At 50.9% G+C, this 137,478-nt stretch overlaps 6 protein-coding genes, 1 long non-coding RNA gene and 1 other non-coding gene across 31 annotated transcripts in view; 4 read left to right on the forward strand and 4 right to left on the reverse strand.

Annotated features, from left to right (window-relative positions):
* Positions 1–3,278: 3,278 nt before the first annotated feature.
* On the forward strand, positions 3,279–19,150 carry TPD52L2 (TPD52 like 2). 8 transcript variants are annotated; one of them, XM_088064429.1, is made up of 11 exons: positions 3,279–3,427; positions 3,812–3,951; positions 5,053–5,201; positions 6,011–6,070; positions 7,537–7,596; positions 11,517–11,618; positions 15,468–15,494; positions 15,869–15,910; positions 17,147–17,195; positions 17,277–17,325; positions 17,409–19,150. In XM_088064429.1, the coding sequence occupies exons 1-10, from the start codon at positions 3,409–3,411 to the stop codon at positions 17,310–17,312; spliced, it is 684 nt and encodes a 227-aa protein (XP_087920555.1). In that variant the 5' UTR covers positions 3,279–3,408; the 3' UTR covers positions 17,313–17,325; positions 17,409–19,150. The 8 variants fall into 8 exon arrangements, with proteins under 8 accessions (XP_087920555.1, XP_087920552.1, XP_014109646.1 ...); XM_088064426.1 differs by lacking the exon at positions 17,277–17,325 and having other exon boundaries at positions 3,280–3,427; XM_088064427.1 differs by lacking the exon at positions 17,277–17,325 and having other exon boundaries at positions 3,291–3,427; positions 3,839–3,951.
* Positions 19,151–21,367: 2,217 nt separating this feature from the next.
* On the forward strand, positions 21,368–21,439 carry TRNAE-CUC (transfer RNA glutamic acid (anticodon CUC)). The gene has a single exon. It is a non-coding gene; the product is annotated as a tRNA-Glu (tRNA).
* A 285-nt stretch (positions 21,440–21,724) lies between these two features.
* Positions 21,725–52,749, forward strand: DNAJC5 (DnaJ heat shock protein family (Hsp40) member C5). Of its 2 annotated transcripts, none has more exons than XM_014254182.2 (6): positions 21,725–21,784; positions 36,472–36,539; positions 41,385–41,521; positions 43,765–43,978; positions 45,020–45,191; positions 45,909–52,749. In XM_014254182.2, the coding sequence occupies exons 3-6, from the start codon at positions 41,415–41,417 to the stop codon at positions 46,010–46,012; spliced, it is 597 nt and encodes a 198-aa protein (XP_014109657.1). In that variant the 5' UTR covers positions 21,725–21,784; positions 36,472–36,539; positions 41,385–41,414; the 3' UTR covers positions 46,013–52,749. The 2 variants fall into 2 exon arrangements, with proteins under 2 accessions (XP_014109657.1, XP_005524831.1); XM_005524774.3 differs by lacking the exon at positions 21,725–21,784 and adding an exon at positions 30,773–30,894.
* A 1,528-nt stretch (positions 52,750–54,277) lies between these two features.
* LOC148182815 (corticotropin-releasing hormone-like) lies at positions 54,278–55,420 on the reverse strand. The gene is made up of 2 exons (XM_088064665.1): positions 55,399–55,420; positions 54,278–54,930 (listed from the first exon to the last, which is right to left on the reverse strand). Exon 2 carries the CDS (start codon positions 54,904–54,906, stop codon positions 54,517–54,519), a length of 390 nt encoding a protein of 129 aa, XP_087920791.1. The 5' UTR covers positions 54,907–54,930; positions 55,399–55,420; the 3' UTR covers positions 54,278–54,516.
* A 9,144-nt stretch (positions 55,421–64,564) lies between these two features.
* Positions 64,565–87,059, reverse strand: UCKL1 (uridine-cytidine kinase 1 like 1). Of its 5 annotated transcripts, none has more exons than XM_088064536.1 (15): positions 86,988–87,059; positions 79,104–79,297; positions 78,469–78,575; positions 77,941–78,111; positions 77,624–77,695; positions 75,954–76,143; positions 75,031–75,092; positions 69,901–69,920; positions 67,468–67,566; positions 67,035–67,128; positions 66,686–66,748; positions 66,236–66,358; positions 65,818–65,925; positions 65,489–65,645; positions 64,565–64,936 (listed from the first exon to the last, which is right to left on the reverse strand). In XM_088064536.1, exons 1-15 carry the CDS (start codon positions 87,035–87,037, stop codon positions 64,860–64,862), a joined length of 1,587 nt encoding a protein of 528 aa, XP_087920662.1. In that variant the 5' UTR covers positions 87,038–87,059; the 3' UTR covers positions 64,565–64,859. The 5 variants fall into 5 exon arrangements, with proteins under 5 accessions (XP_087920662.1, XP_087920663.1, XP_005524832.1 ...); XM_088064537.1 differs by lacking the exon at positions 69,901–69,920 and adding an exon at positions 73,730–73,746; XM_005524775.3 differs by lacking the exons at positions 69,901–69,920; positions 86,988–87,059 and adding exons at positions 73,730–73,746; positions 83,169–83,499.
* Positions 83,604–88,436, forward strand: LOC106628273 (uncharacterized). 5 transcript variants are annotated; one of them, XR_001331578.2, is made up of 4 exons: positions 83,604–83,782; positions 86,581–86,704; positions 87,424–87,622; positions 88,243–88,436. It is a non-coding gene; the product is annotated as an uncharacterized LOC106628273 (long non-coding RNA). The 5 variants fall into 5 exon arrangements; XR_001331579.2 differs by having other exon boundaries at positions 87,527–87,622; XR_015774150.1 differs by having other exon boundaries at positions 83,626–83,782; positions 87,527–88,436.
* Positions 88,437–88,547: 111 nt separating this feature from the next.
* Positions 88,548–118,328, reverse strand: ZNF512B (zinc finger protein 512B). 6 transcript variants are annotated; one of them, XM_088064533.1, is made up of 17 exons: positions 118,230–118,328; positions 113,925–114,047; positions 112,868–112,947; positions 111,964–112,092; positions 111,439–111,611; positions 111,020–111,273; positions 110,170–110,241; positions 108,426–108,560; positions 106,989–107,113; positions 104,474–104,566; positions 103,538–103,636; positions 102,655–102,825; positions 101,777–101,968; positions 95,396–95,497; positions 94,353–94,415; positions 92,393–92,491; positions 88,548–92,030 (listed from the first exon to the last, which is right to left on the reverse strand). In XM_088064533.1, the coding sequence occupies exons 1-17, from the start codon at positions 118,312–118,314 to the stop codon at positions 91,737–91,739; spliced, it is 2,289 nt and encodes a 762-aa protein (XP_087920659.1). In that variant the 5' UTR covers positions 118,315–118,328; the 3' UTR covers positions 88,548–91,736. The 6 variants fall into 6 exon arrangements, with proteins under 6 accessions (XP_087920659.1, XP_087920657.1, XP_005524833.1 ...); XM_088064531.1 differs by having other exon boundaries at positions 102,538–102,825; XM_005524776.3 differs by lacking the exon at positions 118,230–118,328 and adding an exon at positions 117,906–117,971 and having other exon boundaries at positions 102,538–102,825.
* An 8,301-nt stretch (positions 118,329–126,629) lies between these two features.
* SAMD10 (sterile alpha motif domain containing 10) overlaps positions 126,630–137,478 on the reverse strand; it is an 11,949-nt gene continuing 1,100 nt past the window's right edge. The window contains exons 1-5 of one of the 3 annotated variants that reach the window (XM_088064617.1): positions 135,394–135,495; positions 132,995–133,188; positions 129,505–129,673; positions 127,990–128,130; positions 126,630–127,702 (exon numbers count right to left, since the gene is read on the reverse strand). In XM_088064617.1, the coding sequence (XP_087920743.1) occupies positions 127,638–127,702; positions 127,990–128,130; positions 129,505–129,673; positions 132,995–133,188; positions 135,394–135,463 (639 nt within the window). In that variant the 5' untranslated portion in view covers positions 135,464–135,495 and the 3' untranslated portion in view covers positions 126,630–127,637. Of the gene's footprint in view, positions 127,746–127,989; positions 128,131–129,504; positions 129,674–132,994; positions 133,189–135,393; positions 135,496–137,478 lie in introns of those variants that run through there. The other 2 variants (XM_088064619.1, XM_088064618.1) reach the window with 2 other exon arrangements.

A 137,478-nucleotide genomic window follows, 5' to 3' on the forward strand; every position in this document is an offset into this window, starting at 1 on the left:
GCTGCAATAATAATTTTTAAATGCTGGTTTTTGCTCTTAAATGTATGTTTTGCCACTAGTGCCCAGGTAAGTGTTAGCCTGTGTGGCTGCGTGTGTGGGTGACCCAAGGAAAGGTCAGGTATACAACCATGAGTGGGGGTTGACTCTCATGGGGAGGGAGGGAAGGAGGGAAGGAGGGAAGGAAGGAGGGAAGGAAGGAAGGAAGGAGGGAAGGAAGGAAGGAAGGAAGGAAGGAAGGAAGGAAGGAAGGAAGGAAGGAAGGAAGGAAGGAAGGAAGGAAGGAAGGAAGGAAGGAAGGAAGGAAGGAAGGAAGGAAGGAAGGAAGGAAGGAAGGAAGGAAGGAAGGAAGGAAGGAAGGAAGGAAGGAAGGAAGGAAGGAAGGAAGGAAGGAAGGAAGGAAGGAAGGAAGGAAGGAAGGAAGGAAGGAAGGAAGGAAGGAAGGAAGGAAGGAAGGAAGGAAGGAAGGAAGGAAGGAAGGAAGGAAGGAAGGAAGGAAGGAGGGAAGGAAGGAAGGAAGGAAGGAAGGAAGGAAGGAAGGGAGGGAGGGAGGGAGGGAGGGAGGGAGGGTCAGGGTCCTGTTGCACCCCCACTCTGCAGGAGACCATCCAGCTGTGCTCCCTCCCCGTCGCACCCCCTGGCTGATGATGTCCCCGTGTCAGCCCGTGGCAGGGGACACGCCTGGGGACCAATGGGAACGGGGACACTGCCGTGGGGGGAGGACGACCAGAGCCAAAGGCTGGCCGCAGACCATCACCGCTGCCTCTGGGCAGTGATATCTCTGCCGAGCAGAGAGTCCCACCGGCGGCCCCTCCTGCTCGGGGGATGCTCCGTTAACACCTCGCGCCTGGGAACTGCGCCGGGCCGGGAAAGGCCGATAGGGGCTGCATCCTCGCAGCTCGGGCTGCCTCCTCCGTGGAGGATGTCACTGGCATAAGGAACAGGAGCCCGGCCCGCTCCGCTGGGCCCCTTCCAGCCGCGGGGAGGAGCGGCGGGAGAGCAGAGCCCGGCGGCTGTGCACGGGCAGGGAGGGAATCTAGGTCAGGGCTTGCTTTAAAAGGGGGCACAGAGCCCAGAAGTCGGCGGCTTCCAGCGAAGCCACGGAGCAGCGGCGCCTGCCCGAGCCCGGCGCAGACACCGGGAACCGGCAGTTGAAGAACGCCGGTGCTCACCCGGAGCATCCCCATCCCGGCAGCTGCGGTGCCCGGGGACTCCCACGGGTGTTGCTTCTCGTGTGGCCGTTCACGCAATTCTTTGCTTTGCTGGGAAACAGCGGTTTGTAGTTCAGGGCTGGAAAACAACGTGGTGCCTGTGGACACGCGATTTCCAGAGACACGTGTGCCTGGGCACAGGGAGATGCCGCTCACCTCCAAAACGAGACCGTCAAATCTCCAAAGGCCCCCTCCTCCCCCTCCTCCCCCTCCGCCTCCTCATGGCTGGAAGGGCGTCAGCGAAGGGAACTGGCCCCGGGTCTGACATTTCTGCATTCACCAGCAAACGGCCAAAAAAAAAAGCCTCAACGGAGCACAAATCCCGGCGGCAGCAAAAAGGGAACCGGGAAGATGTGGAGGGTGCAGAGCTGTGGCTGCCAGGGCAAACAAATGCCTCCACACACATTTTGTCCCCCAAATAACTCCCCAGCCCCGGCAGAGCCCCAGCAGATCCGAAAACACAAAAGGGATTTTATTTTTCCCCCTCTCTCCAAATTTGGGATTGCTCTGCACTTCCCAACACCCTTCAAGGTTTTAGGATTGGGGAATGATTAAGTTGGCACCATGATGCATTTAATTAAAAGCCAGCGCCTGAAGGTAGAGGGAAATCAGCTGCTAGAGCAGGGGATTTTTGGAGGGCAACCCCGTGAGGCACAGCCTGATCCCTGGCTGTTCAGGGAGGCTGGACTTGGCAGTGGGCTTTGTGCCTGGCTGAGCTGGCAGAGACCACAGCAGTCCCTGTGAGCCGCAGCCCTCCCTGCTCCTCCTGCCGCAGCCACCTCTCGGGGCCAGATTTTCAGGAACTCAGGCTCTGGTGAGCTTGGAAAAATCCAGATTTTTCTCATGGGCTCAGCATTCAGCCACTCCCTGGGTTTCCACTGAGCTCAGCTTCAAAATGAGGTGTGCACCAAAGCTCCAAACTTCACAATAACCCCTTTAAAAATCCTCTAATAAAAAGTTAAGCTATTAAAGTGCTCCCTGTCCTTCCAAGGCCAAACAGGCAGATGGGGGTCATGTGCTGTGCTCCAGGAAGGGCATTTCCAGGAGCTCTTGTGGGTGCAAACCCTCTGCTCGGGTGGCCAAGGTGCTGATGGAAAGGGCTCTGACAAATTCCATTTCCCCATCTGTATTCACTTCCCTTTTCATGCCTCATCCTGGGGAACCCGAAGAGACTGGGGAAAAGGCTCTGAAAATGAAATGAGGTCCCAACCCAGTGGGATTTTCAGAGAAGGGATTGCAGAATAGTTGGAAGGGAACAGCCCAGGGCTTCCCCGTGCCCTGACGCACAAACCCAGGTGGAATTGCAGGCTGTGCTGCCGGGGCGTTTGGGCTCTCTCTCCACTCCTGGCCCCTCCGAAGGGAACCGCAGATTGTCACCAGAGCCGAGGTCTGCCCGCAGCAGGCACGGGCCAGACCTGCCTCTCCTGCCACTGCTTCCCCTTTGATGCCACTGCAGGTGACACCGAGAGAGAACCCGGTTTTGAGGCACATTTGGAGCGGGCAGTGGCCCGATCCCTGCAGCAGCACACCGGGAGCGGGCTGGGGGTGCCGGGAGGGCTCCGGGCACCGCAGCCCCCGCCGGGCCTAACGGGAACCCCAAAACCCGAAGGAGGGCTGAGGGGACAGGCAGCGCGGCTGGTTACCGTGCTGAGTGATCAGCGCTGAGTAACGAGCCCGGCGGGAAGCTCCGGGGAACGGAGCTGGGGGGGTCCTACAGAGCGGCCGGGCGTGGCAGGCGGGGAAGTCCCCGGTGCCCCGTGCCGGTGCTGCCCGGTGTGTCGGGCCGTGCCCGCTGTCCCGGTGCCGGTGCCGCCCGGTGTGTCGGGCCGTGCCCGCTGTCCCGGTATCGGTGCCGCCCGGTGTGTCGGGCCGTTCCCGGTGTGTCGGGCCGTGCCCGGTGTGTCGGGCCGTGCCCGCTGTCCCGGTGCCCCGTGCCGGTGCTGCCCCCTGCCCTCCGGCCGCGCTCACGGCACCGCCCGGCCCCGCCCGGCCGCGCTGACCCCTCCATGACGTCACCCCCGCGGCCGGCGCCGGGGGCAGTGACACCGGCAGTGACACCGGCAGTGACACACGTGTCACCGTCACCGTGGCGACGCGGCGCTGACGCGCTGTGCCCGCGACCCTCCCCGGAACGGGCGGGCGGCGCGCGCTGAGCGCGTCACGGGGGGCGGCGGCGGCTGCACGGGCCCGGGGCGCCGCCATGGAGAGCGCGAACCAGGGTACGGGCCGGGGGCTGCGCTCGGGACTGGGGCTCCTGCTGGAGGAGAGTCCCGGCCACGGGGGGAGCTCGGGGGCGGCGGTGCGGGAGCTGCCGCTGCCGTGACGGGGGACGCGGCCCGGGGGATGGGGAGCGGCCGGGGGTCTCTTCACAGCGCCGCCTGCCTCGCCGGGCCCCGTCCCCGCCCACGGTGCCGGGCACGGGAGCTGGAAGGCCGCGGAATGCCCGGTGCTGCTGCCGCTTCCGATCGATGCTCGTGGAGGAAACTCCGGCGGAGGTTTCTCTTCCCCTGCCCGGCGCAGCCCCTTCCCCCCGTCCCGCTTTGCATAACGCGCCTCGCCTGCCGCTTGCTTATTCAGTGCCCTCTGCTCCTTGTCTGCGACAGATATCAACCTTAACTCTCCCAACAAAGGTCTGCTGGCCGATGCCATGACAGATGTTCCCGTGGATAACGCGGCCCGGGGCGCTGCTCCCGAGGGATTGACTCTGGCCGAGGAGGAGGAGCTGAGAGCCGAGCTCGCCAAGGTAAGGGGGGCTCGGTTTGGCAGCGTGTGCCCCGGTTGTGTTCTGCTGGGAAGGAACAAACAGGAGCCACAGGGGCAGGACTCGGTGTTTTGTCGTTGGGGTTTGTTTTTTTCGGTTTTTAATTTTGTAGTGTTACTTTTGGGTCTCTTAGCTAATTGTTAAAATGCACAAAGCTGGCAGATACTTCAAACGCCGTGGTGTGTTGTTTGCTCTTTCCTAGTACAGCCTAATTTAGAGCTTTAAGGAAATAAGCAGCTTTTGGTGCCATGAGCTCAGTGTAGGATTTTTGTTCCATGTGAAGTGAGAAAACACTCCAGGCAAATAATAAGCAAAAGAAAGCCATTTTTCCTTGGGAAACTGAAACGTTGGAACACTTAATGAGCTTTTCTTCCTACCTTTTTCTCTTAAATATTTATTACTCTTTACAGGCAGCTATTTTAGGTGCCTATATGCTTTTGAAGAGATGAGGGTTGGTAATACAACATCCTAAAGTTTGAGCACTTTCTGGGCTTTAAAGGTTAGGTTATCATTTCTGTCTGAAATGTGGCTGAAGATAATTGCAGCTGTTTCTCCATTGTCTTTTCCTTCATGTGAAAATCTTGTGGTGGTTCTTTGACTTGCAGGGGAGGACTTTGCGGCTCTGGGTGGTCATGCAGGGCTTGTTGAGCTGCAGCTAAGGTAGAAATGCACCCACTCTGCCTGGAAACAGCACCAGAGTACTTTGAAAGTGCTGTAAGAAAGATCTCTGAGGAAAAACTCTTTGCTTTAAAGACATCAGAGGAAAAGAGATACAAGATATATAATCTTAGTTAATAAGGTTTGGTGACTGAATCGTGTCTGGTGTTGAAATGACAGTACAAGGAATGGGTTCTGTTCATCTCAGTGTCACTAAGTCACCAGTCCAGTGACTTGTATGGAGGTAAAATCTGTGTGGCCTCCCATTCCAGCACAGTTCATGTTGAGTTGAATAATTAATCTTATGATCTTCCCAATTTATAAAATTAATGAAATGTTGCTAGTTTTGAGGGAAGTAAAAATTTGTTTTAATGTACAGTTTTTAACTAAACTGTGATTTGAGACAAACTTCTGCCTTTCTCTAAGGTTGAAGAAGAAATTGGTACTCTCAGACAAGTTCTGGCTGCCAAAGAGAGGCACTGTGGAGAGCTGAAGAGGAAGCTGGGTCTGACTCCCTTGGATGGGTTAAAGCAAAACCTGTCCAAAAGCTGGCACGATGTCCAAGTCTCCAATGCGTAAGTGCTGCTTGTGATGCATCTGTGCTTAACTGGGACTTTGTGTGACACTTCCCAGCAGGGTATTCCAGAGCTCTTTTGAGTGGCTGGAGGTTTCTCTTCTGATGGGTTGTGGAGTAAAAGACACCTAAAAAAAACCTTTCTGTGTCTGTGTAAACTGGACTTTCATATCCGTAATCAGGATAAATTGTTGCTGGCTGCTCTTTCCCATGGGGTTAGTGATCTGGATCACACTTAGGGGTTCATTTTGCCTATTTCTGCCCATTCATTGAGGCACAAGCAGCTGCTACCTTGTTCTGAACTCAGGCTCAAAGAGAAGTGCAGGCAGTTTCACAGCTTGTGCCAGTTCAGAAGCACTCCCTGGGTCGTATAGCCTGAATTAAAAGCCTGCACTTCCTAGGAAAAAAATAATCTCCGATATTAGTGTGCTTCAGCAGAGTCATCTTGTCCTAAATATGTGAAGTGAGACTGTTCCTGAACAGTCATTAAGGGTATGGTCACTGCTGACAATGCCAAAAGGAGGGCCCATAAGGTAAGTTTGTCCCTGCTGGGTGTCAGGGACTCTGGGTGCCTGTGGAGGCATCATCCAGGCTAAAAATTCTCCTGTAACTTAACTGGGATTTGGAGTTATTGACAGTGATACTGTAGAGCAGATTGTTGAGCCATTCATCTTGCTGTTTATTCTTTTCCTCATCTTCCCTCCTCTGTCCCTGCCCCATTTCTGTTATTCCTTTGTCACTGGAATCTGTGTCATTGTCTTCTAAAAAATGAATATTAAAGTTATATTCATTAACACTTTCTGTTTCTAGTTATGTGAAAACATCTGAGAAACTTGGAGAGTGGAATGACAAAGTGACACAGTCTGACTTGTGAGTGCCTCGGGCTCCTCAGCATCACCTCCTTGTTCCTCGCTGCCTTCCCTGATTTGTGCTGCTCCTTGTTCTCCCAGGCATCAGGGCTTGCTTGGGAGGTGGAGGCAGGGTGAAGCAGGATTGTTACTTCCAGCATGGCTGGCTTCCAGCTAGAAACATCCCTCAGTTGCAGAGGAGATGAGTAAATGTTACTGTCATCATCTCTGTCATGGTCTTGCTATTGCAGAAGAAAAATTCCAATCAGTTACCAGACCACATTTTTTATGAAAAAAAAATAAAAAAATGGAGGGGACAAAAATTTAACCACAATTTCTCTTCAGCTGGTAATTGGTAGGTTAGTCTGTTGTTTCAGGTGTCTTACTAGTGAACCTCTACTGTGAAACTATTTCTCTTCTCATCATGAAAGTGGTAGGAATCAGTTTGACTGTTGACTTTCTGTATGGTCACCTGGGAGAGAAGTGGCTGGAGGTGCTTCCCCATAGCTGGAATTCGGGGCTGTGCAGCTGCCAATGTGTTCATGAGCTTCTGAATCTGCTGCTCTGGTGTGTGACTCTTTTCCCAGTGTCAGCACTAGAAACCCATGAATTTTAATCTTTGCTGTGTATCCAAGCAGGTGACAAATGCAGACAAAGAGCATCTAGCCACTTTTGCTTCTGGAATATATTCTTTAATTATACTAGAGCTCCACTGATATTAGACATGAATCATTGATTCCTGCTGCACAGCTGAACCTAAGGAGCCCTTGAGTGCTTTCTGTGCTGAAGTTTCTCTCCCTTTGTCTTGTGTTGAAGGAGATTCTTTAGCTAAGAAGAAAACGTGGATTGGGAGCATCACATCATTAGGCAAGGTGGCACTGATCTAACTGGGGCAAGTGAATTCTGGGTGATAATCCCCTCCTTTGAGCACCTCTGTGTTCTTTCTGAGGTGGGAGCAGCCACCTTCTGTAGTGTGTGTTTTCCTCCAGTATTAGTTGTTGCAACCCTTAAGGTACTGTTTTTGTATAGACAAACGTGATTTCTAAAGATCAGAAAAACAAAAGTTTAATTGTTTGTCTGGTTCCTGCTGTATTGGGTGAAATACATCTTTGGGTGTGGCAGTTTGATTTTTTTGGCCTTAAGATCGGTTCACTGCTCTGTGCTTTTAATACAGACCAGCAACAGAATATGTAGGAAGAGAGCAGAAAACGCAGTTTTTCATTTCCTGACATTTTTTAAACTGCAGGCTTTGTTTCTTTGTGCTCAGTGTTTGATCATGTTTAAACAAAAGAAACTGGGGCTTAGGTGTCTCTCTGCCTCTCAAACAGTTTTTTTCCTTCTGGCTGTACCAGAGAGGCTGAAGCTGTTGTCAGATAAATCAAGCCTCTGATACTATAAGGGTAAAGAGTCACTAATAATGTGGAAAGTGTCAGAAGAAGCATCTGTAGTGAATCTTGAAGCTGTCTCTAACCTCAGTTGTGTTTGTAGATATCTTTCAGCCAGCAGCACACTGGAGGACTGGAATGAAAAATTAACTCAATCAGAAGCGTGAGTGTCTTAACCTTCAGCCTTAACAAATGTTTTCCTCTGCCAGTCTGCTGCCACTAACTGTCCTGTACCCCTGCTCCCAGTCCTTTGCTTTCACTAGATCTGGCTGGACATTTCTCTTTCCTAGCTTTTACTTTTTTAACCCAATAAATGCCTCTGCTGGGAGAGGGAGCTTTTCCCGAGTTCAGTATCCAAGTGATACTCTAGAAATGCCTGCCTGGTCTCAGGAACTGTCTGAAATCCCTGGGTAGCTGAGACTTGTGTGCCACACGTTAGACCTTCAGCTGAGAAGCTGTGGCATAGCCAGACTGACTTTCTTCTTACCCCAACATGCTCTGCAGGGAGCAGGAGCTTTGCTTTCTGCTGTGGTACCTGATGAGAACAGAGCTGTGGTGTCCAGGGCAGTTTCCTGTCATGTTGGGGCCACAAATAGACTCAAACAGCTTGAACCTCACAGCTGTTCTACTCCAGTTGTTGAATGCAAATCTCTCTTAGATGTGCTTTTACTAAATGCCTGAAATTAAATTTTCATCTGGACTAAATTATGGAAGGATATTATGGAAGTTGGCTTTTGTCCTTCTCACTGTGCCTTTCCCACAGTATGTAGGGCAATCCCTTACAGTGCTGCAGTGGGAGCAGGTAGGTTTTGTCATTATTTTCTGAGCTGATTTAAACTGGGGAGGTAGGTTTTAGATGTGAGCCAGTTTTTCTGTTTTCTGGGGTGGGTATAAACTGCAGTCCTTGCAGCTGGCTGGTTATCAGCAGCTTGTGTGAATGCACGGTTTTCTTCCTAACACATGTGAAAGAGGAGCAGAGATAAAATGTAGGAGTAGCAGAAAAAACTTTGAAGTATGCAGGTCTACTTTCAACTGTGTTTTCAAGATTAAGAAGCTGTAAACTGTCACTATTTCACTTGCCAAGTAGAATGACCTTGGGTTTTGTGCTTGCTGACAGTGGCTGACTCCAGCCGTGTTCAGAGTCCCTCCCTGGGTGTGCCTGCTAAAGTGGAAAACTTCTGGTTATATCTGTTTCCTAGTACTTCATAAACACCAGAAATGTGGTGGAAATGTGGTTTTGTGGAGCACTTAGGGACTGAAGAGCTCTGGCACCTTAGCTTTCCTACTTGCTTTGGCTCTGGACAGAGTGACAATTGGTGCTGGCAAGATAGAGACTGAAACAGAGATGTGAGGGCGATTGAAAGATTCCAGCAACATTTCAGAAATCAATCAGAATTTCTACTTCTCTAAAGTTCAGTGATTGCAAAAAGGCAAGTTCAAGGAGTCCAGGAGTGAGGTTTTATTAATATGCTTTGGGGTTTTTTATGCAAATAGATTGTCTTTCCTGTTTCAGTGCTGCTCTGTAACTAACAAGGCTCTTGAGTGAACTAGGAATGGACCTGACTCCTGACCTCATGGTGCTTTTGTATGCTGTGGAATTTCCTGGTGTTTGCCGTTCCTGGCCACAGATTTTCCCTCTGCCAGCAGTACATAAACAGGACAAAATCACCCCAGTGTGTTCCTAGATCAGAATGTGAGGTGACTTACAAAGTTTGTGTGTTTAGCCAGACAGCTCAAATGGTGATTGCTGGATAAAAGCAAGTGAGAGGAAGCTGGTGTTGATGGATAAAGGAGGATTTGAGGGTGCAGATTTCACTCCTTCCTTGGAGGGTTTATAGGAGAGGGGTGCAGTGAAATGTTGGACTACCACAGGATGAACAGCACAGGGCAGAGATCATCTCTGCGGCTTCTGCTGCAGCCAGTTGCCTGTGAGTAAAGCAGGGTATTAGCCAGAGCTTATATTTATTGCTCCCAGATTTGGATTATTCCATTGTGCTTTGTGCTGGGGCTAAGGGAAGAAAGTGAGTGCTTGTGAATTTACACCCATGGAAAACCAGGCCGTGGCACTTGCAGGAGAAGAGTTTCAACTTTTAGGTCAGGGCTGGGTGTAGTTAAGTTGCATTAAAGCCTTGTATAAGCTGATCCCTGGCTGTCACAGCTGCAGCTCCACATGTGTGTCTGGTGGCAGTTCTGGGTTACAGAGCTGCTCATCTCCCTGTGCTTCCCTGGCTCTGCCTTCTGCCTGGCAGCAGTGAGGTGTGTACGTGTGTGTGGGAGCTGTGGATGCAGGACTAGGCTGGCCATCTGATCCAGCTGCTGCTTTCTTGTGCTTCCAAGTTTATATTTAATCCAGATCATTGCCTTGATGTACATTGCTGTGCCAGCACAAGGAGTTCTGCTGGAGGAAGGAGCACACTCAGGGAGCAGCAGCACCCAAGCGCTTGTTCTTAGTTTATATTAAAAATTCTGCTGTCAGGTGTAGAAAAAACAATTGGAAAATCTCTGGCCTTTATCTGCTGAAGCTGGGCATAATACCTGCAATTTTGCAGTGTGAATGGCACGATGGTGTCCTTTGAGGCTGTAAACCATTCCTCAGAGCTGAGCTCTGAGTGCCATGCGGACCTAGAGTCAGTACTGCATACTTTGGTGAGTACGAGATCTTTGATATTTGTTAGGCAGCAGTAAATCAAATCCCATGACAGGGCTCAGCCAGGGAGGAGCCTGGCTGCTGAATGAGATCCTCCTCAAACACAGTGGTTGCAATAGGAGGGCAGTCACTCTGTGGGATCAAGCAATCTTGGTGCTGATCAGTTCACTCCCAAACTGTTCTGAGGTGCAGAAAATTCTGCTGTGCAGAGGCAATGTTGAGGCCTTGCTGTTGGGGCACACTCAGGTCCTTCTGGAGCTGTTGACTTCAAGAATTGAAAAATGTGTAGGTTATAGGAATTCTCTTTGAGAAGGATGAAGAAGGAAGGAAAAGCTGATGAAGATTTGTTCTGCTTAAGTCTCGTGTATATTTGTGATTCAGAAATATTTGGCTGTTAAAAACAAACTCCAACAAACCAACATGTTGTAATTGGAATTGCTCAAATCCAGGTCTGGTGCTGTGGTGCTGTCCATGCACTTCTGCCTGGAGAGAAGGAGATGTGAGTAAATCATCTGTCACCGTGGTGTTTGTAGCATGGGGAGCCTCAGGCATGAGAGAACATTAGGCTGTTTGTAATGCCCTTCTACTAAATGTCCTCATCAGGCAAAAAAATAATCTCAAGCTGAAATATTTGGAATAAGAAAAGCTTAAAATGTTCAACTTTTTTCCCAGCCTGAGACTTTTCTTTGTAGTCTGAAGAATGACATAAATCATCAACTGTAGAGTAGTTTAGAGAGAATGAATTAATGAAAGTGACACAAAGAATCTTTGTTCCTGAGATTAGTCTCATCTGAAGGAAACAAAGGTTCTTGAGTGTCTCCAGCTCAGGTATAAACTCAGATAATCAGCTGACAAATAAAAGCTGTCAGACTTCTTACCTATTGTGGTTAATGGTAACTGATAGGAAACTTCTCTATTTATTTCTAAACTGCTGCTGTAGAGCTAATGCTAATTCCTGCATTTCTTTTCTGTATGGTGATGATGGTCTTGCTTATTGCCTCTTTCCTCCAAAACATAATGCCACAGCAAATCCTATGGCTTCCTCAAGGCTGAAAGGATAATATGGAATAGGTTCCTAGATTTATTTTCTTCAGGACATGGAAATATGGTTGCAGAGCAATTAGGCTACGGTGCTGTGGTGTTAGAGCTTCCATGTGGAAATTTGCTTTGGTTTTTAGCAGATCTTTGTTAGATTTAAAAACATACGACCGTATATCAAAAGTATAAGGTGAGTGTATGGAAAGGTTAATCCTACACTTGCTGCTTTTGTAAAGCTTCAAATATTTGAATATATGCAAATGTGGAAATGGCTCTTTCAGTGAAGTCAGTGCAGCTCACTAACCCAGCTTCTTTCCTTTAATATGGGGTCCTTTTTCAAAATGGGGACACTTTTGGATCCAACATGTTCGTTCAATTTATGATTTTTTTCTGTGTAGTTATAAGAAGACCCAGGAAACCCTTTCCCAGGCAGGACAGAAGACTTCAGCAGCCCTTTCCAATGTAGGTTCTGTTATCAGCAGGAAGCTTGGTGACATGAGGTAAGATTTCTGCTTTGCATTCTGGGGCTTTGATCTTGGTTTCAAACAGGAATGGGGCTTTAGACAATAACTAGGCTTTCTTCCATTTTTCTGCTTATTTGGCAGCATGTTACTGTTGATGGACTGCCACCTTCTGTGTGGCCCTGTGCATTGTAGTTTAGGACAGATTGAACTCTTATTGAAGACTTACTGAGGGGATAAGCCTGTTCTAAGGCATTTAAGTTTGGTTTGGTTTAGGAGAACCGACCAAACATTTTTAGCAGCCTTCCCCGTTTTACTGCTGTGTGGATTCACTGCAGCTTTTATGTCATATGTAAGAAATTAGAATTAAAATTTCTCTTTTCCATTTCTTGCTGGATTATGGAGGTGTGTTTTCTCAGTGTAACTGCTTTGGATTAGAGAGGGGTCATCCCTCCTGTGTTCTGTTATGATTAAAAACAAAAAGGGAAGAGTCTGTTTGCTGCATTCCATGTGGTTTCAAGCCCTGGGTGTTGACATTCTGTGGAGAAGGGCAGCATGTCTTCCAGGCACAGTTATGTCATGTTGGTTGGAAAATATCAATTGATTCAGAAGATTATGACAACATTAAAATTTTGTTCTGTGGTTGGGGTTTATCTCCATTCTTTAACCAGATGACCACTAAAACAATTGCAAATTTAAACTTTAAAAGTGGCAAGAGATTCTCCTGGTTGAGGTTCTTGCTCTGTGAGTTTCTCAGCTATACAAAGCCCAAGGTTAGAATTTGTGATTTATCCTCAGTACTTTAAGCCCAAGATTTCTTACCCACTAATGATAACATCCACATTTTTCATGCAGAATCCCTTCATGATGTTTTTCTTAGATTTGAAAGCTAATTCTGGATGTACAGCCTGTCTATGTTACTAAGGAAGGATTTTTAGATCTTGGATTTAACATGCTGTCTCAGACCTTGGATTGAATGGGTAGCTGTCATTCTTTGTAGGGAATTTCCTATTCCACTGTGGCTGGGAGTATCCGAGTGGTAAGAACTTGTTGGCCTCTGATCACATAGTACTGATGTATTCTGGTTCTGTCCTCAGTGAGTTAGTTACTGTGTTCCTGGAGGGTATTTTTTGGTGTTTTCAGTAGCTCACATCTCTGAATTTGGCAGAGGACTAGCTAGCTTCCTACCCTTTCCAGCATTCAAGTTGTAACTTTTCTTTCCTGGAAACTCCCTAGCTGCTGGAAAAAGGGACTTTCATGTAATCACAGCAGATTACGGATACTGGCACAAGATGTGGTGAGAACACATTTTGCCAAACTGATAAGTGAATTTGGGGCCTGGTTTCTGCAGTCTGGCCAGGCTGTTGCAGGAAAGGAATGGGAGCTGTGCTTTTTTTGGGACCTGGGGAACTCCTGAACCAGGGTTGCGACATGCAGAAGCTGTTTTGGCAGGCTAGGTCCTGCCTGTTGTTTTTGAGTTGGGAGAATGCAGGTCATGCAGCTGTTGAAATGTTTGTGCTATCCCAGGAGCAGGTGATGGAGGGAGAGGATACTGGGATGCTCTCCTGGTGGCAGAGCTGGCCTGGCACAGTCACTGTCACAACTGGCCACATAATCAGATGGCCCAGGCACGAGCCAGGCCTTTGCAGCAATGGTTTTTCTCAGCTTCAACATCTGCATTCCTTTTTATGTCTAATACATTGGGTGAGGTGTTATGAAATAGAGGCAGCTTCTGCCTTATCACTTGGGAATCCCTGCCAAAGTTATTTCAGTGGGATTTGTATATGTGGCCCTGTGGGGGAACACAGTAATGATTTTTTTTTTAAGACTTTCAGTTTTTCTCTGCATATATAAACAGACTTCTCTCTCCTGTGCTGCATCCAAGTCTTCCTATTTCTGATACTGAAGAAGGTTTAACTCTGAGCATAAGGTTTTGCAGGAGCTGTCCCACTTTTCACCCTTGCCAGGTGAACTCTGGTGTTCTGATGTGTGATCAGAGCTGATGAGGAGTGAAGTCTGTTGTATTGCTGTGATCACTGCTCTGAACTAGCAGGACGATCTCTGTTCCCAGAGAATCTTACAGGCCTTGTAGCCTACACTGACCTCCATTACTGTAATCTGGTTTTTTTCCTTCTTACACTACAAATTCACTTGTAAAGCGAGTTTATTTTCCAGCACTGGAAGTGTTGAGATAACAGAGGGGATTTCCTTGTTTAGTCAGCCTTCACCAGCTGATAAATGCAAGGAAGGCCTGATGAATGGGACAGAGCCTCTGATGCACCAAGGGTGTGGGCCTGAATTCCATTAAAAATACTTGGACCAAATTGTTTTTAAATACAAGTAACATGTTAATACAAGTAACATGTTAAATCTTTAGACTTGCTGTCTTATTCTGGTCAAAATAATTTTGCTATGTGGATGGTAACCTTGGGAAGGTAATGCTGTAACCGTGTGCTCGCTGCATTAATGCTCTACTGGATTGCTCTGAGGGGAGGAAATGTTCCTTAGTGGGTGGGATTTTTTCAAATCTTGGCCTGTTCAGATGTCTCTGTTATCTCCACCTACAGTTAAAAAGTAAATTGGCTTTTAGACATTCTGTTCCTGCATTTTACTGATTCCAGTAAAGTGCAAAATTAGAAGTGTTTTCTTTTTTATTGCTTTGTGGGTTTGTGTCCACCTGTGCACTTGATGGTGTCTGATGAAATTTGCTGCTGTACATAATGCTGCGAGCAAATTCATTATGAAATGTTAGCCTGAACCCAAAATGCCTGCAGATTCTGGAATTTATGTCAACTTTCAGTCCTTATGGAAGGAGGAAAAGGGTTACTGCTAGGTCCAGCCCAAGATACTGAGCAAGGAACTGGTGCTTGTGGTATTCCGTATGGAGCAGCATGGTGCATGGATGTGTTATCTGTGTTGTTCTCCTTTAAGCAAGAGTAAGTAGAAAGTTAATTTATTTCACATGCAAAGGCAGCATTTCAAGGCATCTGCCCTGCCAAAGAGCTGACTTGGATATATGAGGAAATGAAACCACAGAGCCCAACATCTTCGCTCTGGCTGTCAGGAAAAGCCCTTGGACTCCTTGCCAAATACTTCACATCCAGCTTGCCATGACTGCTTCCTGCTGCAGAGACAAAAATTACATTTAAGTGGAATAAAACACTGCTCTGGCAGGAGAAGCTCCTTTAGAGTGTCCTGGTAATCTTCCTAATAAAAGTAGGAAACCTCAGTCTGTTGTTTCAGACTGCTGAGATGCTACTGCACTGCAAAACCTCATCCTAAAAATGGGCAACCAAGTTACAGGGTAAAGATGATACCTTTAATCTCATCTTTATTAACCTGCAGTGCATTTGTTCTCTGAACTGTAACTTTGAGATTTGCAGGCTTGGCAAGATAACGTGTGCAGGTATCCATTGCAGGTTGCCCTTACTCAAGTCCTCACCAGAAGTCTGAGCAATGCTGTCTTTGTATGAGAGACCACAGGGGGAAATGGGGGAAGGAGGTATCTCTACCAATATAGCTGGTGCTTGTTAAAACCTTCAGTTTAGAAAAAAGTGTTTAAATAAAACATGTGAAAGCAATGGGTAGGGGTAGGTAAAATGTTTTGGTTTGCTGTTGCACATCTACTCCTTCCCCTCCCCAGCTGGGTTCTAAGTTGATGTAGGTGCTGTTATTGCTCTTTGAGAAACATTTTAGCTTGTCTGGAGTTAATGAAAAGCATTTTTTTTTTTGCTTGCTCCTGTGATTTATTTTGAGAAGCTTCCTCCTGGGTAGTTGACTTTGCTGTCCCATGATTCTGTGACCGTGTCCCTGGGTTTGGTGTTGAGCTCTGCGCAAGTTTCTGACCATTCCTTCCTTTTTCTCTCTGCTGCCCATGGCCTCTCCCAGGGCTCACTCCATCTCACATTCCCTTAGGTAAGATACTCTTCAAGGCTCTAAAAGAGCATTTGTTTCTGTGCCAGACCTTTGCAGACCTTAAAGGGGAAGCTGGTTATTTAAGCCTTGCCTAAACTTTTGACACAGATTGAGAAATCTACCACGAACCAATGGCCTGGGACTGACTTCTGTATCACAGTTGCAGTGAAATACTGGCTATCCTGCGTCTGGAAAACTACATTTGGGGCAGCAGCTGTTAAATAAGGGGAGAGAGGGCTGGCTCCTACCACTTGGGTTGTCCACAGCAGCCTGTGTGTGGACAGTGAGTGCTTCAAACCTGGGGTTAGGCTGCTTTTGCACGGTGTCAAATTGTCGTTAACTTTTTCCTCCTTGTCCCAAATGCTTCCGAGCAGCGGCTACTCCATCCGCCACTCGATAAGTATGCCAGCCATGAGGTAATGTAGCCTGTGTCTCCTGAGTGGGGCTGGGGGAGGACAGCTGCCTCCATCACTGCTGGGGGGTTTGGTCTGACTTGGACAAATGGCTCCTTTCTCGAGCAGGTTTCTCTCTGAGCGTGGATTAACCACAGCCTGCAGTTTGTCTGTTTAAAGGGTTTTTTAATAGCTCTTAAGGTCATTAGCACCTGTCTTTTCTTGGACTAAGTGCAGTGTTTCACTTGTATCAAAGTCTGGTTGAAGTTTGCAGGTTTCAGAGGTCCCTGAAGGGCAGGATTACAGTTCTGCCACAATGTGCTGCACAGCCATTGCTGATACCAAGGTGAATCCTCATGGGAACCCTCTCCTCGGCCTTCCCTCACATTGCTGTTGGTGGTGATCTCCTTGCAGGAGAAATGACTGCCAGGGCTGGACAAGGCCCACAGAATTCTCTCTGTTCATCCTCCTCTTTCTAGATCAACAGAGATTGTTTTATGGCTGCAAATCTAAAGCAATTCCTTGGAACAAAAATAACTGAGATGAGGCGAGTCATCTCTCAGCGCTCCTGCAGCCTGGCCCGGGGGAGCAGCTCTATGAGTAATTGCCTGGTCTGGAAGCTCAGTACAGAGCATTCCCTGAAATCCTTCGCCAGTGAAGCAGCTTGTTGGGTTGTCAAACAAGTGACCTGGTTTTCTTTGCTAGAAATATGAAATGCTCTGATTAATTTATTACACTGTGATATTACTGAGCATTTCCTGATGCAAATGATCACCCCTGTAGAAATAAAGCTGCTGATAGGTGCAGGTACATGGCCCTTCCCCTTCCTCCCCATGGGATGTGATTCAGGAAACTGAAGCCTTTGTTTTAAACCTTTCTCAGCTTTCCCTTTCCACTGTTTAAAACAAAATGTTTTTAGTTGGGAGTTTTTTAAAGCTAAGAGTTTTCTTCTCTACTTAACTGTGCTTTGATTCCCCAGTGAACTAGGACTTGTTTCTCTCAACATTTTAGCTTGAGCAATTGAGTGGACTGCACGTGGTATAAATGTTTTCCGTCAAAGTTTGGATGTGGTGTTCTTGCCTGGTGTGCCTGAGAGATTTGTGCCAAAGGCTGTGAGGAGCTGGAAATGTTCTGGGTGATGGTGTCATTGCAGGGGAATGGCCACAGAGCCCAGTTGCACTGTGCCATTTGATATAGTTAAGAACTAACTTGTCTTGATTTGTTGTTTTTTTTTTTTTTCTCCTCTCTTCTTTCTTCAAGGAATTCTGCAACCTTCAAGTCCTTTGAAGATAGAGTTGGGACCATAAAGGTAACAGTCTGCTTTGTCTTGTAAACACAGAGTGTGAAGCCTTGTGCAGAAACTTTAATTTCTGCAATGTTTTTCTTGTAGACTAGTATTCGGGCAAATGGCCTCTCAGATATGTGAAGTCTTGGCTACAGTAGGTGACCTCGACAAGGGGGAATTGACTTGGTATTCCCAGTGCTGCTTTCGTGTTGTCCTCACTCTCTTCTCTCCTTCCAGTCCCGAGTGGTGGGCAGCAGGGAGAACAGCACTGACGGCCTCCACTCCCCGTCTGGAGCTGGGGACAAGCCTCCACAAGACAACACTCCCTTCTAGACCTGGATGTGGCTTTGCACAGCTGTGCACAACTGGAAGAGCCCCCTCCCTCCCAGACCTTCACCACAGCAACAACATGTGAATCCAAGAAGGGGCTGAGCGCCAGTCTGGAGAGATCCATCCTTCATTCATAGACACTGCTGCTGGATCCAAGTCAAATAAAGAGAATGCAAAGTTTTGTACACAAATAATATTTTACACTAAAGTTTGTAGATTAAATGTATCACTGCTGTCCTTTTAGGAGAGCATGTAAGCTGGAGTTTCCTTAAAGTAGCTCAGAAATGCCACTTCTGTGGATGAAAACAGTTTTCCCTTGTCTGACATAGCTTGGAGCAGATACATGGCCCTGAGCAGCATGAGGAGGGCAGTAACTGGAGAAGCCAAGTGCATGGGCACCTTAGCTTCAGCTTCTGGCTCTGTTCTCTGTGTAGGCTACTCTGGGAGCTCCCAGGCTTCTCCTGTTACTGTTTTCTCTGGCTCTCATTGGAGCTGTTAGGTAGATGGGGTTAAACAGTTGGGGTTTTTTCTGGGTTTCTAAAAGGTAAACTTCGCTTAGCAGCTGCCTCGTTGTTACACTAATGCTCTAGCTTTAACAAAACTAAGAATCTTTATTTTTAAATGCAATGAACTTTAAAGAAATAAAGCTTAAAAACAAAAAAAAAAAAGCTTTGGCATATTAGGGCAATGCTCCCTTGGACTCTGAAGCTGAATTGCAAAGCCTTACATCATTTATGCTTTACTTGTTTATGATTTATTTTCTGTAGAGAAGACTGCAAGGGTTCTAAAGCTGGTTGTTGAGCACTGGAGTTTTGCATTATGCAGTCATAGCAGCATGTTTATAAAGCCAGTTCTTGTGTTAAATTCAGTGGTGCACTCTGTTTCCCGAGTGTATGAAACTTGCTTCTCCCTTCTCGGCTTATCCCTTCGTTCTCGGAGGAGGAATTTCTGAAGGCTGGAATATGGATACCACTGGAGGGACTCTGCTCTGCTCTCCGAGGGCTCCTCCAGCTGGTACATCTGGCTGTGACTGGATGGGTTTCTCAGTTGAAAGCCCCAGCTCTAATTTTGGTTTACAAAAAACGGGCAGAGTCATGGAGCTCACCCAGTCCCTCCAGGGGCTGGATGTTTTGCTCTTTTGATGTCCAACTTCATTGCTCAGGAGCTGACAAATTCCAAGTTTTCTCCTAGAGGCCTGATTTTATTCTAGGCAAGGTGCCTCCACATAGAAATACCTAGAGTGAGCAATTCTGTGCCTTAGAGGCGAAGTGGGACTTACTCAGGTCTTTAAACTTATGTACATATCTGGTAGTTTTAGTGGTTTATCACCCCGGAGGGACTGAACTGCCTCTGACCCTTTAGAGAAGCAAGTTTTGACACTGATTTGATTAATCTCCATTTCCCCCACCCCTGCTTCCCTCCCTCTGCAGACCTGGGGACATGGGATGAGATGTTAGTGGGCAGATGTACTAGGCCATAGGTGGAGTGTAGAGTGTCGTTCATGTGCATTCCTTGTTTGACTGGAACTGGCCTTCCTGTGAGGAGCAGAGCCAGTGAAATGGGGACTGCAGGAGCTTGGGTTTGGAACTGTTTCTCTTTAAGACAAAGACTGAAGAAAACTGTCAATAAAGAATTCCTTTGTGAGAAAATGGGGTGAATGTCTTTGTCTTGTTCTAACAGCACTGAAATTCTCTCTTTAGTGCATGCTATGAATTCGTCAGGTAAATACCAACTGCCTGCAGTAGCTTGAGGTGAGAAGCAAGTGATATATTCCATCCTATCCCTCTGGCTTGTCTGCTGCTCTCTTATGAAGGAATGTACTAAATAATATTTACAGTTTCCTTTCCAAGATACTGGACACTGTTCCCAAGCTGTTATCTGGCCTCTTCCTGTGCTCTGGGCTGGGGAGCTGCAAACTCCATTGCTGGTGCTGCAGGTGAATTCCAAACTCCTTCACACGGTTTTCCTGAGCTGGGAGCGTGGGACTGCAGTCCCAGCAGTAACCTTGGCAGTGGGAGCTGAGGCTGGAGAAATTTCTAATGTGGAAAAGCTGCAGCTGTGGTGCTGGCGTGGCTTGACAGTATGATTCCTCAGGGAAGTCAGTCACCTCCATGGAAGCTCTGGCTTCACAACAGTGTGGCACTGGGGGAATTGTGGATGGACGGCTGGAACTGGGAGCTGCTGTCTCAAAGTTTAAAAGGGCAGTGCAGAGCAGGCAAATAGGTCGTGGAGAGGCCAGCAGAGAACGTCAGTGTGCTGTTTGCAGAGGAAGGATGCCCAGTTAGGCTTGAGACATCTGGTGGCGAGGGTTTGGGTTTGGTTTTGGTTTTGTAGGTTTGGGTATTTGTTTTGAAGGTTGGGGGTATTTTTCCTACATCACTTCAATAGGTAAAACTACATCTCTCCAAGCAGGGCTAAGGACAGAGGGGTTAGTATGAGACCTGATCCTGGAGGAGAGACTGGAAGCACCCAGGCTGAGGTGAGGGGAGGGCAGATGGCTCCATCCCTCAAAGCAGATAAAACAGCGAAATTGAAAACTAACTAACTGCAGAAAGCAGGAAGGAGCCACTTTTCCCTGCTGGCACCATGTCCCAACCCTCAGCCACAACCACGGCAAGTGCTTCTTAAGGAATTTAACATGTTTGATCTGAGGGATTGGACAACCACTCCAGCAGTGGGAGCCTGTGCTCATCCCGGCTGAGTGAGCTGTGCCCAGAGCCAAACGCTGGCCAGGGGCTGCCAGCCTGGGCCCACTTGCTGCACCCCTCTGGGTGCTGGGGTGGGCTCAGCATCCCTTCTTGGGTGCAGATTCTGTGTGAGATCCAAGGTCAGTGCTGGGGAGCCTTGCAAGTAGCTGGTGTTTTGGATGGGGAAAGGTGCACGAGCCAGGCTGGGGATGGAGCTGGAGTGAGGAGAGGGTGTGGGTGTGTGATTCATTGTGATGACTCTGTTGGCAAATAGGATCCATCATCATTCATCCCTTTAAAACGTGAGTCAGAGGCAGCAGACGGGAAAGGCCATTAGAGCCTCATGGAGAAGCCACCAGCAGGGCCATGCCAGAGTGATGGGAGGGATAACTCAGTGTTCCTGAGGTCACCATTCCAGGGTCACCTGCTCCAGGATGCACTGGATATGTGGAAATTGTGCTTTTACCCAACACTGGGAAATAGCCATGTTTCCCAGGGAACAGCCAGGAGTGCCAGGAAACTTGAGCAACTGGGGAAAACAGACTCATGAGCTTAAAAACCTCTTCTTCTCTAATTGTAACCACTCATTTTCGTTAAAGGGAACTGGCTCTGCAGTGAGCTCCTGAGGACCCCAAGGTGAGGCTGGTTGGGAGGGGTGGCAGGATGGGATTCTCGGAACAGGGGCAAGGGTGAAGGTGTTGCCCAAAGCACACTTAGAACTGGGGCTGGGGTGTGGGCAGGGGGCTGTGTGCCCGGACAGTGCCCTAAAGGTGGTGAACCCTCTGGCCTGCAGCCACGGGTGATGTCCTGAGGGTGTTCTCTGCAGCCCAAGCCTCCGGCTCCTCCACTGTCCCGGCCTGACTGCAGGCCCTGCACCTCTGTCCCCAGCCCCACAGATCCCCGTGTCACAGCCCCGGGCCCAGTGCTCCCTGTGCCACGGTCACCAACTCCTGCGGGGAGCTGCAGCCCCCGGCCCCACTGATCCTTGTGCCGCAGCCGCCAATCCCACTGCAGATCCCGGTCCCTGTACCACAGGCACAGGCTCCCGTGATGGATGGCAGCCCCGGTCCCGGTACTGCAGTTCCCGGTCCCACCGCAGCCCAAACTCCGGCAGCACTGTCCCTGGTCGACCGCAGAGGCAGTGAGTCAAGTAAGGCGAGCGAAGAGTCTTTGTATCGCTCCCTGGTGGTCTAGTGGTTAGGATTCGGCGCTCTCACCGCCGCGGCCCGGGTTCGATTCCCGGTCAGGGAAGTTCCGTTTTTGCCGCTCCCCCTCCCGCTTTTCCCTCATCCTTCCCCCTCCTCCTCCATTCCCGTCGGGATCCCCCCGCGCGCTCCCGGCGCTGCGGCCGCGTGCCCGAGCGCGCGGCGGGGGCGCTGCGTGTCTGGAACGCGCATGCGCAGTGCGCCGGCGCCGCCCCCTCCCGTGGCCGGGTCCCGGTCGGTGTCTGGCGGCGGCGGCGGCACCGGCGCTGAGGGCGGAGCGCGCGCCGCCGTGAGCGGGCCCCGCGCGAGGCCCCGAGGAACCGCCCCCGCCCCGCGGGGCCGCCCCCGCCCGCCCGGGGCTGCGCGGCCCCTGCCCGCCCGCGGGCCGCAGGTGAGCGCGGCGGGGCCGGGCCGCGGGCGGAGGCCAAGATGGAGCTGGTGGCGGGGGCGGGGGGGGGCGCGGGGAGGCGGGAGGACCGGGGGAGGGTGGGATGTGCCCGCCGGTATCTTCCTGCCCGCCGGTATCTTCCTGCCCGGGGGCATCGCCCGCCGAGCATCCCCGCCCCAGGAACCCCCCCGCCCCGGGATCCCCCCGCCCCGGTCCCCGGTGGCGGTGCGGGTCCCGCGCCCCCCCCACTCCTCGGAGCAGGGGGGAAAAGCCCCGAACAAAAGGCCTGGGAAGGTGAATTCCAAATGAAAGTCATCTCTGTGTGTGGGAGCCGTGAATCACTCTGGCTCGCTCCAGAAGCCGGGGTGATTTTCCTTTCCCTTTCCTTACATTATCCTGCTTAATTTTTATCGAAATAATTAGTAGCCGCTTGGCTGATGAAGTGCTTAATGAATGACGTACCAGCAGCGGGAAGCAAATCCAGCCTTTACAACGTGAAACTTGCAAAGGCAGCATATTTCTGTTTATTCGTGCAGTCTCTTCTGGCTCTCAAATTAAGAATTCCGGTCAGGTAATTCTGGAGATATGGAATGCAACTGGACCGAACGGAGACAGCGGATTCCCTGATAGCGCCTTGCTCCTGCTTTTGTGCTGTATCAATACCTGACTGTTCCACACCAGTGACACAAAGCCTTGAGTTTATTAGTGGAGAGTGGGCACTGATGGAGCCAGTGCTCCCTGGGGAGCAAGGTGAAGGCCATCCTGTCTGACATAAGAGGGAAAGCCAAATGGTTTTATCTTTTCTACCTTTATTTTTATTGGGGTGTTAATTTTCGTGCACTGTGAGACATTGCTGTTGAGCTGTCTGTGCTGCGGTAAGGCTTAAAAAAAAAAAAGCATAAATTTGGTACATTGTCTCGGACCGGTGTGCAATAATCTAATTTTCCCTGCTGATGTTTGCCTTGTGCCAGCTTATCATCAGGAAAGGGAAATGCTGTGTGTGTGCTTAAATACTGTGTTAGTTTGCTGCTTTTGAAGCAAAAAACTTGCAGGCCGCAGTCACCCAGTGGCTGAGCAGTGGTGGTTCACCCATTTCTCTGGGTAAATTAAGCTCTCCAAAGTATGCAGAGCTGCAAGGATTTCCTTTGGAAATGCGTCAGGATTGGACCTATTTAAATTCTTGAATTTTAGCAACCTCCTTGAAGTGGAATTTATTCTTTTGACTGCAGTTTCATTAGAGGCATTTTCAGCTTCTCAAGCATCTGTTGGTTTCAGGTTGCTTAGGATCAGTGTTTGCATTTGTTTGCTTTTGATAGAATATGATGGAATCCTAATCTGACTAAGGGATCCTGAGAAATAGATGCCAAATTAATTTGCTTTAATGAATTAGCTCTAATAAATCAAGTCTGCTATACCCTGGGAGGGAGAAAAGAAGGGAAACAGAAGCTGAAGTGGAAGAGAAATTGACATTAATATATAGAGTGTAAGATGAAAAGAAGTTTATTTTTATTGAGCAGCTTCCTGTGGTTTTCTCGCCATGCTCTAAGGGCTTTGGAGAAATTCGTCATGTTGCTGGCAGTGCAGAATCTGCTTTGTGGAGAAGTCAGGCTTTGGAGATGGGATTTTCAGCCAAACAGCTTTTTGTAAGCATAAATAAATACTTCTCTCTCCCTCATTTATTTCATCTTAGGGATTGTCCTCAGCATTTAAATGGAAGGGGAGATGCTGCAACATGGTCATGTTCCTCCTAAATTTGGGGTGTGTTGCATTGATAGATTGCAGGCTGGAGATTCAAGTGGAAGGTTCTCCTCCTTCTCAGGGTATCTGTCTGTTATATTTAACAATATTTTGTCAGTGAATGCCTGAAAAAAGTAATGTTTTGTAGCACATCTCCTAGTGTAGACTTGTAGTGTTGATTATTCCTAGGAAGTATGAACACCGTTTCGGTCTTTCCCAGTGCCCAAGGATCCACCTCCTGCTGTCTTGGTAGCCTGTCCCGGTTTGCAGTGGGTTGTAGGCAGTTGATTCGGTTTGTGGCTGACATTGTGGACCTGGTGGAACATCACTGACCTGGCTTCACCAGGGAGGTTGCCCAGGATGATTGGAGCCTGCCAGAGGCTTGCTCTGCAACAGATGATGGGAACAGGGGTTGGAATGCAGCTGTGGTATGGACAGGCTTCTCATGCCGTTCTCACCATGCTGCGTGAAGGGCATCCATGGAGTCAGTGAGGGAGTTTGGATCCTCATACTTCGGAAAACATGGAGCAGTACCAGAGTATGACTTAAGAACTTCCATGCTGGAGAGAGTCCAGAGCAGGGCATGAAGATGCTCCCAGGGCTGGAGCAGCTCTGCTATGGAGACAAACTGACAGTTGGGGTTGTACAGCCTGGAGAAGAGAAAGCTCCAGGAAGACCTTAGAGCCCCTTCCAGTATCTAAGTAACTCCAGCCCCTGAAGTGACAGGACAAGGGCGAATGGCTTCAGTGACAGAGGACAGGGTTAGCTTGGATACTAGGGAAGAATTCTTCCCGGAGAGAAAGAATGGTGATGCCCTGGCACAGGCTGCCCAGAGAAGCTGTGGCTGCTCCATTCCTGAAGTGTTCAAGTCCAGGCTGGATTGGAGTAGCCTGGGATAGTGGAAGGTGTCCCTGCCCATGGTAGGGAAATGGAACTAAGTGGTCTGCAAGGTCCCTTCCAAACCGAAGCAGTGTGGGATTCCATGAGCCTGGCAGCACGAGCATTGATGCTGAGACCCCTTGCCCTCACAGGTTCTGTGTTTGGAAGGGGATGGTTGTCAGTACTGATGCTGTTATTCATTGTAGTTCTTTTGTGGTGAGCTTCAAGGAGAACTTTTGTTTGTGTTAAACAGTGTGGCAGGGAATATGCATGGAAGTCTAATTGGATTACTTAAGAAACCATGTTTTAGGTCAAATATAAAAATTGCTGTTCTGACTCTGTTTTTTGAATTTATGAACTCAGTTGCCAGAATATCCTCTCTGGGAAAGCAGGCACAACTGAAGGCTGGAAGGGTCTTCAGCAAATCCTGTCTATCCATTGAATGACTTGACTTAGAACAACGGTGCTGTAAGTGGCCTCTGATATTTGCCATATTTCCCTCATATCAGTTTGCCAGTTTGCAATATTTTTTTAAGTATCGTTAATGTTAATAACCAGATCAAAATATTTTTCAGTATGTCTGGAAATGGATTGCCAGAACTTTTCTGCAGACCTTATACCCTGACTGAGCACTCCAGTACCTCCCCAGAGCATGCAAACTGGCATCTGCTGGCAACTTCACTGCTCTCCTGTCAAACTACAAACAGGGATTAATTTAAGGTAGTTTTAATACATGAACTGATTTCCCTCACAGTTTGCTCTTGAGCTGTGCAAGTCCTCTTTGTTTGGCTTTGCCTCTGCCTGGGAAGATGAGGATCTTGTGTCTCTCTCCACTGGCCTGAGGTAAAGGATGTTTTCCAGGAGCAGGAGTGTGCGGCTTGGGGGTTCAGTGGGGTGATCCCCACCTTCTCAACAGATGGCACAGACTCCTGCGGTGAGCCTGTCCCCTGTCTCAGTTGTGGCCACCTGGGCCTTGGGACAGTTGGGTCATTACAGAATCCAGAGGGAGGGATGAGGAATGTCACCAATGCCCAGGACCAAAGTGAAGAACTGCACTGTTTCTTTTAACCTGAAGAAGTTGTTTTCCAGGTGGTCTGATAATTGAACTAGTTTGAATTAAGCAGTACTGGTACTCTGTGGTGATGGTGGTTGGTTAGCCAGTGGCTGCTTTCGGTCTTGAAAGAAAGGAGTTTGAATGTTGTGCTACTTAGGATTTCCTTAGTTGAAATATTGTCTTAATCAATAAAAACATATGAGGCACAGTTGTTGGAAAGGACATATTTTACCTTCAGAGGCACTTTACTTCCTATTTCAGGCCATGCAAACTGATAGAAAGACCAATGTTCCAGAAGGTGCCTCAAAAGATTGCTTAAATGTTTTTAATAAAGTGATGGTAGCCAATAAAAAGGGTTACCATTTTTTTTCTGCATAGAATACTTAATTCTAATTAGTGACATTAATTATGAGGTTTTAATGCATTGGTGATACATTGTTTTTTTAATTGGGAGAACATGAATAAGATTGTTTTAGCATATGTTAAAATTTCTTATGTCCTAGCAACTCCTCCTATTTCCACTTATCTTGTATCTACATTGCACTGAAATGTGCCTTTTTAAAGCCTTTTTCTGCCTCTTTCATTAATGGTGAAGTGTTTTCAGTGCCAGTATGTTGTAGGGCCAAATTCAGTAAAATTTAAGTGTCTTTTTCCTCTGGGTGCAAGTTTTTCATCTTCTTGTGCAAGTACTGAAAGGAGAAAATTGAAGGTTTGTGGTACACAGGGGTGCAAACAGAATGAGTCCTCTAGGCCCAAGTTGAATTAGCAGCTGCCATCTCCTCTTTCATAATCTGCTCAAGGGTTTTGTAAATGAGAATAGAGTTTCTCAGTGGAAGACTGGGGCTCTTTATTTGTTTCTCTTTTTAATATACTTCAGTGCCATCATCTAAACTTTGTTGGGCGAATGGTTGAGCAAACAACCCAGTGGCATTTGGTTACCTGTTACCAAAGCATCACTAAGGAACCTTTTTTTCTGTTTTGTGACACAAGTCTGCATTCATTAACTGGTATTTTTGTGGTGATGGCTTCTGACCAATGAATGATGCAAGTAAGCAGTTCAGTTGTTGCAATGACAGGCAGTATCTCAGACCAGTGACAGAAAAGCTCAAACCAGAGCTCCACCAGCACCCCACATTTTCCCCTCCTGACTTTGGGACTTCCTCTTCTCTCTGAGATTATTTCTTTATATGTCTGTCAGGAACTGTTTTAAAAGTCCTGCTTCTGCTTTGGTCACAGAGAACTTCACAGTCCTTCCTTGGTTTCATCTGGGTCTTACTAAAGTTGTGTTCGGTGTCAGGGATTCTGGAACCTTTTCGACTTTTAAGGAACAATCTGTAGAAAAGTGAATGTACAGAACGATTGCTCATTTGTAGCCGGGAAGGGAGAAGTCCAGAGTTCTCTGATGTCATTACAGTGACTTGTTATGCAGTTCCAGAAAGCAGAAACTCACAGAGGTCTTCTCTTTGCATTTCCCCTTTTATGTCTTTAATGTTTTTGGCTGTACTTCAAATGAAAATATTCTTTTCCATCCCATCTGCCATTACTTATTTTATATCTTAGCAGGTTTTTCTGTCGCTGTGCAGTTTTATTTATGTAGGCCTTTGCCTGGGTCAGTTGTCGGAGAATTTTCTTTACGAATCTGCATCTCATGTCTTGGGGATTTAGGGACATTTACTGGAAACATGTAATTAGGTTTGAAGCTGCTTGTAGAGAGGAGGGGAACTTGGGATCTAAACTCCAGATGTTGTGGGCAGTTTCTAGTGGTAATATCTGCCGTAATCTTGAATGTGATGTGCCAGGTGCAGGAAATTCTACCAAGGCTAGGCCCCATCAGATGAGATATTTGTAATTACAGGTTGCTTCTGGAGTTTCCTGAGGGTAAGAGATTATCGTTAAAAATATTTTAAGTAATGTCTTAATTTTTCTTCTCTGTAGTTCAAAGGTCATCATGGAAGCTGATGCTCTTGCCTCTGATAGAAGCACAGGAAGGGGAATGAGCAGACAAAATGGGATGTGTAAGATCCTGTTCAGAGTCTGGACTGCAGTCGCCTTTGGGAGCCATGTGACATTGTGATAAAAGCAGGTGGAAGGGGAATAAAATTAATAAGTGTTTGTGTGCTTTCACAAAGGCCATATGGGATCCCTGTGCAATCATCTGGACAGGGAATTGAAGCAGTGCTGGGTTTGTTTTTTTTTAAGATCTGTTCTAGTCCACATCCACCAGGGACTGGAGTTATCCCAATGCAGTTCCAGGTCAGACTGATGACAGCTTTGATCTGACACATTGGACCCATCTGATACACCTCACCTGACTTGATCTGTGTGGCATTTTGGGCAGGGCCCCTTGGTGGGTGCAGTGAGCTGGGGAAGAGATTTGGAGTGGTTGGTGGGACCTTGGTTGGAGGTCCTGGATCCTACACTCTTCCCATCACTCCCTGGTATCTCTTCACCTGCTGTTCTTGAGGAGGGAAGGGACCATGAAATCCTCTGAAACCTGAGGTGACCTGTTTCTGGGAAGCTCTAACCAGAAGTATTTCTGTTTTAAATTGAATTTAAAAGCTAGATTTAGTTACTGTTAGAACAGTGAATTGCTGATAGCACTGAGTTGCTGTTTTTTGAGAACTTGAGGAACATTTTCCATGTGATGCCTACTGAGCTCTGTCACACAGAGTGCTGTATTCACTTGTACAATTCTGAGGTGTCTTGGAGTTCTTCTGCTGAGTGGTGAAGGAAAAATAGGGTCTGAAGCATGTCTTCTGTTTAGAAAATTTGCTTTATTGTTTTGAAGTTTGGTTTGACAAATCATTGGTCAGTCAGCCCTACTTCTGAGGGCTCTAAAGATAATGCTGGGAAATAACATTCTTGCTTGGAGTTGGCCATTTTTATCACAGAGCAAAATAAATGCATGTTCCATAGAATTGCTTTTGTCTGGACAGTAACTAGTGAAAATATTTATTTTCCTTAATAAAGTCTTACTTTTTCTTTTCCTACAAAGTTCCTGATTTCCACACTCGCTCCCTTCATTCTTGTTGAACTTTTAAATTGGCACAGCATTGGCTTTTCACTATTGACTTGAGAAAACCAGGCAGTCAGAATTAATCAGAAGGTATTTGGAAGGTGCAGAGGGTAATTTCCCCAGCCTACCTTACTTTTTTCCTGAGTGCTTTGGATAACAGGGCCAGCAGCCAACATGACTTTGTTATTTGGCCTGGCATGGAGTATACGTTGGATGCAACATCCTGGATGATGAAAACCCAGCATCTCCTATGGTTGTCCTGTAATGCACAACTCCTTACCCTGGTTTCCTGCAGCTTATCTTAAAACCACATTTCTTCCTGTGACTTGTTTTTTTGATGTTTCCCATATAAAGGCCAGTTAAGTCCTTCTTGCTGTTAAAAAGGATCTGTGATGCCTTTCACTCTTGCTGTTTTGAGGCTGTTTAAATGTATAGATGTATAAAATATTATTTTTAAATAACCCTACATGAGGAAAGGTGCTATTTTACAGCTAATTTTGTTCCGGTTAAGGAGCTCCAGGAGGACATACCCTTGGTTTGGGGAATACATGGAGGAATGACCCTGGTTTAACATTGTACTGATGGCATCACATCAGGGGTACAGGCAGAGTGAAGAGACATCTGTCACGCTCTGGTGTTAGAGAAAATCAGAGGGAGGAATAAAAACATCAGCCAAAAACTATGCATAGAGTTTTCTGACTTTATTATCTGTTATTTAGGTGGAAAAGACTAAATGTGATAATTCCCTACTTTGTGCTGAAACTGAAAGGCCTTGGGAATGGCAGTGATTAAATGATGCCCCTGTATAATAGTGGCCTTTTGGTTCTAAGCCCTCTGAAATGTGACTCCTGTCTGAAAACCTATTGTATAAAATCTGTATGTGTTCTAATTCTTACCCAATTATAGTGTTAGAAAACTCAGTTACAAATAAAATCTGAACATGTTTTTTCCTGAAGTGTCAGGTTTTCAGGCTAAGTCTATGGTCTGAAATTCAAGCAGTGTCTTTTCTTATTAAATCATCAGTGAGTTAGTGGGAAAATCAGTAGGACAAATACATTCTTTGTTGCCTTATTATTTCTAAATTATGGACTGGCTTTGTTTTTTTCTTTTTAAGCAGCCATGAAATACTGTTGCTAGACTGAGTGGTGGAACTGAGGACATCCTTCATCAGGCAGTCTGCAGATTAAATGTATGCAGAGTGAGAGAACAGGGGAAATAAATATCGTTATGGTTTGTGGGGGAGTAGTATAAAATAAATCTTTTTGTTGGTGAAACCACACTGTATGGTTAGAAAATACCAAAGAGTTTGTCTCCTGTAAGAGAATGCCAGTTTAAATTAAAGCTGTTTTTAATCCAGCCCTGTGATTTGTTTGGGTATTTGTAGCTGAAAGAGCTGACTCCGGCATGCAGGGGGTATACTGGGTGTCATTCTGGGGATATCATGAGAATATTGTGACATTAGCGTTGTATTCATAGGGATGAATTTGGGATCACTAGGGAATAAATGTATTCTCTACCCCAAGGTGCTTTCTCCTGTGATTTACTGTGTGTTTGTCCCTGGACATGGGCTCTGGTTTAACTCACCTGAGAAGAAACTGAAATATTTGCAGTGAAGGCATCACCTCTGGCATCACCCAGCCTTCTAAAGGAACTTGGTTGTATTTTCCTGCCAAAACAACAAGTAGAAATTTTGAGTAATACAAACTGTGCTGGTCAGTTCAGATTTTATTGTGGAATTCTGTGGTTTTAGCTCCTTTCATGCTTCTGAATGTCCATGTGCTGGGGATTTGAATGGAGCAGGTATGAAACTCATTTCATCATGGTTTTTAGACCATTTTCTGTAACATCTGACACCACCCAGAGGGGAGAAATCTGTGGCATAAAGTGAAGAATGCCTTCCATGACACATATATCTATCTATATCTATATCTATATATCTGTATCTATATAATCTGTTTCTATATATCTGTATCTATATCTATATATATATATATCCTGGAGATAGTCTCTGGGGGTATTGATTTGTTTGGGTTTGTGCTTACCCCTTGCAGTGGTCAGAGGGGTTTTACCTACAGCTTGTGCCCCACTTCTAATCAGAGCACCCCTTGCTCCTGGTAATGTTTTATTTGTTTTGTTTTTATTTTGGTTGTTTTTTCAAGCCTAAAATATCTTTTACAACATAAATTGCTCAGTTTCTGTGAGGAAGTGAAATAATCAAATAGTCTCCTCCCCACCTTCCACAAAAACTGGGGAAATCCAGCTGAGCAATTAGGAGAAGAGAGAATCTTTAGATATACTTAATTTTTTAACTTTGCAGAAGAAATAATCTCTGGAACTAAAGCCTTTGGAACTTAACTGAGTGGATACATATGCTGCTTGAATAATTATGCATCACCTTAGGCTGGAGGACCTGATTGGATGCCAGAGGTAAAAGTGGGGGGCAGGGGAGTTTACTTTCTGTCTGTATTATTAAATAAATAAGCTTAATTTTTAGAACAAAACCTAGTATCCTGTGAAATAGGCTCTGACAGAGGCAGTGACGTTGGGTTCCTGGTAATCATATAAAGGCATTTTGGCTTTTCTGTTCCTGAGCTGGCTGGGTGGTTGTTTCTGGGAAATATAAATTCTTTGTAAGTTCTGCTGTTCAATTCTGATTATTTTGCCTTTTTATGCAGAACTTTTTAAGTGGAAGATTTATGTGCTTGGTGTGAGACAACCATTAAAGAGCAGAGATTAATAATCTGAAAATAGGTGAAGTTTCTCAAAAGGGGAACACCAGAGTGGATCATTTTAGATCAGGCTGAAGATACCAGTATTGCCTTCAGTTGTTGCTATAAAATGGTCTTCGTTTTTGCTTTTTTACTCATTAAAATAAAGTATTAATTTCAAAGTCTTTAGCAAAAACTGCTCATGATTGAAACTGCCAAGAGTGTTTATAGTATTTATTTGACGACAAAACAGTTCTAACACCAAATTAGATGTACAATAATTTTGGTATCTGTTTTGCAGTTTGTAAGACCATACTTGTATATTATTTAAACTGTGTGTATGGGGAAACCCTCATTTAACTTTTCATCTGCCTCTGGAAAAGAAAATAGGAATGAACTTTTTTCCCCTCCATGCCTACTGCTGTTGGTGAGCACAGAGAGGAACCACCTTCCCCTGCCCTTCCAAGTTAATTCTGGATAAATCTTTTTCTTGCCCTTTGCCAACCAAGTTGCAATTTGGAAGATGTGTTCCTTTCTGTTCCTTTTGTGTCTCAAACTGCTTATTTGGCTTTTTTGCTGTACTTTGTAACCTTACTTTGTTCCTTCTTTTTGACCAAGCAAAAACCTCCTGTACTGTAAAAAGGGGCTGCTTGGATCGATGTTCTCCCCTTAAATTCTCTTTTTGTAACAGTCTATCAAGGGATTCATGTTTTGACATGATTTTCTCAACCTTTTCTTACACAAGACAATAGACTTCTTTTCTTCTTTTATTCCTATTTAAAAGGCTTTAGTTGTCTTACCTACAGGTGTGACATAATAGCATAAATCTCATTTTTATATGAGTAGACCCCTCTGTTCCAAGTGTTCTTTTATATTTTAAAGGTTAGGCTATATTGATATAATCATTAACAATATGAGGGTTTTTTTATTGATGTAGTTTATACAACCCACTTAGCAGAAATGAGGCTTTATGTCTTTGAAGAAGTTTAAGGTACTTCTTCTCCAGAAGAAGTGGCATCAGCACCACTCCACCCACAGCAGGGAATGTTGTGGGTAGGATGATTTGTTCTAGTGAACTTGCAGTGAGTAGTCACAGTGATTCAAAAACTATTTATAGGGAGGAAAAATTAAGAGTAATAATGAACAAAGCAAACAGAGCTGCTGAATTTTTAACTGACTGAGTAAGCAGATGTGTTTTTTTTTTATAGCCGTGTTCAGTTTGTGATACTTGCACTCTGCACATAAAGTACTGTGATGTCATAAACAATAATTCAATATTGCTGAAAGATTAAATAGGAGCAATGAAATCCTAAGTAGGGAATCCACTAACCCCCCCTCCCAGGTTTTTAAAGTAATTATTTTAATTGAGGAGAGAGGATAGAAAATGCAAATCCAATACTTCATATTTTCTTCCCTAATGTGGAAAACCACCAGTAGGTTTGAATCTTACTCTTGTGTAGGGTACAAGGTCACAAGTCTTTATAACAGGTTGGTCAATCAGACTTAAATGGTTACATTTTAATCTGCTAAGCTCATTAGAGAAACAACACTGTCGCTGTAGTTAAGTTTGTCACAAGTTTCAGTGTAACCTCCCTTGCAGTCAGCTGTGGTGGATGTTAACCTTCGTTTAGACTTGAATTTAGCAGAAAAATGGTATTGTTCCAGATTTCAATTATTTAAAAGCTGTGTGTTTATGTTTTTTAAAAAGAAATCAAGAGAATTTAATGAATTTTTTAGTATCACAGTCTTTCAGTGTAGGAGACCTGTCCTCTGTTTCCAAGGCAGGTGGATTTTGACACAGTAAAGTTCTTTTTTTCTGGGAGATGTGTGCATTTACATTAATTCTCTGGATACTCAGCTTTCCATCAGGGCTTATATGTTAAAGCAGAATGTTTTTATGGATATGAGATCTCTCACATGATCTTTATCAAAAGGTCACAAACTGAATAGCAAAATCCAGCGGAAAGGCTTTTGTGCTGTGATATAAAAAAATATCAATGCCAAAACACTCTTGGATGCTTTAATGAAATAGGAAAATGTTAGTGCTCCAATTAATAGGTTAAAAATCTTTATTTCAAGACAGGCATGGGGCGAAGAAGTGTGCTTTAAAATAGTAGTGGTCTTCTTCAGGCACTTGCTAGCCAGATTGCTGTCTCTTCACCTTTTTCACATTGTTTTTCCAGTAATGATTTATTTAGCAAGTCATGTAATCAAGAAGGGGTGTGAAAATAAAGACTTGGGAGTTTCTATCTTGTATATTGACTTACTTTATTTTATTTGCCTTAACTGCAACCTTGTTTCTTTAAATACTTGCTAACCCTGATAAAGCTATCCTGTACATGATGAAGATGGATTATGGAGCAACGTATGCTTAGATAATTCCCCTTTCTGGTAGCAACATAAGGAGCAGGATGAGGACAATTCTACCAGTAGAATTATTCTGTAAAAAGGGTTCTCCTCCATCTCTCAGAGGAGGTTTGAGTTCTGAAGAAATACATATGCTTTTTGTCCAGTAGAGCTGAGAACATGTCTGATTTCTGGAAGAAGGCAGTATCTGTCTCTTGGTTAGAGAAGGAAATGGTGCTGAGCCTGTTTATGGTTCCAGTATATGGGGAAGCTACAACAGTATATAAATTGGATTCAAATTTGCAGGAGAAATAAGGCTGGAAGAGCTGGTTTTGCTATGAGCAAAATGGTTGGAAGAGCATGCAACCTCCCCAAGTGAATTTCTTCCTTTGTGTTACAAAACTTACCAGTTTTAATGTGTTGCTGAATTCAGTTTGCATTTGTGTAGCTTCTTGTTTTTATCTTTATAATTCTTTAATCTTCTTTTCTTCTAATTTTCATACTCATTTCTCTATTTTCTGATTCTTAAACAGTTATATTCCTCACAGACTTCTTTCTTTCTTGTGTGTGTTGTTGAACAGGGTGTCATGCACTGATGTGGATTTTGAGTTCTCTCATTCCTTTTCCAGCATCTGTCCTTTTATCTTCTCTGCTTTTATTTGGATTGTGAATATCATGTAATAAGGAGGGGGGATATTTACAAGTAATTACAAGCAGGGTATTATGTAGAGCTCTGGGTCAGTGGATCTGGCCTGCTGAATAATGGGATTGGATGGGGAGATCAAAACATTCCTGAGTCACTAAATTGGAATTGCCAGTTGCAGCAGAAACTGAGGGAGCAAACCCCTGGGAGGTGCTGGGCTGGCTCAGTGCTGGCAGGGAGGATGCACTGGGGAAGGGAGGATGTGAAGTAGCTGGCATGGGGTTCTCATATACTTTGGTTTTTACAAGAAGCAGTTTCCTTGGGAATTTATTTTTGTCTTGTTTGGTTATTTTCAGCTGTAAATCAGGCTTCCTGCTCTTAATGAAACTTGGTATTGGCATAGCTGTGAGACTGAAAGAAATATTGCTTCTTGCATTCAGATTAAGACAACACTTCACTATATATTTTGAGTCTCTACATGGCTGGTTATTATATATATATAAGCACTGTAAAAAATACTAACTTTTCTGCTGATGGAGTTTTAGTGAGGCCTGGGCCAGGATCTTGTATTTGAGCCTTCTATCCACACATCAGTGTATGATATTTGCATCATTATATGCCAAATTCTGACCTTAGCAGGATAGCTATTTTTTTCAAAGTACATTTATCTCCAAATTACATTTGGACTTTGCTTTTTCTCTCCAGTTCTAGTCACATTATTTCCATAAATTTGATACAGTTTGACTGTCAACATACTGGGATCTGGGCTTGCTGTCTGAAACAGAATCAGTGGCACAATTAAAGGTGGTCTTCATCTGGGTAGGAAGCCATAATTCTGGTTGCAAACACCATTAACAATCTGCAGCTTTCTGTAAATGCTTAAAGAATGTTCTTGCTGTGGATTACTTTTATATGAAGAAAGCTGTGGGCAGAGAACATGGGAGCTTCTATAGCTTCACAAAATAGGACGTTTTTCCCTGGGGAATTAGTCCACCCTCTAGTATTGCACAGGCTCTGAGTGGGAAAGTTTAACTCCCTGCCTTTCATTATTCAGGAAAAGTCCTTTGCTGGTTCCTATCAAAGGAACTAAACAGATCTATTAACAATAAGCTGATTATTGAGTTGTTGGTTGGTTCATTCATACCCACTTAGGGATGTGTTGCTGGATCAAGCTGCTTCTTACAGATGGCACCAAGCAACTGCTGTGAGCAGCAATGCCAGCAGCTCCCTGGGTGTATTCCCAACATCTCTGTTTGCCATGCTGGAATCTTCCAGCCCATGAAAGGCCTAATTATTAATTCAATGGGGAGTTTATTTCTCAAGTGCATTCAGAGCTTGTTCTCTGAAAGCTGTTGAAAGGGTTTGTATGACAATTAAGCGATGACTTGCCAGGTAACAGCTGCTCTGAAGTTCCGCTCACGAGGTTCATTGTTCAGTCATCTAATGCATAAGTGACTTTGTGATTGGTAATGTGGGTTAGATGTGTCCTGTACCTGCTTAATCAGAAAGGTATTTTAATCTGTTGCAGTGATTTTCCTTGACTTTTTCCATAGCACCATGTAGCATTTCCTAGGCTGTTCTTGCCCCTTTGCTCTGCTCCTTCCATGTGATGGCTGATCTGGAGCCTTGACTGCTGAAAGACTGAGTGTGTGCTGCTGGGTCATCTCAGGTTCTCTCCTTCCTTGTTCACCAGAATGAGACTTTTTTTCCTTTGGGTGATCTGCTTCAGGATGAGGGAATGCTAACTGGATGACACCACAGTTTTCTTGATGGAAATCTGTCCTGGCAAGAGGAGCTGGTGTTGCTCCCCAGAGCAGGCTGTGCCTGCTGCTCTGGTGCCAGAGCTTGGGGTCTGCTGCGTTAGCTAAGCTGCTTTGCAGTCTCTAACAGCACAAGAGATTACCACGACTTGAAAAACATGCTTATCGTGTTCTCAGTACATATATTCACAAAGGTCTGAGTTGAAAAAGTCCAAAGTCTCGAACAGGTAATGGTTATTAGAGTTTCCATGCAACTGGGTAGGTGCGTGTCTTTCCCATAATAAAAGTTGAGGAAAAAGAAACTGAATCTCTGGTTCAAACCATAGAGGCCTTGACTATGTGTTTTTAAATATTTGTGATTTATTTTGACAGTTTATTAATTCTAAAGACAAGTATTTACATTGTGTGGACTTACTTTGTACTTGTGGTACAAATATTTATAAAACACTTCTGTGTTTTTACTGTCCAATAATATGATGATAATTTATCAATGAATCTTTAACTTCAGAACTGGTAAACAACTAATTTGCTTTTGTTTTGTCTTTAGGAGAATCAGTTTTAGAAGTGTGTGAAGGTTGTTATCACTTACCTTAGAATATTCGAAATAGACACCAGGTGAGTTCTGGATTATTTTAATTTCTTGTAGCTTCTCATTTAAATGCAGAATATTGCTGAGGAGACAAAGTTTCCTATAAAAATCTTACTACCTCAGGAAGCCAAGGCTAAAACACCTCCTATTTTTCGTGGTAGCACAATCTTGAGCATGCTTCTTTCATCTCCCCTTTAAAAATGTTTTGTGTTTTTTTTTTCTTCCTTGAAAAATACCAGACTGTGAGGACAACTCTAAGTAACTCTGAGACAGATGGACAGGATGTGGAGGCCAGTGGTGCTTTTTCCTTTCTGTGACAAATCAATATTTACTGAAGTGCTTTCAGGCTTGGTGTTTTTATTTAGACTTTTACTGATAAATACTGGTTGGGATAGATTAATTCAGTTTTAGATGAACACCTGTAGTTAATTTTCTGCACTGGAAATCTTTACAAAGCTGAAATCTTAGCTTTAACAAACATTATATTTTACCACTTAGCAGCAATGCTTTGTGGAATCCAAATCTTCCCTAAAATACTTGAGTGCTTCCTAAAGTCCTATAATAGAGTTTCAACTAGACATTATTTTTGTAAGAGTTGGCAAAACATCATTTCCAAGCTGGACTCTTTAATCATCTTCTAATATGCTCTTAAAACTGTAATTGTAGAGGGTTTGACAGCATTCCTGATAGTTTGTATTACACACATGTGCTGGGCTGGGCTGAGCTGGGACAGCAGCAGCCTCCTCCTGTCCAGCACTCCCAGCACTTCCCTGAGTCTGTCTGGGTCATTCCTTCTGGTTCTTATTTTCCCTTTTGGGGATTCCTCTGTTCTCACTGTGTTACTGGTGATATTTTGGAAGACTGGGAGGATGTTGTGTACTAGTTTTAAACAAACTCCTTTGCAAACAATGTCCATTAAGGTTAATAACCTCCCATTATCCTGTGATAGTGGAGGATATCCACTCTCATTATCCTGTGTCAGGAGGAGGTGGATTTTCTCCCTTACAGTGGGATTTCACTTTCTGGAACAGCTGTTCCCATCCAGATTCCCCACACTGTGTGTAGACAGTTCACTGTAATGCTGTGGACAGCACCTGTGTGCAGGTCTGTGTGATGGCACGTGCATTCAGGGAGTGATTTTATTATTTTTTTTTTAATTTTTAGGAACTTAAACTGATGAGTATACAGACATTGAGAAAATTAGAATTCTGGAGATTGTGCCCCAGCATCCTACTGTAGTAATATCTTTAAAGCTAACCTTTTTTTGTGTCCTGTGCCCCTTTTGATTTTGACCAGTGGAGCTGAACAGCCGAAACTCCTTCCCAGAGCTGTCTTTCCTCCAGCAAGGAAATTCAAGAGACAGCAGTAGCTGTGTGATTTACACAGGGGAGATGGGAAAAGTGATAGTTGAGGATTACAGTTTTCAGAGGTTTGTTCTTGAATAAATACTCAATGCTTCAGCCTTGGAGTGAGATGAGAAGTACTGCTGTTAGTCTGCTTCCAGAGGCTAATGACATGTTGTGGGTATTGTCCATGGAATTAGCTTTCCATCCCTTTATTTCAAGGTAGCCAGCCCTTCCTAGATCCAGCAGTGGTGGTTCAGTGTTGTCCCAAGCACCTGCTATTTATGTGAGCAGTGCCAGTACTTCCACCCTCCATTCTGCCACACAGCTCAGCATGTTTTCTTGGAGAAATTTATCCCTCTCACTCCCAACTTCACTGAAATTCTTTGCAGCATCTTGCAGCAGATCAGGTGGAGTTTAATTCCTCCTTCCCTGCTTCTGGCCACCAGATCTGCTGTCACCCTTTTCAGTGCAGACATTCTTTGGGATGTTCTGTGAGTATTTAATTCCCTAAACTGGCAGAGAGCTATTGATTTTTTTTTTTCCTTGGCTGTAATAATACTTTGCCATTTTAATGAGTTAAATACAACTTCCAAAAGGGTCATCAGACCTGGCTGAAACTAAGGTATCACCAGTTTAATGAAATTTGATGGGATTCTTTTGGGAAGCTGAAAAGCAAATTAGTGTCTCTAAGGTTGAAATTTCCATGGATGTATTTAGAACATTAAGGCTGACTTCCATAAATAACCTGCCAGGTTTAATCTGAGTCTTTTCAGCAAGGTGCTGCTGAAGGAAATTACCTGTTGTGATAGAGCTGACTGAGGCAGGATATTGTGGTACTCAGATGGTTAAACACTCTGCTGGTTAATCCAGGAGATTACCTTTCTCCAGAGCCTTCCCAGAGAAACCTCTTCAGGGCATCCTGCTTGGTTAGAAAAGGGAGCAGATGGCTTGTTGCTGCTGAACACAACAGTTTTTAAAAATACAGGGCAGCTTTCAGGATTGTGAATTAGAGCCACGTGTGAAAACAGCAGGAGGAATGATACCCGAGTTCAGGAAAACTCAGAACTTAAATAACTTGCACCTTTACTCTCTGTTTCATATTTAAAAAGCCAAAGGTTGCATTCCTAGTAATAATACTCCTCTGTTCCTTTAAGTAAAAAGCTTACCAGATGAATTCCCATCACTGCCTTGTCCTCCACTCTTCTGCCAAGGCCAATATATCCATTTCATACCAGTTTGGAGAAATAAATGCTAACATCCCATTACACCAAGCTGTGGATCCCCAGCACTGTTCCGATGGAAGCAATTAAGGATGCAGCAGTGTGGAATTGTATCCCTGTGCCTGCAGACTGATAGATACTGCCTGGGTCAAACTGAATTCATTTTTATTAAACAAATTGGCCCTAATTTAACAGTGCAGATTTTGTTAAGCAGAACATGGTGTATGGCTGTGATCTGCAGCATCTGTCACCAAGGCCACGTTGGATTGATGTTACAGGAAGCTTGTTATGCTTAAATAGAGCTGCAGCTTTTAGCAAAAATGTCCATAATGCCCTGGAAGCTCCTGTTTCAAGCAGTGTCTTCTTCAGAAGGGCTAAATCAACATGTAAAATTCCAATCAGGATGCATTTTTTTCCCCCCTCCTAACTTCTCAGGTCCCCGTCCAAGAGCAGTAGTGACAGACACTCCTTGGCAGGGAGCTGCTGGCAGGGACTGGTGTGCTGGAGCTGCAGGGAGGTTCCTGGGAGGGTGGGAGGAAGTGATGATGGGTACAGAGCAGGGAGCCAGGGAAGCAAGGGAGCAGGCTGGTGTGATTAGGTAGATTATCAGAGACAGGTCAGGATCATCAGTCTCTGACCTCTGCTTCAGGGTAGAGGGGGCTGGGAGGCTGCCTCTGGGAAAGGCTCAGAGGGTTGTGTCTGCTGTGTGCCTGGCTGGAGGGGTTCTTTACTGAAATATGGTTTTTCTTTCCCTGAATTAGATTATGCCCAAATAAGTGAGTTGTTTGTGTTGTGTCTTGCAGCACTCAGTAATTTTCTTCCCATACAGAAAACTTTTGGTACTGAACAGTGTCCTTGAAAAGAAAATATTTTCTCGCCCTACCCACACATTCACCTTCCAGATTTGGGGTGTAGTTTGAATTTTTAGCCAAAGAATTAGAGTTTAGATTATTTATTATTAACAGTAATAATTTATAGCATCCTATAGGAAGCTTTAAATTAATCTGGGTAGAATTGCCAAAGGCTTCTTGGAGGAGATGAGAGTTTTGTTGAGCTGGTGTATTCCAGTTAAAACAACAGGACCTGGTGCCCAGTGTTGAAAGTCAGAGAGGCCAAGTGAGGAAGAGAATCAACAGCAGGGTCTGAGCTGAACAAGACAATAGTGATGTGTGTCACATCCTTGTGACTTGGTCTCCCTTGTGCTGGGAGAAGCAGAGGTGTGGTCACAGCTCCACCCAGGCCCTGTAGGGGGTGAGGGCTGAGGGCGTTGCTTTCAGCCAGCCTTGTGAAAGCTGAGGTTATTAATTTGTTATATAAGACATAGGGTTAAATTAGAAAAGTCTGGTGCTTTAAAAATCTTTTTCAAAGGCTGCTTAATCTGGTGTGGGCTAATTGTAATGACATAATCCAAAAATAGCCAATAGTCTTTTCTTGGATGCTCATCCTGGCTGCAGTTCTGCAGCTAAAGAACAGTAAAGCTGATCTCCTCAGGATGGGAGAGGGCAGAACCAGATCTGGTCCTGGCATGGCACAGGGGACACCCCTGGGGTCTGTCACATTTGGATGTGGAGCAGGAGGTTAATCCATGTTCAAGTAGCATGATTTTAACTAGAATGCATGTTAAATGTCGGATTCACAACTTTAAATTATGAGAGAGGGGATCTGCTCTCTGGACAGACATTCCCTCTTTCCTTGTGGAATGCACAAGCTTGGTCACACTGGATTTTTCTAAAGATTCTGTTTGACCTGGTATTGGTGATAAGATGGAGGACTGGGATTTGGGAGATGTGGGGAAGGTTGTTTTTTTTTGGTTTTTTTTTAATGTAATTTCTGAAATAAAAAATATAAATCAAGTCAGTTACTCCTATGCCAGTGTGGTGCAAAAACGCAGCCTCAACAGCAACTTCTCTGTTGCTGTGTTGTTTTTATAGGTATTATCACAAATAAATTATATTAAGACTAAGAAAGGGGATGAAGTGACTTGAGAGATGTGTTATGCAGTACACAGCTATAGCTGCACCTCAGCTCTTGATTTGGGGTTTTTGGAAAGCAGAGTTGAGTGTATACAGTGGGGATTCGGGGTGACTGGTGTTGTGCCAACAATGGTTGGCACAATATAATAGTTGTTTTCACTGATAATTCACTGAATTTTATAACTTTCTACCTTCCACATGTGTAAACAACCTTTTCAAAGCACATTTTAAAAAAGCTGAATCTTGACGTGTACTCTTTTTGAGGATGATTTGCTTAAAGATGTTTGTTTTTTCCTTTACTTAAGCATTTCTTAATCTTTATTTTTTTGCAGGGGCCAGTTCTCTCCTCAGGTTAGCTCAAGATGGCAGACCAGAGGCAACGCTCCCTCTCTACCTCTGGGGAGTCATTATACCACGTGCTGGGGCTGGACAAAAATGCCACTTCAGATGATATCAAAAAATCTTACAGGTAAAGCTTCGAGTTTTATGCCTGTCCCAGTAGCACAAATGGCTTTAATTCAGTGTTCAGCAAATGGTCTATTTATGAAGGAGCCTCAGTTGGTTTATTTAGACCTTTTGCAAGAAAAATATTTGGGAAAAACAGGTGAAAAGGTGGTTGCTTCTTGCAAAATGGGGTGTGAAAACATGCCTAGGCTTGCAATTTTTCCATCTTACATCTAGTAAGTTAAATTCTCAAATTCAGAGTGTCATTCTGAAAGGTCCTTGCCTAAATTTGAGCAGAATTTTAAGAATGTGCTGAGTTAAACTCTTCCTGTTATGTAGCCTTGTGTCTGTCTTAGGGGTAGCAGAGATGTGCAGAACTACCCTGCTGTCCATCATTTCCACTTTTGGCACAGGCAGAGATTAAAGATACAAGTAAGGATGAAAACAGAGCACCAATGATTACTTTTTCCTGGAATTCTGGTCAATATTTCTTACTCTTTGTGGAATTGTTAGTTTAAAAGCCGTTTTTTTTTCTGTATCTTTTTCCTTAAGAGTTTGACACATGAAATGACTTCATACTAACCAAATAAAAACTACAAAACCAGCCTTGTAACATCTTCCTTTCCACATTCTCCATAAATCTGCTTAAAGGCAACTGCTGCTGTGACCAGTAGCAATGTGTTTGGATTACACTAGGGGTCAGCATCATCTTTCCATGAAGATACTCATTGTCAAAATTGTTTTCCTATGGTCTTTAACTTTTACCAAAGCTTCTTCCCTTCCAAAGTTACATACTGATGGCAACTACATGTGAAGTCAAGGAATAAACCAGGTCCACAGATTCTCAAAAATTAGCTTTTTCTTCCTAAAAGCTTTAAGTGGATGTTTGAATAGTTTATCTTCAAACAACTGGAAAGTAATACTAAATTATACTAAATACTATATTATAATAAGTAATTACTTTCCTGGGGGAAATACTGTGAGTTTTTCCTTTGGAGGAACAACCCCACAAGATCCTGGGCTGAAATGTAGCTGTTTCACACTTACCTGAACATTCTTGTTTCCTCTGCTGCTCCTTTATCATGTTCAGTCTGAACATCCTTTGCTGGCCTGTGGGCTGTGAGGTTTGTGTACATGTAGGTAGTGGGAAATAAAAATATTTAATTTATTGCAGCCTGACTAAGCCCTTTCCAGGATTTTAAAACTTCCCTGTGATTATTTCAGCTCTCACTGAGGCTGGGGCACAAGTGGCAGCTATGGACATGATTTACTGGAGCAGCATCATGCACACTGGAGTGTCCCAAGGGCATGGTTTTTAAATGCTATGAGATACTTGCAGGCACATCCAAGTGATTGCAGACATCTTTGTTTTATGTTTGTCGAAACATTTCCCCACTGCAAAGCTGACATGTAATTGTCTGCAGACTTCTCCTGTCTTTCTTGTGTACGTGACTTTCTGGTCATTTTCTGTAGGAGGACAAATACCTTTTGTGGTGGAGGAGAACTGCCAGCATGTGTCTCTGTGTCATTTTTCTACTTGGGAGCACGTATTTTCTCTTCATAAGGAGGTGTTTAGCCAGTTATTTCTACTGATGTCTCTAAATAGCCTGGACCATGTGAGAACTAGCACATTTATCAATGCTTTATCTAATTTTTTTTGTCAGTTGTAAGAGATCTGGCCTGATTAGGGGAGGTACGTTGTGATTTCCTGATATCTTGAAACTCAGAATTATTTTCTATTCTAGCAAAGCTTGAACTGAAAAGTACTTTGTTCCTGCACAGGAATTGGTGAATTAACCACAAGTGATCGTCTGTTCTATTTTTGTGTTCAGACACTGCAGAAGCAGCAGTTCAGACACTCTTCAAGCAGCTGTGGCAACTTGCTTTTATGTACTCTTTGGTGCTATACCTTAGACTTGTGGTGTGTCTTTGCTGTAGCAGGAGCAAAACTAACTGGTGGAAATTGCTGGAGCTGAGGATAAAAAAACCCAAGCCTATTTTTATTCAATGTCTCTTATTTTTTTCCAGTGGATTTCTGAGGGTCAAATCCAACAGTCTGTAGCCAATTCTGTGAACTAAGCTAGATACTGCTGTAGCCTTTTATTATCATCTAAGGAAGAATCATCAGGGAGGTTGAATCACAGATGAAGGAAAACAGTTGGAACTTGAAAGTCTCCCTTGAGTGGCAGGCTATGGAATTAGAAAAAAAAATAAATCAAAAAACGGGAACCCAAACCCCAGGTTTTATTCTCTTTTTTCTTTCCACAGGAAACTGGCATTGAAATATCATCCTGATAAAAACCCTGATAATCCAGAGGCAGCAGAAAAATTTAAAGAGATCAATAATGCCCACGCAATATTGACTGATGCCACAAAGCGGAACATTTACGATAAGTATGGGTCTCTGGGGCTCTATGTAGCAGAGCAGTTTGGTGAAGAAAATGTGAACACATACTTCGTGCTGTCCAGCTGGTGGGCAAAGGTAAGTAAAAGGGCACAGAGTTATTCTGGATTGGTATTGGAAACTCTTAGAGAGCTCCATTTGATAGCTGTTCTTGGTTTTACCTTTGGAAATTGCTGAATTTCTGACACCGGGTTAATCAACCTTCTCTGACTGTGTTGTGATCTTGAGTTCAGAAGTATTTTTCTAGGAAATTCCAGTGATACAGGTCTAATAAGCAAGACCTGGGTTATTAATTGAAGCTTGGACTCTTCTAGTGGATTTAAAAGAGATGAGAATTTGGGGGGTATTCTCGAGTCAATAATTTTGTAGAATGAGTCCTGACTGTGAACTTGGGCTCACAGAAAATCTCCTTACATTTCATTGCATGGGTCCATTTTTCTACCCTTTGCCAGCATTGCCTCCATCTCTTGATTCCTCTAAGGAAGACAATAATTCTATCACCGTGCTGGTTTGCTATCTGTAAAATTATTTTTTTCAAACAATTGCACAGTGACCTGTAGGAAGACTTTAATTTAGCCCATTGTCACTGTGATAAGCACCTGGCAGACCTGGCTTGCATGGAGCTGCTGTGCTCACATACTGGAGGCATCAATCCTCAGCCATGCCCACAGCCTTGGGCTGCTCCAAGTCCCTGCTGTAGGTACACTGTGGCCTGTGCATCAGCTGGTACAGCTCAGTCTTTTCCAGGGTTATTTATGCAAGTTACAGCCTGTCCTGAACTGTTGTACCCCTGGGTTTTAGTACAGATGTGCTTATTAGACCTGTACCTTCTTCCAGATGCAGCAAAATAGTCCACTTAACTTAAATTGTAGAAATTACTCAAGCAAACCAGGCTAGCAGTATTCACCTCAGTGTAAAATGTCAAGAGCCATAGCCACTTTTGCACATAATTTGAAGTATTTCTCAGTGATAAAGTACAAAGCTGTAGCTACTAAGTTCTGTGTCTGCACTGCTGCTGTGGTTTTGCTCTCTGATTCTGTACCCAAGTCCTACAAACTCTGTGGTCATGGCATAGTAGACACAGGTTATGACTATCTCTGTATTTTCTGTCCTCTGCAGGCCTTGTTTGTGTTCTGTGGGCTCATCACAGGCTGCTACTGCTGCTGCTGTCTGTGCTGCTGCTGTAATTGTTGCTGTGGGAAGTGTAAACCAAAACCTCCCGAAGGCGAAGAGCAGGAATTCTACGTCTCTCCAGAGGACTTGGAGGCACAGTTGCAGTCAGATGAAAGGGGTAGGTGAAAACACTGTGAGCTCTCTAGGATGAACGTCAGTCTCTGCTGGAGTGCTCACTGAGCTGGTTGAAGAGAAATCAGGTCCTGGGGTATGGATGATGAGCAGGGAATGTTTGTGCCGTGAGTTAAGCGGGTGATGCTGACAACAGAAATAAAGTTGCTAAGAACACCCAGAGGGTCTTCATTGAATCTAGTGGGATCAGCTTCAGAGCAGTCAGTGACCATCATTATGTTCCTTCCATATCCTGGGGTAACATATGGACCAGCCATATGGGATTGCAGAAAGGGGCTCTTGTACCCAAGGGTTGGGAGTGTCAAGGCAGCGTTAATTGTGTCAGGTGCGGAGGAACTGGCACTGCCACCCTTGTAGCTCTAATACTGTTTGTGAAACTATTTCTGTAGGATTAAACCAATCATTTCAAATGCTGTAGAGCCTTGTGTATGCTCTGATGACATTTTTAATGGGCACTGCTGAATGGTAGGTGAGGATCTGCTGCTCTTACGGGAAGAAGGAAATGTAATAAACATTCCACATATAGAGTTAAGGTGAATGCTATTGTGTGCACACTGAAAATCAGGGAATTAATATCATGCTCCTAAAGAAGTGTAAAATGGTGTTACCAGAGGGTTGTAGGGAGATGAGACTTGTGCTTACCAAAACATACAGTGCTCTGTTTGTTCCTTGGTGTGCTAAGCCTTTTGTCTTCGCTTTTCAGAGGCCTCAGATGCACCTATTGTGATACAGCCAGCATCAGCCACAGAGACAACCCAGCTCACAGCTGACTCTCACCCCAGCTACCACACTGATGGATTTAATTAAGTTAAGGAAACACTGTCATTAGAATGGATAAAAAAAAAAAATACATGGCCAACTCAACACTAGAATCATGAACATTAGAAGTAGAGAACGGGGAGGGGAAATAATTCTGCCACAGTAAGAAGGCAGCTTTCCAACCTGCCGAAAATATTTTGTAATCCCTTCAGCCTTTTGTCACCTTTCAGTGTCGTATCTCGACGATACGTGAAGTGCTGTAGCATGCAGTATTTAAAGCAGTTTAGCTACGGTCTTATTTGTTTCCTTTTGTTTTTCTTCTGTTTTGTTTTGGTTTTTTTTTTTTTAGTAGCATGTATGGAGTTATGTTAAATGTCTGTGGTGTAACGTATTGAGTTGTCACAATATCAGTGCGATGGAGACATTCTGCATTTTAAGCAGCAGTATTGGCCTAAAAATGAGATTTAAAAAGTGTCACAGATGCCACTGCTCTTCTGTACAGCTGAGCTGTCGAAGACCTTAGAAGTTGAGGATTTTCATTTGAGTGCAACAAACCAGTTCTTTCATTCCTCCTTCTATTCCTGCGTTATTATCTAAGCAAGTTTACAAAGCCAAGAACCAAAAAATGCCAGTCCTGCAGAGCTGGAGTCCTCTCTAATGCTGGTTTTCAGCTTAAATAAATCTACCTTGAAAAATAAAAAGGGAGAGTTGCCAATCATTGAACAGTAAATTGAACAGCTTGTTGTGTATGAGGCGATCTCCAGTGACAATGAAACCGAAACCAACTGGGAATGGGCTCCTGTGGTGGTGGCAGTGGGATTTTAACTCCAAGCACAATTCTGTTTTGGTTTGAGTTCAGTTGTTTTCCTGTAATGCTAAAGACCAAATAGTGCAGCTTTGTTTCTGAATGCATGAGAATCTTAAAGTGAAACTGGTAACTTTTGGCTCTCACTGAGCAAATGAGTAAAATGCAGACAGTAGGCAACAGCAGAAATGTTTAAAAACAATTGGTGTTTAAAAATTTGTTCTAATAACTTGAGAATTTAATAGGCAAATGGGGTATTACATGTCTTTTTTTAAAGCTTTTATAATACACTAACCCTTTAATTTTCTCATGAACTTCTTTGTGAACTTAAATGGATTTTTAAGAACAAACCACCTTTCTTTGTGTTTATATTGTATAATTTGCACATTGTCTTGCATTTAGATTTGTTTGCACCAGTGTTTCTCTTTTCCTCGGAACAACTATGTGGAAACCACTGAAAGGTTTCCTGTACTATTTTGAAACCAAATCAAGTCCAAAGTCTGTTCTAGAAACTGTGGTTTACTGATGTTTAACTGTTAGAAAGGCATTTTAGGCAGCTGCTGAATTGCTGGTGTATTTTATTGTCAATAGTACTGATTTAGGTGATCCAGAGTCAGATCTAGAACAGCTCCAGAGAACCCAGTGGTTCTGCATTTTCAGTGGGTAATTATGGCCTCGTTAATTTTGATTGTTATGGTTTTATATCACAATGCCTCTACTGTCCCTTGTACCCCCATCTCCCTGATCTGTTTTTTCCCCTCTTTCTGTGGAGGGGCTGTTGGCACCTTCCCCCCATGTCTGCTGCTCCCTCCCCAGCTCCAGGTGATGCTTTGGAGCAGGGTAAAGATCCATTGGTCTGCACAAAGACCACCAGGAAAGGGCAGGGACCCAGAGAATTATTCTGAATATATTTTCCTGTTGTCTTTGCATGAGCAGCAAGGATGGAGCACGTGAAATCTGCCATGAAACCGTGTTAAACGTGCTGGATAGGAGAACATGTTCTCCCCACGGTCTCAGTGCTCAGTGAGGAATGTTTGCACACCCAGATGTTGCTGTGGCTGTTGGTACAAGCACATATTTGCCTGCATGGGAGCTTGCTGCAGATCAGCATGATTTTAGTACCACATCCAGCACCCCAAATTCCCCCCAAAATCTCTTACTTTTAATTAATGGCTCAATTTCATCAGCGCACTCCTTAAGTAATTTCTTCTTTGCCCATAGTCCTTACAGACCTGACATGTGGCTGTTTAGTGCAAGATACTTTTAACTTTTCCTGACTTGGATGGCCTTGAGGACATTTGTGTATGATTTGGCTTGAGGTCCTTATTTAGTTAATGTCTTTCTTTGACCCCTTGGAACAAAAAGCCATTTTTAGGCTTAAACCCAATATAATTTTGTCTGTCCCTGTAGATTTTGCCTGAAGCCTGTTCTTGGTGTAGAATTGCACTCTGGAATATGGGGAACATGTGCAGGCTTTGTCCTCTCCACATTCACTGGTTAAAATTGCCTGTATCTACAAATTGTGTTCTTAATGAAAAAAAAAAAAAAAGTTTTTTTTGACTTTGTAAGTGAGCGTGGCTGATTAGAGCAAGTCAGGGAATGAGGAAGGGGCTCTTCCCTGGGAGCTGTTCCATTCCTGTCCCTGTGTTCATCTCAGTGGATAACACAGAGATGGTTGTTGGGTGTTACTCTGCTGCAGAGCAGCTTTGCCCCAGTGCTGGGGACTGGTTGTCACTGTTAATTTGGAATAATACTCTTTATTTCTTAACTTCTCTGGGCTGTTTCCACAGAAGTAGAGAGGCTGGTGGGATGTTGTGGCTCCAGGGAGGTGTGTGACACACCTGGAGTCGCTCCTCAGGCTCCTGACAAGGGAACTGAAGTGTGGGCAGCACATGAGGACCAGAGGCAGAACAGTTATCTGTGGGGAAAGATGACATCCAGGATAAGTTTGCAGTTTTAGTTGTTTGCTTAGCAAGGGATGAGTTTGGAGAGAGACTGCTTTCCTGTCAGTGCTGTCTGTGGGTGGTGTGTGAACAGGAAATTAGTCTGTTACGTGCCAGAGTGATGTTAGATGCTCCAAGGGAAACCGTTCCGAGATCTCAGTTACAGGGAATGATGGGAAAACATAATTCTAGAGGAATATTCATGTTTTTTGAAACTGTTTCAAGTTTGCCCATGTTACTGCCTAATCTCTGAGTTTAGGATTGTTGTCTATTAGTGAAGTTCTTCTTGAACTATGTAAGGAAGTGATTTAAACATTCCTTCTTTAAAGCCAAAACTGTGTCATGGCACATAAGTACATTAATGCCCACTTTTCCCCTCCTGGAGGGAAGGTACAAGAGTACCCTGGGCTGTAACACGAGTTGCACTTCATAATGGCCAAGTAGAATCCTAGTAAATGCAAAGTTCTATTGGGAATAATGGTTTAAAATCTGGCAGAGAGGCTCAGACAGGAATTCTGAGCTTGGGCAAGGGAAGCTGCAGTGTCCCAGTGCTGCAGGCTGACCTCGCTTAGTGCAGAATGTTTCCCTCCAAAATCAAACCTGAGCACTGTCCATCTCTGTCCAGCGTGTTGCCAGAATTAAAACTTGAGCTTGGATTTTATTTATTTATTTGTTTCTTTAAAGTTATATTATTTGTACAAGTTGCCTGAGTCCTTCATTCCAGTCATTCGGCCGCCTCCATCCAGCTCCTCCAAACTCTTCAGCACGGATTCCCTTAGCACTTGTAGCTCCACTGGGCTGAATCCCATCTGGAGAGTTGGTGTTCAGGATACTGATTCATCCCTCTGTTGCAAGGAGAGCCATTCCTGGCTTAGGTGAGGAGGGAAAGCTGCTGCCAAGAGCTCTCAGGTGCCAGCTGTCCTTCCTGGTGTGTGGAGCTGCTGTAAAAGGAGGTGCTGGATCTGTCCTGCCCATCCTCCCTAGGGATGGGAACATCCTAAACGCACTGTACTGAGGGGGCATTGCACCCCTTAAATGCCAGTCTCATTTTGTTAGTAATTTTTGTAGGAAATTCTTAAATATTTATCTGTATATAAATTTATGTAAGACCTCAGTGGCGTCCCATAGGGTGTCGGTTTTTGCTGGTCCCATGCAGTGACGTTTTAGAGCCATGTTCCCTTTTTAGTCTTCTTTTTAGATTTGTAATATTTTTAAACTGCTTTAGATATTAGCACTCTTAGTATTCTTAAAGTGGGATCCCCTTGGAGGTTTGGAGGTGCAGAACTGAGAAGGAGGGCTTGGGCATGGCACAGAAACACCCAGTCCTGCAGCAGGGCTGCGGTCAGGGGAATGCAGCTCTCCAAACCCTTCCTGTCAGCCTGTAAACACCTCACACAGGTGTAACCAGGGCAGGAGCCTGACAGAAAAACTATTCCTGTTCCATCTGTGAGGCAGTTTAGTGGTGTGGGGGAACACTGGTGCACTCTGAGGGGCTGTTCCAGAGCATTTGTACCATGCACGCTTCTTGAGAGAGGCACCTGCTTCTCTCAACTACTTTGTGCCCTTCCTTTGGTGCCCTTCAATCTTTTTGCCAGTTCTGGATAATTTAGGAAATTAATGCTGCAGGTTTTTTGTATCCAGTGCACCTGCATCTTGGCATCATGTTTAACAGGTCAGTCTGGCAGGGTGGTCAGGGCAGTTTGCAGCCCTCACCTCATGTCAGTAATTCCAAATGGTGTTTAAATGCATCAATCTTGGAGCACTGAACCATAACCCCCCAGTTATAGTTTATAGTGTCAGGTTGATATAAACGTCACATACTTAAGCATCTGGTGCTGCTTCTCTGTATTCTAGTGGAGATCATCTAGTTTGTAGTGTCTCATTGCACCAACAGCTGCTTAAAATCTCTCAAAAGAATCATAGCCAGTAGCTCACAAGGTGGCAGGAAATTTGTCAGTGTTCAGCTCCCACAAGATCCATGGTCCCCTCCACGAGCTGCCTTTGGAGGCTTACTGGGACTGTCTGGGACTCAGCAAGACTGCAATTCCCGTGTTCTTCCAAGAAGACACTTCCTCTACAAGGAGAAGCCGCGGGAGGGAAGCTGGCTGTCTGATGTTTGCACAAGCCAAATGCCAGAAATCTGGAAGATGAACTTTCATTATGCCGATGTTACATGCACAGTTCATTTTGGTGTTAAAAGGATAGATGCTGGGAATTTCTGGTGGTTATATATATATATATGTATGTATATGTATAGAGGAAGCTCTTATATAAACTGGCTGTTCATTCCCGAGTGCCGTTGTCTTCTCTGCTCCCTCTCCCAGCCCTTTGGGTGTTCTCTTGCAGTCTGTGAGCAGTTGCTTGTCAAACCATTCCAAAAAATTAACAGTCTACTTGAATTCCGTGAGCTGCCCCTTGTCCCAGCTCCTCTGGCTGGAACATGGCTCTGCCTGCTCCAGCTTTCCATAGGAGAGAAGGGAGACCTGGTGGAGAGGCAGTTCTGGAGTGACTGGAATTTGTGCAGCTGGCACATGGGGTGTTTAGATGTGGTTTATGTGCTCATCACTGAGGCTGTGATAGAACACATGGATTTGGGTTTTTTCCCTAGTTTTCACCACATTGGACTCCCCGGAGCGGGACTGGGTGAGCTCACAGAGCAAGGTCCACCCTGTGCTGAGGGTGTGGCTGCAGCATCACGTGTGTGTATGTATGTATATATGCACATATGTATATATTTATACAACAGGTGTGCACCTTGGGTGTTTCTTTGGTGGTAAAAATGTGAGATTTGGCTCCAAGTAGTGCTCTGAACTCAGCCAGACAGGGGGGAGGTGTGAGTTTTGTGTGGCCACAATTGTGCTTCTTTGCTCTCAGCTCCAGGAAAACCCAAACCCAACCAGTGGGACAGAAGGACTGCTGAGGACATGGCGAAGGAGCCTGTTGTATAAATAAATGGGTCCTAGGAGTGGGAGAAGCAGCTCCTGCTCCCCACACCCTGCTTGGGGAGTTCCCACACGAGCAGTGTGGTGTTTGCACGGCTGGGCACTGTCCCTCCCCTTGCAGGTTGGTTCCATAAGGACTTGGAGTTACTGAAATTCCTACACCTGAAGCTGGCAGTGATCCATGTGAAGGCACAATGGTTGTGGCTGATGCAGATGTGAGTCCCACCATGTCCCCTCTAGCCATGCTGGATAGAGTCACCACCGCTGCCTCCTCCTCGGGCTGTTCCTGCCAGGGGCTGTTCCTGACACGCAGCACTCCAGGAGTTCCTGCTTCATGGCAGAAAAGGGGGAATACTGGGGAGATTTTACTGCTGACACCGCTGAAGTTCTGTTTGTGACCACCACGGTTGATGAACTCCAAGTTTGCCAATTCCAAACGTGCTGTTTCCCTGCTGGATGCTGAGCTGATCGCTGTCATTCCTTCCTCCCTCTCATCCCACCGTTGCCTGCCTTGCTGGGGCGGGGTGTGGATGGGTTGGTTAGTGTCACTGCTGACATCCCAGGCGGTTTATGTTCATTTTGCATGTGAGCAAGGCCCTGAACTGTGTAATTCCTTGTGGGCTTTGGTTTCCTGGCCCCTTTATGGAGCCAGGGGGAGCTGAGGATGCCAGGAGAGATGCGCCTGCATTTGCACTGCACTTCAACTTGGATGGGGGTGGGGGATAGGGGGAGCCCATCTTTAATAAAAAAAAAAAATAGTAAAAAAACCCCCAAACCAAACCCACCACAATCGAAGTATAAATGCATCTGAGAAGCAATTATAATATAGACATATATCTATTTTGTTATGTTACTAAAGGACCATACTTTGAGTTGTCTGTAAGTAGACGTGGCTGTCTGAACTTTGTGGATTGTAACACTCGATACTACTGAGCTCCTGTACATACCCGCAGCGACGGCAGAAAGAATTATTTTCTGTTTTAGCATGGTAATTTGTGTCTTGTATGTCCAAATATAAACTAAAATAAAGATTGCTAAGTTATCGGAAACCACTGTTGTAAAATAAATGTTTTCAATGCAGAAATGCCCATCAGATTTTTCTTTCTTTATTTGCACGCTGGAGCTCAGCACAAGAGGAAGGAGTTGTGGGACAGTGTGGGGGTGGCTGGGCACTGGGAGAGGTCACTCATCCCTGGGATGGGCACTGGGGGCAGGGTCCCTGGAGCAGGAACTTCAGCCACTTCCCTGTACCCCTCCTGCACCCACTGTGGGGTCTGGGCTGGTTTTGAGCCTTGAAGTCCAAAGGTCTTCACGTGATGCTGGACCCTGGCAGGTATTTGGGGTGTGGGGTGGGAATTGTATGCAGGGCTGAGGGCAGCAACAAGGGCTGTCTGCAATAAAATACCCTTTTCTGGAGAAACTCAGGTTATTGACACTGGAATTGCTCTTGGTGTTGCTGGTGGAGAGAACAAAGATGAGTGGAAGATGTGCAGAAGGTGCTGCGAGACTGATCCAAGCCAAGGTGGGGACCAAGGCAGCACAAATCTGTCCTGCCCCCAGGCCCGTGGTGGCTGTGGGGCTGTCCCTGCTGCAGGTGCCACCAGCAGCTCTTCTGACCCTGAGGCTGTTCATCTTGGAAAGGTGAGTTCTCCGTTTGATGGAGGTGAGCACAAAATTGAGTTTTAACTTGGGGTTGTCAGGTTGGAGAGGGTTTTGAGCAACCTGATCTAGAGGGAGGTGTCCCTGCCCATGGCCCATGTTGCCCTGGTGACACCAAAAGCTGCTGGGGCTGAGCAGCCCCTCCAGAGAGGCAGGAGGGGGTGCAGGGTCAGGCCAGATTGCGTTCAAAGCTGAGACCAAACTGCTCAACTCAGCCACGTGCTCCTCACCACTTCCTTGCACTCCTGTCTTGGCATGGTCTGATGTTTACTGTGATTTCTGTCCCAACCCCACAAGTCTCTGCTCCCTCACTGTCCCCTCTCTGATGGCCCCAGGGTGTCAGAGGTCCTGTCCAGTCCTGTGCTCACCCCAGTCAATCACCCAAGGCTGGCATGGCCAAGCTGGCCTGGGGGAAGGATGTTGGCCACTTCCCTGGTCTGCAGAGTGACCATTTTCCTCCTTCCACCACGACTGTCAGTGCCCAGGAGCCTTCCCAAATCCAGTTCAGCCCCGTCAAGCCTGGCAGTGGACTGTGCACAGCTTGGGGTGGGAATGGCTTCTCCAAGCTCTGTGATTGCAGGAGGGGGATTGAGGTGAGGGGGACTCCGTGCCCCAGAGAGGACAGCTTGGGGCGGGAGGGGGCCTCTGGGGGGGCTGCAATGCTCTTGCTGCCAATGTTTTACACAGATGCTAATCTTCCTCCAAGAACTGCCACACTCGGGTGTCACTAAACCTGGTCCCAAGTCCCCAGCTGTGACACAGAAAGGTGCAGACTTGCTGCAAAGTTGGGAAGCAGCAGCTTTTGGAGCCATTCACAGGGATACTGGAGAAGCCCTGGCTGGGTCTCAGGGTGCAGCTTCCAGCCAGGGTGGCACTACCTGCATCATTCAGAGCTCTTTATGCAGATGTTTTTCACCCAAGGAAGCATCTGGGATTGCTCCGGTGTTTTTGGGGTGACCTGGTTCGGGTCCCCAGATTTATGACAGAGGGGAAGCCATAAGAGCACAGCAGCAGGGCAGGTACGACTGTGACTTTAATGCACGACAGTGACACGCGGGACGCAGTGACAGGAACACTGCCAGGCAAGGTGGGGACTCCCTGGGCACGGCTGCAGCCCACAGCATCCCCCCGGTTCTCTGTTCTGCCGTGGTGTCTTGTTACGGGGTCGGTCTCCTTCATTCCCCCACCTCCAACGACCCTCCCTCATTTCCCTATACTCTGCAGCAAGAGCTTATTGCTGAGCGCCTTCTGGGCCAGTCTCTCCTCCCGGGACATTTCCAGGAACTCGCGCAGGAGGTGGAAGGTGAGGTCCAACGAGTTGGGTTTTCCGTCTCGCCTCTTGCCGGCTTGCAGCGCCCGCCGGGCTCGGGCCGGGGTGGGCTCTGCCCCATGGAACTGGCACAGTCTTTGGGGCAGGGGATCGGTGGCGGGGACCGGGGGTCTCGGGGCTCCCATCCAGGGCTCCCAGGTGAGCTGGGGGGCCAGGGTCAGCCTGCGGGACGGACCCCGGGGCCACTGCAAGGGGGAGCAGGTCTCCGATGGCAGGAAGAGCAGGACGAGGACGGAGGCAGCTGATATCATCCTGACCCGCATCGCAGCCACGCCGGGGCCAGAAGCCTGCAAGAGCAGCCCCCCCCCACCCCGGACCCCCACATCCCCCCCGCTGCGGTCAGGGGTCACTCGAGGGGCTTCGCCCCGTTGGGGACCCCCTTCCCCGGCACGAAATTCCCCGGTGATGAAGCTCCCCGGGACGGGATCTCCACCCCCGCCGATGGGAATCCCACCCCCCCGTCCTTGGGACCGGACCCTTCTGGGGACAGGACCCCCCGCGGGCTGGGAACCTCCACCCCACCCGGGGACAGCCCTTCTCCAGGGATGGGACTCCCCCCGGGCATGAGACACCCTCGGCAGCAGGGATGGGACCCTCCAGGACCTGGGACCCCCGCTACGAAACACCGCCCCCACACCCCGGGATAGGACCCTCCTCTCCTCGGGACCAGACGTCCCCGTGCTCGGCCTCCCCCTCCTCGTGCCGGGGCTCCCGGGGGGTGGCGGTGGCCGTCCCGGTGCCCGTGCGAGTCTCACCGCTGTCGGGCGCTCCGCTCGCTGCGCTCCTCCCGCAGGACGCGCCGCTCCGCCCGCGCCCCGCGCTATAAACGGGCGGCGGGAGCCACGTGATGGAGCGGGCAGGGATCTGTCCACGGTGCTGAACGGGGGGAGAGCCGGGGGGAACCGGGGGGAACCGGGGGAAGAACCGGGGGGAGAGGGGGGGGGGAGCAGGGGGAGAGCCGGGGGGAGCTGCTGGGGGACAGCATGGGGCTGTGTAGAGCGGGGAGAGGCTGGGAGGGGGACACAGGGCTTCATGGGCATGCGAGTCCGGGGGGTGGGTGGGGGGATGGGGACAGTGTTTTGGGGGCCTGCGGGGGTGTGTGGGCGAGCGGGCACAAATGTTTTGAGGGGCGTTTCCTTGTGTTTTGCGGGTTTGGGGGTTCGAGGAGTGAGGGGGAGCTGGGGGGTGGGAGGGGTGGGAGATGTGTGTGAGTTCATCAGTGTGCACGACTGACACTCTGTGCGTGACGGGGTTCCAAGCCCCACACTCCCACATTGCTCCTGGCGGTGTTTCCTGGCGCCCCGGGCTCTGGACACCCCCATGGAGCCCCCCGATTCTGCCCATGGCAGAGGGACACACCGCGGTGTGCGGGCTCGGCCCTGAGCTCTGCAGCGTTTCACATCTCAGGGAAAGTTTTCCCGACGGCTCCTCCGGCAGTTGTTGGGTGAAGGCAGCCCCGGCTGCTTCCCGGCTCCTCCCAGTGATCCCTCTCCTGCTATCACAGATGAAAACTTCACTGCAGAAGCAAAATGCGCTTCTGGAGCACAGTTTTCCCCCTTTGATACAGCACGAAGGCATGTTCTTCTCCCGGCCTGATCCTAGCACAGACACCTGGTGATGCATCCCGAGATCCAAGGGAGCCGTGAGAGGGATTCATTTGCCTTTCCTTGCCTCCCTGCTGGAGATCCATTGTCTGGCCATCAGAGCTCAGCAATTACTTCCTTCACCTTGCAGAAGCACTGCTGTCTCTAAAATTAAAATTCCTTCCTGAGGAACAAACTTAAGAGAAGGGGAAAAGGCAAACCAGACCACATTAGGTCTTGGATGAATGGCAAGAATCCTTCCCATCCTCCTCCACGGAAAGAACTACATGAAAAACAAGGGCTCTGCAGATTCCGAGGGTCACTGGAAAGGTTTGTGGGGGTGGCAAGCGGGGGGAGGCCCCTAACTCCCCCAGCTGCAGAATGACTCCCAGCAGCAGAAGAGCAGGCACTGAGTGGGCAACAAGGGGGAGCAGCTGCCTCCTGCTGCCTTTGTGAGCTTTTAAAGCCTTTTTCTTCACTGAATCATCAAGATCCTCTCTCATTTCCAGTGCTTCACCTGAGTCTGCTTTTCTCCTTATCCCCTGTGCCTGACCCCGTGCTGTCCCCTACCCTGATACCAGTGCTGAGCCTGGCCCTGCTGCTCTGCCAGGAATGCTGCCTGCAGCTCTCAGGGCATCCCCACACCTGCTGGGGGCTGAGGGCAAATGAGACCCCAAAATCCCATGAGGAGATGCAATCAGCTCCACCAGTGACTGGAGCCAAACATGGGGAATGGAGCTGCCCCCCCTGTGCTGCCTGGCTGCTCATGGGGGCTCCCAGCACAGTTTTAAATATTCTTGAAGTTGTGCTAGCACTTGGTGGGTCCAGGGGGTCCAGCTCAGCAATTTTGGCTGCTCCCCTGCAGGTGGGGCCTGGCTCTCTCTGAAAAACTCTTTCTACCCCATCTCCTGGGGCTGCTCTGCAGAAGCAGCACTTGGAGGGGCCAGGGGCTGTGGCAGGGAGAGATGCAGGAGATCCTGGTGCCCAGATAATCACTCAGGGGGCTTTGGGGGCCACCTTGTCTTCGAAGAGGGAGCCCGTGGCTCTGGGCAGAGATTTCTGCACCTTCACTGCCACTGGCATGGCCTGGGGCAGGCACAGAGAGAGGCAGCTCAGTTCACCCCTTGCCCCCGTGGCCTGCACTGTGGCTGGTAATGTTTTAGACCATTTATCTTTAGGATTAGTCACTTAGTTGTAGGAAAGACAGTGATTCTGACAAGTGTATCTTGGACTTGTGTTTTATTTAGGAAGTTCAACTTGAAAAATTTTCTTTTCTGCTCCCTTAATAAATTACTGACAAATCATTCAATTCATCGGTGCTGATGTGCCCTGAGCACTGCCTGGGGATTCATTATCATCACTTTTAGGGCTGTCACTCTCTCCTCCTCTAGTCAGGAATGTAAGCAGAGACTTGTTAATGATGCTTTCAGGGATGCCAAACTCACCCTTGGGCTCTGCTCACTGCACACAGAGGCTCAGATCTGGGTGGGAGTCAGAGAGGTTCCCAATTAGGTGCTTTTGATACTCGGAACCTCTTGTCACATGAGCAGCAGCTCGCACGTGGCAGCTGCTGCATCTCTGACCGTGGCAACTTCAGCGCTGAACGTGTGGCCGAGCTTCCAGCAGCTTCTCCTGAGGAACAGGTGGGATTTACCAGCCACTTTCCTCCCTTTGCTCCTTGGGAGCTGACATCCACTTTGGTCCTTCCCCATCCTCACAAACAGCCGTGCCAGGATGCAGAGGAAGCTCTGGTGCCCCCCTGATCCTTGCTGTGCTTCTCCTTGTGCCGGGTGGAGGTGGCAGCCATGGGGCTGGTGGCAGCCATGGGGCTGGTGGTGGCCATGGGGCTGGTGGTGGCTGGTGCTGCCCGTCCTGCTCTGGAGAAGGCATCTCATGGGCTGACGAACCTGAGATTGACCCTGATATTTCACCATTCTCAGGTTAGACAGTCCTCGAGGTGCCCCTCGCTGGGGCAGTTGCCGACCCCCCTGCCATGTGCCTCACACCGTGTACTTGCCCAGATCTCCCAGCCTCTGAAGAATTTGGAGGAGGCAACAAAGAAGCAGCCCCTTGGCTCTGTTTCTATGGTGGGGATGTCTGTGGGACCCACCCAAACCTCCTCACCTTGCCCTGCATGCTCCCATCAAGGAATCACATTTGTGATTGGAAAAGCCCTCTAAGATCACCAAGCCAAACCATTCCCTCAGCATGACCAAACCCGTCACTTAACAGTGTCCCCAAGCGCCACATCCGCACTTCTTCTAAATCATTTCAGGATGCTGACCCACTACTGCTCTGTGCAGCCTGTTCCTGGCTGCTGGACAACTCTTTTGGTGAAGAAGTTTTCCCTATTTTCCAATGTGAACCCTTCCCAGGTACAATTTGAGGGTGTTTTCTCTCATCCTGATACTTATTCAATGTTGACTTCTGAAAACCTGCCTCTGCTAACAGAGCAGAGTGTTTGATACCTGGGAGAAGAGACCACCCCACCTGGCTACACCCTCCTTTCAGGGAGTTGAAGGAAAAATTAATGTTAAAAGCTTATCAATCAAAATGAATGAACTTAGTACAAAATCGAAGGGAAGGGTTTTTCCACTGACAAGCTTCGTGCAAGAAGAGAGCATTCCTGGAAAGCTGTTACAAAAATCACAGCAAAAGGAATCTGTGGTCTGTTTTCAGCCCCTTTCTGGATTTCTTACTTTGTTTGGGTCCAAACATGCTCCCACTTCTGTGGTGGGGACAGAGCCAGATGCAGCTCTGAGTACTCCACACACAGCCAAGACTATTCAATGGAGGGACTCTGGATTTCCTTCAGAGAAAAGGAAGAAAAATCTTTCTGACAGGAGCAAAGGAACTGTGGAACCACTGCCCAGCTTTACCTTCTCCAATATTTCCATTGGAAATCTGAGCAGCTTTGAGTGATTTTAAGGTTTGTACTAGGGGCTTGCAAAGATGAAAAAGAGGAGGAAAAAGCCAATTAGAATTAGTTTTTCCAAGCAAGGTGAAGTTTTAGTAAGTTTGGTACAGAAAATTAAGTATGGCAGAATCCTCTCAACTGGCCCCAAGAAGAATAGTGGGAAATACAAAAATAATCAGGAATCATTTGCAAAAGGAAATAAAATAAGGTGCAGGGCAGTGCCTGCCTTACCTGTGAAGCCAGGACCAGCTCTCCTGCATCCCTGCCAGCCTGGGCCCCTCTGGCCTGCTCTCCTCCCCCTGCCACCCCCGTGCTGTGTTTTATGGCCTTCCTTGTCACCCGGCTGAGCTGGGCCACAGCGAGCTGCCACGTTCTCTGCTGGCTTCCTGTTTGCTCATCGAGCGGCTGTGGTAAAATTTCCATTACACGCTGGACAGGCAGGGTGGTGGAGAGAAGTGAGGCAAAAAAATGAAACCCCAAGACAACTCTGTGTTTTAGTGGTTCTCTCAAGTCTTTTGAAAATGGGAAAGTGCTGTTAGATGGAGACAGAGGTGAGAAGGGGTGTCCTGGCTGTGGGAACTGCAGACCATCCTCCAGTCTCTGTCCAGCTGCTCTGGGTTCCCCCTCCCTGTCCCCAAGGGGATAGAGATGTCCTGCTCCTCAGTTCAACAAGAAGATCCCCCTTCCCACCCCCACCTCCAAAAAAATGTTTCCCAAATGCTGCCTCACTGAATGGAGCCACAAGACAAAGCTCTGTCCTGCTCTGACCAGAGGGTGTGGGGCTCTTTGCATCCCCCTTCACTCTGTCTCAGCCAGCAGTTCCTCCAGCAATGTATAAGCCCGAGGGGAAAGATCTGGAGGAGTGCAGTTTATTTCAATCTTTCATTTATCCTCAGTGTGTGCAGAAGAGCCATGTTGGCTGTAAAACAGAGGAGGGCAAAAGGGAAGGAGGAAAACTGCCTGCCATGAAAATATGGAACCTGTCAAAGGATCCAGGCCCATCTGGAGCAATATCTCTTGGTCTGGAGGGGAAGGACACCATGGCTGGAATGAGTTGAGCTTTAAAGTCCCTTCCAGCTCCTTGTGGGATTCTATGATTCAACAAACATAAACTGCAATGAGCAGAGACACCTTCTGCTATCCCAGGTTGCTCCAAGCCCTGCCCAACCTGGCCATGAACACTTCCAGGTATGGGGCAGCCACAGCTGCTCTGGGCAACCTGTGCCAGGATCTTATCACTCTGACAAGGAAGAATTTCTTCCCAATGTCCAATCTAATCCTGCCCTCTGTCTGTTTGGGGCCATTCTCACTTGTCCTGTCAGCTCAGTTCAAAGGCACTGAGGTCAAATAAAGTCTTTCAAATATCTTTGATGTTTCTAAATGCCTCTGTGGTGAGTGAGCTTGGCCAAGGATCACTCTAAGCAGCAGATGGCTTAGATGCGTTTGATTTAAGGTGCTGCTGAAAGAGTTTCCAGTGGCACCAGGTAAACACCTTCGTGTGTGGCCTGTAGGATAAATCAGCTGATTGCTGTGCACAGCACTGCTCGCTCAACAGCTTCAAAATAACCCCATTTTCCACCACTGTTTCAATGTCGACTTCTGAAAACCTGCCTCTGCTAACAGAGCAGAGTGCTTGATGCCAGCCCCAACAAATCTCCTTGTTTATAATACATGGAAATTATCAATTTCCATTAACAATAATACGTGGAATTTAACAATTGGCCAAGATTGTGCCCTGCAGAGCCATGGGCTGGACATGCCCATGAAGGTCTGGAGAGCTATGACACACTGCTCACCCAGACCCAGGTCTGGGAGGTGACCTTGACAGCACAGCTCACTCCTGTGGTGAATTGCCAAGTTCTCAGATGGGTACGTGTTTCAGCCCACAAGATCTGTGTCTTTCTATACAAATTGGAATCAAGTGGGTAACAAGTTTAAAAGGAAATTGGATTTGTCTTCTGACCCATTGTTCCCTTAGCTCCTTTCCAGCCCCAAGAAGCCCACAAGAGGGGCACCCCCCAGTGCTGGAGCTCCGGATGCCATTACCTCAGGCAAGGAGAGATTTCATCTATTTCAGAGAAAACCAAGCCCATCTGCTGCAGAAAGAGAAAACACAACCCGAAAGTCCTCATCTCAGGTGTTCCTGCCTCAAAATGACTGTGGTTGCTCTTTGATGGTCAAGCAGGCATTGTTCGTTTTCTTTTTTCTGTTGGCTTTTTTTTCTGTTGGCTTTCTTTTTTTTTTTTTTAACTGCTCGGATCTATTTTTAGTGATGAGGGGATGGTGCTCAAGAGGCTCTGCCATGGGTCAGATCAGTGGGGGTTTGGGTCACTTTGGATGCCAGGCAGGAAGTGAAGCACAGCTGGTCCTGGTGGTCCTGCCATGGGCAGTGGGACCCCAAAGATGAGCAGGGGTCCCACACAGGGGATTTGGGATTGTGATGACAGCAAGAGGATGAAGACACTGACAGAAGTGGGAGCCCTGCCATGGGAGGTGGAACTCCAGTGATAGTGGGGGGCTGTGGCTGAGTCCGCGGGCATCTTGTGATAGCAATAAATCAAATACATTTTTTTTTTGTCTGATTTAATGAGACACCTGGAAGTGTGGTTTGTAATCTGGAAAAAAAGGATTTTTTTTCTTTTTCATTGCTTTTCTTCAGTGTCCCCGTGTTATGGAGGAGGCATTAGGGAGTGTCGGCATGGTGTCCTTGTGTGCCACATGCTCCTGCCTGGGCTGGTCAACAGCAGGTGGGAGCTGGGGCAGGAGTCTGCACAGTCTCTAGTCAGGGTCTAGTCAGGGTCTAGTCAGGGTCTGCACAGTGTTGGGCTCAGCCAAGCTCAAACCCCACCACTTTTGCCCTTTTTTCAGCTTGAAAACATGGTGTGACTCTGGCAGGGAGCTTTGGGCTGGTGAGGAGACCTGCTGCATCCACCACCCTGCTGTGATGAAGCCTCGTGGCTGGGACAGCTCAGAAAGCCTTAGATCAATATCTTGGCAAGAAAAGAATGTTTTTTGTCGTGTTCCACTACCCCAGCCCATGGCCAGCACAGCCTCAGAGCCTCCGGCTGTGGGGCAGTGAGGCACAGGCAGAGGGGAGGGAGCCGCCTGCCGCCCACACAGTGTTTCCGATGCGGCGTTTGCTACCAGCAGTTTGTCACAAACCAAACAAATTCTGTCTTGTAGCCCTGAAACTAAATTCGGTCTGATAGCGCTAGTAATGGTGGCATGAGGGAGTGGAGCATGGCGGGCCGGCAGGCAGCGTGAGGGATCCAAGATGGCGCTGCGGTGTGAGGGCAATGGCGGCAGTGGGGGTGGAAGTCACCAGAAACAGCGTTTGGGGATGAATCAGCCATGGTTACCTCAACAGTGTGGGAGGAGAGAGGATGGCTCCGTGAATTCCAGTGGCAGGAGCAGCCCACAGGGTGGGAAGGGAGGTGATGGCTTAGTGTTTGCCAGTGGCAGGAGCAGCTGCCCAGTGGGAGCTGCTGGCAAGGGCACAGGGCTGGTTTGCTGCAGCAAAATAATCACAGAAGCATAGAATATGCTGAATTGACCCACAGAATGTGTGGAAGGGATCCATCAGCATCGAGTCCAACTCCTGGCCATGCACAAAGTCTAATGCATGTGCATAAGAGCCTTATCCAAACCTTTCTTGAATTCAGACAGACCAGGTAGTGCAGCTTCTGAGTAAAAACATGACCCTACTGGGGAAAGTGCAGATCTGAGGCAAAAGAGGGATTTGCTAAGGAAAAATGGTGACTCCAGCACTGCCCTGGGCTGCCTGTTCCAATGTCTGAACATCCTTTCAGTGAAGAAATTTTCCCTAATATCCATTCTAAACCTCCCCTGGCACAATTGTTTCCTCTTGTCCTGTTGCACATTACCTGAAGGCAGACACCAATAATGCTGGGGGAGAGGAGGTGCTTTGCCCCCCAGAGTGACATTTGGATATCCCATCCCTGGAAGCATTTAAGGCCAGGTTGGATGGGGCTCAGAGCTTGTGAAGATGTCCCTGTCCATGTCATGCTCTTGCACAGACCTGGTGACCCATTGCTGCTGACCTGCTGCTCCAGCCTAAACCCCCCATGCCTGCCTGTCCTCCCATGTTTGTGCTCATGAGCTCTCCTTCCACCCACACAGGGAACTATTTTTAGCAGACACTAATCAAGTGTCAGTGTTGGCTCCGAGTGTGGCTTTCAGTGGAGGGCTCCTTCTCTTACGAAGTGCTGGCAGGAACTTGGGTATGTGTTTTCTTTTATTTCTAGTTGAGAATTTGCACAATGTGCTGCAGAGCAATGATGGTTATTTTGGGCTCATCACACCCAAGCCCACACTGAGTGATCACCAGGTGACTCTCCAGTTTGGTGAGGGCTTGGCAGAGCATCATCCTCCCATCCTGTGCTGCCAGCAGCACCTGCTTGCCTTGCCTGACCCCTCAGGAGCTAGCTCCAGGTCAGGGATACCCAAAAATGAGATATGCTCCTCTTGGGATATTTATCTCCGGCACAAAGGTGTAGGGTTGGTACTTTGAATCCTGCACCAAGGGAAAATTCTCTATATTCAGCCCTGACGGTCACAGCCTCCTGTGGCTGAACCCCGCTCCTGCAGGGCCAGCTCCCCTTCCACTGTGGTCACCCTGCTCTGTGACAGGTCAGACCCCGGTCACTGTGTCTTGGGTCAGCTACAGAACCTGCTCCTCTGATTCAGCAAGAGCTGGGGTTGGGGTGAGCTCTGTTTCACTTTGGCTGCCAAACTCACAACAGGCACTTGGTGCTTCTTCCGCTGAAGTGTGATATGATCTGAACTGAACCTCATAGAATCACCCCAGTTAGAAGAGACCCACAAGGATCATGGAATCCAACTCTTGGCCCTGCACAGGACACACCAACAATCCCCTCATATGCCTCAGAGTGTTGCTCATCCTTGAGCTCTGGCAGCCTTGGGAGCTTTTTTTAGTGCCCAACCACCCTCTTGGAGAACTTTTTTCTAATATCCAACATAAAACACCCCATGACACAGCTCCAGCTACTCCCTCAGGTCCTGTCACGGGTCATACACAGAGGTCAGAGCCTGCCCCTTCACCTCCCCACAGGAGCAAGTTGCAGACCCCAACAGTTTCTCCCCTCAGTCTCCTCCAGGCTGAACAAACCAAGTGACCTCAAGCTGCTCCTTGTATGGCTTTTCCTCCAGGTCCTTCACCATCCTTGTGTAGCTCCTTTGGATGCTCTAATAGCTTTGGTTTCCCTTCAGGCAGGAGGCACTGCCTTCTACTCTGGCACCAAGTTTGGATTGGGATTGAAGGTGTGGTATTCTTGACCTCCCACCACTGCTTATGACATCTCCCCTCCCAGGACTGTAGTCTTGAAGGGCCACAAATCCTTCTAGGCACCCATGGGAAGTGACAGAAAAAGACAGGCTCCATTCAAGAAAACCAGAGAAAAAATTTATTATTCTCCTTTATAAAATATCTCCAATAAGTTATATAGGCAAATATTTAAATTAAAATAAATTAACTCCGCTCTATGCTGGGACACGTGACTGTCCATAAAGTCAAACTAGGATTTATGTTTCTCTGAAAAAATATGCCCTAGATCTCCGATGTAAGATTTGAAAAAAATATCTATGCTTGGTGAGAGGAAGGAGAAATCTGCACTGGACAGAGGGGTTAAGGTGCGGTGCTGAAGCTGCCTGGTGCCAGTGGCACCTCCACATCCAGCTAAGTGCTAAGAGCATCCTCATCGTCGCTCCAGTCAGGAGGAGCGTCCGTCCCGAAGTACCGATCACCAAAATTCCCTGTGGGGAGAGAAAGTCAGAGTGCAGCACTGCAGGAGCCCATCCTCCTGCCTGTCCTCAGCAGGCAAGGGGACCAGAGCAGGTTTATCTGACAGCTTGAACAGCAGGAAAAATTGAGTGGCAGCAAAACTGGAGCAGCCTGTAGGCTGGTTTAACACCCGGTGGAAGGTGTTTCCTGGCACAGTAGAGGTGAGGACAGAACAGTGAGCTTATTTTGGGTGAACTTGTGGAAGGTGGCAGTTTAGGGAAGGAGGTGGGCACAGGGCTGCTCCAGTTGCCCCAGCCTGATTTCTCTGCCTGGGGCTGGAGGAGGCTCATGGAATGTGGAATGGCTCCTGTTGCTGACAAGGGGATGGCTGCCCCACAGCCCTCAAAGCCAGCATGGTGACCCTGACACCCACCTGGCTGCAGGACCCAGGAGGGGTCCTGGGGCTCTGGGTAGTGTAAGGCCAGACCTAAACTGCTGCTGACAACCTTCATGTTGTCATGTGTCGCCCCACCACAAGCACTAAAAATCCCCTCACTGCAAGTCATTCCTACACAGACACTCACCGATGCCAGGGATTATCCGAAAGAGGTCATTCACCTTCTTGTCCACAGCCGTGGTGATGATCTTCACCCGGGGGAACGCATAGGCGACTGAGTGCACACCCATCTCTGCCATGAGCAGGGAGAGCAGAAAGATCTTGTCCTCTGGGACATCATGATCCTACAGGAAATGCACAGGGATAGCTCAGGGTGAGTTACCCCAGCCTGTGCTGTGCACCCTGACACCCTCCTTCCTGCAGAGGAGCCAGTTCCAGGCACATCCCCTTGGCATGGCTGGGGATGGTGCTTTGCAGGTTGCTCCAGAGCCAGCCCCCCACCCAACCCATCCGTACCAGCAGCACCCTCACTGCCATCATGGCTGCGGCGCCCGTGGAGACCGTGCAGTCCATCAGGATGACGTGGTCTTCACTGATGTCCTTTGGCAGCCGCAGGTAGTGGAGCTGGTTGGAGGAAAGAGAGAGCAGCTTAGAGGCTGCAGACAAATAGAGCAACCTGAGCCCTTCTCTTTGAGGAGTGAAGGATCCCTCCTGCCTCTCTGTCCCTGGGACCCTGGCTGTCAGTTCAGAGCCAGCACAAACACTCGGCAGCAAACCAGCCCCTGTGTGCACAAGCCTGCTGGCAAAACCCACTTGAGCAGCTTTCAAAGCACTCAGCCCTGGCCAAGACAAGCTCCTGGGCTGCAGAAGGGCTGTCAGGAAACACGTGAGCCATGCCCCCACCCTGCACACCAGGAGACATCCTCAGCTTTACCTCTGGCTCGCCAGTGTTGCAGTTGGTCTGGATGAGGATGGTGCCGATGCGGACGTCCTTGCACACCGCGCGCAGCGCCGGCTCCATGGTCTCCCCTGCTCGCAGGATGGACACCCCGGTGATCTGCAGCACATGGCCAGGGTGGCTGCACCGTGTAGGAGCTGCCACCACCCCACACTGGGTCTCAGCAGCAAGGGACTCTAACGGGCACCCCAAATGTACATCCCTTCCAAGAGGGCTGCCCCACTCCCAGTCCACCCTCAGTGAGGGGGCATGAGTGGCACATTGTTGATGGTACCCTTGGTGACCAACCTGTCCTTCCTGGTGGTACAAGCTGTCATACTCATGATAGCAGGTACCAAAACCCTGGTGGTGCCAGGGCCAGCCCAGCCAGGGCTTTCAGTGCACCCCCACAGGGCAGGTCTGAATAGTGCTTTGGCTTCCACTTACTTGCTTCCCGCTGTATGTCCTCCCTTCGTAGTCATGTCCCTGAGGGGTCTGGACTGTGCAACTCTACAAAAAAACATGTGAGAAGAGTTACCAGAGATGTGGCTCTCACAGGAGCCCTGGAGCCAGCCAGCCCTGGACCCTTGGACAGCAAGGCTGGACAAAGAGTTGTCACCCAGGACCACAGGATTGCTCCATAGCCTTGGGGAGTCCTGGTGCTTTTTAATCTGAGGGTTCAAAGGACTGGTCCGAGGGGAAGGTTGGAGGAGCAGCACCAGGACTGTCCTGGCTCCCCAGCAGTTGAGGGTTAGGAATCAGAGAGGAAACCCAGCATCTGCAGCCTTGAACCCACCTGGAATGGGAGCAGGGAGAGTGCGTGCTCAATCAGCAACCGCATCAACCTTTTGGAGTAGAAAATGAACTCGTCTCTACTGGTCTCCTTGTTTCTAGAGGGGAGGGAAAGGCAACGTCAGCTCTGACCAAAATGCATCCCAGAAGATGCTAGCAGAGGTCCGGCAGTCCCTGTCCCTTCCTCGTTCTTGTTAGTACCATCTGAGCCTGAAAGTGTAGTGTCTGTTTCAAGGTAAAAAGCAGAAAAATTGCTGGCAAAATGACTGAGCAGTAACTGCACAGCTCTATGCAGGGGCCGCCCCCATCTGCCCTGTCTTGTGTCTCCAAGCCATACAAACAGGCAAAAGTGGGACTGGGAAGCCCAGAGACAGGCCAGCCCATCCCAGCAGCATCTGAGTCCCATCCCACCCCAGGAGCCATAGCAGGGGCTTTACCTGATGATGGTGTGCATGCCCCTCACCTGAGGGGTGCTCTTCAGCACACTGAGGGTCTGAGGAAGGGGGTGGCACTGGTGGGCAGAGGCCAGGGCAGCCCTGAAAACCAAACACATTGTCAGAAGGTCTGGGGCAGGCTGCCCGAGGGCTGGAGCACAGCACATGGCCAGAGCCATCCTCCCAGATATCATCTCACACTGCAAACACACAGAGGCTATCCAGCTGAACTGAGCGAGCAGCCAGCTCTGCCTGGTCCCTGCCATGGCAAAGGGACCTGCATCCACAAACCAGGGTCACTGGAGTTAGGGAGACCTTGCAGACCAAGGACCCGCCTTTCCTGCTGGGCAGCTGACCCAGGACCACAGAATGGTTTGGGTTGGAAAGGATTTTAAAGACCATCTTGTTCCAACCCTGTGCCATGGGCAAGGGCACCTTCCACTAGACTAGGTTAATCCAAGCCTCATCCATCTTGGCACTGAACACTTGGAGGGATGGGGCAGCCACAGATTCTCTGAAGGTGGCTGGCCCATCTTAGTTCCCACTGTTTGGGAAGAAAGTAGAAAAAGTCAAAATCTTCTCCTATTCCAGAACCTTATCTGTTGATGGATCTTGGACTCATGGGGTGAGAAGGAGCTGTTGTGATCATTTGTGACCTACAAGTGCCAGATGTCACCAGGAATTGGACAGGTAGCCAGGCTGGCAGCACTGGCACATATCTGGAATGTGACTATTTTAGAGACCACTTGGCCCATTCCAAATTTGGAACAGCTTCAAGACTTTATGGCTGGACAGGACTGGCTCTGTGTGACTCATTCCACATAACGAATAGGGCTGGGAGCTATTCTGGGATCAAGGGAACACCATTCATGGGGAAGTGCACAATGGAGCCCCATTAGTCACTTCTCCCTGTGAGAGCAGCAGTAATGAGAAGGTCACATTTGGCTTCCATAAGGCTGGGCAGGATGGACAAGCTACTTTGTCTGGGAGGAGGGCTGGGGTTGGAAAGCCACACGTCAGATCACACACGTGCCAGCGGCTGCATCCAGCAAAAAACACAGATGTTGGGGAGGCAGAGAAGAGAGCAAATGAAAGCACTGAATGATTAAGATTTCAAATCAAGCAGAAACCTGGATTAATGGCACACAGAGGCACGCAAGCAGAGAGGAAGACAGAGAAGATGGATAGGCATGGAGGAGGGCATTGCTTGAGGCCTCCATCCACATAGCCATCTCCTGGTCTTGGCCAACCAACACCAAACGAGACATTCCCAAGGCCTGTGGGTACTTAAGGGCTCCTTCTTGCTTTACCAGTCCTGAGTAGCAGCCAAAAGCCCCCATGCAGGAACGCTCCAGAGAGCCAGGACAGCTGGCAGCCATGCAGAGAGCATGGATGGGTTGTGGCTCCCTCATGGGCTTGCCTGTTGTGTGCAGACCCCATTGCTGGTTTGGGACAAGCAGCCCTCAAGGCCCTGGCCCTGCTGTCAGTGAAGCGAGCTCACTCCGTTAGTCGCTGTCCCGTGGGTTAGAAGCCCTCAGAGATGCTCCTGTGCCAGGGCTGTGCTGCTGGCAGCACCCACAGCTCTGCCCCCACAGCTCTCCCTTCCCTCCTCCTGCCAAAGCTAGCCTGGGGACACAGCCCTGCCTAAACCCCTCTCAGCCCCTGGGATGCCAACACATGTGGTGGTGAGGGTGTGAGCCCTGCCTTGGGCAGGTGCTGGTGCTGGCATGGGGGCTGCCAGCTCACCTGCTTTGTGGGGCAGAGAGGGTCCTGACACAGGGCCACACACGGCTGGGTTTGCCCAGGTTACAAACTGCTGTTACCTAAACCAGAGGAGCTGCTTGGTCATCTCCCATCACCACAGCTCAGCAAGGAGCACAGGACTGAGCTTGCCACTGGAACTTTTCCCCTCCATCACTGCCAGGTCCATGTCACAGCATCCCACCATGCCAGTGGAATGGGCAGCCCCTCTCCTGTCACGGTGTGACCTTACTCCTGCTCCCTGCCACAGATGCCAAGGGTTTTCCAACCTCCATGAGCAGTGGGAACACCTCCCCAGCATCCTGAGCTGTCAACAGACCCCCAAGAAATGCTGTCAGCATTGTCACAAAGTTTTCCACACCTTCCCTCGACACCCATGCAGTGTAGGGGCAGAGAAGTCTGGATACCACCCTGCTTGGATGCCACTCAGTGCTGTGGGGGTCTCTCCATGGTGCCTTCTGGGGAAACAGGTCCCATTTTTGGGATAAAGCTTCTCTTTCAAGCACCCCCACCTCTGTCTGGCCCACACAGCCCCAGCAAAGCAGGACCCCATGAGCTGTCTGCCCCAGGATCCCCCACCCAGGTTAGTGAGGCAGCTCACCCTGCACAGCCCTCGCCCACTCCCCACCGTTAGTGCCACAACCAAAACACTGCCATAAGCATTTGTCTCCTCACATATCCCAGCGCAGCTTCCTCTGGTCACCCGGTGGGAGGGATGTTCAGGGGAGACAAGACAGGAGACACGAGAGTTTAAGAGGAGAGGGACAAACATGACATGAAACAGAGGAGAAAGCACCGTCATTAGTCAGAGGGGGGGAAAAAAATCCCCTAATTGATTAATGGCTCTTGGACCTGCCTGGTGCCTGGGTCATCATTGTGCAGACCCAACACTCCTCCCTTGGTGACCAAGTCATGTCACCACAGCTCTCCACAGCACTGGCTCCATGAGGGGAAAGGACTGTCTGCTCTCACTGTCCTGGAGCCACAGCAGGGACACTGTCCCACCTCCATCCTGGTAGTGCCACACTGCAACAGTGGCTCCTGGAGTTTGGAGGGACATAGAACCATAGAATGCTGGAATGGTTTGGATGAGAAGAAACCTTAAAGATCAGCTCATTCCACCCTCACACCTTCCACTAGACCAGGTTGCTCCAAGCCTCATACAACCCAGTACTCAACACATCCAGGGCTCGTGTCAAGCTCTCACCCAGGGCTCCACTGTAATCGCAAAGCAAGTGTAGTCACTCAAGGCCAAAAACCTTTGTCCAACCTAAAAATCCATCATCCAACCTGCCCTTCTCTTGGACAAACTGCTTGTGGGCTCACAGGGGTATCCTCCTCCTCTAGGATGATGATCTGCTCAAGCCTTGGAGAACATGGAAAGCCAAGAGCACTGGAAACAAGGAGACAAACCTGGCTCTGAACAGAACATCATCTGCAGGGAAGACTTTCCTTCCCCTGGGCTCACCTGGACCTGCCTTGGGCTGACCATGACTGGAGAAGGCCAGCAGGCTGAGGGAAGAGCTCAGCCCTTCCAGCAGGCATCCACTGTGTCACCCCCTGCCCATCCTGGGAGGGCAGGAGGGAGTGTGATGCCTCCTGTCCCTCCATGCCAAGACAGGGCTGTGACGGAACATCCAGACAGGCAGCCATGAGCACGTCTTATTTTGGAAACTTATTTTTTCCCCCTGAGAACAAAGGCTTTGAAGGAAAAAAAAAAAGGGAAAGAAGAAGAAAGAGAGAGAGAGAAAGGGGTGACCATCTCCCAGGAGGGCTTCAGGGAGCATCCTTGGCTCTTTGTGGAACATGCTATCGAGCAGGAAGCAGACAAGAGACATCCAGCTACAAAGGAGATGATGCAGTCAAGGCATTTCAAACACGTACACGGCTGCCTTTCAGGGCTGACATTTCAAACAAGGGCTATTAAACTGCACCATGGGTTGATATTTAAAGACACAATTGGCAAAGGGCATGCCAAGCTGATCGGGACCTTGGGGGTGGGGAATATTGATTGGCGAGGGGAATCAGCTGGAAAGAGCGCTGGCTCCAGGAGCAGGGCTGGATGTTGAGAGTGTGGCAGGAGGGATGCAGAACAGGCTGGGATGGGACCACTGTGCCTCAGCATGGGCTGGCTGCTCTGGCTCCTGCTGCCAGGCTCCAGGAGGAATATCCACCTGGGAGTGCTGGTATGGAACCATGTCTCCAGCAGGAGCACAGTCAAACATGGGGGAAGCTGGACAAGAAATATCCTAAGGATGCTAAGGTCCTACCTGTGCTCTGAGGGAATAACTGGGAAGGCAAGCATGCTTCCCCAGGAGCCAGTGGTTTCAGAATGAAAACAAGCCTTGCATGCCCAAGGAAGGCACCACTTGCTTTAAATCCCCCCAGAATTCACCCATCTGAGTGGGGAAAGGCACTCCCTGCCTATCCCCAGCCAGTTGCTTGGCCAGGAGATACAGCCCTGGAGCACAAGGGCCACAGAGACACCTTGGACTGGGGTGAGATTTAAGCATTCAGGTTTTATCCTACCAGCACAAAGCCCTCCCTGTGTCCCCACCACAGCCAAACAGCAGTGACTTCAGAACAACGGTGACATTTACATGAAGCCATTCCAGACAAGAGGATGGGAATTGCTTGTGATGGAAACAATTGTATTTGCCAGGCACATCTCACTTGATGTGACTCTCCATCCACCCCACTCCTCTTGCAGAGAGATAGCAGGGCTGGGGGAAACCATAGCAGCAGGAAAGCACTGGGGCTCCAGCAGTGGCAACAGATTTGGGTTTTTGCAGGATTTTTTTTCCAGGTTTTCTGTCAAAGGCATAAATGGAAGCCTTAAACAGAACATAAAACCACCTGTGGGTGTGGTGATCGTGGAGGTGTTTCCAGAGGTCAGAGTTACCTTTCCAAACTTACTACTGTAAAACTTCTAATACTTTATGGATATATTAAGTACCCAATTTTTAAGTGCAAAAGATCACCTGTACTGAGCAACTCTTTGACTAAGGAGGAGAAAGGAAATTTTATATGTGCATAAGTATCTATCTCTATATACACACATATACATATATATATATATATTTAGTTTTAGATATATATATATATATATTTGCACACATATTAGTCTCCTCTCTACTGTTATTCCTGCTATTTTTAAAGCAACAGATTTCTCTTTGTACTAAAGAGCACTTTTCCACCTGGACCTCCAGACATAGAGGGAAGCTTACGTGTCTGTATGGAAATGTCAGGCCCCAGGGTGTTAAACAAGCAAAGGGAAATAAAACATCCACTTGTCTAGTCTAGGAAGTGAGTGGCTGAGGCAGAAATAAGTAAAGCAGAGCGTTTTCCCTGTTCATCTCAGTTATTTTAAAAGCTCTTTGTATGCCAAATGTAAATCTTAAGGTTACTTGAGTTGCATATCTCCATGAAATGATGGAGATCTAAATGGAAACCCATCCTCAGTAATGCATTCCCTCCGCTCCCTACAAGAATACCTGAAAGCCTAGGTGGCTTTTTAATGGAAGCAAGAGAGCTGAAGTCCCATCTGGAGCCCCATGCTGCAGAGGTTAAGTAAATCAAAATATATGTGATATCATCCACCTGCAGATACTGAGAAATTAGAAATCCTGCTTGACTTGGGCAGCAGGACTTTCTCAGTCCTTTAGAAATGGTTCTGTATCCTCCAGAAGCTGTGGGGAAGTTGGCACCTCTGGCCATGTGAAGTTGTTACGCTCCTTTGGGTGCCACCAGGCAAATCCCTGTGTGCAGCAAGGGGTCCAGGGCTCCCACCACTCCCAAGATCACAGACTGGTTTGGGCTGTGAGGGACCTTAAAGACCATCTTATTTCACTCCCTGCCATGGGCAGGGACACCTTCCACTATCCCAGGTTGCTCCAAGCCCTGTCCAACCTGGCCTTGAGCACTTCCAGGGATGGGGCAGCCACAGCTTCTCTGGACACCCTGTGCCAGGGCCCCACTGCCCTCACAGGGAAGAATTTCTTCCTATTACCCAACCTAAATTTCTCCTCCTTTAGTTTAAAACCGTTCCCCCTTGTCCTATTACTTTCTGCCCATTTAAAAAGTCACTCTCCACCCTTTTTTCAAAGTGCTTTGACTAACCTAATAATTGATGGTTAACGATCCTTACTCATCAGGGATGGAGAATGGCTCTGAAAATCATTCATTTTAGAGGATGAAGAGAAACAAAAGAGAATCTCAGGATGCAAAGCCTCCCTTCCTGCAGAGACCGGGCATCCCCAGGTACAAACCTGGCCCTGTCCCAGCTTCAGGGGTCTGTGCTCAAGCTGGCAGTACCTCCCTGGGGAGCAACCCTGTCCCTGCCATCCCAAAGCCAAGGGCACGGTGGCCTTTTGTCACCGTGGAGGGTGACGAGGCCGTGTGCTCCGCGAGCTGCCGGTCCCGCCGTGGGCCGGGGTGAGGCCAAGCAGTGCCTGGCATTGGAAATGCCTCGGCTGCACAGACAGGACAGAGTGAGGGCTCTTACCTGACACTGAGTTCACGCTGCGGCAGCAACACAAAGACACAACGCAACCGGTATTAAGCATTGTCAACACCAGGGTCGTTTCAAGATAAAAAAAAAGGAAAAATAGGAGTATTTTCCTGAATTCACATGCAGTCTTTTGCCCTTCTTCCCCTCCCCGGGTAAATGAAAGCCCTCCCCAAGCCAACCCCTTGCCTGGCTCACAGTGGCACCCTGGAGGTGCTGGGTTTGTTTTGATATTCCCTGTCTGGATCCCAGGAGCTGGGGAAACAGCCATTCCCCTTTCCTGGACTCTGCCTCAGGGCTGGGTGCCCTTCTCAGCCTGGCACTAGCAGAGATGCTGGGGCTTCAATCCTTCCTCCTGTGACTGAGGGTTTAGAAACCACCTTCCCAACCAGAGTTTAGTGCTGGGAATTCAGGCAGCCAGGTAATCCAGGAGGAGGAACCTGCCAAGACACCTTTGCCAGGAGCACAGAGCAGGCATGGGAAGCCGGATGCCAAGCCATGCCAGCTCCCATCCCAGGGCTGAGCAGCTCCTGCCTCCTAGGAGCTCCAAAACAGACTTGAAAGAATCAAGCCCTTTACTTTCCAGTTAATCTATCTGCAGGTCACACTCCCTGCATCACTCTGAACTTTTCCACAACTGAAACATCACCAAAACTACAACTGTGGGGGGTGAGGAGACTGCTGCTCAGGGACAGCAACACAAAATGCCATCAGTTCATTGCAGGGTCCCAAACCACTGATCAGGACTGGCCCAGGACAAACAGGAGAAGATTTTAAGCCACCAGTGGGGAAGTGATGGAGCATGTGCCTGGATTTGGGCTCAAACGTGACAAGACGTTGAATTTTGAAACTCAGAAGCTGCATACAGCACAGACGTGGGAAAGTGGGCTCCTGACTGGAAAGACTGTGCAGCAGGGTCTGCATGGGAAGGAAGAGGAGAAGCCCAAGAGCAGTGGAGGGTTTGGGGCAATGCTGGACCTGGGAGGGCTGCGGACAGGGGGACATATCCCTCGGATCACAGGAGGGTGGCTGGTTTGTCCCCTCATGACTTGCTGTCCCAGGCAGGGAAGGAAGCTGCTGCTGGACCACAGCTGGCAGAGGTGCCAGGACCAACCAGAGCACAGGGACAAGGCAGTTTCCTTCACTGGACTGAGGGAAAGGGCTGGGAGGAGTTCACAGGAACTCCCACACCTGGAGCACAGAAGCCAGGCCACTCCCGCCTGGGCACCCAGAGCACAGCTCCCTGCCAGGCAAGGCTGTGAACCACACTCAACACCCAAGGACCAGGCACCTCTTACCTCTTCCAGCTGGCTGTGGACATGCTGAACAATCAGGTCGATGGCCACAGTGTTTCCACTCCCTGGAGTGACCCAAAAGCAAAAGAATCACAGAATCAGAATTGTAAAGGTTGGAAAAAGTCCTCTAAGATCATCAAGTCCAACCATTAAATCAACATTGCCAAGCCCACCACTAAAGCATATCCCCAAGTGCCACATCCACACACCTTGTAAATCTCTCCAGGGATGGTGACTCCACCACTGCCCTGGGCAGCCTGTGCCAGGGCTTGACAACACTTTTGGGGAAGAATTTTTCCCTGACATTCAATCTGAACCTCTCCTGGTGCAATTTGAGGCCATTTCCTCTTGTCCTGTTACTTTATACCAGGGAAAGAAAAGTCACCCTGGTCAGGATCACAGGTTTCTTCCTCACTATGCTCAAAACCACACTGCTTCCCAAAAACAGCCCTTTCCTTGCAAAGCAGCAGACATTCCAGCTTTTATTAAATCCTTATTCAATAATCTGTTACTGGATATCTCCAAGTCACTTCCAGCTCTTAAGTCACTGTGGAGCTGGTAGGGGAGAAGACTGGCTGAGGAAAAACCACAGACTTTCCCCACACTTTTGTGCAGAGACCCTCAGCTGGAAGGACCTTTGCTTTGGCAGGGACCAGCCACTCTGTCTCCATGCCCACCAGAGAGAGGTCCAGGGACTCTGAGGCTACAAAAGGTATGCCAAGGGGGAACACAGGACTGCCACAACTTGGCTCCATTCACATCTTTCTGCCCAGCACCAGCCTCAGTCCAAGGCTGCTTTTACTGCTCTGCCTAGGCTTGGGGTTACACCTAGGGTTGGGGTTCAGAAAACCACAAAGCCCAGAGCTGAGGGCAGAGATCTCTGAGGTGTCTCAGGGGTGCCACTGAGGACAGCCCTGGGCAGGTACCTCGGGGGACAACGATATCTGCCAGTCTCATGGTGGGCTGGATGTACTGGTCAAAGGCAGGCTTGACAAACTTGTTGTACTGCTTGATGACACCCTCGATGTCCCGGCCACGCTCGCTGATGTCCCTGCGCAGGCGGCGCACCAAGCGGATGTCCGAGTCCGTGTCCACAAATATTTTCAGATCCAAGAGCTGAAAGGAGAGGGGAAAAATCCCACCTGGTCAGGTCTGGGACTCAACCCACCTTCCCCTGCTGCCCCAAGTGGGGCTGAGCCCAGCTCCTGCTTAACAAGGCCTGGCTCTGCTCTGGCCTGTGTGGAGCTTTTCTCTGGAACCTGGCTGGTGCTGCTGTGAGCCCCTTGCTGCCACCTTATTCTCGTGTCCCCTGGAGACCTGTCCTGCTCCAAACTCTATCCCTACTACTAACCAGCTCCAACACTTTGGCTGGATGTTACTTAAGAGCGAGAAGGAGACAAGAGGAGTTACTGTCTGTGTCACACACCAAGCACTGGCTTGTTAATCAAAGAACCCTTAGATGGTTTGAACTGGAAGGGGCTTTAAAGATCATCTCATTCCAAGCCTCTGCCACAGGCAGGGAATTAATGCTGGAAAGGAGCCTAGCACAGAAGGGCAGCTCATGACTGTGTTCTTAATTGCAAGAGGCAGGAGTGGGACGCTGAGTGGAGTCTCCTGGGGGATTCACCCAGCTGTCCACTGGAGGTCATCCTTGCTCCAGAAAAGTTCAGCCCAAGCGCTCACTTGGCAGGGAGGAAACTTTTTAGACAGAACTTGGCTAAGTCTGTGTATGGTTCACTGCCTGCTGCAGCATTTGTCAGGCTGCAAAGATGCTCCAAGGGATGGAGACAGGCTGAGGGAGCTGGGGTTGTACAGCCTGGAGAAGAGAAGGTTCTGGGGAGACCATAGAGCCCCTTCCAGTATCCAAAGAAGCTCCAAGAGAACTGGAAAGTTTGGACAAGGGCCTGGAGTGACAGACCAAGGGGGAGTGTCTTCACACTGACTGACAGAAAGGTTAGATGGGATATTGAGAGGAAATTGTTCCCTGTGATGGTGGTGAGACCCTGGCACAGAGTGCCCAAAGAAGCTATAGCTGCCCCAGCCTTGGAAGGGTTCCAGGCCAGGTTGGACAGGGCTTGGAGCAGCCCTGGTCTAGTGGAAAGTGTCCCTGCCCATGGCAGGGGGTGGAACAAGATGAGCTTTAAAGTCCCTTTCAATCCAAACCATTCTGTGATTCTATAATATATCCAAATAATCCCCAAGAGAGCCTGAAGTGCTGGATGATTCCATGCTAGCAACACCAGCTCTGTGCAGTAGAAGTTCAGCAGACTTTGCCTCTGGCTGTGCAAGCTGCAGCATGCAGTGTGGAGGTGGGCTATTTCTAGTTGTGTTTATGCACCAGCACTGCCAGGAATCAGGTCACCACTCAGCTCCTGTTTCCTGGGCACAAATGGCTGAGATTGAGGTATTTGCTGAAACACTTGACCTCTGCCAGGGACTCTTTCCTGGCTGCTGAGAGTCAAAATTAATTTCTCCTACCTGGGGAAGTGCTGCAGCATCTGGTGCAACCTGGAAGAGAAGGTCACCTCCCTGCTGCAGGACCTCAGGAGATCCTCACACCATCTCACCCTGGAACTGCTTCAAAACCCTTCCTCACCTTCAGGAGCTCCTTGTCTGCAAATGCCATGATGCCTTCGAAGATAATCACATTGGCACCATAGAGGGTTTTCTGTGGAGTCAAAATGGATGTGGTTAGGCACAGAACATCTGTTCAGATGTGTCCTGTCCCAGGGAATCTCTCTGGGTTGTGACTGTGACAGCTCACCCAAAAAACGTACCTTGAGCCAGGCAGAGAGCAGGGGGGGACAGCATCCATCAGATGCAAAGGTCAGGGGCTGGAGGGGTCCAGTCAGCTCCCCCTCTGTCCCCCCTCAGTCATCCCCCCCTTGTCCCACCCCTCTCACTGTCCCATACCCATTCCTTCTTCCGGCTGTGGGTGGTGAAGTCGTAGATGGGGATCTTGACGCTCTTGCCTTGCTTCAGCTTCTTCAGGGTGGCAATGATGAGGTCAAAGTCAAAGGCGTCGGGGTGGTCAAAGTTGAAGTCATTGCTGGCTGCTTGCTCCTGCTGCTGCTTGGTCAGCACCTGCCACAGAGCAGAGCTTAGGGCACATGGCTGGGCAGTTCCCTCCCCACTGCTGTGCCCAGTCACCTCTTCCCTGCCCCACAAGAGCTACTGGAAAGGAAAAGCCACATGGCTGTCCCTAAATCTACAACATGTTTCTTCACCAGGGGTTGCCACACGATCCCAGATTGGTGTGGGTTGGAAGGGGACCTTAAAACTCATCTCATTCCAAGCCCCTGGGACATCTTCCACTAGAACAGGTTGCTCTAAGCCCTGCCCAACCTGGCCTTGGACACTTCCAGGAATGGGGCAGCTACGGCTTCTCTGGGCAATGGCAAATTGAGGAGCCTGGCCAGGCCAAGAGGGGTGCAGCCTCACCTTGTAGAAGGAGTCCATGGACAGCAGAACAACCCAGGGGACATCAAGAGCTTCAATGATCATGGTGGCCACCGTGGTCTTCCCAGAGGCGCTGCCTCCTCCCAGACCTGCCGGGGAAAAGGTGATGAAGCCACCAACACCAGGCACAGCTCTTCCTACCACAGGCTGGGGCCTAGGTCTTGTGCTGTTGCACTAAGCTGGAGGAGCCTCCAAAGAGGGAAGTCACAGGCACTCCAAGAGATTATCCCAGAAAATGTCAAATGGCATGTACTGGAACATGCCAGCAACACGCCCAGCAAAAGCTGGGAAACCTATCATTGGATAGGAATGTAACATGGGGAGTGCTGGCATGGGAACCGGTCCAGACTGAAGCCCTAGGAACTTGTGAGAGCCCCAGGAGCTGAGGGAATAAGAAGCAGAATGTGGTGTCCTACAACCCATCACCTGCACACTCTCAGGTTCAGCCCACCCAGTCAATGCAGGACCTACCACAGGGACTCCCCCTGCTCCTGTCCAGGCTGGAGCCAACCTCAAATTTCCAAGGAGGTTGTGGGGCAGGACTCCCACCAAGATCTCCCGGAGAGCCATGGGGCAGGTGGCATGGATGCTGCCTGGGCAGTGCAGAGGTGGCTTACCTATGACAAAGGCCTCCTTGGACTGCGTGCCGTGCTCGTTGTACCAGGGTGGCCGGCCCGCGGTGTAGATGGTTCGTTTGCTGGTGCGCAGCAGCGGGGGCTCGGACTTGCACTGGCTGGTGGTCCGCTTGCGGGGGGGCTTGGTGGAGCCCACGGCGGGATACAGCCGGTCCAGGGACTCAGCACTGCTGTTACTGTGTGGGGAGAGGAAGGGGCACGATTACTGGTGGTGGGGAAGGGGACACATTCCCGCTGTGTGGGATCAGGGTCTTGGTGGATCCTTTGTACAGGTGAGGGATGCAATGGAAAGTTGGGACAGCCAAGCACAGCCTCGCTGCAGCACCCACATCTCTGTGACCCATGGCCACAGATGACACCGAGGAATTCTCACACAGAAGAAATTTTAAACTGGAAAAGGCACCATGCAAACATCCATCCCTAAAGTCTTGGTGTTTGAGGAATGTCTGCATGAAATAAATCCCCCAGAGAGCCCTCAAAGCACTGAGAGGTGTGCTACAGGGGGCAACAACCCACCCTAGTGTGCCAAGGGACCTTTCTTGGGGATAGCAGTCGAACACAAGGGCTACAGCACAACCATCCTCATCCCCCTAATCCCCTTCCTCTCCCCACTTTGAGTGCTCCAGTCACACTCAAGACCTGGTTCTTCCAGCCTTTTGTCCTGAAGCCCCCAGGGACAAGCCTGCAAGCTGGGCAGAGCCAGGCAGAGCCATCAGTTTGCCTTGGGAGCTGAGAGAGCTCTGAGCTCACCCAAAGCCCTGGAGCTGCTGAACGCTCCCTTATCATCCTGAGGGAGAGGAACAAGGCACCCTCCAGAGCCGTTTCCAGCTTGGCAGGAGGAGAGCTGTGGTCAGGAGGAGATAAGTGGCCTCTGGCCAGGAGATAAGCTGCAGCCACTGCCTGGCCAGTGAAGGGACAGGGAGGATTATTTATACCGGTGCCTGCTCCTCCCTGCTCCTGATCTGCTGCCCCTGAGGGACGTCTGCTCCCTGGGAGAAAGTGCAAAGGGCTTCCCCTGCTCTTCTCCCTAGCCATGACAGGGCTGGAAAGGAAACCAAGAGATCTGGGCACCACTGGCTTCAAGCTGTCACTGTTTGGTACAGCCCGACAGAGCCAGCGGGGCTTTGCTGCTGCTCTGATATGGCTTGCTCTTGAAAGGGCTTAAACTGCAGGGCTTTACAGATTTTGGGCTGATTTTAAGCTGTTTCGGTATGAAGATTAATTCCCTTCCCTCCCCCAGCCCTTTTTAGAACAATTTTAGATAAAGATCAAAATTTCAGAAGGGCCATCTGTGTGTGAAGTGACCCAGCAACTGCCACCCCTGCACAGGAAACAAACCCCCTGGGCATGGCAAGATGCCCACAGCAAACCCCCTGGGCATGGCAGGATGTCCACAGCAAACCCCCTGGGCATGGCAGGATGCCCACACCACACCAACCCTACCTCTGGCACATCCCTGTGGAGCAGGCAAGGAGACAGGGATTTGCCTGGCACTGCTGAATTCCTGCTAACAAAAGGCAGGCTGCAGCTCCTGCCCATGTCAGGGTCTCTCCCACCGATGTCCACCGTAGGCTGTGCACTCATGGAGTTCCCCACAAGAGCTCAAGACACCAACACCCCATCCCTCACCAGAGCCCATCAGCACACACAGCCAGCTCCAAGCACTGCCAGGCTGGGGCTCAACTAGGAGCCCAAAACACCCCAACTATGACTCTTAAAAAGCAGCTTCAGGAGATGACACCCATTAGGAAACCTTCTGAGGTGTCTTCCTGTGGAAAAATGGCTCCTTTCATGAGGAGAAGCAAATCCAGGTGGGATGTTTGGGTTTCCTCTCCCTCTGGTGATGCTGCAGCATCCACTATCCGCCGGTGCTACTCCCAGAGCGGGCCTGACAGCAGCCAGGGGTGCTGAGGCATAAACAACATCACTTTGGCTTGACAGAAGCAGAGGTGACAAAAACACAGTTGTTTACCACAGAAGAAAGCGGTTCCTCTCATCCGCGTCCCAGCCCCTCTCCTGAGACCGTGGTTACTCCAGAGCCATGGGCTGCTCTGCCGCTTTTCCCCCGGGGTTGCACATCAGTCTCCACGAGACAGGCGAGCCTGTTGGGATGCTCTGCTACTTGGTGTCACACAGCACCAAGCTCTGCTCTGCCAGCCTGCAGATCCTGGCCCAGGCCACCATTCCCAAAGTGACTCCAGGTTGGACAAAGCTCTGTTTTTTGGAGGTGGATCAAGGCTGAGCTCTGCTCCCACTGCCTCCAACCGGCATCAGCATCACCCAGCTCCTGGCAGCAAGGAAGAGGCTTGGACTCCAACATCTCCACCAGTTCCCAGAATTACAGCCACAGCCCCACCTCACTTTCCCAAATGTCATCTCTTGCTCCCCAGGGTGCCTGCAGCACATCCAGGGTGTTGGCACAGAGGGGACACTGCCGCAGGATGCAGCACCTGAATCCCGTCCCAAGAATTATTGCTCTGCCTTATCTCATCCAAATAATTCTGCACTTTCATCAAAATTCTACACATTTCTATCAGTATCATCTAAACTTGTACCTCTACACCTCATCTATGCCTGTATCTTCTACAGGCGGATGATATTCTACACCTCTCAAATCCACAATTCCCATGATTTATTTGGGAGAAGCATGGCCGTGGGCTGTTCTCCAAAGGTCATGCCTTTTCTCCTAATGTTACACTTCAAGATTTGTAGATGTTTTCCATGGATGCCTTTGCCAGGAAGGGGCTCTTCTTCTCCAAAAGGCTGGCTGATCTCAGCCATCTCTATTGACCATTCCACCCCATTCTTTTTCAGAAATTCCCTGCAGCAGTGCTGAAGCCCCTGCAATGCCCTGCACCTGTAAGAGGGAGCCCCAGAGAATGGGGCTCTGTTTAGAGCTGGAGTCAATGCCATTGCTCTGCCCAGAGGAGGGTCCTCATCCCACATGGACCCTCCCCAGCAGAGCAAACCCCTGGAGTGCCAAAGCCACACAAAGAGGAAAGGAAACATCACCTGGGCTTGGCAACCCCTCTCCTACCAAGCCTTCCTGGAGGGCTTGGCTGCCATCAGTTCTCTCCAGGCTGTCCTCAGCTTTTGGGGATGCCTTGCCTTCCCTGCAGCCGCTGCATCCTTGCTGGAGTGTTGCAGCAGACCTTGTGTTAGAGGTAGAAATGAGCTACTTAAACACACTCTAGTCCATCAGCATGAAAAGGTCCCAGAGCTCAAAGCTCAGCCCATAGACTCCAACTCCAGCAGATTCCCACTGCAGGCTTCCCTTGCAGGCTCTGACTGACCTCACAGCAGACCCCTCACAACAGCAATTCCCTCTCCCCTTTGGTCAGTGTTCTCCAGAGGTACTAACCCACTGTGATAAAAGTATCACACTCATCCTTATTGGACATGGCTGTGACCCATTAAGGGCAAGGCAGATTCTGGTAATTAACATAGCTGTAATTTATCAGGGGTGAGGTCGCCTTAATCCATTCTCCTACACTGGAGCATCCCAGACGAAGCCTGGTGGGGGGATCCTGCTCCTGAGAAGGGCTCTCCAGCTCTGCTGTTGTGCAGCACAAATGAAGGAAGAATTTTGTTCCTGCTTAGTCCAAGCATGGATTTACTGAGGTGCAAGGACACCCCTCTCCTTCCCCACTGTGCTCAGGCTCTCTGCATCTCCCTTCAGAGCCCCCCACCACCCTGCACCCATGTGGGGCTGGGACAGCAAAGGCAGCAGGGCCCAAAAGTGCCCCCAGCTCCAAGGAAAGATGGCACAGCCCCAAACCTGAACTTGGCAGCACACAGGAGAGCATGTCCTGGGCTCTGTGCCCTGTAAACAACCCACTGACCGAGCTCCCAGCCCCACGGAGCCCCCAGCAGCCCCCCACAGCCTGCTGAGGTGCCTGGCCGGCTGCAGCCATGTCCCATGGGAGGCCGATCTTTTCAGACAGGAATTGGGGTAGAGGGACTGGGACAGGAGCCACCAAGAGTTCACTCCAGCAAACAAACAGATGAAAAACAGCAAATCCCACCCAAAAACAAAGCAAAACTCACCCGCCATCTGGCCCAAGGGCCCAGCAGCCGGAGATGCGGACGCTGGAGAAGGCTGGGGGGCTGCTCATCTCCCCCTGCTGCCGACCCAGGGCTGATCCTGGACAGGTGCCACCCCTGTCCCTGTCCACACTTCGGCTCCTGTCCCACCCGCACTACCAGGGTGAGGGAGGGGCTATGCCAGCGGGGCTCCCAGGGTGATTCTTGGGGCACGGAGCCATGCACGGGGTGTCCCCCTGGAATGGGCACTGAAGGGTCCCAGGAGGCCGGGGTGAGGCAGAGCCCCAGCAGATGCAGGGGGCTGGAAGATGGAGGCAGGAGAAGGGAGCAGAGCAGGGGGAGTGTCTGTGCCCGGGAGCTGCGGGGCGGTCAGCAGCATAAGAGGATAGCTTAACCTCCAGATTACGTTCATTACCTGATATTAATAGCACTGGCTTGATTAAAGAAAAAGAGGGGGTTGGGGGTGAGGTGACACCTCCCCTCACCGCCCCCAGCACAGGCAATAAACACCGGCCCCGGCGCCTCTGCTCCCAGGACTGGGGGTGCTCGTCTGTCCTGGACGTGTGGGCTCAGCAAGGAGGGCACCTGGACACTGACATCCACATCCACTGGCACTGGTGAGTTCCCAGGGACTTCTCGACACCACTGGGGAGGGGGCTGCAGGGGGCAGGAGGGGATGACCCCAGGGCAGGGGGTACCCAGCCAGCACCCCTCAAGCAGCTGGTGGAGCAGCTGGGGCTCAGGGCCAGGGGCTGCTGGCCATGTAGGGCTTTTTGGTCCAGGACTCACACCCCTCTCCATGGCTCCCATCGTTGGGGGGTCTGGCTGAGGGTTCCCCCCCGGATCACTCAGCTTCCCCAAGAGCTGCCCCTCACCATCCCCTCAGCCCTGGAGTAAACAAGTGGGTGAAACTCAACACCCCAGGGCTGCGGGTGGCTAAGAATAACATCCCTCTGGCTGCTGTGCCCGCTCCCTCAGCACCCCCTGCCAGCTGCCCTTGCCCCCCCCAGCTCTTCCTCCAGTATCAGCCTCTCCAGGGAGGGCAGGGAGCCTGGGCATCCTGTGGGAAGCCCAGGGAGCCAGGCAGCTGCTGAAGGGCAGGACATGTGGCAAGGGTGGGAGATGCTGGGCACCAAGGCAGGGGGTCCAGGCCAGCCCTGGAGCAGAGATTGGGGCAGAGCAGCCCTCAGCCCACAGCCTCTGGCTGCCAGGGAAGGGAGAAGGTGGTGCAGGACACACCTGAGGGCAGCCAGGCTCTGCCAGGGACACGGAGCATCCAGACAAAGTCCCGTGGCCACCAAGTGAGACCCCAGCCTGCCCCAGCATGGTGAGAGGAGCTTGGCCTCTGCACACCCACTGCTGAGGGGTTCCAAGGAGGGTGCTCCCTCCTGCTCAGCACCAACACCTGGAGATGGGGCCTGAAATGGAAAAAGACCCTTTCCTCCTCCTCCTCGAGCCATCAAGGTTATTCCAGAGGCAAGGGAAACACACTGCCTCCCACAGTCATCAGGAAACTCCTCCTGCTCCTGCTCCTGCTCCTGCTCCTGCTTCTGCTCCTGCTCACCAATGGGACCTGCAGAGCATTGTCTCGAAAGATGGAAACCTGATGGGAACCAGAGATGAGGGGCTGGTCCTGAGGCAGGGGACAGGGACAGGAGGGTTTTGGGGGTAACCTGCCCCCAGCATGAGCCACAGCTGCTGCTGCAACATCAGGGAAGCGAGCGATGATCAAAGGAACTTTTCCATCCCTGATCTCTGCCTGGACTCCCTTCTCGCTGTAAAAGCTCTCTCAGAAGTTTAAAAATAAAATTCTGTTCCGGAGCCACTTCTGTTCCTTCTCATTAAAGAAGCAAAAAAAGCAAAGGGATGCGGGACATGGCGCAAGGAGCCATCGCCCAGGGACATTGTTCCTTATCTCATGCTCCTGCTGCCACTTTTCCTGCCTTTGTTCAATGTCCAGGCGACAGGAGCAAGTCTCCCAGCATCCCACCCGACATTCCCACTGGGCTCCCAGGTGGGACACACTGGCTCCAAAGGCCAGCTGTGACTGAGCCTTCCTGCTGGCACAAATCTCCTCTGCTTCCTAAGCCACTTCCCAGTTTCCCAGTTCTTGCACAAGTTGAAATTCCTGGGTTTTGGACTTTCTTCTTCCAGGTGATTTTTAAGCAAATCCCTCCTCTAATGGCAGAATTAAAATATGGAGAAAGAGGAAAGCAGGCACGAGGGCCAAGTTCCCCTTTTTCTTCTGCTGCTGGCAGCTGCTGGGTGGGTTTCCCCTGGGATTTAAGGACGGAAATGCATGTGGATTTTCCTCATTTGGTCACAAGTACTGTCACTGGATTGGTGCGACAGCTGCAGGCACACCAAGCCCTGAGTGGAAGGATGCCTGTTCCAAGGAGAGGGTCTTGCTCCCAGATGCCATCCTGTCAGCAGCACCCACAGGAGCGTGGAGGTCAAACCTGCTTCCTCCATCGCTGGGCTGGGCTTTCTTGGGCTGGATCCACGTGTACCAGCTCTTGGCTGGGCCTTCCCTGTCCAAGAAACCCAAGGGATGGAGGAACACAGCCAAGGAATGAAGGAACATGTCCAAGGGATCCAGGAACCTGCCCATGGGATGGATGAACCCACTTGAGGAATGAAGGAAACTGCCTGAGGGATGGAGGAACCCACACAATGGATGGAGGGACCTGGCTGCCATCCCACTGTCACACCTCATGCCCATCCTGGAACCCACGGAACGTCACTCCCTTTGTATCAAGCTTTTTTACCCAGCTTTGTACCGAGCTCTGTCCTGGCCGGAGCCACCTGGAGCTGGACACTTCATCTCAGCAGCTCCATGCACAGACACTCCCTTCCAGCCCTATTATGGTCTCTGCTCCCTCACCACAAAAGGACAAACATTTCCCTCTGCAAAGCCAATTATCCGTTGCTATTTATACCCGGTGGGAGCCACGGTGGAAGGGGCTCTGTTACACAACCCAGTTTCTCATCCCTCACTTGACTGGCACAGCTTGGGGAGACTCCTTCCTCTCATCCTCATCCTCATCCTCATCCTCCCCGCTATCCACAGCTGGCTGACAGGAACAGCACAGGCAGCTGCCAGCATTGGGTTTAGCTGCTGGAACATGCAGGATGGGAACATGATGGGAACTGCTGGGATGCTTTGGCACTGACTCTGGGGTTGCTTGGTTGGAGCCGTGGGGTGTTGGTACCATACAACCAGGGATGCAGGGGTGCTCCATCCCTAAAAGCTTTGCCACATCCCCAGAGCACTGGTGATGCTCCAAATGCAATTCCCAGATATTTGATATTTGAGGATTGTGCTGGAAAAGGGGGTGGAAACCAGAGGGGACACATGAGTATGTGTGTGGGGTGGGGGGGGGCTGGGGGCAATCACCCTGTATGGGTTTTTTAGGTGGAAAAGTTTAAGTTGTCCCACTCTTCATCTTGATGGAGAGGATGCATGTGCAAGCAAGCTTGGAAAATGGGAGGCTGTGGTTTATCTGCTGGGAAATTAAGGGCTAAAACCATAAAATAAGGTAAATAAGGGAAGAGGTAGCATCATAAAAGGGGGGGAGGGAAGGGATGAAAATAAACAAGGGATAAAGCGGGGGTGGGAAGAAACGGTTGGTGGGAAAAGCGGAGGGATTGCATGGAGCGATGGGCTCGGGGAGGCCCCACTCACGGAAGTGGCATCGTGGGGACGGGACCGGCACCGCCACCCCCGGAGCCCGGGGAAACGGGGACCGGCAGCTCCGGGGCACCGCGGTGTCCGTCCCGTCCCGGAGGGATGATCCCGGGGAAAAGAAAGCGGGGTCTTACCTGTCGTGCGGTTCTAGCGGAGCCCCCTCGGGCACCGGGGCCGCGGCCATGGTGCTGCGGGAGAGGCGGAGCGGGCGGGGAGCGGCGGGGGCGGCGCTGCCGCGGGGATCCCCGGGACTTGTAGTGCGGGGAGGGGAGGGAGCGGCAGCGGGAGGGCTCGGGGGGGATCTCGGCACCGCTGGGTGCTCTGCGGGGGCAGATGGGTGATGGGGCACCGAGGGGTGCCGTGGTCATGGGTAAGAGCTGTGCGGGGAGATGGGTCTGTGTGGGCACGGCTGGGTGCTGTAGGGCACAAGGGGTGGGTTGTGGGGTGCGTGGGGGTGTTTGGAGGTATTGGTGGGTGTTCTGTGCATGGCTGGGTGCCGTGGGGCTCAGAGTGATGCAGTGGGCACCTGTGGGCGCTATGGGGTGGCTGCACCTTAGCATCCCTGCCCAGGACGCTGAGGGCTGCAGCACACAGCACCCCGCACCGCCCTGCTGCGGGGGGAGCGCGCTTTGGGTGACCCCGGGCTCGGACAATGTCTCTGGGCACTGGGCAGAGCTGGAAGGACCGCGGCCCGTGGGGGTCCCGGGGCCCTGTGTGGGATCTGGTTTTACTCGGCACCGCGCTCCCATCACGGCCGGGCTGCCCCGAGGTTCGTGGTACCACATGTTTGGGGGTTCGGGGGCCAAGGCAAGCACAGCTCCCGGGGTCCCCACCCGACTCTGGGGAGGCGAGAGCGCCCATGGGGAAAGGCTGCGTTCTCAGCCAGCAGCGAGATCAGTCTAAATCTGTCCCTGACTTGGGTTCGGTGCCAAAAAAGCCATTAGGGAGCAGAAGAGGATTTATTCCCACGCTGGGAGAGCTGGGGGTGGCCCCGGGTCCCGCAGAGCTCCCCAGGGAGGAGAGGTCCTGGGCTGGATGTAGCCCCTGGGGCCAGGAGACGCTGGTGCTGCCGATGAGACAGGTGGATTTGGAGCAGCTTTAAAGGGTTTTCTGCTACGGGAGCAGGGAGTGGCTAGGCTTTGGGGATCCTCGTGGCACCAGGATTGCTGGCTTTGCCACCAGTCCTCACCTTCCCCATCCCGGTTTTGGGGGTACCTCTGGGTTAGTGGCCACACGCTCCATTCCCAGCATTTGGGGGGTTCCTCTCAGCCACTGCCAGGAAGGACAAATCCAAACCCCCTGGATCCCATGTCCAACCCTCCCTCCAAACTGCCAAATAAAGGTGACAACAGTGCTAATAAAAAATCAATAACCATTTATTCGATACAGCTGTTTCATACATACAGTACAGGGAGCGCCTCGGCGCTGCTCGGCTGCTCGGAGCTGCTCGGACAGTACTCTCCAACTGAGGATTTGTCAATGATTAACAAAAGAACAGATCATCACAAATCGGGAGTTTATTATAAGATAGTTTACCGTTAAAACAATTTTATTTTTTGCAAATAAACACTTTTTAATATATATATTTATATATTTATATATATGGTTACAAGTGATAAATTGAAAATTTTTTTTTCCTTTTTTTTTTTTGTTTTTTTCTGTTTTAATTTTTTCCCCAAAATACACTTATGCACTAATAACTGGCATCAACGAGAAACATTCGGATATGCCATGGGATGGGTGTCACGAGGAGAGAAAGAAAAGAACAAAATGCTCCCAAGGTTCCTGGGGGTGAGAGATGCTCCAGGCCTGGGCAGCTCCACCACTGTGGCTGGAGCTGGTGTGACAGCCAACCTCGCCAGGGCGCGGTCTTGGTGCCGAGGGTTCCCCAGTTCCCCACAGTCCAAGCTTTCCATGAGGTCTTCCCACAGGCTTGCAGTCCGTGCCTGCTCCCATGGAGGTTTAGCCCTTTCCTTGGGGACATGGGTGATGGGATGGTGGGTTTCCCCAACAGTGGACGTGTGGGACCACAGTGTCACTGTGCCCAGGGTGACAAAATCCCCAAATCCCATGGCTGACAGGATGGAAGGGGACAGGACACCTTGTCCCCCATCTGGTCCTGCAGCCTCTGCCTGTTCCTCTGGATCAAGGTGATTTCCCCCCAGGCACTGCCTCACAGGGAGCACCTGAAGGGGCACAACCTACTGGCCCCCAGCAAAGCCACTATGGTGTCACTCAGCCCTGCCCACTCACCTGTCGTGGCACTGGCAGGGGCTGGTGGTCCTGGCATTGCTCTGGAACCTTCCCTGGACAAGCAGGAGAGTAAAGGATGTCTCATGGAGAAGGTGGTGGGGGGAACATGTTCCTCTCTGAGTGATGGCTAGTGGGGAAAACACCTTTTTTGGGGGGGGAGAAAAAGCCCTGAAGATTTCACTTTCTCATAGAAATTCTGACCTGACCACGGTGCTGCCCTCACTGGGTCAGTGGGTGCTCTGAGGGTGACAGGGACAGCCCCAGCGCCAGGACCACTGCTCCCACTGTCTGCCCTGAGACCCAAGACAGTCCCTGGTGTCCCATCCTGGCTGGTGTCACTCTGCGAGGTCACTGCAGCTGTCCCTGCTCCTGCCAGACACTCTCATTATGGAAGCAGAGTGGATTTTGATCCAGACCCCACACTGACCCCTTGAGCCATGTCTGCCCCACCCTGAGCAGCTCCCAGGGCTTCCCCTGCAGAGCACAGTGCTGCCTGTTAATTTAATCAATGAGAAGCCAATTAATTGCATGTTAATGAGAACAGAGTCCCAGACCATGCCCACGGGGGGACAGGAGGATTGTGTGGTGAGCATCCAAGCCAGCAGCCCGGACTACCCAGATCTTCCTTCCCTAGGCCAGGGCATGGAGCTTTCCTGGGGACTTCCCTCCATGGCAGGACGTGATTTTGGGATCCAGCGGCTCCCTCTGCACCCTCACAGAGATTTCAGTGCCAGGCCCAAGCTCTGCCTGAGCTCCCCTTCCTGCTGCTGCCTGTGAGCTGTTCCAAGCTGACCTACAGCTCCCAAAGCTCTCTGCCCAGGGAGGCAAGGGTCTACCCCAGTGACACCATCCAAACACAGATCCGATGAAGTGCAAGCAGCGACCAGGCTGAGCTGCAGTGACCAATTAAGCTTTCTCACTAATTGCCTCGCGGCCCGGCGCAGCCAGCAATGCTCAGGCAGTTCCCTCAGCTGCAGGCGTGTGCCCAGCTGGGCAATGCAGATGGTGGATCCAGGTGCTGGAGCAGAGCACAGCAGGAGCCCTGGCTTCCTGAGAAGCCACCCTGGCTTCAGCCACCACTGCTCCCCCTCCGTGGCTGGAATAGCCTGCCGATGGAGGATGATAATAATGACTGAGCTGCTGCTTGGAGCAGGGAATGATACCGAGCCTCTGGTGGGCGACAAGGAGCAGTGAAGGAAAGCAAGGGCTGAGGTTTGAATTGATTAAAGCAAAAGCAGAAGCTCCCCCTCTGATGCCTCTTTCCTGGCTCTGCATAGGGGAAAAATCAAATTAAGGTTTTCTGTTGTGTTACTGAGAGGAAACGTGCCTGTTTCCCAAGGACCGAGGTAGCCTGGTTTTGTCTGGAGACGGGCACATCCCGGTCCAGGGATGGCTCCCCCCCGGCTGGAGTGAGGTGTGTGATGACAGTGTCAGCACAGGAGCAAAGAAGAACTCTGGGGAAGAGCACAAGCAGGGATGGCACCACAGGGACCTGCCACCTCGAGGTGGGTGGTCAGGGGCTCAGACGCATCTTTAGAAGCAGAGACTCCTCCCTATGGTGGGTCCCAGCCTGGAAGGACAAGGGGAATGTGAGATGCCTGGGCAGCAACTGGGCTCATCCTACAGCAGGAGCCGTGATTGTCTCTCGATGCTCCCCTGTCCCTGTTACACACCTCCTGTAGCCACAGCTGGGGAACAGAGACTCCGTTCCTCCCTCCTGGGTGATCGGCACCTTCGGGATGGAGCACAGTGGGACCCTGAATCACCCCTGGATGCCCCCAGGCCGGGGGACAGCTTGCTTGCTGCCATCTCCCCCTGACCCTGGCATTAGTATCATGTCTCTGTCATCACAGCGCTCCAGATCCGGCAAACACAACCCAAGCACGGAGGCACAGCTCCCTCACCGCACCCCCTCCATGGCTGCACTGCCACTCTCGACGGTGCCCACAGCATTCCCACAACTTTCCAATAGCCAGTCCCAGAGCACCCCCTCTCCTGCTCACACCTCCCACACCACCAGCGTGTGTCCTGCTCCCTCCTGTGCCTCGCACCACGCAAACCCTGCCGATCGCCTTCCCCCTGGAGCCGCGGCTGCGGGGAGAGAGAGCGCTGCCAACTCCCCCGCACCCCGGAGCCTCCTCCCGACCGCCTCAAACATCTTTGGAAACATCACCCTGGAGCTGGGAGGCTGCCGGACAGGTGGGCAGCTCCCCGGCCAGGCACGGAGCCGCTGGGGGAGGGTCCCTGCCCACGGGACCCCGCTGCTATTGCACTTCTCTTTCGCTCAAGCGTCACCAGGTTTGCGCAGGGGAGGGGAATCACGGGCCGGGGGAGGCAGCGGGGCCCCACCGAGGTTTATGTACATGGGCAGGGGGTGGAGAACGTTCCAGCTTCCTTGATCTTGTTTGTTTTCCAGTGTGAAACAAGGTCCGTGATTTGTTTAAAGTGGTTAATTGGTATTTTCTGTCTTTTTTTTTTTTTTTTTTTTCTTTCTTTTTGTAAAAAGAGGGTGAGAAGAGGGTGGGGCAAGGGGAGGTGGGATGGGGAGGAGGGGACATAAAACTGGGAGAGACCCCCACCCTGTTACCCTGGGCTGTAAACGAATCCTCGGAGACGAGTCTCTGAGCTGCTCATTTCTCGGGCATCTTGCTGGCTCCTCCCTTTCGCTGGCTCGGGGGCTTGAGGACGAGCTCGTCTCCCTCGGGGCTGCCCCGGGAGCCTTCCCAGTGCTCGAGGGTTTTCTTGTGATTAGTCTTTGCTGTCACGCTCTCTCTGCCCTTCGGGGACATTTCTGGAGGCCTCTCCTTGGGTTTTCTCCCCCTTTTCTTCCCGTTTGTGCTTTTCTTTTTCTCCTCTTTGCTGGAAGAAAGCTGTTCCCTGTTTTTCTTTTTCCGGCTGGCCTCTGAGGAGGTTCGGAACCAGTTCTGTGTCCGTGGGGTGACACGAGGGTTAGTCCTGGGGCACTGGCACCGATACCGGCACCAGCACACACAACCCGAGCCTGGCCCACCCCTCACCCCACTGCCGTCACCTCCCTGAGGTCAAACTGCTCAGTGCTGAGCTGCTGCAATGAGCCTGGGGGTGTCAGGGACACCAAGGGGGATCAGGATGAACCTCCCAGGCTGACTGGAAGCTGTCACTCAGCTCTGCTCTTAACAGACATGGATGGATGGATGGATGGATGGATGGATGGATGGATGGATGGATGGATGGAAAGGGACAGCCCAAGGATGCGTAGTTGGAGTGGGGACCAGCCCAGCCCAGCCCAGCCCAGCTGCTTCCTTACCTCTGAGTGAGCCTTGATGATGTGGTATTTGACACCACTCTCAGAGCTGAACTCCTTCTGGCACAGGAGGCAGCGGTACTTGCCCACTGAGTGGTCCCCCTGCAAGACACAGCAGCTCCTGCAGAGCCCAAAGCGCCCCAAGGGGTGGCACTCCCCTGGCCCTGACCCTCCTGTGACCTCAAAGTGACACAAAATTAACACTCATGTCTGAAAGATCTCTGCCAGCTTTGGTTCTGGGCCAGGAGCTCACAGCCACATCCTTTCTGAGTTTCAGTCCATGACACTCGTGCCTGTGTCATGGGGCCATCACCCTGTGTACTCACTGTCACAGATCTGTGATCCCCTGGGACTGAACCACCATCAGATTTATGTCCAACACTCACCTGATTTTCCTGTTACACTGTCAAAGAGCCAGGGTGACTGCTGGATTCCTGTCACCAGCGCCCTGGTGGGATGACAGATCTCCTAGCTCTGCTGCAGGTCACAGCACGTGGGAGATAATGTGCTCTCTATTGACAACAGGGTTATGGATGGGCCCCTCTGGGCCATATATTTCCTCCCTGGGAATTTCTCCGTAGCTGTAAATCTTGAGTTAGAGAGGTCTCTCATTTCAGGAGAGGACAGGCCTGGCTTCAGGAATTCTTGTGCAAAATCATCCTGGTACATCAATCCCCACTGAGGATAGGGTGCTGCCTGGGAGCAGCCTCTGCTCTTACTAAGGCTCTATGCAACCAGTTCTGCAGGATTTTACAGCAGGAATCACACACCATTTCTGGAGGGGCTGTGATTTTTTTATGCCTAATTTGTTGGCACATGTATTCAAAGGAAATCGATTCCCCTAAGGGGAAGAATCCTGCTGATGGCAGTGTGGGGGTAGCAGAGCAACTCCCCATTGCTGACTCCCAGTACCTGGCCCCAGCTGTACCAGATCCAGAGGGTGCAGCTCTGTGCTTCATGGAAATGTTCATGCATATTCCGCCTGCTTCCTGTGCATGGAACCAACCAGAAACCAGCTCCATTTTCTCTCAGAGAAGGAGCTGTCCTAGTCTTCTGTGTTTGCTCTTTTATCCTGCATAAATCCAGCCTCTGCTGCCGGATCTTTGCAGCCCATTTTCTAAATGATCTCATTAAGGGCTGCTGTTCCAGCTAGCGCTGGAGGAGTGTGGCAGTTGGTGTTTTTAATAATCACAGGGTATGTATTTGAGCTGCCTCCTGGAAGCTCCATTCAATAGAAGCAGCAGCTGGAAATGTTTCAGGGTATAAAGCTTTAGCAGATCTTGCTTGGTTCCCATTTGAGGGACCTACATGGAGCTCCTGATCCCTCCCCTGGGGCAGCTGCAGGTCACTGGACCTCAGGGCTGCTCCATCCATCCAGTGGGAGGGCACCAGCCTCTGCATGGACCAGCTGCCTCTTCCAGACTCAGCTTATCCCAGGAGGCACCACACCAGCATCCCTCTAGCTGGGCTTCCAGAGGGGCTTTAGGGCTGCCCAAACTGATGGAAGAAGACTCCTGATTCCCACCTGCCTCAGGAAACATTCAGTTTCCAGCACCCAGCTCCTTGGCTCTTAGTTGCTGCAGCTGATGTGTGGTTGTGAGTGATCTGGGGGCTGCAGAGACTGCTGGGGGATAGGAGGACATGAGGCAGGAGGACTTAGACCCACTGCTACGTCCCTGTGACACTTTGTGTGTCAGAGGTCTGGACTTGGGTTAGAAGTCTGTGTTGTGGGACCTTTTCTCTGTAACTGGAATGGCAGCTACATCCCCTCTATCCCATCTGCTCAGCTCGAGCTCTTGCCTCCATCTGCCTCACTAGGAGCAGCACTGACAGCCAGATCTCCAGCAGTCACCATCCTTTAACCTGTGCCGTTGTCCCTTGGCTTGTTCCAGCTGGGAGAGGGGGAGAGAAGACCCAAAATCAAAGCCACCTCTGAGAAAAGGGTGTAAAAAGCAGGACCTACCTTGTTGCAATTGGCCAGGTGAGCTTTCAGCCCCGAGACACTGGAATAAATGGCTTCACAGCACTGCAGGAAAACACAAGGCAGGGTTAGACACGATCCCTGCGTATTGGGATGATCCCACCCATCCCCTGCCTCCCTCTGAGCCGTGGCCAGGAGCCTGCTGAGCCAGCATGGCCACCGGTCCAGGCTGAGCAGTGTGAGGTTAATGCTCTGCGAGGCGCCGAGGGCTCTGGTCACACGTTTCCCATTAGTGCTAATGGGAGTCATGTGGCCACATCCCTCTGCAACGGGCTGAAAAACGTCTCCCCTTAATGTCTCCATGGAAAACCTACATTTGTGAGCTGTCGGGAGGTCCTGCTGGGCTACAGGAGTTCTTGGAGCCACAGCAGAGGCTTAATGGAGAGGAGAAATCACCCAGGCAGCAGCATGACCAGTTTCTGAGCAACATCTTTTCCAAGTGCCTGTGTATGACATTAATTAGCCAGCCTGGCTCCCCTGGCCTTGTGGGAACTGCCTCCTTCAGAACTCCCATTAGCAAGGCTTTGTTTGGGACGATAAATCCAGGCTCAGCACCAGGGTGGGGTTCACCTCTGTCAGCTCCGGCCAAGGCTGTGTTTCACAGCGAGATGAGGCACACGCACCATGCCCTGAGGTCTGTGCTTGTCACAGGGCTTTAAAAAGCTTGGCTTAAATCAATCTTCATTTAACTCTGGGAAAAGCAGGTTCTCTGCATCAAAAGACTGTGCAGGATGTTCAGCCTTCACCCCAGAGGCAGCTCCTGAGCTCAAATTGGGCAATGCTGCACCATCAGCCCAAGCATAGTCCTGTCCCCAAGCCTGGTGGCTTGAGCACACAAGGAGGATCACAAAGGTGGGACATGCTTTAACCATGCACAGCAACAAGCTCAGGGAAATGAGTGTCTGAACATCACTGTGATCAGGGGCCCAATAAGAACAGTTTCTGGTGGATTTCTGCCCCCAAAACTCCCCCTTCCACCAGCAGATGGAGACCAGCCAGCCCATGGAAGAACAGACAATCCTTACGTTGTTAGGACAGTTGATGCGGCCCTTCTCCTTCACTTCATTCTTCCAGTTTTCCAGCAGCCTGGGATTGAGCTTTGGAAGCCCTGGTCGGGTGTAATTGAGCTGTGAACAATAGCAGTTGATAAGCAGAGCTGCACACCCCAGCCCCGTCCTGCCTCTTCACATGGGTCTTGCCCTGCTCCGAAGTGAATGGAGCCGAAAACTACTTGGGAGGCTTCCCCCAGAGATGCCATTTCCCCCAGGCACTGCAGAGCACGGAGGTGGCTCTGCCCACTGCCCTGCCACCGGCAAGGAGTCCCTGGCACACAGGAGAGGAGAGGCTCCTGCTCCCGGGTTCGTGCCCACAGGGCCAGGACTGGACACGGCCTTTTTGGTGCATGGTGTCAGCACAGCCCTTCTGCCGTGTTTTATAACCAGGGGAAGAAACAGCCCTGCACACTGGGCAGAGGGGCCAGGAGCCTCCATGGCTGCTTTTCATGGATGAATGGGCACAACCCGTTAAACAATGAAAGGCTCTTGTGTGTCTGCCTCTCCTTCTGGCAGGGCTGCTCCTTCCAAGTGCTTTTAATTAGTGCTTTATTAGCGACTTTGAGGGTTAGCATAGCGGGCTGGCCTTCCCAACTCCAGTTCTGCATGTTCAGCACAAGCCAAGGCAGCTGTGGCAGCTCCAGGCATCTCTGGGCCTCCCAGCCACTGTGCCTGGCCCTACCTGCAGAATTGGTCCTTGCCTGACACTGAGCCACTGTGCCAAGGTCTGCAGGGGACACCGCGCTGCACAACCACAGCAGCACAACTCCCAGCCCAGCCTCGTGAGCTCCCCCAGAGCCACTGGATGTTGTTTGGGTCCTGAGCCCCAAATTTTCCCTGAGTGGGAGCAGTGCTGGCTGAGCCCACAGGTGGCATGGTGCCCGTGTGGGTACCTGAGCACGTGCCACTCTCCATGGGCACCTCTGAGCATGGGATGGAACTGGATCCATGCTGGATGGAGAGGATGCACATCCAAAAGGTGCTTGCAGAGGTGCAAACCCAGGCCAAACATTCCCCGAGGTCCTGGAGCTGATGGTTTGGAGGCAGCAGGAACCTGGCTGGATTTCTTTTCCAGCTGTGACTTTTCCTGAACATGATGATAACGCTGCAAATCTGCCTTTGGCCAGCTCCCCCCAGCTGTTCCCAAACCTCACTGCAAAGGGAAGTTCAGGATGTTGAAGGCTCAGACGCCAGCCCCTCCTTTCCACTCTAAGTGATCCATGTGCCCCTGCCCTCCCCTCAGCAGGTGGCAGGGCACGGCTGGCTCAGGGAGCACCGGGCTCCATGTGAGGGGCAGGGGCACAGGGCTTTGTGAAACGGCGCCGTGAGCACTGGTACGGACGGATGTGGATGTGGAAAACTCCCCCGAGCCCCAGCGTGCTGCAATTCTCTCGTGCTTCGCGGCTGGGGGAGATGCCAGCAGAGCTCTTTGAAGCTCTGGGATGGTGCATCTACCAAGAGCTTGGTCCCAAACCCAGGGAAGGCAATGCCACCTCCAGGGGAGAACACAGGAGTCCCTTTTTGCCATTGATACTGAGAGCCAGGATGCCAAACAGCCTCCATAATTAAAAACCAATCAATCCCATGAATGAGCAAACATTAATGGTAACCGCACACAGCCCCAGCAACAACCTCTCCCTCTGTGCATCCCCAGGGAGGAGGTGAGGGGGGATGTGGACTCTGCTGCTCTGCTTTCCCACTCCAGAGAAAAATCCCTCCCTGCTCTCCTCCAACATGAAAATCCCATGTCTTCCCAGGGCACTGCGGTTCTGGGAATGTCAAAGTCATCTTTATGTCTCTATTAAGAGGGAGCCCCAGGCATGGAATATTTTTTTTTTCTTCTTTTCCATTTATTTTCCTCAAACAGCCTGTAAGTGAAAATTTTCATGGCCAAATCATTAAACAACTACAACTGGTTTTGGCTACAGCCCATCTCTTCTGAACAGTCGAAGGATGCTGGGCTGGGAAGGTTTGTTTCCTTTGACTGACGGTTTTATTTAATTAACTTTCATATTTCAATTCTCTCTGCTCCCTAGACAGCTCTCCCCTTCCCCAAAATATATCACAATAAATGAGAACCATGCAGGATGTCTCAGCCAACCAGCACCCCTGAAGCCTCACCCCGGTCCCCAGCACAAGGCACAGTTCTCCCTTCATCCTGTGGAAGTTGTGGATGATGCCATAAGGGCAAAATGCACCCAGGGGTGCTGGTCAGCAGCCAGGTCCCACAGGAGGGTCATGCCATGCCAGCTCTGCCGAGCAAGAGGAGGAAGGATGGACTCGGCCCCGCAGCTGGAGCTGGGATCCGGTTTGGCCCACAGTGCCATGAGTCTGCAGGGCTCAGCCTGGCTCCTGCCTGGATCGCAGGGCCATTGTTTTGGGGGACAAACCCAAGCCAGCCTCTTCTGCTCTGGAATTTATCCTGGTTCCAGTATAAAACCTCAAGCCTGGAGATGCCTTTTCCCCTTTAGTTTTATGACTGGCCTACGGCTGCCCCTTGCTCCAGATCCTGGCACCCCACAGCACCAGACTCCACAGGGAGGTGCAGACTCCATGGCTGCCCCTACTGACACTGAGACCCCAAGCCACGGAGAGGCAAATGGAGTGTCCATGTATCCCAAAGCAGAGCTCTGCATCCCTCCCTGTGTGGCACAGCTCCTGCCTGGGCCGCAGGAGCCCATCATAACCTCCAGCACCTCGAAGCAAGGAACCCCATCTCAAGTTCTACCAAGAAAGCATCACACTCTTGAAACTGGAACTTCTACAGCATTTTCTTCCCTTTTGCCTCCTAGATGCCTCTTCCCTCTGCTCAAGGAGGTTGTTTCTCATCCTCCATTACATCCTAGAGCCCACTGCCATGAGCTGAGAACCTGCAGCCTCAAGGCTGCTCAAGGGCAGGTAACAGCCCCAGCAAAGGCCAGAGGAGGGTCGGCAACATTTTCATGGAGCTTCTGGAGAGGGGATTTTTCCCAGAAAAGCAGCAGGGGTGTGCCCTTCCCCATCTGACATCCCCAGCAAGCGGCTGTTGTGAAATACCCCATCTGTTTCAGCTTATCTGGAGGCAAATAAAGATCGGAGCGAGAAAATAAGACTCCAGTGTATATTTAGAAATGCTGGATTTGGTTAGTGGAGACCGAAGGCAGCGCAGGGCCTGGGATCAAGCAGCAATCGTTTATTCTGATGCCATTGCTTTGGTGTGAAGGAATCCATCCTCCCGGGGAAAGGCGAACGCATCCCACCACAGGCCACCAACGGGATCCAAACCCAGCATCCCTCCCCGGCTGGGACCGGCTGTCACGTGGCCACAGAGCAGGGGCTGCAGTGGGGCTGTTCCTGCCATGAGGCTGAGAACCCCTGTATCCCATGGGCTTGATGAGGAGCTGGGCCTTCCTGGGAAAAGGTTTTGCTGCCTGGAAAAGGGACGGAGAGGGTTGGCTTTCTTCATCAGCTTCCTTGAAATCCACACTGACTGCTGGGCCCACGGTGGGGAACTGGAGAGTTCAGGGATGGAGCTTGTCCTTGTTGCAGTAGGTTTGGTGGGTGTATCCATCCCCTGCGGGCTACAGACCAGAGCTGGGAAGCACCTGTCCCTCTGGAATCCTGGAAATCCTTAGGGATTGCTGAAAAGATGAAGAAGCAGCTGCAATCTGCTGCTGATCCCTGACATCTCACTTCTCTCCACGCCCAGGACAGGGTCTGCAGGCCCAGCAGTGTACTCCCAATGGCAGGGCATGTCTCAGGGAGAAGACGAGGTGGTGGTGGTGTGGTGGCTCTTCTGGGAATTCCATCAGTTCCCACCAGTCCCAGTGCCCTGGTCAAGGTGAACTGGTGTTTATCCTCCTGCTGCTCCAGTGCCTCTGGACTGTCAGTTCCCTCAGGGAGGGCTAGGGCCACCACATGCACTCGGTGGGGTGGTGGCACAGGGACATGGGGATGCTGCCAGCTGCCCTGAGCCTCCCATGTGGCACAAGGCATTTCTGAGAGCAGTCCTGTTTTGGGGCTGTAACAAGGTCAAATTGGGCACTTGCTGGGAGGTTTGTTTCTACATTCTGAACTTGTAAAGGCAGAGCAGTCCTGAGCAATGCAAACCATAGCTGAGCAGAGCAGTTCAGAGCATGCTGAAGTCAGCAGGTTCCCACCAGCCTGCCTGGGCAGAACCTGCCTCCCACCTCCTCCCAGCATCGCTCGTCATGAAAAAATGTTATAGACTGAACAGATTATAAAGTGTTGTCAAGGGAACGTGACAGTCACTGCAACACGTACCCACAGGCACACGCAAGGCTATGTATGGATTCACCCACTACGCTAACTTCCTCCAAAATCCATGTGGGATTTCATGCAGGGCCCGAGGTCTCTTGATCCTCCAACTCAAGAGCCTTGTTTTGCCATCTGGGAGCTGATCCAATTCCCCCCTTTTCCATCTTTAATGCAAAACTGCTTCTGCCAGTCTCACAGCAATTCTTTGCTTTTAAGCACTGAGATGGGGCTCAGTTAAACAATCAGACTCTGAACACAAGAAATGTCTCATTAAAAAAAACCACCAGCACTTCATAGAGCAGTTACACCAGTGCTGAGACCTTTACAACGCCTTTGTCAGCCTGAGCATGTACCCCTTGTCCAGGCCTGGGGTCCTGGCTGCTCCCTCAATTCAAAAAGAAAATACCCAAAGTCATGAGTAAAGGGAACAATTCCAAGAGGAAAGAGAAGAATGCAAGAGCTGAGACAGGAGAGGGGAAAAGAGAGCAGCACACCTCTTCTCCCACAGTATCTGAAATGAAACAGCTACTTTGGGCTTAGTTTTTAAAGTTATTAATGCATTGCAGCTGAAGTCATCTGGAAACCAACAATGGCAACATTAAGCACTGGGGAAATAAAACGTTTGCAAGCATTTCTGGCCCTTAAATGCCCAGCTCTGCCCCAAGGTGGATGGCAGCGCTGCAGCTGGTTCCCCTTCTGTGCCAATGCCTCACTGGAATGCCGGGGGGGTAAAGAAGCTGCTGGTTTGTTTCTGTGCTGGTTTTTGAGCTGCCCACCACATGCAGACCAGAGCTGAGCCAGGCTGAGCTTCTCTGGGTCTCTGCAGGACCATGGCGGCACTTCTGCTGAGCACACACATGTGCCAGGACAGCATGGGACAGTCTGTGGGAGCAGGGAAGCATTTCAGTGCAAGCTCTGCTCTCCTGCCACCCCTTTTCCTGGGGTGACTCCCATCACTTCTCCAAGCTGGCTCTCAGACTTGGGCTATTCTCGTGGCCTGGAGTAGGTCCTCTGGGCTGGGACTATTCACACTCTCCTGATGCTCTCTGATCCTCGCTTTCCTCTTTGCAATGTGCCCAATATCACCAATATTCACCTTGCTAGGGTGAATTTTAGAGCACTGGACAAGAGATGCTCAACTCCTCAGAGCAGGGAACAGGCCTGGCACCTAACTGCAGAGTCACCTGCTCAGGAAACAGGGTGCATCGCATGCAGAGACTTGCAGGAGAGCTCTGCATTGAGTGCTGGCAAACAAAAAGAACTCCTATTCCCTCTCTTTTTTCCCCTTTACACTGAAAAAGTTTATGGTTTACTGCTGCTTCATTCCTTTTACAATCCAGAAGGAGCATACCTGGAGGGAATTTCAGCTTTAGTACACTCCCAGGAATAGACACCTCCTCCCACAGCCAGAAGGGAGGTTTGGTTTAACATGTACTCACTCTAATGCCTACAAAAAGCTCAAAGCCTGCTGGAGACCTGTGTAAACTCCACAGCATTGGGCCATGAGTGCACTGCTACTGGAGCTTGCAGGGCTCAGTCCCATCTCCACGCTCAGCCTTCCCCTGCTCCCAAGCAGCACTGCTCTGGGATGCTGCAGGCCCTTTACCTCCAGGAAAGCATCTCCCAGAAGTTAAGGAAGAGAAGTGGAGAGGGAATTCTGCCTGGGGCACCTTTGCTCTGACAGCGCAAAGGAGATGTTTTCAGATCCGATCTGCTTTCTTCATGCGCTCCTCTTGGCTGCCAGCCTCTATTTCCCTGCTCAGCATGGACCAGAAATGACCTCCTGCCCCAACACTCAGGGGCCAGACTTTGATCTCTTCCCAGTGCACCACCTCTTCCCCCAAAGGGTACAGCTGCCTGCTGCTGGGAGCCTCCAGACCACAGTGGCTCAGCCTGTGCTGGGTGGGCTCTTCAGCAATAAATCTGCCATCACAGCTAATTAATTTAAGGCACAGCAAGTGAGACATGTGAGCCTTCAACCAGCTGGAGCCAGGCTAGAATCCTGGAATCTCTGTGTACAGCTGGAGCCAGGCTAGAATCCTGGGATCTCTGTGTACAGGTAATGCGAAACCAAAATGAGAACTAAAGGCTGCTCACCCGCTTTGTTTCAGGCACCAGGTCATCCTTCATCCTCCGCTTGGTCCAATCCCTGGCCAGCTCGTCCTCTGCTATCTCCTGGAGGTGGAAGACGGCTACTTGGGCTGACGTCCGACGGATGCGGCCGCTCGGGGTCCTCTCAAAATCTTCTACAGGACCAGGCTCTGGCTTCACCTCTGGCTCCTCTGGAGCCTGCAAGAGAGACAGAGTTAGGAAGGGCACGGCAAGAGAACAAGCGAGTTCTCCGGCCCTGGGAAGGGGATGCTGGGATTTGGGCTGTGTGTTTCCAGGCTTGGTTTGTGCCTCTGCACTGGAGCATGGGAGCAAGGGGAGCACCCGCCTCCCTCAGCCCAGCAGCAGCCATAGACTGTGTCCCTCCATGCTCCCACGTGTACAAATGTCTCCAGTTATTAGAGTTAGGGAGTGATTAGTGTCGGATGCACTGTCAGTAGGGATGAACAGAACAGAAAGGGATGCTCCCCAGGGATAGATCTTGCCACCCCAGTGCTGGCAAGCAGCCGGCGCTTGTGAGGGAGCGGCCTGAGGTCTGTTGTTTTTTTCCTGCAGAGCACAGATGCAGGGTGGGCTGGAGCACAGCCCTGTGGGCACCGGGGAAAGGGAATGCTGCTGATCACTCCCATAAACAGCATTTTTGGAGGGGTGGAGGAGGGTGTACCCTGTTCCCCCAACACTGCATGGTACAACACACATGCACGGTGATCTGAGGGAGAAAACAACACCGGCCCGACGTCTGCACCTGCCTTGCCCGGCCCGGCCTTGCCCGGCTCTGTCCTGCCCGCAGGCTCCGTGGCTCTGCAGTCCCCCCCAGGGGGGGATGGCCCCGCTCCTCGGGCTGCCGAGGCATCCGGGGGGCTCACCGAGGCCGTGTGTTCTGACCGCACGTGATAGTCGTGGCCAGCCTTGGATTTGTACTTCTTGCCACAGTGTGGGCAGCTGAACACAGGCTTGTCGGCCTCGGCAAGCTGCTTGCCACACCGCTTCTGGTGGTACTGGTAGCCCATCAAGCTGGAGAAGTTTGCCACACAACCCTATGGAGATGGGGAGAAGGGGAGGGTTAAGGAGGGCTAGGGCTTCACGTGGCCACGTTGAAAAGGTTGGGGTGTTTTTTTCTCCAGGGAGGAACGTTCCCGAGGAGCCCACTCTGAAGAGCAGCTCTGCCAACCCACCCCATTCCAGTGTTGGGGAATTTGACAGTTCCCAAAGAGCCAGGCACAGGCAGGACAGACATCGCCCTGGAGGGATGGGAGAAGCTGTCCCTGCCCCTGGCACTCCTTGCCCCAACACATGGACAGAGCTCTCTGGACAGACACACAGCAGGCAGCGGGAGGGGAAGGCACTGGGGAGGCACAGCCTGCATGGAGAGCAAAGCACCCGCGGAACAAACCTCTGCCACACGCCTCCCTTACCTGTTCGTGACTTGTCTGCAACCCGCTCGGCTCTAGTTTTGGTGTGGTTTGGTTTGGTTTTACGCTGTGCCCAGGACAGGCTGTGTCCCTTCCTGAGCTCAGGAGGCAGAACCTGCCCTCCAGTGCTCCTCAGTCTGCCCTGTGCCCACCCTCCTGCTGGGCTGTCCTGCTGCTGGAGTGCACAGAGCCAGTGGGACAGGGATTGGGATGGCTGAGCTAAGGTGGAAAGGTCGAGCACATGCCAAAGGATGCCTGGAGAGTACATGTCCCCTTCCGCATGGGACTCACTCATTCCACCTTTTCACAGAACGAGAAACAAGAGTTGTTCTCGTACCTCATTGGGGCATTTCAGTTTTCCCATCTGCTTTAGCACTTTCCTCAGCCTTTCCCGCTCTTCCTGTTCACCAAGTCCAGCGGTTTCCACAGGAACAGGCTGGAAACAAGGAAGTAACAGAAGCGACAGAGTGAACCATTTACTCATGTCCTCTGTGCCAGGAGTGGATGGTAAACCCTGCCTTGCAGGGAATTGCCCTGGGCTTGAGGGAACCTCTCATTATGAGAGCTGGATCTCCCACTGCTTTGTCATTATGTGCTGGATCTGCTCATGCCTTTCTTGTGATTACACCCAAAGGGCCAGCTGAGAAATCCAGGAGCAGTTCCTGCACAGAGGATTCACCAGCAAGACTGAAGAGCAGATCAAGGCACAGGTAAAAGACAAGTCACAACTGGTAAGCACGGGACACATAGAAATGTAGTTATGCCTTGCCCTGGTATCTCAGAGGTGTACAAAATTAGACTTTTAAAACAGCATCTAAACTAGTGCCTGCAAAATTTATTCATGATAAATTTTGTGGCTGCTTTTCCCATGCATGGTGGAGAGCTAAAGACCAGATTTTGAGATTCGTGCAAGGCAGAACCCATCAGTCCCAGATTTGCAGGCACAGTTTTGGAGGCAGAGCTTTGCCACTCAAAATCCACTTCACCATACTCACCGGATCTTCCCCGATGTTGGGATCGGAAAACCTGTTTTATTTTTTCAGTCCTCTGCTCTACTTATCAGGATCAACATGAGCCTAACTCACTACCTGAGAAGGAAACATTTTCCTTGGCAGGAAGTGGGAAGGCTACCATCCAGGCTGAGCAGTGTGTGAAATGCTACAAAGGTGGATCCCTATTTTATACAGATCATGGAAAGAGGACTTTTGATGGATGGCTTCATCACCTGCATGGAGAAAGGAGGCACAAGACAAGCACAGCCCAGCTCCCTTACCTTGCTGACGTGTTCAGCCATGGTGTGGTAATTCAGCCCAGCTTTGGACTTGAACTGCTTTTTGCAGTGCTGACACTTCAAGGCATCCTGCAGCTGAAGGAATTAAAGGCAAATCACAAGACAGGCCAAATCCTTCCAAGGGCTGCTGCTGCTGGTCAATAACCCTTGGGTGGCTGTTCCTGCAGCAGTACCCAGTGGTGGGACCCAGCTGGCCACACATTGTCCCTGTTTCCCATCCAAGACCCTGCCTGCAGCTCAGAGCTTTCTCTCTGTTGTTCTGGATACTGTTATCAAACCCACATGCCCCAATTTTTGGAAAACATTCCATTTCAGATTTAGATTTAAAGCCTCAGTGGCTGAAAACATCTGGATGTGGTGTCTTACTCTTCCTGTTAAAGGGTTAGAGAGAGAAGAAGCTTTGATCTACCAACGCAAGTGGACTGTGCTCTGCAGGCCTGTTAAGTAAGACAGATGCTCACATACAGTGCAATTTCTGGGTGCCTGGGCTATGTGAAATTAAGGACACAATCACAGGAGGGTATTTTCTGCCTCTCATTGCCCTGCTGTTTGATACAACTTTGCCTCCTGAGCACTTGGGGAGTTACATTAACTGCACACCCTGAGGTACAAGGGCACTTCCACAGTGGGTGAACGGATCAGGACTTTTGCTGGGGCAGGGACCAGAATTTACTGACTCAGGAGGTTCATGCTCTGGGCACCAATAGACAGAGTATCTTGACAGGGAGCCAGTGTTCCTGCTTCTCCTGCCAGATGATTGAAGGAAGAGTGGTGAAGGTGAAGCAAGACTGAACTAAAAGCTGGAGAGGCAATGAAGATGGATCTGCAAATCTCTCCTCATTATGGAACTCCAGGAAAATGAATAATAGACTCACTGCAGACAGTTAGGAGTGACGCATGGTACCTGTGCTCCCATCAGTTAATCTTGTCGCAGACCAAGGCACTTGATCCTAACAAGGTGGATGCTAACAGCTCCTTGACTCATTAGATGCCACTAGCAGCTAATTTGGGATTTAATCCTCTGGTCAACACTTAAAAACATACCACATCCACATTCCAACAAGCCCTCCTGTCCTGGGATACCAGGAGGATATAACTGCCCTTGCCTCCTTCAGGCCCAAACATGTTACAATCCTCACCATCCCTTTTTTACTTTCCAAAAGCAAAGGAAACAGGTACAGACTGCTTAGTGACAAGAATGTAACATAGAAACCAATTTCCATTTTTTTTGGTAAGAGTTTTGGGAGCCTGAACATCCTTTTCCTGTTGTCCATCTAAGGAATGTATCAGTCCTTAAAGATGAGGGAGTGCCTCAACCCCAGGGTGGCCTCTGATAAGGATCCCACACGGCTGAAGCAGCAGGGTCCCACTAAGGTTCTGCCACAGGTTCATCTCAGAGATGGAATTCTGAGAGCTGAACCTCTGGTCACACACCTGGAGCTTAGGGACTGTCCTGCCTGGGTTTCCATGAACCATCCCAGCTCCCAGAGCAGCATAGCCAGCTCTGGCAAGGACTCTCTGTCTCAGGAAGTGTGACAGAACACCCACTCCAAGGCCTGGAGCCCCAAATCTGTGACTGCATATGGGGCTGGCGTATTTCCAGCAGGGAAGACACCACTGACTGCTCCAGCAGAGCCCTGCTCTGCAGGTTATCTGGCTGTGCAGCCTGCACAGAGCCAGCCTGGCTTGGGAGATGCTCCAAAGTGGAGGAAATAAGACCAGTGATGGCCAGGATCCCCACTCCACTGAGGCCAGGAGGATATCAGAGGAGGCAGTATTCTGCCCAGAGTTGCTGTAATACGGGCTTTGGGAGGGAGAGCAGCCTCCCACTGCTGTATAAACAGCAAGGCAATGGCTGGGGAAGCATTTACAGAAAATGAATGTGGAATCAAAGCCCAGCCACATATTTTCAAAGCAGGAGGCATCGATCCCACGTTGGTTTTCTGTGGCGACGGCTCCGCCAGGTGACGGATGAAGACGTAATCCTGAGCTCTGACGGATGGTGGTGTGGCAGAGAGACAATTTTTCACCGCACCATTACTGAACTCCTGCATCCTGACAGCCTGTCTGAGCACATCCAGGCTCGGAGTCTCCCTGAGACATGCTCTCATGCAACCAGTTTATCTGGTGTGATACAAGGCACAGCACACAGTGAAGCCCCACAGCCAGGGCTCCAGAGGAGGTCAGATTAGAGACAGCCCCAGCAATCTCTCCAGCCTTAAAACTGTTTGTTTAGCTACTAGAAATACCTGACTCTGTTGAGACACTAGGGCAAGGGACCCAGATCACAAAGGGATTCAGAATTGCTGAGAATTAGTGTTCAAATTCCTCTGGGTGAATTCAAGTCAGCCAGCAAGCTGAAGATGACCAACAAGTGTTTTATCAAACACAGTCCAGTAAAGTTGTAGGAGCACCACTGCACATTTATGAGAGGCACATGTACATATCCATTCCCCTCCAAAATCCATGTGTTTGACTGAATAAAGCAAGACCTTACTTTCTGGCAGACATCCATGTGCTTTTTGAGTCCCACAATAGTCTTCCTGGTTATAACACTGCAGGTTGGACAGGAAACTTCCCCCTTCTCGCTGATCTCCCGCTGCCACTGGTCCTCGGGGTTTGCTGGTGAGGGAGAGAGGTGTTACATCCAACCTGCCTTGGCTGCTTGATTTGATAAGTTGTAAAGCAGTGAACTGGGAAAGTTCCTGATGTTAAAAAAAGAGACACACTCTCCCAAGCAAAGCCAAAACTGGACATGAACCATAGAGCTGTCCCTGCCCCATTCTCTTGCAGCTGCCCAAGTAAACTGGGTCACTGGGTCATTTTACGTGGAGTTACCAGACATGATGACCTGAGTAAAGACCCAGGTCTTTCCAGCCACTCTGGTATCCTGCACACTGGGAGTTAAAAGAAGATGATGATGCCCCCAGCCACCTGATCCTGCCCTGCATGGAATAACTTCCCCCTGCCAAACGAAACAATTAGCGGGAGTGAAACAAAGGTGAGCGTCTCGGCTCCATCCGGACGTGTGCCTGGAAAGCTTCTCTGGCAATCCTCTTCCCAGCAGACACGGAGGAAGCTGGGGGACTGCTGGCTTCCAAGCATCTGTTTATTTGAATGGTTGTGACCAGCCTTTAAAAAACCCAAAATAAGAGATCCATGGGGCCAAAAGCAGCTCCCAGGCCCAGAGTTCATGCCGTGTTCTCAGCAGAGCAGCGCTGGCCTTCCAGCAAGGGAAGCCTGGGCTGACTAAAATCCACCAAGTCTGTTTATTTGGCTGCTCTTGCATGGCCGTGAGATCAGAGAGTCGTTTATTTGAATTTGAAAGCAGTGCAAGGCACTGCAGCTGTGTTTATCTTGCACATCCTGCGTTCCTCCTGCTGTCAGAGCTCTCAGGGAATGCAAGCAACCTGTGCTGTGTGTAGGTTGCACCTCAAGGCTCAGGGAAGGCGTAATTATTCCCAGAGTTATGCGCCGCTGTCATTCATGGGAATAATGTTAGAAAAATGCCATCATCACACGGGTCACATGCTGACTCACAGTGAAGCCAGGTGGAATTTGGCTCTCAACTCCCAGCACTCTCATCACATTGACCTGGCAGTGAACTGAAGGTAAGGTGCCCCTCAGGATGTCAATTGTGGCGGCACCAACATTTTAGCAGCAGTGCCTGTTCCCACATCTGTATTATATCTCAAAAGGGCAGGAGTTGTGTGCTCCTACCTCTGACTTTGTGCTGCTGCTCCTGATGAACCTGCCAGAAAACTCACCCAGTGAACAGCCTGCTGGACCAAGAGGGGTGTGGGGACCATGAGCTGCAGGTGAAATGGGGATGGTGGCATGAAGGTAGGGACCATGAAGGCTTGGGGTAGTGCACAGAAAAGCAGCTACACTGCACACAAAGCTGCTGCCTGTGCTTTGCCCCTACCAGCCTCACCTGCTGGTAGATGCACAGACGTTTCCTTCTTCACACCAACTCCTGGAGGTTTCTTTTTCAGCTCCTCCATGTTGGCATTTCCCTCTAGCTTCTTGGCTCGATGGGCTTTTGCTTTGTCCTCTGCTTTGACAAGACCTGTAAAGAAAGAGGATTTTCATTCACTACTTGCTTTAATGCCTTCAGAGCAACTCACATTTAACAGGTAAAAAATCTCTCCCTCTAAGCCAGGGACACTGAGCTGGCTGCATGTCTGCCAAGGCTGTACATGTAGGCTCAGGTCCACAATTATGACAAGCAATATCCTAACAGCTTGTGGTGTTTTACAAACAGCATCATTTCCCCCAACACAAGTTTATGAACTATGGAAACTCCATGGCAAAGTGAGGTAGGATGCCTCCAGCCAGGCAGACAGACTGGGGAGAAGGGAATTGGATGTTTTGCAAAAAACTGAAAAGGTGGAATTGGAACAGCAAATTCAGTGTGTAAAAGGGATGTTCCTGATGATGTTCCCACAGTGGAAATGCTGTTTAACTCCCCCAGATCCAATCCCCCAAATCCACGTGCAGTTCAGCCCTGTGCCTGTGCTTCCACAGAAGGTGCTGGAGGCAAGGAGGCAAGTACCAGGGTCAGATCCACACCTGTGACATGAGGGTCCACATCCTCCTAAATCTGGGGGTTGTGACTCTTGTAAACCCAGGGTCTGAATGGAGACAGCACCCCATGAAGTGCTGGGGCACCCTCGTCTTTGGGAAGTGACTGCCACATGGAACTCGGGGAGTGTAGGCAAACACCAGCCCCATCTTCACTTTCCATCTGAGGTGCTGGGTCATGGGAACACCTTGTTCTCCAGGAACCCACAGCAGACACTTCAGTCTCTGGCAGTGCCTCTGTGGGGAAGATAAGGGAAACAAGCCCAGACTTCCCAGGAGCCAGAGGAAAGGAAATCACAGAGACCACATCCAGCCTGCTCGTCAGTGTCCAATTCCTTCAAAGCCATTAGTGCCTCTCCCCCGAGTGCCTCATACTGGAAGGTGCTGCCTCCTGCAGTGCCTGGAAATCCGCTTTCTGCTTCTCTGGCTGAACATATCTCATAGTCAGCCTGAATCCAGTTGCTCTCATTCCAGGGATGCTCCAGGATTTCCCCCTCCTTCCCAACCAATTGAGAGTATTTATGGAGCATGACCAAAGTCCCACTTGCTCTTGCTTTGTCAGGCTGCTGCAGCCAATTCCTGGGCTTCCTCTCAGCAAACATCCCAGCAACACATCTCCTCTCCCTTGGATTCATTCTCCTGAATGTGGGCGACCAGCCCTGGAGATGGAGTCTGAGGGATGGGTGCGTCACCAGCCTTTCTACGCAGCAGAATTCCTTCCCGATGCCACTGGAAATGCTGCAACATCCCAGGATGGTGGGATGGTGAGGAGATGACGTTTCTTGTATCTCACTGGTGTCAGCAGCTCGTTACTCTCGTGTTACAGATGAACATACCCGGATCCGTTTCTCTCTTCCCTCATTTCCCAGCACCAGGCTCCGGAACAGAGCCTGGGGTTGTTATCAGCCCAGCTCTGTGACTGCTTTTCAATCCCTTTATGACTCTCTCATGGTAAAAGGTGCCAGCTCCTCCAGTGTGAGATCTTGGGCTTTGTCTGGCTCCACCACAGGCAGGGAGCTTGGGGAAGGAGCTTCCCTGCAATGCCCCAGGGAGAAGGTACAACCCTATAGGTGACCAGAGTTGTCCTGTATTACCTTTCAGTCCAAATGTCCCCGAGATGGATGGCTGCTCCCCCGTAAACTTCTTAGGAGTTTTCTGTTTCCTTCCTGACTCAAAAGAGAGAAACAGAGAGAGAGATTTGGTCAAATAACTGTACTGCCAGGGGGATTCATCAGTCTTGGGGCATGGGCTGGGCACACACTCCATGTTAAGAGTGGGTCAAAGGCTGTCAAATGAAGCACCCAGCCACTAAACACCAACAAACTGTGTTTCTCACTCCACAAAACCAGGATAAATCTCTTATTCAGGATTAATTCAATGAGTGAAAGTGGTGGCTCTGTCTTATGCAAAAGCTAACCAGCTCCCACATGTGGCTGTGGTGGTTTGCTTTGGTGCTTCAAGCAGCGGAACCTCAAACCATGACGGAGGCAACCACTGCCCTACACCAGCTCTACAGTGGCCATGGACAGATAGAGGCTCTTCACCCTGCCCCAATCCTTCAGAAAAATAGGTTTGCCAGAACCCTCCTGGTTTAACCTGATACACTCAGTGAGGACAGACAAGCTGACATGGCAGGAATTAAACCCATTTCCAATCCTGTCATGGGATCGTTAAGGTTGGGAAAGATCTCTAAGATCATCAAATCCAACTCTCACACAGGTCCTTTAGAAATATTTCTACCACAGCTACAACTGAGTTTTAACTCCCAGTGAAGCTGCAAGAAACTGGAGAGCAGGGCAAGTTATTAAGGTCTGCAAACAAGGCTTGTCTATCCCTTGGATTCAGAGACACTCGCAGCAGTGTTGGCTACAGAAGATCCCCTTCCCACGGGGGACACGTCTCTCTGGGCTCCCAAATCAGCATAGCCCTGGGCTCTAATCTTACTGTGCTTCATCCTCTCGGGGTCTTCCTCCTGCAGCGAGGCCTGGCTGCCCCGCTGCTGCCCGACATCCTTGCCACTGGAGGACTTGGCCGTGGGGGTGGCAGCTGCCATCGCCTCAGCCGCTGCAATCTGGAACTCCTTGCTCTCCCGGCTCTCTGCCAGGCACTCGCCATTCTCCGCGTGCTCCTGGGCCACGGCTTTTTCCATCTTTGCCTGTTTGGGATGGATGGTGGGGCAAGCTGAACTCTCAGCAGGTCTAGGGCAAAGCACAGAGGGCTTGTTTAAAGAGGGGTTGTTAGACAAGTGTCCTGACACCTCTCCCCCCACTGCCAGCCCAGGTTGTAGGAATGGAAGCAGGCATGTTCCCCTTCTCCCAGCCATCCCTATGCCACTGCCATGCAGCCCAGCCACAGTCTGGTACCTTTTCTTTCCACTGCTCTTCCCAATGGCCTTGGGCACTTTGTTTTCTGCTTTGCTGGCTGGCACTGGCCGGTCCAAGTGATTCCAGAGCCGATGCTTTTCCAGCTGGGTTTTGGAGGTGAAGGCAGCTTCGCAGTATGAGCATGAGTATGTCAGCTTCTCTGAGATCGCACCCTGAATGGAGCAGGGAGAGGCAGGTGAGCACAGATGTTAGACCACAAAAGAGAGGCTTCTTCTGATGCAGGCATGAACATAAATCATGTGTAATACCCTTCTGCCCTTCCAAACAGTTACCATAAGTCCACAATCCCCCTGGGCCAGACCTCACACTGAGCTGCAGAGACCTCAGTCCCTCTCTCACACACACACACACACACCTTACGAATTGCTCCTGGCCCATCTCTGCCCTCCCCATTTTCACCTCATGTTTTAACTGGTGTTTAAGATCTGCGAGCAACATTACACTGCAGATGGTAATGGAAGAGCCAGCCACTGAAAAGGGCAGACAGTTCTCCAGTCTCCTTACCCCCTGGCAGCGCTGATAGTGGTACTTCAAGCCATAAATGCTGGGGAACTCCAGCCAGCAGCCTGAATTGGGACATTTCACCCTAGAGTGGGCTTTGAATTCGTCCTTCCACTGGTTCATCAGGGGGAGCTGAGAACAGGAGAAACAAGAGATAGCTGAGTGAAGAGCACCCTGTGCCTGGGTGTGTGCTGATGCATCCCAAGGGAGCTGGGAGGTTACATGGGACCTCTGAACATTCCCATCCACCCCTTCCACCACACAGCCATGAAGTGGACCCCAGAGGTGTGTTTCAGTGTAGCAATGTTCACTCCAGTGAGAGCTGATGGGACAGATGCTGCAGGCTCCATAGGCTAATGATTCCTGCTGAGGCTTTACCTTGCCATGCCTCTCAGAGCACACGAACACTCCCCACCAGGCTGGGGAATAAATCAGGCCCAAAGTCATCTGGCTGATTTAATCACCCCACATTTCATCTAGTCTGTAAATCACCCCATGCCCCTGCTCTCATGACAAACTGCTCCATGTGTTGTCCATGCCACCAGGCATGAATTAAACTGCACAACTCTGCAGGGAATAAATCAGCCCCTTGCCATTACTGCTGGTTCATTAGCCAAGGCTGACACGGCTGTGACAGGATCCAGTCATCTGGACATGGCCCTGGGAAAGTGAGGCTGGAAAGGGGTACGGTTCCTTAACCAGGGTTTTGGAAGATGCTGGATGCCTGCATGTAGGGGTTGAGGGACCAAGATCTTGCTCAGCCCAAGACAAGGCTGCTCTGAAGATTAAACCACAGGGGAGGTAGGTTTAACCCTGGAATGGGGCTGGCTGGAGTGTACAGTGCAAGGCACATCAGACACAGAGCGAAGCAGGAAGGACTCAAGGACTGGAGTGTGTGGGGTCTTACAGGGATGTCTTTCAGCGCCTGGTTCTCAGCCTTGGGTCTTCCTTTCTTCCTGCCTTCAGTTTTGTCACTGGTTGCATTTCCTGCAAACAGACACAGCACACATCACCACCCATGCCAGAGGAGCCGCTGTCCCAGTAATTCTGCTGCCCAGCCCCAGTTTTCTGCTGCCTGCCTGATGCCCTCAGCTCTAGGCTGGCCATTCTCTGTCCTAGCAAGATGGAGATTCCCCTCTGGAAGGCAACGCCAGCTCCCCTGCAAATGAGGTGCTTATAAGATGTGGCGCAGGGAAAAACGGTCTCCTGAACACAGGGCTGTTCATATTGCGGACAGCTGGAGTTCATTCCCTTTAGCAATAAGTTATCCTCCTCTGTTAGCAATTATGGCTTCAATCCCCTCAAGGTAACAGTGGCATCTGGGAAACATTTAGGGCACACGCATTTCCCCACAAAGCCACTGATTTTGGAAGCCCCATCTGAGCTACATCGTTGGGGTCCAACCCCCTCCTCTGGATGCACCCCTTGGCATCCAGAGCTGCCCATAGCAAGGTAAAGGCACTGGGAGCCTCTCTCATAGAGGGGATCTGCCCAGCATAAACAGACAGGAGGAAAAATCTCCTTGGGCCTGGAGATTCCTGGATAGAGAAATCAGCCATCCATCAGCATGACAGCCCTTAGTGTGAGGGTCCCCTAGGGCTCATACGCTCGCAAGCCTCCACCCCGGGGGCCGCGACACGGGAGGCAGCAGATGGCCTGAACTCATTTAAGCCTTTCCATCCTTTGATGTAACACTTAGCTACCAACACGATAAATAAGCAGTGAGACACCCATCTTGTTAAGCCAGACACACGCCTCTCTGAAGGGAGAGACCATCTCCATCCCACCCCTCCTGCTCCCAGGGACCAGCTCTCTCCAGCTCCCAGGGCTCTGGGGCTTTTTGGCCAGCACAGCCCTCACTGGAGCAGAGAAACATCAAGACCCAGACCACCCCCAACTCCTGTCACTGGGCTCATCCCCTCCGCCCCATCCACCTCCACTGAAAGGACAAATCAGTTCCTTACCCAGCTTGGGCAGCTCTGCTGGCGGGTTTATCCTCGTCTCCGTCCTGCTCTCTTTGCTGGCAGTGGGTTTGTTAGAGCCCGCAGTTTTCCTTCCACCTTTACAGGTATAGGAATCCGCCATCTCTGAAAGAAGCAGGGGAGGCGTTAAAATTCACTCCTCAGAGCTGGGAACAACACATGGTGAGAGCAAGGAGAGCTGCTGGGGAGGGAGGGAAATGAGAAAACCATCACGCAGCTTCAAGATTCCCACGAAGAGAAGAAACGGGACGTGCTTCCGAGTATTTGTTCTACAGTTGAGGAACGCCACAGACATGGCTGGAAAGCTGCTCTCATTACAGCCTGGCTTCCCCTTCACATACAATGGCAAAGACTTTATTAAAAATTATGGGCTGACTTTGCCCAGAAAAGTAGTGAATAAATGGCTTTTCCTCTTCGTTTATTTCTCCGCTTTCATTTAAGACACCAAAAGCAAAAAAAAAAAATAGTGAGTTTTAATGAACAGATGTAATGATAAATTTCCAATTTTCCTTATTAATGGGAAACTGTTATAAACTGAGAATTGTTAATGTTATCGGAATTTTCCGTATTAATAATTCAATTTGGCTTCTCTATAAATAATGAACGTCAGGAATTATCGCACAAGGCCCACTCTCACTCCTGATGGAAGTGGGCAGTAGGACACCCCTCCATTCAGCAGTGCCAAGAGGAAGCCCACGGCAGGATTGGCTCTGCTTCCGGCTTCAAGTTCCTTCTTCCTCTCCCAACAGCACAAGCAAAGGCACGTCTGAGGATGGGGGCTGCTCTGGATGATACCAGACATGGATTGGGAAAAGAAGTCCTCCATGCCTCCACAATGAGAGCATCAGGCCCTTGGGAAGAGATTCCTTGGACCACCATGACCTTGAGACCTTGGCTGGGATGGGATGCTGATGTTCACCCATGCGTTTCTTAAAACACGGATTTGACTTGTCACGTGCAATTCCTCCCACATGTTTAGCGTCATTTAACTCAAAGGAGCTGATTGCCAAAGCATCCACACTCATCCTGTCTGTCCCCATGGCCAGAGGGATGGAGGAGCATCTCCTGTGTGGCCAGATTGCCAGCCACACCACCAACATGTGGGACATGAAGGTCCAGCAGTTCTTTCTGAGGTGTCCCCAGGGACTTTCTGTGCAGGATCAGGGACTTTCCATGTGGGATGCAGCCCACATGCTCCCAGAACTGGCAAAAGCTTCCAGCATGTGCTCGGCTGGTGACACATATGTGGTTGTCTGCATGGACACAAAGGTTAATCGGATCAAGTGAGAAATTCCAGCCTTGGCAACTGGTTCTGTGGCATTTTGTGCTGAACATGGAGATTGCTGATTCAACTAATTTGGGCTTTTTTGGGGGGAGAGCTGGGTAGGAGTTTGTACCCTGCCTGACAGCGGCTGCTTTCTGGAGCAGGCACAGAGAGGGGTCCCTATGGTCCCTTCCCAAACTGCTGCTCCACTCCCACCAGTGTGGGCACTGCCATTGTCCCCAGTCCTCCAGGGACAAATGTGCCAGTCCCCTTCCTTCCCATGTTGCCTCCTGGCACCTCAGAGTGATCTTCACCCAAGCTGCTCAAAGGAAAAAAAGGGGAAAAGAAAGACTCACAAAAAAAACAGTTAAGTGAAAGCTGAAGACAAGATTTCTGTGCTTATGATGGGGTGAAAACCAAGGGGAAACCCACACAACTGACATCTTTATCCAGCCAGAGTGGATAAAATGCGAACAGGGAATGGAGCACAGAACCTCCTCGCCTACCTCGCCAGCCAGCTCAAGGTGACACACAAAGAGTGACAGCCAGGGCAGACCCTGTTGACATCTCTGGTGCTCATCTCCTGCACCTCATGACACTGCACACCACTGAGCATCACCCCAGCTCTCCCTTCCCAGAACATCCGAAGTGCCCAGCTCCATCCACTGGACACCTCTCATCTCCCTTAACACATCTGTCCCCTCAAAGGAATCCTCTCTGCCCAGCTTAAGAGGTTCTGAATCTTCTGTTTTTCCACACCAAATACTCCTTTGAATTTTCCCCCTTATTTTTTAACCAAATGAAAAATAAAAGTCTCATAAACCAGTCAGCAAGAGCCAAAATCTGCTCCCTCAGCAAATGATACAACCCCAGGGATCACAGAGGAATTGTCCTGGAGACACAGAGCAAAAATCAGCCCATTGTGGGGTTTTTTGGTAATGTTCAAACCTCTCACTCAATTTTTAAGTAACACAGACTCAAAATAGGCAACTGCCTGTGCTCTTCCACACTTTCCTTAAGGTTTTGCTGGAAACTCTTTTGCAGCTGGTAATGGGAAAAGAAGGTAACCACATGTTGTGGCCATGACCCACAGGTGGGATGTGGTGAGGGAAGGCTGGGCCTGGTAGCATCTTATGAGGTCTCCAGCCCTGTCTATGTAACTTTTCAGAACTTTGTGGCAATATTTTTGAAGCATCCCACTCCAGCTCCAGGAAAAAAAACACTCCTGTGAAGGCAGGCACCAAAACGTGATGAGTGAAGGCCAAGCTGGCACTGCTGCGAGCAAGGGTAAGGAGGAAACCCATGGCTGCGGGAAGGGGAAAGTGACATTTGGGAAAGAAAGGCACTGTTCCCAAGCCACTGGCCACCCTGTGTGGCTGGAAATTTGGAATAGAATGGGAAAGGAGAAATAATTCCATGTAGAAATGCCTGTGCATTAATTTGAATCAGACCTGAAGGAGTATGTACGTAGCCAGGGATGGCTGCAAACCTCTCACAACGTCCTTACGGTTACCAGGGGAAAGTCACCTGCAGATCATGACCCCAAGTTCTCCTGCCGCGATTCCCACCCGTCACATTGCTACGGATGGACTTTGCTGCACAACAACTGCCTGGTCAATCTGCTCCATCTATCATCAATAATTTACCAACAACTCCAGAGGTACAGAATGCCAAAAGCCAAGGCAGCTGTCCCAGCACAAGCCATGTGCCAGCAGAGATGCAATGAGACCAGCACAGATGATGGATGCTGAAGGGCACTGCCATCCCTGTCGCTGTCGGAAGAGCTGTGCACCTTCCCATGAACTCCTGTCAGAACCGGAGCTGCTGGGCAAAACTTCCAGGGAATAAAGACAAGGAAGCGGAGGGAGAGGCTTCCTCTCGAAGAATCGTCCTCGCTGGAGGTTTCCCCAGGAGGGAAGCACGTGGCAGGAGAAGTCCTGCGAGCCACTGCCTCCCTGGGCACGGCTGGTGGCCGGGCCACTCCGGCGGGACACGGAGCATCCCGCTGCTATCACCCAAACCGAGTGACAGCCATCGAGGCTCTCCAGGAGGGAGAGCTTCACCCGAGGCACGCACCCAGCGCTCCTGCCGCACACGGCTCTGACCAGGAGCAGACGAGGCTTTTGAAGGTGTAAAGTTTCTGTTCGAGGCGCGTTGTCCCGTCCCTCCCCTCTCTCTCCCCGGGCACTGACACGAAGGGAAAAGCGCCCGCACATGCCTGGCAGACAATGAGTCCTCAGCGTGCCGCGGGGACCGGGGTGTCCCCTGTCGCGGCGGTCAGTGGGTGCGGGGGGCTCTGCCCGGTGCCGCTGTCACCTCATGGGCCGGGGGAGTTCTGCCCTGCCCGGTGCCGCTGTCACCTCCGGGGCACGGCGACCTCTGCCCTGTCACCTCCCGGCCCGGCCGTGCCACCCGCGTCCCCTCACTGCCCCTCCCCGCTGTCACCCCACGGGCGGCGCCGCCCGGGCCTGTCACCCCCCGGGCCCGCGCCGCATCCCCGGGAGGCGGCCGGGGCTCCCCCGCGGGCCGGGCCCGGCAGGGAGGGGACGGAGGGCCCGGCCCGGCCCGGCCGCGCTCCGGGAGGGGAAGAGCGAGCGGCAAAATGGCGACGCGGCGGCGGGCGGAGCGGAGCGGAGCGGAGCGGGGCGCGGGGGTCCCCGCCGCGGGGCCGGGCGGCCCGGGGGCCGCTCGGTGCTTACCTCGGCGGGCCGGGCCGCGGTGCGGGGCGCGCAGGGCCGGCACCCCCCGGCCGGCCAGGCGGTGCCGCCCGCCGCCCCCGGGCCGCCGTGCGGGGCTCCCGGCGCGCCCACACCCGCGGCGGCGCCGCGCTCCGCTGCCGCGCTCCCGCCCGCCCCTCGCCGCCCCCGCCGCCGCTCATGCGCGCTCCCCGCCCTGCCCGGCCCGGCCCGGCCCGCCCCGCGCCCCTCACCGCCGCCACCGGGCCGCTCCGGCCTCGCCTGGCTCCGGCACCGGGATCGGCACCGGGAAGACGGGCGGGGCAGCGCCCCCCGGACCCGGCTGACCTGGGCAGGTGCGGCCGGAGCCCGGTGCGGGCAGGGCTGCGCTGCGCTGCCTCTGCGGGATGCGGGCAGGGTGCCGAGCTGCCATCCGCACCTCCGGGCTGTTCGGCCTCCGTCACACCCTCCGGGGTGCAGGCAGCGTGTCCTGCCCGTCGTCCTGCCCAACCAGGCTGTAGGCGCTGAGTGTCCTGCCTGTCACCTTCCTCTCCAGCGTGTCCTCCCTGTTGTCCTGCTCTCCTGGTCGTAGGCAGGACACCTTTCCCCTTACCCTGTTCTCCAAGATGCAGACAGGCTGACCTGCTTGTCGTTCTGCTCGGCAAGGTGCCCTGTCAGTTATCCTTTCCTCCAGGGTGTCCTGTCCATCATCCTACCTTCCAAGGTGTTGGCAGTGTCCTGTATGTCACTGTTCTCTCCAGGGTGTCCTGATCATCATCCTGCCCGCAAAGGTGCCGGTAGGATGCCCTCCCCATCCATCAATCCATCCAAACCCAGGGTGCTCCAGCTCCCCTTGTAAAGCCACCCCAGCCCCTGGGAATGATGATGGGTGTGAGCCTTTTGGGATGTCCATGGGGCACTTTCCCCACTCCCAGGCTTGGGATGCCACCCCTGCAGAGCTGGTGGCACCTGGGAAGGTGCCGCAGGGCAGAGCCAGCCTTGGTTACTGGCTGCGGGAATGCATAGCCACACCACGATCCACCAGTAGCCGGGAAATTAGGGAAAATCACATCAATTTTGCCAGGTGAGAGCAGAGCCCAGAGCAACCACTGCTGTCAGGGCCACCCTGCCTGCTCCTGCGGTACTGCCGGCAACTGGGAGGCCCTGTGGCACAGTTGTTCAAAAAAAGAAAAGCCCAACCCAAGCCGGGAGTTTCCCCGCGGTTTTCCCCTCTTTGTCTCCATTGCGGGGAAAAGAGCTTAATTAACGTCTGCAGAGAGCAGGGAAAGCTCGGTGTAATTGCTAGGTATGATTATCGGTGGAGCGGAGGGTGCTCAGCAGGGTGGGAGGGACAGGCACAACCCACCTTCTTTGTATAAAATGAGGCATATCCGAGGCGGCCTCGCTTCCCAGGCAGGGAGCTGCCTCTCGGGAGAGCTCGGCTGCCTGGGGGTGGCTATCTGGCAGCTCCACGTGCTCGCTGAGACCAGCCACCTTTGAGGTCTCCTCCTCGATGTAAACGGTGCCCATCGCTCATCCTGGCAGCTGCTCCGCGTGTGCAAAAGTGCCACCATGTCCCTTTTCTGCATCCACAAAGCACAGTTCTGCATCTCCAGGGATGAGGGTGAGGGTAGATAGGGGAGCTTGGCCACCCTGGGATTAGACAGGGGCAGGAAGAGCAGGCAGCTACAGGCTAGGTGAGGTACAAAGGTCTGAAATTATGCAATATGAAGGCACCCACTGTTGTTATTTTCAGGCTCTACAGAGGGGGCCAAGGAATGGACTTGAAAGGAGCAGCAAATGTTAAGCAGATGCTGAGGAGTGCTTTGTTTCACAGGCAGAGCTCTGTTGGGAAAGGCAGGAGGAGGAGGAAGAGCAATAGGGGCAGTGGTGCTGCCTTCCTCCACGGGCTCACGGGAAATCATCACATCTCCTCTTGCACCGTGGCTTTGTGGCAGAGGTGGGTTGTGGATGAGAGCTCATCCTTGCAAACCAGCACGATGCTGCAGAGGGAGCCACGTGGTGATTCCCCAGTACTCTGGCCCCCGGTCTCTGTTCCCACTGTCCCCACCGTTCCCACCACACGAGGCAGGAGGAGGCCAAAGAGCAACACCCAAGCATGCACTGCAACTGTAAATGCTGGAGAAGATGCTTGGCAGCAGAGATGAAGCAGTCCAAGCCATTGAGCATGTAAATTAAATTGAAAACGGACCCTCGGAAGAGGAGATGAGGGAAAAAGCAATTACATAGCCTGTATCAGTGAGGTCTTGCCACCCTACAGTCCTGACATTGCTTCTCCAGCCTTGCGTGCTGGTGCTGAGCAGATCTCCCTGGAGCTGCCCTGTGCCTGCCAGGATGCAGCGACCTCCACCCCAACCCAGCAGAAATTTGGGTATCCCTGACAAGGGTCGGTTCTTGTAAAGACACCTGGCCAAGAGTTTAGAACTCCAAAAATGTAAAAACCACCCTTTAAGGAAAGGCAGGAAATAATCTGGCTTTCTGGGTGCAGATCCTCTTGGGATGTTGGGATCTGGAGGCAGGTAAATGCTGATGGGGCATTTACACTTTAAAAAGTAACTTAAAAGCACATTTTAGAATCATGGAATCCCAGAATGGTTTGGGTTGGAAAGGATCTTATAGACCCTTTAGTTACACTTCCCCTGCCATGGACAGGGACACCTTCCACTATCCCAGGCTACTCCAAGCCCCATCCAACCTGGCCTTGAACACTTCCAGGGATGGAGCATCCACAGCTTCTCTGGGCAACCTGTGCGAGTGTCTGACCCAGGGGTTGCAGCAGCACCTTTCAGACCCTTAAGTCTGTTAGAATAAAATGTGTGCTGGGTCTGCAGAGCCTCTTCCACATGTTGCTGCTCTGGAGACATCCCAAAAACTCCCACTAACTGCTGTGTGTATGGGGGAGCATCTCCACTGGTGGGATGGTGAGATGCTCAATGAGTGGGACTGGGAGCACTGGGAGCACTGGGAACACTGGAAACACTGGGAGCCCAGACTTCAGCCCATGTCTGCTGAGCCTTGTGCAAGAGGCACAGAGACAGGTGAGGGAAAGGCCATGACTGATGCCCAGATCCAGGATGGGAGACTCAGCAATCCCTGTCTCCCAAGGCTTTATCCTGGGATAAAGGATCGCAGCCGGCTGCTGCTTCCCCTTTATCCTTGGAGTGGCAGGGGGACAAAGCCCCTTGGAGCAGCCACATGCTCACACATCCACAGGACAGGCTGTGCCGAGGCTGGTCCGGCTCAAAGAGAGAGATTCCTGAACAAAGAGGGATTTGCAGCTGGTTTGTGCGGCAGCATCCGGGCCAGCCCAGCCTCCTCCCGCACGCTGCTCCACAGCCTGGGCCGCTGATTGGAAACCGGAGCCTGCCATCACTCCAACAGCCAGGAATTATGCTGATGGATTTTTTTATTATTTTTCCCCCTCCCTGTTCTTGAATGCACTCAGCAAATATAACCAAAAGGGGGGGAAAAAAAGAAGAGAGAGAGAAAATCCAAACAGATTCAATTTTAGATATGGCAACAAAGCAAAATGGTTGCAGTGCAAAGCGGGAAGGCTAAGGGGGGAAAAGCTCCTGCCTCACAGAGGAGCTGGAGCTGTAAAGCTCCCAGCAGCCCTGGGGCTTCTGTTTATGATTTACAGGGTTGTAGCAACATGGGGCCATGTCCCATGGGGATCCATCCCAAGCCAGGGGCACCAACAACCCCACAGAGGGCAGTGGGAGATGGGGGTTGCAGGACAGGACTGGTGATGAAGTTATGTGGATTCATCAAATCCTTCCTAGTTTTAGAAAATGCCTCCTCTGATGGGAAGTGAAGAGGCTCATTTTCTGTTGGGGAGTGTGAAGGATTTTCCTGGAGGTCCCAGTAACAGCCTGTGCAAATGTGCTGCCTGGGAATGTTGTGTCAAAACCAAACCCCAAACTTGCCCTTCCAAAAAAGGCCCAAGTGAAATGCTGTGGACATTCAACTTGGTTTTGCAGCAAAGCTACTGGTGCATCCAGTCCGGGGAACAGCTCTGATCAACCCAAATGATACTTGCTTTGAATCAATTATTTATCTCAGACCTGCTGCCTTCCCTGGGCTGCCCAACTCCCACCACTTGTTGCCTTCCCTCTGCTGGCTTCCAGCCTGTGGATGCTGCCTCCCCCTTACTCCAGCCTTGCCAGGCAGTCCCATGTGCCACCAACCCCGGTGCAAACAGCCAGGTACCTGCTCTGACCCTGCCCAGGTGCTGCCAGCACCTGGCACTGCTGCAAACCTGGCACCAGCCTGGTGAAAGCAGCAGCGCTGTAGCTGCATCTGCATCCACCTCTCTGCATCCTTGTCCCAGTGAATGCACCACAGCCATACCTACACTCACTTCTGTCCATCTTTCCTGTCTCTGTGTCATGTCCACTGTCCCTGGGAGTGTTTCTGGCTCTGGGGAGGCAGAGCATTCAGAGGGCATCCAGCAGCTAAGAATGAAGACCAAAAATGAAGGAAGTAATATAGGGGAACAAAATGAAATTAAGCAATTATCCCTGCTCTGATACTTTCTAATTAAGGAAAGTGTCACCCTTATTAAGAGGTCATTAATTCATTGTCATAAGTCACCACCAGAGTGCAAGTACCAAAAACGTGCCTGGGCCATGGGGAGTGGAGCAGCTTTCCCTCCTCCTTGCACCACGGGCTCCAGCCCCAGCAAGAGCTGCTGCTTGAGGCCACAGGGCTGCTCATGGATTTCTGCAGGAAATGCCCTGTCCCCACACTCTGGGCTTTGTTTTGGTGTGCTCTGCCACAACACTCAGCCTATCCCAAACTGAGCCCATCCACCTCCACCTGCATCCCTGTGACTGCATGCTCTGCCCTGTGGGCTCCAAATGGGTTTGTGCAAAGCTTGTGGTGAATTCTCAGCAGAGATCAGCTCTTGGCTGCTCTGGGGAACCAAGCTGCCAAAGAGCTGCCCAAATATCTCCAGCCCTATGGTCAAGACCATCATTTCCCCCTGTATCACCTCCCATTAACAGCCATCTCTGTCTTGGCAGCTTCTCATTACGTATTCTGCATGGAGGGCCCCACATCAGCTTAATTAACAAGGTAAGAAAAACGGGACCTTTGAGGAAATCTTAATTATATTATCCATCTCACCCTGAGTGGCACCTGATCCATCCCAACACTGTTTTCAAGTTCATTAGCAATAAATCAAGATTGATTAGTCCTGGATGTGCAGCAAGAACACACCGGAGCAGAAGACTTCTGCTGCCATCGCTGTGAGACTCTGTGTGTGTACCCAAGCCCTGTCTTGTCCTCCAGCACCAGGCAGTGGGATGGTGACCAGGGCTACAGGATGAGGCAGAGAGAGACATGCCAGAGCTGGGATGTGGCTGTTGGAGCATCCCAGGAGTGGCTGTTTCACTGTGCCCCTGCCACACCCTGGAACCTCACTCTTCCCTGGGATGCTCTGACTTGGAGCAGCACCCAGGCACCCCTTCCAGGCTGCTGCACCCATCCAGGGATGAGGTAGCCACAGCTATTCTGGGCAACCTGTGCCAGAGCCTCACCACTCTCACTGGGAAGAATTTCTTCCTAATATCCAACCTAACCCTGTCTTCTGCCAGTTAAAAACCATTCCCCTTTGTGTTGTAACTTCATGCACTTGTTCAAAGTCACTCAGCTCCTTTAGGCACTGAAAGTGGCTCTAAGATCTCACCAGAACCTTCTCTTTTCCAGTTTTACCAACCCCAGATTCTTCAGCCTGTCTTCATTGCAGTGATGCTCCAGCCCTTGGAGCATCTCTGGGTTTGAGCTCTGGACTCACTCCAGCAGTTCCACAACCTTCTGATGTTGGGATCCCCAGAGCTTGAGGCAGCAGTGCAGGTGAGGTCCCTCCTGAGCAGAGCAGAGGGGGACAAACCCCCCTCCCTGCTGCCCTGGTACTGGGGAGGCAGCCCAGGGCAGGGTTGCTGGTTACTGGGCTGCCAGCACACCTTGCTCATATCAAGCTTCCCATCCAATGACTTGGGGTGGTTTGTAATCCTCCCTGTGCACCTGATGGGATGACAGGGTCCTAATTAGACCGAGTGTGCAATCCACTGGGGACAGGCATTCCAATTGAAGCTGGCTCCAACTCAGCAGAGCCAGTGGCAGGCACTGCCAGCCCTGTGCCCAGCACGCCGTGTCCTCCCACCCCAGGGACAGCACAGGCTGCCTTCAGCACCCGTGTGAGTTTCAGGGTTGGAGGAATGGGGAGCATTCCCTGCATCACAACCACAATCAGTAGTGCTTCAGAGCTGGAGGTATTTACATCATCAAGCTAGGCTCAGTAATTACTCAGCCAAATTTGCATGCATTTTCTATGGGCATCTCTGCTGGCTTTTTTATTTTCTGCTTGAAAACCTTGCTGGAATCTGCAAACTGCCTCTGCCACTGGGAAGGGGCTGCTGGATTGTTCCTTTCTAAGAAGATGCTGAACATAACTCCTGATGCCAGTGACACATCGGCCCTCTTATTCAAAAAATTTCCACCAAATAAAGTGGCAAAAAATTTTTTTAGAGACAGGAGTTGTGTGGCCATTGCCTGCCCCTGTGCCCTGGTGCTGCTGCCTGCATCCTCCTGTCTGCTGCAGGGAACTGACTGATTCTTATTGGTGTTTTCTTTTTACTTTAATTGTTGTCTGGTTTTAATATTGCATGAATTGATTCATCTGCGTTTCATTGTCGGCACTGTTTGTTTTGGGGCAGTGCCTGGAATATCACTGGCAGATAAGTGCTGGACAAGTAGAAGGTATTTTTCTTGCTCGGCAAAAGATGAGGAGTGACCAAGCTGTGCCTCAGCTCGAGAGGATCCCGAGCAACCTCCAGTTCCAAGGGTCCTGGTGCAATACTCACCACCTCAAGTTCTCATCCGTGAGGACTGTCCTTCCTTGGATCCACCATGCAGATGCATTTTGCTGTATGCCCAGAGCTACCAAAGTCAAAACAGTGTCAGGGCTGCTCCTGATGCATCCCTGCTGCCTTGGGCACAGTCCTGCATGCCACTGGGACAAGCCATGGGCATTAGGTGGCACCAGACACTGCCAGAGCAGTACTTCAGAGTATTTCAGAGGCAGCCTGGAGAGATGCTTTGCTCGCACCATCACTGTCCTCATCAGGAAAAACACATAGAGCAGGGGACTAGGGGCAGGACAGCATCCTCCTGCCAGCCCTGGGAATATCTTTTTCACCCTTCTCCTCCACTTTATCCTGTGCTGGTGGGTCTCAGAAAGATGGGGCCATGGTTGGGGCTCTGCCTGAATGCAGTTAGTTGTGTTTCTGCTTTCTTCTGTGCCTCCTTTCTTCCACGCAGAGGAGCTGGAGGGAGCCAGAGCATCCTCAGGAGCACAGCAAGGGGCAGCTGGCCTTTGGAGCAGCATCTGGGGGGGAACCCTGCCTTTTCCAGTGGGTCTGGGATCCCCAGCACTGCTCTGTGCACCCCAGCTGCATGACAAGATAAATCTCCACCAACTTACTGCATGAGCCCAGCTGGAGCCTGGAGAAGACATTTCTCCCTGTGTAACTCCCAGGCTCTGGAGAGAAGCTCAGCGTCTCCCTCTAACGATGTGCAGACACCTGCAGCCGTGATCTGTGGTTTGGGTTTCTGGTCCCCTCTCCACCCCACAGCTCCCCGTGCCTCCCCACCGCTCCCACTGCCCCCGGCTCCCCACCAGGACAGAAACAAACCTCTCTGTGAAAAAGATGGGATTTTTCCTGGCTTCTTTTTCCTTTTCTTAAAACTCAATAAATTCTCCCAGCTCCCAGCTCTGTTGCTCGTGAGTGAGGTGAGGTGAGAAGAGCAAATTTTGTTGCATATTTGAAAAGGTCAGTATGGAAACAGAGGAAATTCTAATTCCTGTGTCCTGGGGTACTGGGGGCTACACACAGCACAGCCCTGGAGCTGCTTCCCTGCAGACCAAGCTGAGGGTCACAGACCCCTGACCCACAGGCAGAGAGGGAAGATCTTCAGCATAGCATGGAGGGATTTAAGGCTGTAGACATCTCCTGAGGATATCCAGGAAGGACTGGAGGGACCAAACTCACAGGGCAGGTTCAGGTGTGGGAAGAGTCAGAAGAGCAGTGAATTAAAATAACAGTCTATAATTTATTATCAGCAGAGCAGTGATGCCTTAAGTTTTAGCTTTCATAATTTCCAGATTCTATACTGCATTGGTATATAACTCTGAACTTCATATAAAGTGGTAGCAAGTTCTCTTCACAGTGTAGTTAGACAAAACAATCCTTTTCCAGCCCAGGAACCAAGGACACCATTGCAGCTTCAGGCCCAAAAAGGATGAATAACAGCGAATTGAGAAGAGCAATCTGGGAGGATGTAACTTCATAACCTGAAGCTGTGATTGGAAATGGACCAAAACTTATAAAAGTGTGAAACTCATGACTGGTCATCCATCTTGGGTGAAGCCACGGCTGGGCTCTTGTACTGCCCAAGGTGTATCTTTGAAGGCCTTTTAAAATAAATACCTACTTTTTTATTTTAACACTGTCTAGCCTCTGTTCTAGGTAGCCTCTCAAGGCATCAGAAGCAGGCAGGAGGGTGCCTGGCTGGGGGCACTGTGACCTGCCTCCACATCCCAATGCCCCAGGGGTTTTTTGGACCCCCATGACCCACAGCCCTTCCCTCATCACTTCAGGGGGAATGTGGGGAGGTGGCAGCATCCACCCCGGCCAAAAATCCCAATTTACACATAGGTTTTCCTTATCTGCCCACAAGGGCAGTCTGTAGCTCTGTATGGAAGAGTTTGGGAGGCGGAGATGTAACAGCAAGCACTTTCACTGGGGAGTGATGGTGAAGGTCATCAGGAAGGTGCCTGGCTTTGGTGGCACCATTGCCAGCTCTTGGGCAGGAGGTCAGGACAAGAACCTGCCAATGCCTGGATGAGCAGAGCTCTGCAGAGCTGGTGGGAGCACAGAGCAGAGCAGGACCAGGCATGGGGGCTGGGGAGGACCTGGCACCCAGTAATCCCCCAGCCCCACCCTGGGCAGCACCCATCACCACCCAGCAGCACCCCTGCCTGCTCCCCCCAGCCTCTGCACGGGCTCCCCCGTCTGCCTGTGGATGAAGGATGAGCTCCTGGCACAGCTTCCTCCAGGACATGGCACCTTCTCAGTACATCCACCCTGCTTTTACTCCCAGATTTTCCAGCTCTGATGACTCAGCTCCCTTTTTAACTCACCAAGTGGAGCTGGGTGCTGGAGTCCTGGCCCTGCTTTGAATTTTTTGGCTGGTTGTATCATCTTATTTGCTACTGATAACGTCACCTCCCCGGACACTGGAAGACAGCCCAGTCTGATGAGGAAACCAAAGCTCCCTAAATAATCTCTGAGGCATGGACACGAGTTGCCGGGTGCTGGGATGTTGCCCAAGTGCATAATGCTTCAGTGTCCTGCACATGGCTCCGAGCTGTCCCTGGAATCACTGCATTCCCTTTCTCCACAGTGCTGAGCCCTGCCTTTTGTCATCTCCTTTTTTCCATCTCTTTCCCTGTGAACCATCAGGCTCAGGTGGGTGGAAGTTCTTCATCTGTCCCAGCAGCTGGTTTGCTGATTTTCCTCCAGCCAAGAGCCACGTCTGCTGGAAGAAACGTTCCATCCCTGCACAGGAATGTGTTCTTTTAAAATTCCTTTAAAAGAAAGAGAAGGAAGAAGCGGGAGAGGAGCCCTGGAGTGTCTGGGAAGCTGTCTCTTCTTATTCCAAGTGTGTGGCTCAGGTCTCGTATCGGCGGTGCACAGCCCGTCCCAGCGGAGCTCGGTTCACAGTGTTGGTGCAATCTGCCAAACAGACGGATCAGCTAGGAGACATTTCCAAAAGAAGCTGGAACAAGGTGGGAGAGGAAGGAATAAACAGCCTGCAGGGCAGCACATCACACTTCACCCACTGCTAGCCCCGGAGAACTTCTTCCCTTCCGTGCAAAAGGCCACTGACGGATTTTGGGCTGCGCGTGGCAGCCTGGCCCTGTGCATCACAACTCACCCCTGTGCTCCCTAAACAACCCCACAGCCCATCCCTGTGTGCCCCAGCCCAGCCCCAGAGCCTCCCCCTGCCCCCTTGGCCCTACCTTGGCTGAGCAGCTGCAGGTTCCGGACCTCCTCTCGCACCTGGAGCTGCAGGACCTGCTGCAGGACCTCCTGGCGCTGCGTCTCCAGCACGATCCCCATGCGCTGCAGCTTCTCCCCGTTCAGCCGCAGCAGCGCCCGGCCTGCAAACACGGAACCGCTCGCTGCCCGACCAGCCCCGTGCAGCGGGAGGGTGACTCCAGGAAAGGGCAACACAAAGGGGAGCCCATCAGCAGGGAGGAATGAGGAGGGAGTGCTCTCTCACTGCCTGGAGCAGTGCGTGGAGTGGCAGGATGAGGAGGAATGACTGGCAGAGGATAGGGTTAAACTGGATATTGGGAAGAAACTAATCCCTGTGAGGGTGGTGAGGCCCTGGTACAGGTATCCAGAGAAGCTGTGGCTGCCCCATCCCTGGAAGTGCTCAAGACCAGGCTGGACAAGGCTTAGAGAAACCCGGTCTAGGAGAAGGTGTCCCTGTCCCTGTCCCTGGCAAGGGGGTGGAACAAGATGGGCTGTAAGGTCCCTTCCAACCCAAGCCATTCTGGTTTGTGACCTCCCTTTCAGAGAGCACCGGGTGGCAGCTCATGTCCCCAGCCTCTGACAGGTACCGGCACTGCAATCATGTAACCCATCCCCGCAGGCAGCAGCTTTCCATTTCTCCGCTCCACCTCCCACATGAGGAGATGTTTTCTGAGCGCAGGGGCCCCACGCGGGCCGGTCGTCCTGGGGGAATGGGGGTGCCCATCACAACGCATTAGCGCTCCAGTCCCCACCGAGCCACTTCCCTCCAGTCTGGGGCTGTTAGAGGAGGGATTTTAAACCAGCTTTTGTCCTTGCTTCCCAGCGTACACTCGCTAATGCTGCCTTTGTTGCCAGAGCGAGGGCTGGCTGAGCTCTTGCATTAGGATTTTGCATCCCCCCCAGGCAGCTCCTGCCCTCACTTCCCTGCCACTGTCCCCTGGCCCTGGCCGAGCTCAGTCTGGCCTTGCAAATATTGAAGTTGGACTGGAATGATGCTCTTACACAGAGATCAAAGCCACTGTCCCCAGGGAGCAAAGGGGAGGGAGCAGATCCTAGAGGTGAGTCTCCTTGAAAGGCTTGATTGGGAGTTGGATTTAGACCTGGACAAAGATCTTTGAAACTTGGACTCCAACTGGGCAGAGATTTTTTCTCTTCTGCAAAATTTCTCATTATTTAAAAACTTTAAAAATATTATTATTATTATATTCATCTAGGTGATGAGAAGACTCTAGGTGGTGAGAAGACTCTTCCCTGTCTTAGAAACCAATATAATAATTTCTAAGAACCTCCAGCCTGTCCTGGAGCTCACTCTGGTGGCAGATGCCTCCTGCCCACCTAGGTCAGTCTTGCCGTGTTCCCTGCTCTCACCCTGGCTGCATGTCGTGGGTAGAGGGGACAAAAATGGGGGCCATGCCCATTTTCTGAACCACCAATGTGCAAACAGCCTTTCCCAGGAGCACGTGCTAGTGGCAAATAGTCCAGAGGGCACGCTGTACCTGTGATGGCGTGGTGGGAGAACGCCTCAACATAGATGAGATAGTTGTGTGGGCAGTGCTTCTTCAGCCATTTGCACACATCCTGCTGGGTCCACAGCACCACTGGTTTGACCAGGCTGCCCAGCGTGGGGCTGGTGTGGTAGATGCCATAGTGGTCACAGCCACGGACCTGAGGGGAGGGAGAGGGGACAGTGTTAGTGGGATTCAACCCTGCGAGGGGAAAATAGAAATCAGTCCGTGGGGATGGGGGAGAAGCTGGTTGGCTGCATAGGATTGGGGTGATGCTGGCAGACTTTGGCTCTACACCCTTAGTGTCCCTGGGCTCACCCTGAAACCAGAGGAACCAGTAAGGGAGGCAGGGAGAGCAGGGATGAGAGGTTGAGCTGGTTGTTCTGCTGCATATAGACCCAACACTTTAAACTTCCCAGCCCTTCTGCTGCAGTCAAGAGACCCAGCTTCCTTACCCTACACATCTCTCAGCCCAGCAGAGCATTGCAGAGGCTCAGGAAATGTCTTGGAGGGGTCCTCAGGGTCCCCACCTCACCAGGCAGAGATGGGCATTTGCTGGAAGCTCCCAGTGGGGATGAAGCCAGTGAGATCCTGGAGGATGGTGGCAACTGGTACAAAGCCATCCCCACCAGAAGTCCCCAGGAAAGCAGCCAGCAGCCAGCTGGTGCCCTGGAGTAGGAAGGACTCTCCCTTTCTCTCCCTCTCAACCCCCTTCTACCCTGAGCTGACTGGTCCTGCAGCCTTTCAGGTGTCTAAGGCCACCTCTGAATTCTACAGCCTGTTCTTGGGGTGCTGCTATGCTCAGAGACACCCAGGATGAAGCAGGGTCACAGTCCCCAGCACTCACTGTGCCCTGGTCACCTTCCACCTTCTGCTGAGCTATGCCATGCACAGTTATGCCCACAGGGAGACGGGACTTACCTGACAGCATCCCTCCATCCCACCTTCCCTCCCTCCAGCTGTCTGCTGCAGCGGCCAGTCTCACTCTGAGCCACCCAGTCTCAGCCTGAACCACTTGGCAGCTCCATTTTCTCTCCCCCATCACAGCTACGCTGGCCTTGCAAGGTTGTTGCAGCCTGGACTTATCTCACACAGAGCACATCACACATCTTGAGCTGTGACTGCACTGGGGAGCAAACCTGCTTCTCCTAGGGAATCTTCCAGGTTGGCTGGGAAATGGGGCTGGAGGATACAGGAATCTCCCTTTCCCTGCTTTTAGCACCCAGGAGAGATTGGTGAGCTCTCCACTGTTGCTGATGCTGAGATTTCATCCTTCAGCAGCACCAGCAAACAACACTGCTCCAAAGCATCCACTTGTGCCCAAGCTGCTGGGACTGTCCCAGGCTGGATCACAGGCAAATTGGGGTGGGAAAGGCACCCCTGCTTCCCACAACACAGGGGGACTAGATTGCCAGGGCTCACCCATGCCCTGGATACTGCAGGGTCAGAGCAGAAATAGCAGCTGATGCTCAACACACCGGCACGGGAAAGGTCTACAGCGTGTGGCCCGTGGTGTGCCAACATCGACCTCTGCGTGTGAACGCTGGCTAATTAAGCATGTCTAATAGAGGAGCAGGGATAATTAGTGTAAGAGGGACTCCAAACATGCCGCAGTTACTGAAACTAATGATACATTCCTGAGAGATGCTGCAGAGGAGGCAGTGGAGGGCAGCTGGGCTGGGTGTGCTCCCTGCCCCGTGCCAGGCATTGCCACAGAGCCTGGTGGGGCTGCTGACTGTGCCCAGGGGAGCGTTTGAGCTTGGAAAGGAACTGTTCCTCAAGCGGAGCTCGTTGGGAACATTCAAGCAAGAGGGAAGAAGGTGAAGTTGGGAGGCTGTACATTAATAAGTAAGGAGTCCGTCTCCAAAGCAGATGGAAAATCCAATAGACAGTGCACAGGATGCAGTTTCCAAACCAAACCCTCACCTTTGGGGGAGAGCCCGGCAGCTGCCCGGCTCCACCAGACGCATCCCAGGAGCCGCCCGCCTGCGGGAGCGGCCCCAGCCCACGCCGGCTGCGCGGCTCCTTCACACTTGGCTGAGCGCGCCCGAGAGTGTGCCGTGGGGAGGAGGAGGAGGAGGCGATTTGCTCTGGATTCACTAACGAGTGATGATGAGAAGCGGAGGGGCTGGGGGGAATAACAACCAGCTTCCCGCGAGCTTCCCACAGCTATTATCCAACTAACCCTCCGAGGCACCGGGGAAGAGGTGACAACTGGCAATTTCCCTGGGCACGCACACGGCTGCACGCACATCGCTCATCAGACACAGCCCTGCACCGGGAATCATCCCAGCATCCCTAAACCCTGCTCTGCCTGCTCGGTGCGCATCCCCCGCTGCCCATGGAGGGTCCCCAAGTGAGCCCCTGCGCTCCCCAGAGGGGCAGGGGAGGTGTAAGGGATCATGGGCTTGTTTTCCAGCCGGCTGAGCTGCGCTGTCTCTCTGATAAACTCTCAGCCGTGAATATCGAGCGCCGGTGTGGAGGAGAGCAGGCAGGAAGGCTGGGAGGCTGCTCTGGCAGGAAGGCAGGAGGTGGCTGGGGGAACCAGGGGGTGGGAGCCATCCCTGGGCACTGCAAGGACCAACTTGCATCACCTCCCTTCGCTCTGGCATTTTTCTTTGCTTACAGCAAATTGAGAACCTTTCACTATATCTTTCTGGGCAGCACATAGAGGTGGAGGAGGGAGAACCATGATAAGCCACAGCTGGCAGGTGGAGAGCAGCTGGTGTGTCCCCATGCAGGAGCCACGTGGAGGTGATGGGACAGTGCCACCAGCACATGGGACATTGTCTCCCCTGGAGCTGCTGCTCCTGAGAGCATCACAGCCATGCCCATCCCTGTGCGGTCCCTGCTCCCTTCTGAAGCCAGACCTTGTGATACAAAAGCATCTCCGTGTTGGCAGCTGGAAGCCAGGCAGTTGGATTTTCCCCGTTTTCTTTCCAGCATTCACTGTCTGGATGTGCCACCTCCGAACCCAACTCCCAGAGTGTGAAGGAGGGGCTGGAACCACCTGCAGGGATGATATTCCTTCCTGTGTCTGTGCAGCAGTGAATGGATGGAAACCTTTGGCTCACAGCCTCCATAGTAGAATAAAGCTTCAAATTTTAGGAGGACAATGGTCCAAACCTGGCTAAGAGACACACACAAGCGCTCAGCGATTTTAAGGCATTATAAGGAATTTGGTCCTGGCATACTGGATGCAAAATGGTATTAAGTCCCAGCTCCAGGTGGGAGGGGAGAGAGGGGAGATGGCACAGAGAGCTCACCCCAGCACAGCCCGAGGCCCAATGAAAACACATTATGATGTTTATATATGTTACTATAACTAAACACCCAATAATCATGAGGACTTTCAGCAAAACAAGATCTGAAGGCCTGATCCTGCAGGGAAAGAGGAGTTGCTCCTGCGGGGTGCCCACGGTCTGGCAGACACAAGGAGCTGAGTTCCCCTCGGCATGCCCGGGGTGGGGTGTGGGGGTACCTGCGAGCCCTCGGTGCCCGGCTGCCGCAGGAGTTTGACGGTGCGGCCGCCGTCGGGGCGCTGGCTGCGGCCGTCGTGCCAGGTGAGGCTGCTGCCCGGGTTGCGCTGCAGGCGGTAGCTGAGGTTTTCGGCCGACACCGTGTGCTCCAGGAGGCTGCGGCAGAAGCTGAAGTGAGCAGAGGCGGCAGCGGCAGCTGCAGAGGGAAGGGGGGTGAGAGACGGCCGTGGTGCCCATCCACCCTGTGCCTGGGCACCCAGAAGTGCCTTTTCTACCCCACAGGACCAGCTGAACTCAGGCTGTGGGCCCCTCTCTCCAAAAACTCCCTGTTTCTGCCTTCCTTTCCTGTTGGCAAGAAGAAAATCCACGAGCCTAGGAACTGCCAGCTGGCGCTGGGATCCAGCAGGCACCCGACAAGATGTTTGCCCACACAAACCCCTCACGAGCGACGTTTGTTTTGACACCCGCCAGCCGAGCAGACGCGGGACCCGCAGCTGATCCCCAACATGTGGTGAGAACCTCCTGCTTGTCACTGCCACTCTGCTGGGACAGGAACCGGCAGGAGGCCCAGGGAAGCTGCTTCCCATGGCCCAGGCTGACAGCAAACTGCCGCCACTGAGGAAAGGGGAGCAGAGAAACCCCCCCCGGGCAGCCTGGTGGAGAAGGGAATGCAGGCTGGTCCCCCAGAACAGACCATGGGTGCCTGGGGACAGTTACTGTGCACTCCAGTGATGGCTGGACCCACACCAGCTCCTCCATAATGACCACAAAGAGACATTTACCCACAACGAGTGCTTCTTGTCCCTTATTCATAGAATCATAGGATATCCTGAGGTGGAAGGGACCCGCGAAAGTCATTGAAGTCCAATTCCCTGTGTGTTAACAAACTGGGAGTGCTGGGTCTGCAACGAGGTTGCAAAGCTTTCCTTTAAGAGGGCTGAAGGGACCCAGCTGCCATGGGAGGAGGGTGAGTGGGTATTAGGGGCTCACGCTCTGTCTGCTCCGGATAAAAGCCAGACAGCTTGACATAAGCAGCTCTGATCTGCGGAAGCAAAGACCGGAGCATCCCCCAGCTCACCTGCTCCCACCACGGGGAGCCAGGCAAGTCATGAACCACCTCCAAGAGCAGAGCAGCACCCAAATGAGATCCACTTCCAGGACAAACCACCCTGGGAAAACAGGAGGGCTGGAGAAATCCTGGTGCAGCTCATTTTCCTAAGTAGTGGGTTTTAAGAGGGAATAGGTTTCAAAGAGACCACTCAAGTACACCTTTATGCAATAGAACAACTGGCCAAAAAAAGACAAAATAGAGCAGAAAAGGGTTGTCCAAGGATACCCAGAGCACATCACATAGTGCTGTTTCTTAAACACACCCAGCAGGAAACATTGCCATGGGGAAACTGAGGTAGGGGACCTGTCTAATGGCTGGGGAAGTGATCTGGGAGAAAGTGAGTCAGAGGGAGATCCATGGATTGGCTCAGTGGGGAGCAGAGGCAGGACTGGTAGGTGTGGTCTCTGCACCTGTCCTGGGAGATGGGGATGTCTCTGATCCAGCAGTCTCAGACACCCTGAGCCCATTGTGTGAGGACCAGAGCAGGCTGTGCTCCCTCCAGCCAAGGATGTCTGAGATGCCACTGTCCCATCCCTGGCATCTCAAGCACTGTAGCTGTGCTGGGATACCTCTGAGCTGGAAACTGCCCATCCCACTGGGTGCTGTGGCAGATGTAAACCTGGCAGGTCTGGAGTTTTGTCCTTCAGCTGTGCCAGGGCTTCCACAGGACTTGCTACAGGGTGTAGAGGGAAGGGGGCTCTGGCCATCAGTAGGACCCATATCCATGAGGAGCTGAGGAGCATCTGCTTCCAGCAGCAGGACATGGGCATCTCTGCTCCTGCAGCAATCACTGCTGGAGGCAACACCAGGAGCGGGAGCAGATGGGGAAGAGGGGTGAAGGGAAGAAAAGCAGATCTGGGAGCAGAGCCTGCCCCCTTGGAGCAGGCAGTGGCTCCCTGCAGCCCCGAGCTCCAGCAGCTCGTCCACAGTCTCAGTTTCCCCAGCCCAGCCCTTGGGTCCCAACTTTCCAATCACCTGGCAGCGCTCGACATGGGATGGTAGGGAGGGCGCTGAGGGGGGCATGTGGGAGCGTTTTGGAGCAAGGAGGGGATGGGAGCAGAGGAGCCCCGTGTCAGGACAGCCCTGGGCAGGGACACGGGAGTGACATCCAACCTTTCAGTGCCCTGCACACGGAGTAGCCACAGCATCCCCAGGAGCAACCAGCCACCCTCCATCCCCTCCACCCTTCTCTGCTAAGCCTGTGCCCTCCGGCCAGGAATGCACAAGCAGTATCTCCCCCCAGGCCCGCTGGCCCCACAGCCCCCCGGCCATGCCCTGAAGACCCCTCACCTGACTCGGGTGGTCCCTGCGAGCTGCGGATGGTGGAGACGCAGCAGAGGGATGGCCGGCCCTGCTGCATCTCGGCGGGAGGAGGGATGCGCGTGAGCGCTCGGCACCGCTGTCACGAGTGCGGCTCCATCCCTGCCTCCCCTCATACCTCGTCCACACCTGACTGATTCCCCCGAACGCCTCCCTCCCACTGCCTCTGAGCACCGGCTGCACGCTCATCCCAGCTCCGGGCGGCCCCGAGCCGGTCTCACATGGAGAGGGGGGTGAATTCCACCCCCTCCCCGCTGCCCCGTGGGCGTTTGATCCGGAGAGATGCTCGGTGCTTTCCTCTCGTGCTCCCGCCTAATCCCGCGGCAGGGCCAGCTGGCAGCGGCAGGGCCAGGGAGCCTAGCGGGGGCTGCTGCAGGGGACACCGCACCCACCGGGCATCCGAGTGCCCCGGGGACAAGCGGAGCAGTGGCACGAGTGTGGCAGCACCGGGGTCACCGTGGGCTTAGGGCGCTCGGGTGCAGGAGGAAAAGCGGAGAAGGAGCGTGGTGATGAACAGCCTTAGCAGGAAGGGGCCGCAGGGCTCAGTGTGGGCTGCTCCTGCTCCCGGCCAAAGCTCTCATGGTGGTGTTGGGGTCCGGGCAGAAGTGGGGTTTCCAAGGAGCAGAGACTGTGCTGAATCCTGAAACGGGAATGCAGGGACCTCCAGGGTGGCTGAGCCCGAGCTGGAGTGGGGAAGGGAGAGCTCAGCTCAGCTCCCCAAACAGCCACCGTGACCCCACTATTCCACTGCCAGCTGGTCTACGGTCCCTGTGCCCCGTCTGCCTGCCCTCTGTGAGTGACACCCCACTGCCTGCTTGCCACCGGGGAATAGCTGCCGGCTTGTTTCCATGGCTCTTTGATCCATTTTGGGCATCTCTCCAGCCACGCAGGAGGGAGAGGCCAGGTCCGGGTCACCGCAGGGAGGGCAGCAGCGGTGGGACAGGGTCTGCAGCAGTGGCAGGGACACTCCCTCCCCTCATCAGGCACAACGCTGCTCCCGCTCCCGTTCCCTCTCCTGACACTTTTATGGCTGGTGAAACGTGAGCACTGGAGAGGCTCAGAGCAACAGCAGCTGCTGCTGGGGAGAGGGACGGGAAACCTCCCGGGGCTGGGCACCTCGGGGCAGGATGTGGCAGCATTCCCCGGCCAAAGCATTTCCATGTGGGTGTCGAGCTGGCTCCGGCTGATCACTACCAACAAACCGGCTGCCAGGGGACTTTCCGCGGATGCTTCCTGCTCGCAGGTGACCAGGATCTGCCCGGGGGACACGGTGGAAGGCAGCCAAGCTGCAGGAGGAGCAGGCAGGGGCACAGCAAGGGGAGCCAAATGCCTGGACAGGCAAAGACTGCCTGACTCCTGCTCTGTCCTCTGCCACCACTTCTCAGCATGGCCTCAGGAACATCCCTGTGTCTTTGATGCCATCGTGTGAGTGGCTGTCCCACAGACCTGCCCTCCAGATGGGGCCATGTCTGCCGGCAGCTGCAGTGGGGGCAGTCAGGCTTCCCGGGGTCAGACAGGCTTCCCGGGATTAATGGGAGAAGCTTGAAACAAGCTTTCACAAGGAATGAAATTGCTTTGTTGGTTTGCCTGGGTACCCGTGTGTAATGACCCTTGGGGGTGGGTCGTCACCAGGGTTGTCACACCACGTTTGGGAGGAAGACATTTAGCACCAAATACAACGAGGGATTTGCTTATAATGGGAGGTAGATTTACGGAGCTGGTCATCTCTCTTGTGTTCCTGCAGGCAGGTGAAGATGGGACCAGAAGTCTCTGAGTACTCCCAGTGAATTTGCTCAATTCAGGGAGCAGTTTTGTGAAGAACTCGTCCTGCTGTTAGTGGTGTCTGCATGAGCCATGAGCTCAGCTGGCACTGCCATTGCCCTGGTCCCCTCTGTCCCTTCCATGTGGCTTCACCCTGGTGTGGGGCAGAGCTGTTGCTTATGCTGGTGGAGCCTCCAGGGATGATCATCCCAGTGATGCTCTCTGGGATCCCCCAACACATCCCTTCTTTGAAGCTCTGCCTACAGGATGGACCAGGTCCTGCCCTGAGCTATT

Source organism: Pseudopodoces humilis, chromosome 19 (assembly GCF_049639895.1).
Source record: "Pseudopodoces humilis isolate 2021_Gansu_Grassland_sample_001 chromosome 19, ASM4963989v1, whole genome shotgun sequence".
Classification (NCBI taxonomy): Eukaryota; Metazoa; Chordata; class Aves; order Passeriformes; family Paridae; genus Pseudopodoces; species Pseudopodoces humilis.

What these genes read in the sequence shown, in the direction of transcription:
- TPD52L2 (XM_088064426.1), top strand. An exon ending in TGAGAGCCGAGCTCGCCAAG is followed by an intron (nt 3,952 to 5,052) that starts GTAAGGGGGGCT and finishes CCTTTCTCTAAG; the next exon opens with GTTGAAGAAGAAATTGGTAC. An exon ending in AGGAAGCTTGGTGACATGAG is followed by an intron (nt 11,619 to 15,467) that starts GTAAGATTTCTG and finishes GGCCTCTCCCAG; the next exon opens with GGCTCACTCCATCTCACATT.
- LOC148182815 (XM_088064665.1), bottom strand. Translation starts at nt 54,906, where the DNA reads ATGCGGGTCAGGATGATATCAGCTGCCTCCGTCCTCGTCCTGCTCTTC.
- UCKL1 (XM_014254138.2), bottom strand. Translation starts at nt 83,236, where the DNA reads ATGAGCAGCCCCCCAGCCTTCTCCAGCGTCCGCATCTCCGGCTGCTGG. An exon ending in AGATATCGTTGTCCCCCGAG is followed by an intron (nt 75,093 to 75,953) that starts GTACCTGCCCAG and finishes GGGTCACTCCAG; the next exon opens with GGAGTGGAAACACTGTGGCC. An exon ending in TCCACAGCCAGCTGGAAGAG is followed by an intron (nt 69,921 to 75,030) that starts GTAAGAGGTGCC and finishes CCGGGTGACCAG; the next exon opens with AGGAAGCTGCGCTGGGATAT.
- ZNF512B (XM_088064531.1), bottom strand. Translation starts at nt 118,314, where the DNA reads ATGGCAGCTCGGCACCCTGCCCGCATCCCGCAGAGGCAGCGCAGCGCA. An exon ending in CTCCGGCCGCACCTGCCCAG is followed by an intron (nt 114,048 to 118,229) that starts GTCAGCCGGGTC and finishes TGCTTCTTTCAG; the next exon opens with AGATGGCGGATTCCTATACC. An exon ending in GTCTGTGCATCTACCAGCAG is followed by an intron (nt 107,114 to 108,425) that starts GTGAGGCTGGTA and finishes CTCCCTCACCAG; the next exon opens with CAAACCCCGAGGACCAGTGG.
- DNAJC5 (XM_014254182.2), top strand. Translation starts at nt 41,415, where the DNA reads ATGGCAGACCAGAGGCAACGCTCCCTCTCTACCTCTGGGGAGTCATTA. An exon ending in GATATCAAAAAATCTTACAG is followed by an intron (nt 41,522 to 43,764) that starts GTAAAGCTTCGA and finishes TTCTTTCCACAG; the next exon opens with GAAACTGGCATTGAAATATC. An exon ending in TGTCCAGCTGGTGGGCAAAG is followed by an intron (nt 43,979 to 45,019) that starts GTAAGTAAAAGG and finishes TGTCCTCTGCAG; the next exon opens with GCCTTGTTTGTGTTCTGTGG.